This window comes from Argopecten irradians, chromosome 10 (assembly GCF_041381155.1).
Source record: "Argopecten irradians isolate NY chromosome 10, Ai_NY, whole genome shotgun sequence".
NCBI lineage: Eukaryota > Metazoa > Mollusca > Bivalvia > Pectinida > Pectinidae > Argopecten > Argopecten irradians.
Genome location: NC_091143.1, coordinates 37,574,018 through 37,718,196, shown reverse-complemented (window position 1 = coordinate 37,718,196; position 144,179 = coordinate 37,574,018). Strand labels below are relative to the sequence as shown.

Here is a 144,179-nt window from a genome sequence, read left to right as displayed (position 1 = left end):
TGGTATGCGAGGGATGACAACTGGTGGGACGGAGGTATAGATGAAAATCAGTAGGTTTGGAAAACAAGTCAGTACTGTACTAAAGGCCCCTTCAACTAAGGTGGATCTAGTGTCTAGAAATATATTGGCAGTGAATTTGATGATATTGTAGAATGTGTTGGCATGTTCAATAAATTCACCGAGAGACTATCGGTTTGAGGTCCATTTGATTTCAATATCGTCAATAAATCTGAGCCAGCTGAAAGGTTTGATTGGGGCTGATGTTACGATTGCAGATTCAAGGTGTCCCATGAAAACATTGGCATACGAAGGAGCCATCTTGGAACCCATAGCTGTACCACTGATTTAAAAGTAGTTGTCGTCATTAAACTTGAAGTTGTTAAGGGTGAGGACAAGCTTAAGGGAACTTCTGAACTCCGGGTCGACGGATGGTTTGACACACGTCTGTCCCATGCCGCACGACAGGCAGCAATGCCGTCCGCGTGCGGGATGTGTTGGTGTAGAGAGAGACAACATCCATCGGAACTAACAGTGTCGTGGCAAGGCATTTTATTCAAGTAATCAGTAGTATCTTTTAGATAAGATGATTGTAGATTTTTAACAATGGGGCGTAAATGGAAATCAATATACTTAGATATCTCTTCGGTAGGGTGGCCTATAGAGTTGATGATTGGACTGCCCGGGTTGCCAGGTTTGTGGATTTTGGGGAGGAGATAAAATTTGCCTGCATGAGCGTTCTCTGGTCGTAAAAAGCTCGCTGTGTCTTCGTCAATATCTCCTCGGTCTAGGATCCTATCTAATCTAAGGTTTCATTGACCAGTTTGGCGTGTTCCTCTGTGGGGATATATACACGATGAAACGTCAGTTATTGTTCAGATAATGAATGGCGTTAATGGAACATCTTTAAGTTTCTAATGCTAAAATAGATCAAATTACCTACTTATATCGATTTTCATTAGCTGAACTGAAAGTCATTCACAGTGACTTGTTCAAATTTAACCTACCTATTCACTTCTGAAATAATCATGAGCACAGAACATAATCGGGTGTTCAAAATCTCAAGCAATATATTATTATTACGAATTGGACGTAAAACGGCCCTTATCAATACTCATCTTTTTTAATTAATGCATTTTTGTAACCACAGATTTATACACATTAACAAAAGAACGTATGTTGAATCTAGAAATATCCACCGATAATGCCATCCTAATGAAACACACCGTCAAATAGTCAGCAGGAACACACTATATACATGTACTAGCCACGGCCCAAAAATCAATTTAACGTCCTACTTTTCATTGATTAAGGGGAAAGGTGACTACAAACACAATATGTTCATGGTTCAAATCCCAAGGATTTCTCGGTCGGTAATGATATCGATTTCAACCAACAAAAGAGCAAATGGGTATGGTATCAAGCAAAGCCTATTTCAGCCATCTCCAAACAAATAATACAATAAAAATCATATATATTTCAATAAAATATATTAAATATTTATATCTCCCCATCCCATTAATAATTGTAGAAAATATATAGACAAATCTTCTGATATACACAATTTTGATAAATTTAAATTTTGTTTCTTCATTGCAATCTTGACAACCATGTAACATGATTTTGGTAGGGAGTTATAGTATTACTCACTTTAATTCTGAGTGTTTCTCCGAGTTCACTTACTGATGGACATAAAAATAAATAATGCTCAGCTGTTTCATTACCTTTGTTACAGAGACATCCTGAAAAATCTCTCAAATGATCACAATAGGGGGTCAGAATTTAATTTACCAGCAGCATTTAATGTAATATTCACCGTTCGAGAGCCGTTATTTCATAAAGTTTAAGATGTACCAGATTCCACGTTTTTTTAGAAAGAAGTCGGTTATGATAAAATGGAAATTCAGTTTTTTCTACACCTCCTTTTATATCCATGGCAAAAACTATTTTATCTCATAACAACTCGTGATCATGTGCTGTCCATTAAAATGGCCCAAGGCGACCATGCATTGGAATGTTCGAGTGAGATGTGATAATGGGTTGGAGTTGATTTTAAAAATCAATGATAATGTTATAATTTTGTATTCGAAACTTTACCCCTCTCCTTTTTAAACACGGAATAGGTGTGATTTAGCTTTGATTGAATGGTGGTCACCTTATATTCTAAGATCCCAATGGTACAAAGTTCCAACAGTTTGAACACAAATGATGTAACGTGAGTTTAAGGTATCGCTCCAGTTTAACCTAGTGCTATTCTGTTTGCCTATATCACTTCTTAGTGGTGAATAAAAATAATTAGATATATTCAGTTAAACCACATGTAATTAACTTCCACATGTTGTTTTGCATGGTCCTTCAGACATCCATGATGTTATAAGGCTTAACATTTGCTTTGCAATATCTTGCTCATTTAGTGTTTTATTAATATGAAATCGCTATAAACAAATGTCTCTAATATTTTATTAGTAATATTTATCTCTAACACGCATCGTTTTTCTGTGAATATAGACCCATTCAACCCGGTACTAGGTTTGATATGTTTCTTTATGTTATAGATAATGTCAATGAAGAAATAAATACTGGTGTAGAGTCTGGGTTTGAATAGACTGCATTGGCAAACTAAGAACTTGATGAAAATAGCTACCATATGCTGAAGACTAACTATTTTTTATAAACCACTAGAGATACATTTAGATATTTAGATATTTCACCGTCTCCCAGTATCTATCACAACTCTAGATAATGGCAGTAGTTACATCTATATTAAAAAAAGTAATATCTATTATCCCTAAAATTATTGCCCGTAACCTTTCTTGGCATTCTCCTGCAAGTAATCGCCCAATCGGTTTTTTTTAAATGTTGGCAAGATCTTTGAACATGTTCTTTTTAAACAGAAATGTCGTTATGTCCTATGGTATGTAAGGTGAATTATCAGCTTTTTTCATTTTTTTTTCTCATAAAAAATGTATTCAATAGACATAAAAATAACATTATGTTCCTTTCACAGAAGGACTTGCACACGAATTTCCATATTTAAATAGAATATTCTAATCTTGAACTCAAACTTTCAATTATCAACTTGGTTAAAGACCTTTTTACACCGAAAGAAACACAAAGTTTGTGTAAATAAGTCTTTTTTTCGAGATTAGATGCTACTGATGCTGGAGTTCCATCATACTCGATACTCCAGGGGTTACTATACTTGACGTCATATCCATCCCTAGACTATCTCATAGTAAAACTGGAGGCAACAGAACAGAACAGATAATTTAGTCCTTTGATGAATATCGAAAGAATCGTATAACGGTGAACTTTGGTTTACTATGTGATTTGGAGATGGGTGTCATACACACACACACACTCTCTGTAGTCTTCAAATGAAGTCTCTGCAGGCCTGTGATTGGATCAGATTGTTTTGTCCTGAATACTTTCAGATTTACTATCAGAGTGTCCAGGAGTGGCTATTACGTCAGGTATAGTAACCCCTGGAGCATCGAGGATGATAATTCATAAGGTTCTGTCGTAGGTCCATTATTATTGTTTATATTTAAGGATTAACTTGAATATTTTTTATGTTATGGAGATATAACACAAAGATCTGAGTGTACTCTAAATAAACCGCGAAGCGTTTATGATGAGAGTACACTCAGATGTTTGTGTTATATCTCCATAACATGAAAATCTATTCAAATTAATCCTTATAATTCAATTTACTGAAGATGATCTCTTCAATATTCAAAATTTATTTTGGGACTCGTTTGTCTATGAAATCACTACGCCGTCATCTCAGCCAATCAGAAACAGCGTTACAAACGACGACACCATTTTTTCCTTTTTGGGCTGATAGATTAAATTTTTAAGCCAGTGAAAATTCTCGTAACAAGCAAAATTGAATTATATTCATTATATTAAGGTGTCTCTGTGCAGATGATGATATTTTCAATACTCACCTTCTCCATATTTTGGAATTCAAATTGTCTAAAACAATGACTTCGAATCTTTGAACATTTGAGCAAGCTCTTTGTTGGGTCGTTATAAAATCCCTTCTTTTCTTAAACAATAATAATATAGACGGTTTGATGTTACAAACCACAAGAAGCTTTTGGATACATATGACTGTCACCGTCAGCTGTAGTGTTAAATGGTGGGGGTGGGATCATGTGGAAGTAACATGATTGTATACATACATTTGTCTATTATTGAGAAATAAAATTGGATTTCTTAATCAGTGGCGCCTTTTTAAGGCAATGTTTTTATTCTACATTTATTAAAATATTAATGTGAATTATGGTTATGGAATGACTGCTTAACAGAAAAAAAAACAAAAACAACAAAAAAAACTTACCACGGAGCTCCTAGAATTTTAACAGGTCTTTCATTGTATTCTAGTATCGATTTTTTTTCAAATCTTTGAAACAGGTTTAAAATCCAAACTTTCCAGATAGAAACTGCGCACCCATCAAACTGTCAGACATCTTTGTTTCACTTCATTCTTTTGTACATGATTCCCCCTTGAAATAACCTTGACAGTGATGTAAATAATCAATTTTGCTAGGTGTGTTTAAAAATTCTATGAAATTTTCTGCTTATTTCAGGAAAACTTTATGCAAACCTCATACTGTGCATATGTGAGGCAGTAAATACGCTGACTCTTTTGCAAGTGCAAGATTGCCAGCATTTTCACTTGTGGCGTAATTCTGACGGATCCCCACAATAGGGAAAATATTTTGTAATAATTTGTAAACGTTGATTTTTTATCTTAGGTTTATTGTTCTCTATTTGAAAAGAGAACAGCTATGTTTATTGGAATGGTCATTTTTAGAGTCTCCAGTTACAATGTATGTGTTAATTGAATATGGAGTATTTATTATTATGATGTTATGACCATTCCATTATTTTGTATGTATCAATTAATAACTTTCATGTGATTTTTACACATATAACATGGTTTAGTTTTAATAAACCGTCATCTAATATAAGATGTTATCATCTTTATAAGATGGCCATTTTCAATTCACACATTTGTGTCGAGTTTTATGTAGAGCATGTATTAATACAAGCTATGCATATAGTTTATTTAATGCAGCGACACATACCATTATCATTGATAATTAAAGTTAGTATTTTTCTGTTTTAAGTCACGTATACATATGTGCACCCTTTATGTGGCCTCTTATACACTGTAGTTACCCTGTGTAGAGCCTAAATATAAGGCGCTCTCTCATTGGCAGTTATATTAATACCGATTGCTGATTGGTTGTTATATTAAGCTGCATCTCTGCAAAAAAAATTCACAGACGCCATCATTTTCACCTCAATCATTTTGATGAATTTTAATGAATATTCACTGAAGTCAAATGACTTGTCACATGACCACATGAGTGACATGACTTCTATATTTATTTCTCGCCAAAGCAGTCACAATCCAAAATGGCTGCTAAATCTGCTCGCGTGTGGAAGGGACGCATTATAGGTTTGGACATATACTAATTTACTTGAAATGTATTATGAAATTGATTGATGCGTATAACTAAAAAACAGATTTTGTTAGCACTTATCTGTGGCAAAATGAAAGTATAATAAACATCGTGAACTTTTGATGATTTTATGTTAAACTCTTCAAATGTTATGTATTAATTTCTGGATTATACCTATTGTCATAAGAATTTGTTTCATCAAATATTGACTTGATTCCAATAGAATTGTTGTTGGTTTGATAGAAAATTTCAATTCTGGACCTCCAGTAGAGTTCATGAAATTCAGATGCCACTGACTCCTACTTGCATTCAATACACTTCATGAACACGACTCAAGTTAATGAATATTCATGAATTTTTATGAATATTTATGAATTGTTTGTGCATACCGCTGCGAGTTGTAGTTCATAAATAACTCATGAATTATCACGAATAAACATTCATTATCATTCATGATGGTATTAAGTTAATAAATGTTCTTAAAATATTCATGAACTTTTTATGAATTTTCAAGAATGGGTTGTTCATGAATGTTCATGATTTCATGAATAAAATAATTTCATGAACGTTCAGTAATTCATGAATAAAAGGATTCATGAATGTTCATGAAAGATTTTTTCCTAAATAATTCATGAAGTTTTAAGTTCATAAATTGCATAAAAACATTCATGAATAATTGAAAAATACTTATGAATTTCGTTCATGAATTATTTATGATTGTTCCCGACTTATTCATCAACGTCTCGCAGGGGAGGTTAGTATTCAAATACTCATGTATTGTAATGGGCAATATATTCAATGATAACCCCAATCAAACAAAGGAGCTATGCGGTAAGCAGTGAGATATATCATTATGTGGCTGGAAAAAATGTGCATTTCATACAACTTATCTCTCATTTTATACCGGTGTTGAAGTTGATGCCGTGATACAATGTCTATATTGTATGTTGGATATACATTTTTGTATATAGATAAGTAATATAATACATTTGTTCTGATAAAGTTGTTTCATGTTAATTTAATAGCTGTTTTATCTGGTATTGCATATACTTGAAAAATATATATTTACATAAGAAAATAAAGAGATTTTCAAAATAAAAATAAAAGAAACAATTGTGGTGAGTGGAATTCTGAACCTTCGGATCACAGTCTAGCTGATATTTAATATTCTACAGATACATCCGATATGGAAAACCACATCAAGAAATTTAAAGTGAATAGTCGGGCAAAGAAAACCAGTCTAAATGCGTTCATTGGCCTTCCAAAAGTTCTCACATATTAATACGACGGCCAAGTTCTGCTTAGTTTCCCAGTTCTGACCATTAAAGTAAAGGAAATTTTAAAGCATTGAAAGCGAGACTGCGTGGAAATGTAACCACGCACATAGTGAGCAGGGAGGACGTTTTAGAATTTCCATACTTTAAATTAATTTCTTCGTACGCAGACAGATTTTGACGAGAGATTTTATTTTTCCATTTCATAAGAAATTATACTGGATACATTCACACCATTTTTACCGACTTTAGCCATCCTTGCCCGACTGTTCACTTTAATACAACTACATGGAAAGTCGCAGAACTTATTTCTTTATCGTTTACATATGAAAACGATGTGGTTCTTTGGATATAACTGTACACTTTATAACAGAATGCCACGTGTTGTATTAGGAGAGAAATTAAATATTAGAAATGATTATTAATGCTCTAGAGGTTGCTGGGTAGGGCGTTAGAATTGTACCTGCTGCCCCTATTGCATGATCGTAGAAGGCGACTAAATTTAGGATCTTATCTTTTCTCTTCTTCCTAACTGACTTTATCTTTCCTAATGCATCCCTTGGCACCACCTCACTTTTGGCCTTTAGCTGAGCGTTCGTCCCTGTCAGGAAAGCTCTGGGTTCTGTCCCTTGGTCGAGAAACACCAAAGTCTGTAAAGTGGTAGTTTCTGCTCTTGCTTAGCGCTCAGCATACGGAGAGTGGGCAACTGGTTCGCCCGTTGTAAGTATAATGTGACCGGATGGGGTGTGTTGCTTGGTGTCTTCGACGGCATGCTTCAGTGGTTAAGCACTATAAAAAGGCAACAGTCCCACTATACAAGAAATCACTACATGAATATACTGCAGTCTCCCAAAACACGCATCTCGCATATCATACACGCAACACACAGCATACATGGGAGGTCGTCCTTACATGGCCATAGCTGTTAATAGGACGTTAATTAATCAAACGAACAAACAAACAAAAATCTAGAGGTTGCTGACTATGACAAATATATGAAAATGAATAATGCTGAACAAACAATTTTTCCAACAATTGGAAGATATGACTTTAACAGACAAATCATTAACAAGAAATGATAAATCTTATCGCCAAATAGATACCTAAAATGTATACGAATATTCATAGAATATTACAAATGACAAAACAAGATATGATCTGTGATATGAACTATGCATAATTTGAACATTCTACAAAGCGAGCATTTCTTAAATTTGTAAGTAAAAAATATGATATTGTTTAGGGTTAACGGGACTATTTAGTTTGAAACTACATGTAGCGTGACAAGACCTTCTGCTGTGAACATTGGGAAATTTACAAAAATGATAACTTCCTTCCTCTTTTTCTCTCTCTTTCCCCTCCCCCGCCTACTGTGCTAGTTTTTTTTTCCACTTATCTCCCCTCTCCAAATTATACATTTGTAAATATACAGTCATCATGTTGCGTATGTGTTGAATAAATTGTATTGGGAGAAGACTTAAAATAATTTTGACACATTGTGCCCGATCCCATTATATTCGATACTGATAGGATATGTTTAAATCAAACCTACTCAGATCGTTTTCTAGTTTACTAGATATCGTTCTTATGAACCGTTACAATTTGTATATACCACCAAATACTGATTAGAACTCAGAGTGGCAGTACCCTTAATTAAGAGAGATATCGGCTTAAATATCTAAAAGGTAACTAGGGTGTGGAATGGAATAAAAAACGTTGCTTCATCTTAATATATTAGATGATTTATCTGGTATTACATTAACATTCAAGTAATGGAATAAAATAAGATCGTAAATCATAGATTTAAAGGGACAATTCAGTCTTAGAGAACATTAGAATTTGTACATATATCGGAAAAAACCAGTTATAATGGAAATTAGATCAGTCGGGTTTACTGGGATATGCAAGAAAAGCCCATGGTGATGAAATGCGTGTGAAACTTTCAAACTCGCTCGCTGTTCGCCATTACACATTGTGGGCGAACTTCTTGTATGCCGAACCCTGTCCCTTGCTCGTAGAGTAATGCAACTTTAATCTAAAACTGCTCAAATTGCTCTGACAGTAGTGTGTTTACCTTATTAGGGGAATTATTTTGCCTAAAAATCATTTGATCACCTCCTCAGTGATTATGTAGTTCATTTGTTTAACGTGCGTGACTTTGGCTCGGATATCCGTACAGCGTACATATTGAACCTACTTTATCGTATTGATCAACGATTTGTAATTACAACGGTATCAATTAAAATACTAAACAATGACGTGGAATTTGTCAATATTTTATGTTACATGTTGCATAAGAAATGTAGAACAATACATTTATGCCATAATTTGCTTCTTGGTTATGTAAAAGAATTAGCCTGAGTGAATTGTCTCTTAATACCTTGAAACACTAGAATAATCGACAACTAATAAGACAGTTATAGTTCATATTATGGATGAAACTGTGAAAAATAAGTCAAGTTTAACTGGCTGCATCTATGCATTTATTTTTTGAATAGTAGTATTTGGCTCTGCTTCAGAAAAGATCATGGATGTGCTATGTTTGTATAATGGGAAAACACAACAAAAACTTCATATTTTTGAAGTGAATGATGTAATTTATTAATATGATAAATGACGGAAATACAAGCAATAATCTTTACTTATTATAATGACTTGTTTGTTATCATATATGAAATGAAGTAAATAGCAGCATTTCCATTTACGACAATTGAATTAGAAATTTCATACGGATTTAGAATAATTTGAATAATACAGAAAATGGCTAGGCAAGTGTTTCTTGGAAAAAAGTTATTTATCACCGTTAAATTGACTTCTACATGTATTGTTATTTCGAATGTCATGAATTGCTACTTCTGAACGGTTGACCTTTGACAGACAATTGGTTGAGCCTCTTGTAAATATACGACATTATGCGAAATGTTTGTTTCAGCGGAAAACTCCAGCTGGTACGAGTCCTAGATATTGACCATGTTGTTATGTTCACGGCGTCTGAAACAGAAAATGCCCTTTGGTAGTTAACAGGCATGTATTTTATGAGAGCCATTCTACCATTAATGAAATCGGCTGCCCTTCGCCCTGCCACGTCCTTTCCTCTAAGGTATACTCGACATATCATAATTACCGAGATCATGGTATAGGAACTCGCCTCTCTATCATGTGATGAGGGTGTCGATTTCCTTTCTCGCTGAAACTTACACGCCACATTTGTTCACTTTCAATATTAGTGATGTGACGACTAGTGTTTTCTGTCAGCCTGTGAGAGAAATGTCATGGTATTGGGTATCCCGCTGGAATTCTACAACAATGATTCGGTTAGCTTTAGAACTAATTTTTATCGCTTGTGTTGCGACAATGGGAAATATACATGTGATCTCTTACAACGGAATGTGTTTCACACCGTGTTTAAGTGTAAGGTGGTAATGATATATACAATACTTTGAGCATTTAGCAATCATCTTATTCTAAAAATTTATTTGGTTTAGTAAAATACCTTCAATTGGTGAAAAAAGTGATATAGCTACTACTAAACAATACCATTGTGCGTTCCAGTCTATTGATATAGATCTAGGCATACATTTAAATGTTGATTCCATAAAAAGCCCCACAATGGATAATCAGACATTGTTTTTACAGCAAGCTGACATCGAGAGATGTAATAATTTTCTTGAGGTTTATTTTATTATATTTTATTTTATTTTTTTTATTTTATTTTTTTTTTTTGGGGGGGGGGGGGGGGGGGGGGGGGGAGAGAAAAGTGTAAATATCAATAGACAAGTGTAAATAATCCAATTTTTAGCTCAAATGATTTTAGCAGATGGTTCGAATGTTATTTGTTACAACGCTAGGCGGAGTAGAGATAACACTTTTTTCACGAATACAGTTTTATCGTTATTTATGTCTCTCCTTGATGATATGGCCGTGAAATATAAACCGTCATTACGTTACATTTCAATATTATAAATTAATTATATCATAATTAATTATATTAACAATGAAAATGCCATAGACAATGCTCCATTTACAGCATCTCTTCCATGGTACCATCAACATGTGATTTCCTCCATTATCCAGTTTTCATTGACGTCCTGTTCTCTCTTGCTATTTTCACATTGGTAAAATTGAATGCCTATACCAACACGACACTGAAGGTTAATGAGTAACTACTGGACACCGAAAGTTACTATTTTGGATGCAAAGGGCTAATTATCATGTAAAGTTGAGTAATGAGCTATAATCCAGTATTCTTCCGTTAGAAGTACATTTTAAGTAAACCAGGCGAGACAGCCGATGTATGGAGCTTATGTATTCATTAGAGTTAATAAACAAATTAAACATATTGCTTGAGAACAGTTAGGAGATAATCTATGGAAGCTTGGAGAATATCTTTAAGCCATAAAAGTCAGGTCGGAGGTGAAGTCAGACTCAGATGTATTATAAACATGACGACAGTGATTAGAGAACCTATGAATACATTCGTCAGATACAGTAGAGCACGCGTATATCAACAGTTTTTATGGCAGCTCAAATATAGTTTGACATTCTGTAACGAGGTGTTAAACCAGTCAGCATCTCCCGGTATTACCTTTTCGTACCGATATATTTGTTGTTACCTATTTAGATCACTCACCAAAGCTTAGTATCCGGTATTAACACAAATTATTGCTATATACTTACTAGGTAGGATTATATAGAAAAATATAATGGCAATGCTTTAGTAATGACATACAATAGTTGTCATTGTCGTCATTTTCAGGATACGAGAGACAAAACATCTCCTTGTACCAGGTAATTATATATCAATAGTAACTACGACATGTAATTCGACATTTCCAATTACCACTGTTTCTGTATCGATAAACTAAGTTGGAGCAGATTTGTTTATTTACCAATATTAACCTGAGTGCAGAACGTGACACGATTCAGTGCTTATGAATACCTGTAAACATTGGCGGGCTTCTTTAGACATTCCACAAATTCATGTGTCAATGTTTACAAATAACACATGTATGAGACATTCGAAGACATACAATTATACAGATTTGATTTTTTAAATGTGGTATTGCTCTTTGACCTGAATAAAATAACTAAAATATAGGAACATTTTTGGTGATGTCATGGAGAAAATGGGTGGGAATAAGCTGTCATTCATGGGCGCGCTTTTTCTGAACGGCTGATGTGCCTGGAGAAACACGGAATAACGTATATAACACACAGTAAATGATTTTATCTGACGTTATGGTCAATTTTATTGTTCAAAGAAAAAATTGTAAATATAAGAATGAACCTCTTACTTTGTTTAGTTAGTATGAGATGATAAACCTAATGGACTAGTCGCTTTTACGCAATTTACATCGTGCTCCATTGGGTTTATCATCTCATAAACTAAACAAAGTAATAGGTCAATCCTTAAATAAACATATTGAAAAATGCCTTTTTTTTTCTCCGTAAATGTACGTTACAGTAACTATTTCATGTTGATTAAATGAAAACCACTAAATGCCTGCTTTATGTCGTACTAAACAATACCATGTTATGTTGAAAACACAATAATGCGTTTGATTACACAATTAGATTATCAAACCATTGCGCTTATCGTATTGCGTCTCCGTTGGGACTACATAACCAAGCCTTAAATCACCCTTTTAAACAAAAAAAATCCACAGGGAGATAAATGTTTCGGAAACTGCTGGCTAAGTATTGATGGTGCATCAAGAGGTGATCAATATTGTAATTTTGTGAAAACGTTTTATTCACAGGTGTGCGTGTTGACCTTTTTCAAAATCAGTGATAAATGACCGGATTTCAAAATTAAATCTAACCAGGACAATGATAGACATTAACATTTAACCGTTTTGAGCATATACTATGAGGATGTATGACAACTCACACAAACTTATTTTACAATGCTATTATCAAAAACGGCATAGAACTTGCTTGAAATGAGAAGCGAGGTAATTTCCCTTGATACCACTTACTTAAATATTAACACATATTGATGATACCAGACTAGCATTTGATGGCATTTATCGTAACAACATTGGGTCGCCAGAACAATCATCGACCGTTTATATATAAGTACGAACAATGTATGGTTGATATATCTTACTAAAAGTTCAGGAAATTGAAGTGTCATCTTCCTCTTAGCATGCCATTCATAACTAGTACTCTGTATGCCATGTCAAGACATCAAAAATACATTAAAGCTGCTTCATTGAACTTATAGGCAAATAAATTGTATTCCTGTAAAGTACCTACGGATATTTCAACATGCTAATCAATAAATCACAACGAGTGTTGTTTACAAAGGATCAGTTAGCATGTGATTTGTATGTATTAACGAATAAAGCATGATTAATTAGTATGACGTACGATATAACCTGCTGTCCAGCCTCTTATATAGATATCAGTACACGACGTACCGCTAAAAACAATATAAATCACAAGATGTGCCTTAGAGTGCTGCAGGAGCAGGAAGGAATACAGCGTACAGTGTAGCATCCTAGATACTCTAAGGGTTATTATCACTGTCGTTAGATCCATCCCTGGACTATCTTATGGTAAAAAAGAGGCAACAGAACAGGTAATCTAGTCATTTGATGTACATTAAAAGAATCGTATAACGGTACACTTTAATTGACTGTAGCTTTGGCAATTGACGTCACTCTCTCTATCTCTCTCTCTCTCTCTCTCTAAAGTCTTCAAAGGAAGTCTCTGCAGACCTGTGGTTGAAAACATTTTTCTCTTGGACTGTTTTCAGTTTTACTACAGGAAAGTCCAGGGGTGGATATAACGTCAGCGATAGTAACCCCTGAAGTAACGAGGATAAGTGTATTTAACGGTGCATGTAATTAACAATTACTTAAAAACAAATAAAGCTTCGATATATATAATGTATGAAGGAAGTCAACTAGGCCCGCTTACAACTTAGACTAATAACTATCTACACGAGTACATTCATTAACTTATAGACTACATGTTCCTGCCAATAATAGGTTATATGCACACGGTGTAGTAACAAAACAATTACAAATTCACAATTTGTAGCCATTTTGCCAGACTAAACATTTTATATAAACAGTTTTGAAAATACCTTGCATACCAATATAGTGAAGAGGTTGCTCTTTCTAAAAATGGAAGAAAAATGAGGGGTTCATGTGGCACTGCTTACCTTTATGCCCCCGTTTGAATATTTATTTTTCGATACTTTTGAGTAAAAGTAAAAGTGGTCAATTAAACAACTGCTGCGTTTGGTCACAACGTGGAGTGGAAATATACCATTCAAGTTTACCCTGGATTCGACAAGAATTTGACATAATTGATATTCTCAAGATGGCAGGTCACACTTATGATATATGTTCAAATTTTGCTGTTTCCTAGGATTCTTCTTAGTGTCCTCAACACGGATGAATCAAAGATGATGCAATTCGTGAAAATGACGGCCGTTGTATGATTTCCAACTGGCGACTTGACATCCCACAGTTTTATGTAAAAACTCGTCCCAAATATTTCTTACGGGGACCCATGCTCCAAACAGATCTAAATGTTGGTGTATCATAACGAATTGTTATGCAGCTTCTCAACAACAGAACTGCCAACATCCATGATATAGATGGATTTCACATCGAAATGGATTTGCAGATTGAGTTCTTAATGGGGAATACAAAGATGGTATAGGTACAGTCGTATGGTTGGAAAAAGAAAACAATTCAAAATTAATCCATTCGAACATGCAGTTGGGGTGAGTATTTCAAAAGAAGGGAGGGGAAGTGTATCAGAAAAACGACGAGCAGACGACAACAACTTGACACAAGAATTAAGTATTTTGATAAGATATCTAGACGAGCAAGAAGTGGCTTTGATGGATTTATTCTGGAAACACAACTGTCAAAAGCTGACGGAATAAAAACAGAATCCAAAAGTTAATCAGCAAAAAGAGATAAGAGGATTAGAATGACAACCAATTGATATACTATTAATTACGCTATGGATTTTCCCATAACATTTGCATTTTTGTCATACCGTTCAGCAACGTTTACATTTAATTTAACAACGATAACACATTTGACATGTTTCGTTACACGTTTTCTACTCTCTCTGAATCATTTCAGGAAGTAAGAATTGATCCAACAGGTCGGAGCGTATACATGACGAATTATCAGTGTTCTATATCTGTGTTACACACTATGTCACAAGTCGAGAAGATGCACAAGTCATTTCTGGGTCTTGGCGCCATTATGAGAACATCTGACAATCTGCTGACATTACGTCAGTGTTTTTGTCACACCCCAATGAACACAATAGGTCGGGGTTAAATGTCACATCCCACTGACCAATTAAGTCAACATCATTTATCTTCACAACCATACCAAAAGTAACAGTTGCAACCACAATTCTAATAATGCTGCTAGGTTATGGAAAAATCTCTAAAATTACTCTAAAATGTTCTTGATTAATCTGTCTTGCTATGGGACATTTCAGTTATCCTGTTAGAAGACGCCTTCTTGCCGACATAGGCATTGGACTCCAGGTCTTCCGGAAGCCATATTTAAACATTTTCACAGCATTTTACATTCTAACACTACATTATCTGGTGCTCAAAACGTTTTGTTGAATATACTGAAGCAACCAATGTAGGACCTCTTCGCAACGTCTACCCTGCTCCACATGAAGATAAATGCTAGGCCTGATGACGCTGAACAGGTTTGAGATCACAGAATAGCTATTGTTATGTATTATATTTAGATATTTTAGTGGTAATTTCTCTTACATTAATTAGTTCAAAGATGAGACATGTACAGTGATCGTATCAATGATTAATTGATATTGTCAAATCTATCAATGTTTTACATAATTTGCATATGATGGACATGTATATTAATGTTAACAAAAACAAATGCATATGTTTGTCTGGAAGATGACAAGTTTTGTATCTTCAGGAAGAGTCAATATATCGGTAACCTCCCAAAAGACTTTTCCTGTGGCTGTTGCTGTCAGCACTAATGATGATACATTACTGAAAATGCTGACAATATCGGACAACTTCCTAAATTCAGATGGAAAGTCTAAATCCCTGTAGCACAATGTAATAGTTAATTCTATTTAAGCTTTATTAAATCTTATTCAAACATTGATACTTACCGTTGATATTTGCTCATAGTAAAGTGAATATTCTATGACATATGAAAACGCACAAATATATCATATGCTTGGGTCTCACGATGCATGATACTCATCAACATTTACACGTAAATCAAGTTTTGTGGTAACTTCTGACCATTTAGCCATAGGCTTGATATATAATACCTTATACAATGGTTTTAGATATGAATAACAATACCTATTTTAGCATGTTTAAATCTGGTACATTTTGGCGTTTTTAATTTGACTTAAGTACACATACTCGCTTTGTCCCTGGAAATTTTGCCTCAATCTCAATTACGCTATTTTAACTTTCTTATCCATATCTAATCCTGCCTCGACCCATTTACCTTAATGTTTCTATATCCCCCTGTACTCTTTTTACCACTTATACTGCCTTAAATATATTAATTTCTACCCGCTGGTCGGTGGTTTTTCTCCGGGTACTCCGGCTTTCCTCTACCAACAAACCTGGCACGTCCTTATATGACCCTGGATGTTAATAGGACGTTTAACTAATAAAGCCAACTCTCCATGATTTGTGTTGAACAATATAGGTGCGCTATTGGCATTTAGAGCCTAAGACTTTATCACATTACTCTTAAATGTACAAAATATATCACACGAAAATACACAATCAATCTCAAACCTTCTCCTAATTTGCTTGTGTTATTTGCCCTTCTTGATACTTCTATGTGGCGGTATTCACACAAATCATGCCCCCGGTAAGTCTGATGATATATCTATATGTCATATCTCTGCTCGTAGGCTCTCCAGCCTCGATACTCAAAGGGTTCCAATCACATATGATGTATACACCCCTAGCCTATCTCATAGTAAAACTGGAGGCAGCTCAGGGGAACATATCTGAACCAATCAAAGGCCTGCAAACATTTAGATTGAAGATTATAGAGAGAGCGGCGCCTTACTTCAAAGTCACAGTCAACCACAGTGTACCGTTATATGACTCTTTTGATGTACCTCAAAGTACTAAATTATCCGTTCGGTTCTTTTGCCTCCAGTTTTATTATAAAATAGTAAAGGTGTGTAGAGATCGTATGTGATCGGAACCCCTGGAGTATCGAGGATGTACTACCGCAAACGACAGTAAATATCGTCACTATAAGTTGGGCGAGATTGAAAGCGTACTCCGTAAACCTTCAACGTTTGTGGTTATTACTATAATGAGACTGGTTTATGTCCGGAGATAGATAATTCTAACTGTGCTGACCTCGCATCCTTAAAACAGTTTTGGTAGGCAAAGTTACTGCCCCTGGATCGGAACTCATCTTTCGTTATACATAAGTTTTAAACAATGTAAGCACCGTTTTTTTTGACCTTCTGCAATAAGTGGCTTACTACAATATAAGTAGTTTATATATTTTGGTGTAATATATTTATAATTGCTAGTCATAATAATTTAATTAGGAGAGAGATTGTTAACTGGTAGGCAATTAGCATACCCTCTGTTCTTGGTTTGTGATAGCTTTTTACCACACTTTCGACACGTTCGCTCCTCACTCGCTCAAACACTCGCTGCATTGTTCCAACGAAATCTGTTTGAAATGTATGACATGTGCCAGTGAAATAATACAAAGGAAAAGAAGCAATATTGGTGTCGGCGTTAATTAATTATCTCTGTCAACGTATTTATCCGTCGTATGTGGGACAGAACACTATCCTTCTTCTACCTGGCTACCGTCTTTTGAGAAATGTAAGAACTATGCATGGTTGAGGTGTTGCAGTTTACATTCCTGAAATTATTACCTGTTGACGGCGTTTGTATCTCAAGTCCATTCATATCCAATGTATTATCCTAGAAATATCCCACCAGTCGAGTAATATCTTCCTTGGAACATTATATAGACCAACTAACCAAAATGCCTAAGCTAAAAAGTGCTTTTATACTTAATGGTTCATCATCAAAACATAGTTTGCCAAAACGGGTGTCCCCCAGGGCTCCAAGCTTCGTCCTTTATTATTTTATATATATGTTAATGACATTAAAGTAAAGATTTTTCCCAACATCAGTTCATTTGCAAACAACACTTCACTTTCTTCAGAAAGGAAGAGTGTCAATGTGGGCCCTCTGGTGGCCATGACCGATAAGCATTATTTTTAGTTTACAGATACCAGGGAGTTAGAACATCATGATTGTAATATATGATTAAGGTCAGGTCGGAGTCCCTTGTGAGTTATATGGTGGGGGGGGGGGGGGGGGGGGTGATAAACAGGAGGGGCAATTTTCTGATTTGTCAAGTTTTGTTGGAACCAAATTATAACTTTGAGTGATTATCGGTCATGGCCACCAGAGGGCCCAAATTGACACTCCTCCTTTATAACCCTGCCTGAATTGATAAGTTAAATAATGAGCTTTCTATAATATGCAATAAACTTGTCGTGTTCACCAAAAAGCGCACTCTGAACAACACTGATCTTAAGACCAATGATATCATTATCAATCACGTCAAACACACACACATGTTGGCATATCATTATCCGGAATCTTAAGCTGATTAGGTGCAAATATCTGATATTGCAGCAAATGGTAATACAATATATAACATAATTCAGTCAGTCATTATCGTACTTCATTCCGCGTGTTGGTCTTGAAAAACTATATAAAGCCATGATAGGAGCTATTGTGGAATATGACTGTATATTATTCGATAACTGCAATCATCATGAATCCAGCCATATTGAAAGTGTCCAGTGTAGGGCTGCTGTAATCTGTATAGAGGATATAAGGTAACTAAAATACAAAATCTTTAGCTGAGCTTGACTAGGAGTTACTCAGTGATGGACAGTAGCTTTGTAGATTTAAAATATCATGTAAAATAAATTCAACGCTTCAAATCGCTCTGCCCATTTCTTTCACAATGCACTCTTAACTGCAATATTTCAGAAATTCAAATACACTACTACTTCCTTCCAAAAACGTTTTATCGCCGAGCTTTCTTTCCAAAAATTATTAGAGACTGCAACAATCTTCCCGAACCATTAGGAATAAACCACTCATACTTCTTCTTACCAAGCACTATTTTTCGGCTCCAAAATCAAATTCATCAAATACTCATGGGCACGAAAAAGGGAAAACCAATCATTGTAAATTAAGAATGGGCCTCAGTGTCCTCAACAAGCAAAGGTTTTCTTACAAATTGACACCAAATAAATATTGTGATTTTTGTGCATATTCCTCTGAGGTTGAAACGTATTTCTTTTGTTATGTAAGATTTAGAACCTCATACTTAAAACTGATCCAACGCACATATAAAGAGTTGGGTCAAAATGTCAACCCCGACTTTATTATTGATCATAAACCAGATGATTTATTTTATTACATGGTTCTGAAACTAACACCGATTCATAAAACAAAATTCTTTTTAACTCAGTTTTCAAATATATAAGCGACTCCAAAATATTCTACATTACTATTTTCTTACATCCCCATTCCCTTTCACATTATCTTTCTATTCCACTTTCTTTCTCTCTCTTGTAATGGATTGTTTGTGTGAGTTGAGTGCGAGTGTGTGTGTTATTCTCATGTATTTTTTGTGTATATATTGCATTGTCATATGTGTCGATGAGAGCATCTAGTGGCCCTAGGACTGCTTGCAATACCCGCAAAACAAATAAAGAATAAGGACATGGCGAAAACACTAGCAAGAATTTCGTCGTTATTATTATTTTTCTTCACTCCTTTTGGACTTGCTTATTTATCAATATGTCCAAGGAACTGCATATCTGATATAGAGATTCGGTCCATATTTTGTTATTATCCATTGGTAGAATTGAAGCCCGATGTCATTTTTTTTATTCTGCCAAGGTGTTATAACACCATATGGACCGACTCATAGGTCCATACTTTCTTATTAGTTATGTAGTCCCTTTGACAAATGTCAAAATAATTATCTGATTTATATCTGATTATAATAACAGGAAGAACGATGGCTACATGACGTCACCCTGAAGAACTGAACATTTTGGTAATGGTGTCACAGAAAGAACATTAACTCAAATGTTTCTAAAAATGGAAACACCGAGTTGAGAAAACAGAAGTGTCAAAACGATTATCCGATTTATACATTAATTACAGGAAGAACGATGGCTACATGACGTCAACCTGAAGAACTCAACATTTTGGTAATAATGTCACAGAAAGAACATTAACTCAATGTTTCTAAAAATGGAAACACCGAGTTGAGAGAACAGTTAGTGTTACTGATATAGTGGTTCAGGATTTATTGGTATGGCATAATGTTTATATGTTGTCCAGTTGAGGTCAAGGCCATTGACTCAATTTCTACTCAGCCTTGACATCGTATAACAAGCATGTCCAATTAGTAAATAGGGAGGCCGCTCTCGGAAATCCGGATATTAGATACACAGTCATTCGATATCAAATTAGAAACAACCTGTCAACGTTGAAGGTAATCAACATGATAGATCAATGTAATCAGATTTAGGTGGCTGGCAAAGTTGTGTGTATATGTGTGTTAAAGATGCTACACCGCAGACGAATGGCATTTTATATCTATCAATAACCCGATGAAGGTAAAAAATAATTACATCAATACGTATAATATAAAATACGTTTAAAAGTTTGAGCTTCTTATTTCACTTCAAGATAAAAATAAATAATTGTGTCCCGAAAAGCTGTACAGTGTATGTTCTGTATGGAATTAAGTACTGATTGTACATATACTAAACGCAAAATTAATTATTTTATATATTTTGTATGTATATTTGGATTTCTCAGACATATATACACGATGAAACTTCAGTGAATCGTTCAAATGAATGGCATCATGGAATAACTTTAATGTTTTCATAACTATGTGAGTGTATGTGCATTACCCACACGTAATAAACATGACAAAGGTTACAATATCATCCCAGATACCCACACAGTATAATGACGTTATATATACGTTCTCATTATTAACGGTTCATATTTAACTTTGCTTTGCCAGTTATTTCTTTAAATCAGTTGCAATACACAAATGGCCTATTCATCTTACTTTACGGGAAAAAAAGGAGGCTCCAAAATCAGGAAGTAAAACCAGACTCAACTTCCTTCAGAGCACCTCGGTGGTTTACTACGGCATTAATAAACTAGTTGTCTATCGTAATTATTTCTTTGTCACGAAAATTGGTTGAAACTAGTTATCGCTGTCTGATGATGATATTATTAGATTTACGTCCGATTACAAAAATTCCGGAATAAACGTCGCAATAATGTAAATTTATTGCTTAAACTAACTTTACTTGTGGTAAAGGGCTATCGCGTAGAATACAAAACACATATTCAGTAAACAAGAACACATTATATAGTGGAAAAGCATCTTAATGCTATCGCTAATAGGATTATTTACTCTCACATACTTGACAGAGTTTTTTTTACTCTAGACAGGGATATCCGCAATTTTACTGGCGTGTAAATTACCTCACCTTAGGGTAAACGTTCTCAACAATGGTATGACGTAGTCACAACGGCAATTTTTAAGGTCACGCCATCCTTGCTTGCATTGCTGACACCGACATTATTTGAGACCATGGTACGAGTAAAGAATCATCCACCATCTTTTGGGTAAGATAGGAAATTTCAACCTTAATCTCACCATAACTGAAGATTCTACTGCCTCACCTACATGTATATGGTACATAAATTGCTCCGTAGTTCACTTCATTTGCACTAGATTAATTTTCTTCCTCAGTTAATGCAAGCAACAATATTGACAATCAATCCTTAAATGCATAACGTGATGATTTACGGAATGAATCGACAATTTCCGATTGCTTTGGGAACAATAAAAATCTCGCCACAGGACGTTAACCTCACTTCAAAGTTACGTTTTCACATGAATAAGAGTTTGTCGATCTTTTAGTTTGATTGTAGTGTTGATTTTCAAACGCAGTGAGATTTTGTCTCCATATGAATATTGTTTTCCATCATTTTGGACCAACTGGTTTTCATTTGTCCTTAAGTAGAAAGGGGAGAAACCCCTTTTAGAGGTGTCATTTCAAGATAAATCTCCAAGGGCAGTATTAACATCAAAACATACGTAGAATGTCAGATATATATAAGTATATTTTCTTACCTACGTCTTTAAGATGATCGTATTAAAATGAGACAAAATTTAACACATAACTAGCCCGTCCAGCCATGTCTATAAATATCGTAAGACGCACGTGTAATAACACTATTGTGACGTCACAGGTAGTTTTATGTCATAATCAATATGACGTCGAATGATTGTCTCAGTAGACGAAAACGTCACTTCCACATTTCTACTATTTTATATCGAGACGAAAAGTTTTACTTATGTTAAATTTCTATTATTAAAATTTTGATGAATAGAATCTTACACTCGTGATTATATGTGATATGAAATTTATCAAACTCGTTAGATAATCTGATATGCCACTCGCCTAAAGGCTCGTGGTATATCAAACTATTGAACTCGTTTGATAAATTTAATATTACATAGCCACTCATTTAAAAATCCTCTATATATTGAAATTAAGTGCAGTGGTATTGCATAATATACTTAACGAGTTGGTATGTGGTTTGATAAGAAATAAATCCACATTTGGCTTCAAACTGCGCTGTCTACATTACCTAAACAGTATAGTATAGCGGATAAATTAAACTCTGTGGGTTGACTTGACATTAGTTTGCTGATTGTGACCTTGGAAAAGTAAGTCGTATATAAAACAATCTACTTGTACCTTTACTGATTCCCGTTTTACTACACGTGTTTCCGTTAGATGGTGCGGGCTGCTTGTGCTAAACCCCTACCCTTTCTTCTTTAATCATGGCTATTTATATTTCTGTATTTATTTAACTGGCAGAAAAAATCTAACGTAAAAAAGAAGCATAATATGTGGAAGAATACGGAGAAATTTTTTTCGGTCCAATTAACCCACTGCACATTCATATTCGATTGTGAAATGGAATCCTGGCCATCTTGTCACCTAACTTATTTATAAACTGCTTAATATTACATGGACGATTAAAACGTTAGAGATTATTACAAATACTTAAACAATCTCCTAAATTTTGTTTCTGACATGGTCATAACGTTAACTTATCAATTGCATTTCTATTTCAGCTTCATTGTATTTGTCAATATACTATTTTTTAATCTATATGTCGGTATAATTTCAATGTTAAGAAGCAGAATACACAAAGCCGGTATGACAGTCTCCCTGAACACCGCTTTTGGTCAAATGATTTCGAAGTCCCTCTTCCCTGATGAAAATCTTTTTGTTTAATATGAAATAGTGTCATCACTATATTATTAAAAAGATATCACAGCATTAGTCTTTAAAACAATAGATAGTGCACTTTCAGCAGACCTCGCTGGTAGGGTTATCCCCACTATTGCTATTGTCGTTGATGTTAATGTGGTATAATAATAATAATGATACGAATTTTAGAGTTAGAAATTTTGACTAATATATAAATTATCTGTAATTACATGTACGGCTTTCAAGTATGTTACATTGTGTAGGTCAAGCACATGTGTTTCTTATTTACAATAGCATATGTACGTACATGTAAAGTCTAGGGTCATTGTATAACTACTAATTACATTGCCATGTTGTTAATTATGATACGGAAGAGTCCTAATGATGAACCATGTTTCGCTATGTTATACAGCAGCTACATTGGTATCAACTGTTCCAGGTATTGGGTATCATACCCAAATATTGACATATGTTATCCCGGTGTATTGCTATATTAACTCGCCAGTAATCTCTGTACAGAGTCGATTCCTAAGACTCCAATAAACGTACCATCCACTCAATCTGCGTTGTAGTTCTACATCTACATTTCCACAATATACACAACCACAAGATTTTCAATATTACATTAATACATTTGTGGTTGATTTTATGGATTTGAAAGTGAACATCGCTCTCTGTAATCTCCAAAGCTTGTAACAGTTACATATTTTAGTAGCCACGAATGAAATCACCTCACAAAAGTATGTATTTTATGAAAACATGTATATGTAGCATGTTTCTATGCCAACAAATTTAATGTATATGTATAAAAGTCAGTGTCGATGTCAATTTAATTATTTAATTATTGTGTACATATTTGATTTTCATCTACTTTTATTGCTGCCGGATCCTGTGTGAAAAAAAGTCTGCTTTGACCTCAACCCCTGACCCGGATGTATATAATTGATATGGTGACACTCGATGACAGATATCCTGAAATCAGGATCATGTTAAATTGAAACTTTCAGATTTTGCTGCTTGGATTTTGATTTTGACCTTGTTACATTATGTATATGAAAACTTGCAATGTGAATGAACATTAAGGAATGTATCTTCATATTAAACGAAAATTCAAAATTACTTGTGGTCTCTGTCCAATGGCTCCCGTTTAGCACCCAAGACAATGAGAGACAGGTTTGATTAGCATACATATGTAGCTCTAAGGTTATAAGGCAAACGTGTTCTCCTTACTAGTGAGTCCGGCACCATAAAACTATTCTCAGACAGATATTTTACTATGATTTTACATAGCCTTGAGTAAAAATCTGTCTGAGAAAGGTCTCAGTCCGTCGGTTTTAGTGTCGTCGTGGTTTCAGTTACAGTTTATATTCTCTTTTGGGCTTTCTTATTGGCTGTTTATAGCCCAGATTTAGGTTAGAACCACCACTCCAGAATATGTCCCTCTCTTTTATCAACACTGGCATGGGAAATGCTACTGTTGTTACAACTTACTTTGAAAAAAGAACGCATTTTTCCAAAGTGAGTTAAATATGGTGCAAGTCATCGCAGTTTGAAATATTTTTTACAAAGTGCGTTGAACCTGCACTATACTTAACAGTGGCGTAGGAAGATGAAACGTCATGGGGGGGCAAAGGTCCTCAATATTTTGTAACCTCCCCCCCCCCCTCCCGCCGCACCTACAGGAGGAGATTAATTCAACACACAACCATATATACTTTATATACTTTTTTTTATATATCATTAAATATAATCCTTGTACACATTTATTGACAGTGGGGTCGCTAAAAGGAAATTAACGAATACGCAAATTGGCCAAATTAGCGTGTGAGCGCCGAAGGCGCGAGATTTTTGGGTCTGGGGGTCGACCCCGGGAAAAATATTACGATTTAGAATGGCTGAGATGAGTTTTACAATGTATTTTGATAATTTTGCGAGCGCGAGATTTTGGTGTTTGGGGGGTTCGGGGGTCTCCCCCGGGAAAAAAATATTACGATTTAGAATGGCTAAGATGAGTTTTACGATGCATTTGGATGAATTTATGAGCGCCCGAAGGCGCGAGATTTTGGTGTTTGGGGGGTCCGGGGGTCTCCCCCGGGAAAAAATATTACGATTTAGAATGGCTGAGATGAGTTTTACGATGTATTTTAATGATTTTAAAGCGTTCTTACCATGGTAATTTTTCGATTTAAAGTAACATGCATTTAGAAATGATAATTGTGATAATTGTGTCGTTATATCATTGTGCAACCCTGCTCGATCTGAACTCAAAATAATAATGAATTAATTGTCTTGCTAAGACATATAAGCAAAGTATAATCTTTTAAGAGACATTTTTTGAAATACAAATGTAGTACGTAGAATCCCTTAATGGACATTTTCAGTGTAGTTCATGTGTATTGAATTTCTGCTATTAAAAGTTTGAACATTATGTGCTTGAACGTTTTAGGAAATGCGCCGCGCAGCGGAAAATTTTTTTAGAATGAAGAACGAAAAATGTGCAGGAGGACCCATTTTTCTTTCAAATTTGCATTTTTAGAACATTCAAGTCGGCGAAAATGGGGGGGGGGGGGGGGGGGGGGGGCAAAAAGACATGTTTGCCCCCCCGTCCTGGGGAACGGGGGGGGCAGTTGCCCCCCCCCCCCCCCCTGCCCCCCCCCCCCCCGCTTCCTACGCCCCTGCTTAACTCACTTTGAAACAATTTTTCAAAGCGCGTTTACTTTTACTAAGTGAGTTGTAACAAACGGCAGAGTGTTTATGTAGCCAACGTACGTGGCATCTACACATGCTCATGGATAATGGTTGACCGTGGAGCACCCAGCTTCTTGCTGACATCCAAAATGATTTTTGGAATATATTTGTTTTATAATCAATGCGTGTGTTCCGGAAATGTCCTGACAAATCTAGTTCTATACGGACCATTCCGACAAAGACCATCATATTTACCAACATTTTGTTATTTTACAAGACCAATGAGGTGATTCGGTTGTTGCGTTGTAATGCAGATGGTTTCTACATATACGTGGTCAAATTATATTAGTACATTCTAGACCTTACCACCTAGTTTAATAATATTGTGCAACAGTTTGTGATACTTTCTACAACATTTCCATAATCGTGACCCAAGTGTTACCGAATATTTTCCAATTCTATTACTTCATTACGCATAATTAACTACCAACATTAATTCGGCCAAACTCTCTGACAGTACAATAGAACAACGAAAATATCAGTCAAGCTTTAAGCTTATGTAAATAAACATTTTGCGCTAACCTTTGTATTGTACAAATCTTATACAGTATACATATATATATATATATTCTAATTAACTGTTTGTCTAATTAAATTTTGTATAAAATAATTAAAGTTATAAATGCCGCTGTATTTTTCATACTCACGAATCAAAAAATTTATAGTACATAATTTATGAGTTGTAACTAACGTTTATTTTGTCTTTTCATATTACAGAGTTAGCTCCCTTGCGGGTAGGCATCGATTGTTACGTCATTATTTTGGGAGCGCAGTTCACGTCGTTTTCTCCGAAAAGTATGACGTTACGCTCGCAAACACATGACGTCGCAATCAATGTCGCTCCAGTTTATATCAGAAATCTTTTTTGCCTTCCGTAATCAGCCTTTGGAACTCCCTACCCGAATTGATAAAACGAGACCCTTCTATATCTAGACTAAAAGGACATCTAAACGAATCCAATATTAAAATTCCCTCTTTCTATTATTGTGGTAGCAGAATTGGCCAAATCCATCATGCTAGATTAAGGATGGAGTGCAGCTCTCTTAATTTCTACCTGTTCCGCAGAAATCTTGTAAACAGTCCTTCATGTCCATGCAATGATGGAGATGAAACCAATGAACATTTCTTATTACACTGTCGCCTCTTCTCTCAACTTCGTACACGTGCTTATAATGAAATAACATGTCCAATTTCAACTCAAATATTGTTGTTCGGAAATGATGAATTGTCATATAATGAAAATGTCCGAATATTCACGTGTGTTCAAAGTTTTATAATAAGCACTAAGAGATTTAACTAAATTTCCATTTACTGTAACATGTAGTTTTATGTATGCTATTTCATATTCTTTGTCCCATTTGCACAGCTTTCCGCATCCTGTACAGATCCTTTCATAACTTTTACTTTTAATTAATTATGAATTATTTCACTTGCATGTTGGGCAACAACCTCTCCCCCCCCCCCCATCCCCCACCCCACCCCCCCCCCCCCACCCCACCCCTTCCTCCCCATTCCCGAATTATAATTATCCAGTTATTTATTGTTTCAATTATGTGAAAATATATCAAATATTCCACACATCATCATGCCTCGTCCATAATCTAATGCTTTTTCTATTTCTGGAGACGGATTTATATAAGTTGTAAAACTTGTTTCCGAATCCAAACCTTAGAATTGTAATTGCTGTATGTCTCTCAAAGAAAACGTATGACGTTACGCTCGCAAACACATGACGTCGCAATCAATACCTACCCGCAAGGGCAGAGGACTCTGTAATATGCAAATACGGAAATTTGGGCCACATCATCCCCAACCGCATTATATATTTACGTGTTATGATCTGCTCCAAAATACCAGAAACTGAATTGTCCTAATTAAGGTTACTGGTACTTCTTCAATGTAAAATGTAAAATATATTGCTTAAATTTTAAAAAGGTTTCAAATATATATTTTGTCCCCAAAAAAAATGCAATTAATATTTTGAAGTGAAATGTTTCGAAATACTGTATATATTAGGTTGTTTCCGAACCACTTTCTTTTTTGGTCATTGACATCAACTCAACGCTGTTAATGCATTAGCTGTTCCGCCTCAGTTACCTCCCTTGCGTACGCTTCACTGAGGACCGGTAGCGAGTAGCCATCTTGAGTGAGAATTCCAACTCCAGAGTAGTGCGCATCATTTCTGCGCATGATATGTCATCATGGAGACGGCTACTTCCGTTAAGAGAAAATAACGTCATTAACGTCGTTCCTATGAACACACTAAACTCTGTTAGCACGAAATGATTTCAAAACTTAAGATCTTATTTAATTTTGTTTATATATCGTTCAAATAAATTATTTATTCTTTACGTTAAGATCCGTCGCTTCGTGCGTAAAGGGGTTTCCCACGTCTAAAAAAAAGTGATACCAGCGAACCGGATATGTAGATTGACCAATCAAAAAAATCATCATGGTTACCCGCTACCGGTCCCTAGTGAGCGGAGCGCAGCCTGGCGGAGAGTAGAGAACTAAGGGAAGGGAACCAGTCTATTAATGCATGACGTATAATTCAGCTCTGTATGATGTAAATTTTAGATGAGATATTTTCCGAAATGGTGTCAAGTCTTTATGTCTTTCGTTATACTGGTGTATGTTTACGAAACAGTATGGAGCGCGTTGTAGTGATGATATTCGTCTGATATTATACTGCTGTAATTATGATTTATAAGCGGATGTAAATACGGGATCAGTTAACGAATTATCACTACGACCATGAAAATATTGTTATCATGAAATTATCTCTCAGTATTTTAGCGATCCTTATAAATAAGTGCTCCAAAGGCAGCGTGAAGAGCGCTAAAATTAAATTACCTTTAAATACGCTTACAATGAATAATGATTACTCGGTAATCCAGAGTTTTACCATCATCTTTGAAAGTAAATAAACACATTTTGAAGGAAAAAGTGTTTATTAAAGCCACGAAAAAAGTTATGAATGGCAAATTATCTGATAAATACAATAAATCGTGCCAACTGTTTGACCGAAAGTTCAACTTGGAGCGGAGAATCTGAACGGTCAGGGATACATGATAATAATGTGCTGACTGACACCTCACACTGGCCAATAACTGACCAACGATGTTTCGTCCGGCATCACAGCCTCAATCTTGTCAATTTCCAAAACGTTTGGCAGTGTTAATTAAGAGGCATCTTCCCTTGGCACTTCTCCTGTACTGGGGTATGGTATGGCTGCAATGTTTTACCATAATCGCACTTTGTGTGGTGTTTTGACATCTACATCGCATGTACTTCTCATCCAAATTTGTACTCATGTGAGTGTAAAAAAAGTGTAAATATGTATTGCTTTTAAATTTAAATATTGACATATTCTCTAATGTGTCTTTGGTGGGATTTTAGAGGAAATTGCCAAAGACAACGGCTAACATACCCAGATATCACATCATGCTGACAGTCTCAATAATTTTAATGGTGCAGTTTATGGCAAATCATTCATCAGCACTGATTCTTCATTAAGTTGTCACAGATACCCAGAAACTATTCAGCAATCTTGAATTAAAAATGATTCATATGCATCAGTTGTCCATTAAGTTGTCACTGGTACCGAAAACCTCAGTAACAATTTTGAATCATAAAACTGAAATAGCAATATGTCAGAATATGAATGGGAAAGACATTTCAAAATTTATTTTGAATAAATAGTAATATATGTCATCAAAGATATTTTATATTCGTTTTCCATCAATTATAAAACGACTTTGAAAGACAGTACTACCTTTTAATTACTGTTGACGTATCCTAAACGGAAACGTGTCAGGTTATGTGAACTTATGAAAAAAGGAGTCAAATAAGGTAGGAGAAATCCGGAATATTTAGTATTATGAATGCTACATTTTATAGTGTGCTGTATTTGATTAGTGTACGTAAGATATGAATATATTCATATATAAATATATTTAAATATATAATAAGATTATAAAAAAGTATTAAAAAACGACTTTAAGTATAGTTAGGATAGCAATATCAGAACGAGATTAAAAATGTTTAAACTTGTTGTCCGATTATTGATTAAATGCTATTCTTCAATACTATTAATGGATGTTTTGTGTCCAACAATATATTGACAGTCGTCACATACAGATCAGAAGGAAATATTCAACTGAAACAGTTTATCCTTTTGATCTTGTTTCTTTCAAATGCGGAAAACCTGGCAACATGTACATTTATTGTGTCGTTCTTGTCTTTGTGTAGTTATCTAAAACTACTTACAGTAATTTCAAAGTGTAACGTGATGACACGCTTTTTTTCAAAACTCATCGTGCTGATTACGAGAATTAAAACATGGCTGCCTATATGGAGGCGCGAGACTTTTCTCGCGGGACACGATTTCAAAATCCAAGGGGTACTGGAATGTATTGAGGTCTATATGCTCACACATGTGTTATGGTTAGAAGAGATTCGCTTAATGCGGCCTTCGGCTGCGCAGAGAGCTACACTCTTAATTATTAGTAACACAGATCATAATAAGGGCGCAACCCTTCGTGCCCGAAGGGCACGAATTGCGAAGCACTTCTAAGGTAACAGATACACGAAAATATCAGAAAAAACACAATCTTCAAAATTCAATCCTACACACTGACAGCTTTAGTTTGCGGCCGTCATTTTTTCATACATATGGGGAGGTTGTGCGTTGCTCCAGTACTGCTCTCCCCAGTAAATATATATTTAACTAATGCAAATGCATAACAGGAGTAATTCAACATTTTTTATTATTTTTTTAAGTAATAATTATAACACTTTGAAAATTAAAAGCTATAGAATGCAGTCAAAATATCCACCGAGGCGATGATGAGCACAAGGAATCATGACGTCACATAACGTCAACAAATGGCGCGAAATCATAGGATTCGCATACGCGGCACTCCAGGCCTTGAATGGACACAGAGAAATCCGAATCTTTGAGTTCATTTCTTTGAGTTTATGCTAGACAATTATTACATCATATACTTCAATAGTTTTAAGTGCGGCCTTTATTTCTAAATTGTGTCTACACGAAATAGAAAATAAAATAATTAAGTAAAGCTTCGCTCTTCCAATGCCGTGCATGATTCATATTAAAACATCTGGCTGTGCCCTTTAAGGCCTTGTCTTCAGTCATATTATGCATTTAAGGCAAAGCCTCAGAAGAGCGCAGCTACATGTAAAATATTATAACATCATAACTTTATATTGTCTACATTTTTCTACGAGATTAAAAATAAAATATATTTCATTGACATGCACATAAGATCATGCTGACAGTCTCAATAATTTTAATGGTGCAGTTTATGGCAAATGATTTATCATCATTGATTCTTCATTAAGTTGTCACAGATACCCAGAAACTATTTAGCAAGATTGAATTTAAAATGATTCATAAGCATCAGTTGTCCATTAAAGGCCCATTACCTTTCCGGAGCAAAGTATAAAGGTTTCTTAAAAAACATTAATAACATCAGAAAATGCATACTGATGACCTAAAATAAGGTTACGACACCAAACATATGCAAGATATCCTGCGTAATATATGGAGATTCAATTCGCTGTTTTGCCGTCTGGCGCAGTGATAGTCAACTACCGCGCGGTATTTAGGACGACGGCGGGAAACATAATACGACCCGCGTTATGAAAATAAATATTTTATTTATTTTAATCAAATTGTTCAGAAGGTGATGATAAATGTAGTATTAACGGTAAGTTAATAATTTTAAGACTCTACAAAATTATCGATCTTGTTTTACATTCTCATTTTAAAAATTAACAGCCGTTTCGGAAAGGTAGTGGGCCTTTAAGTTGTCGCTGATACCGAAAACCTCACTTAAATAGCAATATGTCAGAATGTGAATGGGAAAGACATTTCAAAATTTATTTTGAATAAATAGTAAAAGAAGTAATCAAATATATTTTTTCCATCAATTCAAAAACAAATTTGAATCCAGTCATATCAATTTCATTTAATTTGATATCAGAAATGCTCTGGAAACAGTTCAAAACTATTTTTTAATAATCTGGAAAGCCCTCAATTTATTTTAATGTGGTATACATGTTTTAGGTTAAGTATCTAGAAAAAAAGTCTACCGCTCCTTCAATTTTTGGTTACAGGAGGAGAAGGGGAGGGGGGTGGTAGATGTTAGTAAATTTGTAAAAACAGACCTAATAACCTATCGATTCACACCGAATATTCTTTGACCTTTGCAATATTGTAATAAGATGACTGCCGATTATTTCGGTCACTTTACGGCTTCGAGATACAAATTGATTCAATTTGGTACAGCTGTACTAATTTACTACTGACTATTTAAAGTGGCAACCAGAACGAGGTCGCCCGCAGTAAATATGATTACGCGTAAAAGTACGACATCTGCACTTAACGTATATTAGTTTGACATTTCTTCCGTCAGTTACAGACAAGAGAGTCCTAGGTGGCAGCATTCAGTCTTTCAATGAAAGGTCTGTTAGAATGGTAATAAATACACTTCAATGGCGGACTGGATGCCGATGGAGTTTAATGTTGTTTTTTTCGTCAAGCTGGAAGGCCATTTAGTCACATTTAACGTCAGCCTGTTACGTCTACTGAATGCATGCTTGTAGTATAACTGTAATTAGATTAGATGTTTTGGACTATACCTTTAAATGGGGGAAGAGGATGAAATACCTTCTATTTGCCATAAATATTGTTTTTTCATTGCAGTTCCGAGTTCCCAATGGTTATAGGAGTATAATGGTATAGACCTTCCTACACTGCCTTCTTCACGTGTACCAACACGAGATGTGGCCCACACACACGTAGTGCGTGGGGAGGATAGGTCCGCCTTGTGAACACACCTTACACGTGCTTTACCCGTAGCCTAGTTAACGCCTCTAATATCTGTATTAATACCGCCATGATTCCTGTCAACACATTAAAGTAAAATATTAGTTATCTAATTAATAACATGCATGTATTTATCGTTGGTAAATTGAAATATTTATAAACAAGTGACAGTAAAAACCTTACAAAAACATACAATTTATGACACTTTATAAGCACTATAATGGCTTCGATAATGAAAATGGCTTATAAATTGGAATAGGTATAATATGTATTTGTATCAGCGTATTCTTGTCATAAATAATATACTGTCATTGAATTACGCCACTTAGCGCGAGTTATTGGTACAAACTTAAATAATAAATGTTCCAAGTAGTTACTTTTTAAACATGAATGGTAGACATGTTTTGTGGAAAAAAATCTATCACTGTATTTTAGGTAATACATGCAGCATTGCAGAATTGCATTTAAAATCATAACTTAAACATTAAAAAACAGTATTTTCACAACGATCAGATACCATTTTAACATTGAATATGTGCATTGGTATATATTGCAACGACGCCACCATATATGCCATATTTGCATAATATAAACTATAGCCGCCATTTGCATGACAATGTTAAAAAAGAACTTCAATGTGTGTGCTATCATAAAGTTGAATCCTGCTAAACAAACGCCCCAGTCCTTGCTATACGCACTAGTTAACATCATGTATTGTTATACCTTTACATTATATTCCATATACTATTCTTTTGTAAAACGTTCAATTTTTTAGATGTGCCCGTGAATGTTGACCGGTCAACATCAAAATGTTGGCTGCTTTCGTCATCATGATATCACAATTCATTAGTATTCGGCAATACTCGGCAACTTCCACCGATGGCGCAGCAGTCATTACTGCTTGGTATCTGTCTACATGACGTGAGAAGCAGACGGATCCAGACAAAAAAAAATCACTTTATTGTCAATGTTCTATCGATGTGTTTACTGCCAAATAGTTTTCCATTGATCGTTCATAACCTAAGTCATTATTTGTAATATCTTATTTCAAAACTAAAATATTGCATTCATTTTATTTGTTACAGTATATATTGTAATTATAGGTATGTAACGCATGATAGAAGGTATAACGAAATATTTGTAGACTAAGTTTTCGGTCAACAATGTATTATATCGCACCTCGGACAGAAATGTCCCAAATGATTGGCGGAGAGCCGTCACGTGGTGACCCCCTATCACTTTATAGGGGGTCAGTAAATTTTATTAAGGTGCAATATGGCGGCTCTCGCCCTCGCTTCAAAATTTAAACACATTCTCTTCAACTAAATATACCACTTCATTACCGTAAAACTAAATATTACTTGTTATTTTTGTGTAAAAATTACTTGAATAGTTTAAAAACTTCAAATTAAATGAAATGAATTTTTTAAATACGGGTTGCTTCCCCTACGCCAGTTTGAAAGTTAATGACGCGGCGAAAGTCAAACGTAACAATTCAAGCGTTTTCTAGACTGTGATTATAAACAAATGGAGGTGATCAATCCTCACCCTACAATCAATTTATCGGCATAACCTTATCCGTAATTTATACTTGAAAATTTGTTATTTTAGCCAATTTTGTTGCGAATGACAACGAACGGCCAAAATTTGTAAACTAAATCCGTAATTAATCCGCTTCTCAGTATGACCGGGCCTTAAACGATTATATATTAGACTCTGTCTATCGTGCTTATATACATAACTAAATTGATACAACAATATTTATGCATCAAGGCTTACATTATACATTTGTTGACTGAGTATAGGTCGGTCCGATAGTTCAGCATTTTTAGTTATATAGTCAGTTACTGACCCCCTATACCTTTATAAGGGCTCAGTAACTGACTATATTACGAATTTACCGCATCGAGGACCATTTATTTGTTTTATTAATTCTTCGTTTCTTATTTTTTTGGTCAAGAATCAGAAATCAAACTTAGATCATACCGGTGAATGATAACAGACAATCTCCACTTTAAATTAACTGGCCTACAGTAGGCTACATATTTATTCATGGGTTTTTTTTCAAGAATTTTGAAATATACTGTATAAGGAACCTACAGAATAATACTGAATAATTCATAAATCAACAATAATTTCGACATTCCTATGTGCACAGTAGGCCTACCTCAATACGACACCAGACCATCAGCATAACAAACAGGAGTGGCACAAAAATCCATCTAACATTTTAAGCACGATCTCCTAGATCATCTGTGCATTCTCGCTGAGATAATCACTTATATTAGTATATTCTGCGAATTTATTACGAACAAATGCAGATATTTCACGAATAAAAGCGAATACGATAATGGATGATCTCCCGTGAGGGGTACAATCGGTAAGATTATCCAACAATGCGGATAAGTAACAAAAAATTACGAATACATAACGCATATATTGAGGAAACAGAAGTATTGCGATGTTACGATAATATAACGAATTTATTATTAATGTATTGCGCAGATGTAGCGGAAAGAACGGTTGTATTGCGTATGTAGGGCATCTGAATTACGGTGGAAAAAGAATCGCGCTTGGGTATTTCGGTATCGCTTTTCACAACAATACGACTGCAACAAAGATAAGCAAGCTGCAACTTTCATCCTACATCCTCCAAATACAAAGAAGGTCAAGTCTGTTTCAAATGCAAATTAAAGCAGATTTTTTTTCTGCCTTTGAAACAATTTCATGACTTGAACAAGTTTATTGATACATTTGTATGTTGTTGGATACCAATTATTACACCTAACTTTTCCATGGAGATAATAGAAAAACGTTTGTTATACATTCGCAAATTTTTCTCAAATCAAATGCAAAACAGACGCAATGCAAACGCTGAACTCAATATACTATTCGCTACAAATTATTGTAATTCGTGATGTAAACGTGATAGGTACGCTATATATTCGTTTTACACACTGTCCCACTTCGCTCTAAAGCCGCAAAACCCTGTCAGTTGCGGATATCAACGAATAACAGCGGATAAACAGTGCATATAATATACATGTACTGAGTATATTTTGCAAACGAATACCGTATCTAATGCGAATGATTTCCGCAATGAAAATTTTATGCAGCTCAAAAATTCTGGGAACGGAAAGATATGCCTTTGCAGATAATTACGAACGTGTACGGATGTTAGGCGACAGATACAAGTACGATTTATGCATATTCAGTATGTTCAGCGAATATCAGCCAATTTTATACGCAATGTATTCGCAAATCTTCCTAAACTCCAGTGGGACCGGGCCTTTTAAATAGGGACTGCTGTACGTACTGAAATGGTGTTTGTAACTTAAGACTTTAAACATTTCTTAAAAAAAGATGTTTTCTATCACCATAATACAATCAACGTATTTATATTGACTTAGATATCTTATACAAAAATGAACTCAAACATTTTCTCTGATGACTAAATATGATAAACTACCAAGTCATAAGTCGCATTGAACTTTTTTTATGAATACAAATAAACTATTTTTTTTTTAATTAAGTAAATCTATATCAAAAACAAAATTGTTTAGTACTAAACGCTTTTAGAATAAAATGACATTAGATTATTTACAAAAAATCGGTCCTTTCTAGTTTTACGTTTAACTGAAAAAAAAAATTCTAAACTCATGTTTGAGTTTTCTGCAGTATCTGCCCAAGTCTTTTGAGTCATAGGTACTGTTGACCAATTTTCTTTTGAATGCGAGTTACTTTTACGCATTTCGCGATCAAAGAAAGTTCGAGAAAGTTTAACTCCGCTAATTATCATTTACATCATATTTATTTATAAGAACTTTCGAATATTACAGTATTTACAAAATGGATTAATGTAATTATTAAACTAATAAACAAAATTACATGATAATTCCAATTATGATTTGAATAGTAAAAAAAAAGATAAATGCAAATATAAAAAATAGATACAATAATATAATAATGCCAATTGTAAAATAACAATAAGAAATCTAAAATGGAGGGGCTAACCGATGAAGTCCGGTTTGTGTGCTATTGTCTAGTTAAGTTGATAGTTTGTTTTATGTGATGATAAAATGGAAAGTAGACTTCACCACGCACTACAACACTACGTGGGCTGTGTCGCGTGGTGGTACACGTGATGCTATATGTAGGCGTTGTGTTTTCGGTGACAAAATCCGCGTTCCCATTGAAAAAAATATCACGTGCATCATCTATTCTCCACATCGCTGGTCACCAGAGTAAATGCATTGAGATTTGCCCCAATTGTTTTGTCACTGCTTGGAAATTGTCAACGACTGAAAAATAGCGTACCATTTGTTTAGGATTCGCATAGATTTGAGGAATGCATTTTTTCAATAACTTAATCTATACACGTTTCTTCGTCAATTATATGTGTGAATATTGTTAATCTAACATGTGTCTGTGCCAACTTTCTGTAACACAAAGACAATGAATTATAACTTTCATACCAAAGGCAGATAAACCTAGGTATTTAATTAAAAATTGGAGACCTATATCCCTTTTGAACATTGTTTGTAAGATTGCATCTGGTACTATTGCTAATAGAATAAAAATCGTTCGCTAAAGTGAACAGTCGGGCAAGGATGCCTAAAGTCGGTAAAAATGGTGTGAGTGTATCCAGTAAATTTCTTATGAAATAGAAACATAAAATATCTCGTCAAAATCTGTCTGCGTACGAAGAAATTTATTTAAAGTATGGAAATTCTAAACGTCCTCCCGCTCACTATGTCCGTGGTTACCTTTCCACGCAGCCTCGCTTTCAATGCTTCAATTTTCTTTACTTAATGGTCAGAACTGGGAACTAAGCAGAACTTGACCGTCGTATTAATATGTGAGAACTTTTGGAAGGCCAATGAACGCATTTAGACTGTTTTTTCTTTGCCCGACTATCACTTTAATAAATTAATTAGTTATGATCAAACCAGCTTTATTTCTGGGCGTTATATTGGAGTAAATACAAGATTGATATATGATAGTATCCATTATACTGAGGAAAATGACATACCAGGTATGCTTTTGATGATTGATTTTGAAAAGGCCTTTGATTTGGTGTCGTGGCTATTTATAGAAAAAGTTCTTTTATTTGGTTTCGAAAATATTATTATAAGCTTATTTAAAACTCTACATTGTAATGTTTAATCTGCTATAAATTAGAGTGGAAATATCTCTTTTTTCTTTGGTATTGGGAGAGGTTGCCGTCAGGGGAATCCAATCGCACCATATTTGTTTATTCTTCGAGCTGAAATTCTGGCTATAAAACTGCGAAATAATAAAAATATAAAAGGAGTAAATGTTGAAAATTGTCCTATTTTGTTATCCCAGTATGCAGATGATACTTCACTTATACTCGACGGTTCGGAGAAATCTCTAAAAGAATCAATTACGGAACTAAATAAATTTGCAAAAATTTCTGGACTTAAACAAATGTTGATAAAACGCAAGTGATTTGGATTGGTAGCAAGAAATATAGTGGGGACTTTTTTTACCGGAACTTAAGTTACAGTGGGGGAAGGAAAAAATTGAATTGCTAGGCATCGGTTTTAGTGTAAATCTCCATGAAATGCCAAAACTTAACTTTGACAAAAAAAATTAACCAGACTGCAATCTTTGATAAAAGTATGGAAAAGAATATCTTTAACACCTATGGGAAAAATTCACATTATCAAATCCCTACTTATCTCACAATTCAACCATCTTTTTATATCTCTTCCCAATCCAGATAATAAATTTTATCAGCAAACTCAATTCAGCAATATTTGACTATTTGTGGAATGGGAAACATGACAAATTAAAAGGGAGACAATCACACAAAATTATGCAAATGGAGGATTGAAAATGATAAATACCATAGCTTTTATAAATTATCTTAAAGTTACTTGGGTAAGAAGATTATAACAAACTAAAGAGAAATGGCAGACAATTCTAAAAACTTTTATTAATATTGATATTCTTTCAAACTGTGGTTCGGAATATATAAAGAATTTCTGGAGTGATATTTTGGTAAATCGTGGTAAATGTTAAAATACATAACGAGAAAATTTGTCAGGAAAACATTTTGATGGCTTCCATTTGGTATAACAGTGATATTAGGGTGGATAGGAAAATAATCTTCTATAAAAACTATTATAAGAAAGGTGTGTGTATCATAAATTACATTGTTAAGAGTGTAGAAGGAAGTTTATTTTACACCTATTAAGAATTTATTCAGATTTACCAAGTAAACACAAATTTATTACAGTACCAAGGTTTGTTTCAGCTACCAAAAAAAACCTAATTTCTTCCTATGATTTACAGAGATAACAAATTCATTATCCATACATGTACATGCCTATCAATCTGAAAATCTTTCTCAAAGATAGAAAAGGATCAAAACTGTTTTATAACTTTTTAAACAAGTCTTATATAATACCGTCTGGTTCTAGAAAATGGAATGCAATTTTTAACAATATAGATTATGTAACTTGGTGTAAAAAATATGAAATTTCATTTAATGTTACAACAAATATTAAACTACAGTGGTTCCAATATAGATTAATCCATTATACGAAGTCTCAAGTGAGCGACCTATTCTATCGCCTTTTGTCCGTCGCTGTGCGTCGTGCGTCGTGCGTCGTCCGTCGTGTGTTCGTAAACAATTTACATTTTCGACTTCTCAAAAACCGCTGAAGCATTTTCAATGAAATTTTGCACAAACCTTCTAAGGCATCAGGTCAATTAAAAATGTGAAGTATATGACCCCCGACCCACAGGGGGCTATGGGAGGGGCCAGAAGGGGTAAAATTGACTAAACTTTCAAAAGTCTTCTTCTCCACTCACAGATGTGTTAGAATCAAATAACTCTTCATAGATTGAAAGATCTCAAGGCCTTTTACGAAAAAAATGACCTGGGAAGGTTTCCCCCTGGGAAGGGGATTACGTTTACTATAGTTTATATAGGGAAAACACATTTTGAGCATTATTTTGTCAATTTTACTGCTGTTTATAATAGAACATTAGCATGAATTTTAAATAATGCCAATTGTAAAATAACAATAAGAAATCTAAAATGGAAAATATATAATAATGGGGAAATCTAAAAGAGAGGGGCCGATGAAGTCCGGTTTGTGTGCTATTGTCTAGTTAAGTTGATAGTTTGTTTTATGTGATGATAAAATGGAAAGTAGACTTCACCACGCACTACAACACTACGTGGGCTGTGTCGCGTGGTGGTACACGTGATGCTATATGTAGGCGTTGTGTTTTCGGTGACAAAATCCGCGTTCCCATTGAAAAAAATATCACGTGCATCATCTATTCTCCACATCGCTGGTCACCAGAGTAAATGCATTGAGATTTGCCCCAATTGTTTTGTCACTGCTTGGAAATTGTCAACGACTGAAAAATAGCGTACCATTTGTTTAGGATTCGCATAGATTTGAGGAATGCATTTTTTCAATAACTTAATCTATACACGTTTCTTCGTCAATTATATGTGTGAATATTGTTAATCTAACATGTGTCTGTGCCAACTTTCTGTAACACAAAGACAATGAATTATAACTTTCATACCAAAGGCAGATAAACCTAGGTATTTAATTAAAAATTGGAGACCTATATATCCCTTTTGAACATTGTTTGTAAGATTGCATCTGGTACTATTGCTAATAGAATAAAAATCGTTCTTAAAGTGAACAGTCGGGCAAGGATGCCTAAAGTCGGTAAAAATGGTGTGAGTGTATCCAGTAGAATTTCTTATGAAATAGAAACATAAAATATCTCGTCAAAATCTGTCTGCGTACGAAGAAATTTATTTAAAGTATGGAAATTCTAAAACGTCCTCCCGGCTCACTATGTCCGTGGTTACCTTTCCACGCAGCCTCGCTTTCAATGCTTTCAACTTTTCTTTACTTTAATGGTCAGAACTGGGAAACTAAGCAGAACTTGACCGTCGTATTAATATGTGAGAACTTTTGGAAGGCCAATGAACGCATTTAGACTGTTTTTCTTTGCCCGACTATTCAAAATCGTTCGTAATAAATTAATTAGTTATGATCAAACCAGCTTTATTTCTGGGCGTTATATTGAAGTAAATACAAGATTGTTATATGATATTATCCATTATACTGAGGAAAATGACATACCAGGCATGCTTTTGATGATTGATTTTGAAAAGGCCTTTGATTTGGTGTCGTGGTTATTTATAGAAAAAGTTCTTTTATTTGGTTTCGGAAATATTATTATAAGCTTATTTAAAACTCTACATTGTAATGTTTAATCTGCTATAAATTAGAGTGGAAATATCTCTTTTTTTCTTTGGTATTGGGAGAGGTTGCCGTCAGGGGAATCCAATCGCACCATATTTGTTTATTCTTTGAGCTGAAATTCTGGCTATAAAACTGCGAAATAATAAAAATATAAAAGGAGTAAATGTTGAAAATTGTCCTATTTTGTTATCCCAGTATGCAGATGATACTTCACTTATACTCGACGGTTCGGAGAAATCTCTAAAAGAATCAATTATGGAACTAAATAAATTTGCAAAAATTTCTGGACTTTAACAAATGTTGATAAAACGCAAGTGATTTGGATTTGTAGCAAGACATATAGTGGAGACTTTTTTTATACCGGAACTTAAGTTATAGTGGGGGAAAGGGAAAATTGAATTGCTAGGCATCGGTTTTAGTTTAAATCTCCATGAAATGCCAAAACTTAACTTTGACAAAAAATTTAACCAGACTGCAATCTTTGATAAAAGTATGGAAAAGAATATCTTTAACACCTATGGGAAAAATTCACATTATCAAATCCCTACTTATCTCACAATTCAACCATCTTTTCATATCTCTTCCCAATCCAGATAATAAATTTATCAGCAAACTCAATTCAGCAATATTTGACTATTTGTGGAATGGGAAACATGACAAAATTAAAAGGGAGACAATCACACAAAATTATGCAATAACAAACTAAAGAGAAATGGCAGACAATTCTAAAAACTTTTATTAATATTGATATTCTTTCAAACTGTGGTTCGGAATATATAAAGATGTGTGAATATATAAAGATAAGTGAATTCTGGAGTGATATTTTTAAATCGTGGTAAATGTTAAAATACATAACGAGAAAATTTGTCAGGAAAACATTTTGATGGCTTCCATTTGGTATAACAGTGATATTAGGGTGGATAGGAAAATAATCTTCTATAAAAACTATTATAAGAAAGGTGTGTGTATCATAAATTACATTGTTAAGAGTGTAGAAGGAAGTTTATTTTACACCTGCCTTAAAGCTGACAATGCAAGTTAAAAACATGCAGTTGAAATTAAAAAAAAAAATATTAACGAAATATTTTTTTTTTTCAAAAATTGTTTCTGAGACATCCCCTAGTTATGACAGTGTGGTATCTAAGGAAGTGGCAGCCATTTTTCTTTTGCTCTGCTTAGTAACCTTCACTGGCCAACCCCCTATATAAAGTACGGGACACTTGACACACGAGTATCATTTTAAACATATCTTGTTTCAGATACACATGCCCCGATATTGCAAATAACAATGTCAAATTGAAAATAAACACTGCACTCACCTGACAATATTTCATTGAAGTAATAGATGAATGTGTTGTCAGCTATATCCCAACATATGTCCAATACGAACTAATAAAACACTCCAATATACACTAGGTTTTACACATACATGTACATCGACACGTGTGTGTCCTTGATAGTTGTTGCTCGTTCGGATCAGGTACGTAGTCACGTGTATATGGTCAGTTGAGTGCGTCGGGTACGATGATATACGTGGAGATATGTGGACGGATTATTTTTGGATTTCTATTCACTTGCGTTGGAATTTTATTTTGAGAAACATCTAAATGACAACTTCGAGGAGTTGACATGTTTTCTTGCTAAAAAAAGTCCCATATAGTTTTACAGGTGAGGGTTTTGTTTACCTATTTGTAGGTGACATAACCTGTGGACTGCTAGGTTTATAGGTACATGAATGAGCTCACGTGTGTCGATTCACGCGCTTTATATAGGGGTCGGTGAGTTGTCGGAATGTAAAACAAAAATGGCTGTCCTCAACCGGGGAATGTCTCATAAACGATTCTTGGAAAAACGAGTATACTTATTTTAAAAAAAATCATGTTAATAATTTTAACTTGCATTGTCAGCTTTAAGAATTTATTCAGATTTACCAAGTAAACACAAATTTATTACAGTACCAAGGTTTGTTTCAGCTACCAAAAAAAACCTAATTTCTTCCTATGATTTACAGAGATAACAAATTCATTATCCATACATGTACATGCCTATCAATCTGAAAATCTTTCTCAAAGATAGAAAAGGATCAAAACTGTTTTATAACTTTTTAAACAAGTCTTATATAATACCGTCTGGTTCTAGAAAATGGAATGCAATTTTTAACAATATAGATTATGTAACTTGGTGTAAAAAATATGAAATTTCATTTAATGTTACAACAAATATTAAACTACAGTGGTTCCAATATAGATTAATCCATTATACGAAGTCTCAAGTGAGCGACCTATTCTTATCGCCTTTTGTCCGTCGCTGTGCGTCGTGCGTCGTGCGTCGTCCGTCGTGTGTTCGTAAACAATTTACATTTTCGACTTCTCAAAAACCGCTGAAGCATTTTCAATGAAATTTTGCACAAACCTTCTAAGGCATCAGGTCAATTAAAAATGTGAAGTATATGACCCCCGACCCACAGGGGGCTATGGGAGGGGCCAGAAGGGGTAAAATTGACTAAACTTTCAAAAGTCTTCTTCTCCACTCACAGATGTGTTAGAATCAAATAACTCTTCATAGATTGAAAGATCTCAAGGCCTTTTACGAAAATTGTGAATTATATGACCTTGGGATCTCAGGTTTCCCCCTGGGAAGGGGATTACGTTTACTATAGTTTATATAGGGAAAACACATTTTTGAGCATTATTTTGTCAATTTTACTGCTGTTTATATAGGAAAAACACATTTAAGAACACTATTTGCTCAGTTTTCATAGGAAATTAGCCAATCTGGGTTAGAACTATTAGCATGAGTTAGCGTTTTAACGTCATATCCATATTGGTCCTCGCTGACCCCCAGGGGCCAGAGGGCAGGGACCAAAAGTATGTGTGTATGAGTGAGATGTGTGAGAGTCTTATGGAATGCATTTGTATATTGTTCTGATTAAAATCATGAAAAAAATAATTATAAAAAAAGAAAATATATAATAATGCCAATTGTAAAATAACAATAAGAAATCTAAAAGAGAGGGGCTAACCGATGAAGTCCGGTTTGTGTGTTATTGTTTAGTTAAGTTGATAGTTTGTTTTATGTGATGATAAAATGGAAAGTAGACTTCACCACGCACTACCTAAATGCGTGGGCTGTGTCGCGTGGAGGTACACGTGAAGCTATGTGTAGGCGTTTTGTTTTCGGTGACAAAATCCGCGTTCCCATTGGAAAAAATATCGCGTGCATCATCTGTTCTCCACAATGCTGGTCACCAGAGTAAATGCATTTAGATTTGCCCCGATTGTTTTGTCACTGCTTGGAAATTGTCAACTACTGAAAATAGCATGACATTTGTTTAGGATTCCCTTTGATTTGAGGAATGCATTTTTTCAATGATGATTTTATCTATACAAGTTTCTTCGTCAATTATATGTGTGAATAGTGTTAAACATGTGTCTGTGCCAGCTATCATTCATATATAGTAAATATAGTAATGAATAGTGATTTAATGTCACAAAAAAGGATTTTAAATATCTTTTTTAAAGTCAATCGATATCAATATAGCATACGAGCATAGCCTGGTGGCTTGTTTAGGACATTGCGTATAGTTTCGTTTTGTTGTGTGCCAAAACAAGCCAAGCGAAAAAGCTAAATAACGAAAAGAAGAAAATTCACCAGAGCTAAAAGACGAAAAAGAAAACAAAACCTGCCAAAGTTAAAGAGAAAAAAAAGCAAAACCCGCCAAGCTAAAACTTGTCAAAGCGAAATAACAAAAAATCTCTAAACCGCATAAAATAAGCACGCCAACTCATCAAATTAAAATAGCTCTAATTTTTACCCCGCTTTGTCACTTGCTTTTAGCTTTGTCGCTTTGTTGCCTTCCGGTATTTATTCATTAATTTATTTATATCATTTAGAATGTTTTTTTCGAAGAATGCTTTTAAGCATTGATGTCACTTTTGTAAATTTCATATAGACATGCAAAAAGTGTAGGCCATCTCTTTTAATGCGAAGTTTACAAATATATTTCTTCATACACAATTTCATATCATTGATCTGTAGATTGAGAAAATAACAGCGCCCTTTGCATTGTTTATGCGACTGATTCATATACCAAAGCTTACCATATTTTGAGACATTTGTTTATTAGTTTTTGTGTTTCATGCTTCAGTGTTCATGATGCTTTATGAGTGAATATGACTGTAGCCTAGACCTTGTGTAGTAATACCTATATACATGAAAGGGAAACCTGTTTACTGACACCAAGTTAGTCCGCGGGGGGAATTGTCACTGTACCTAAATGAACAAGTTAGTCATGAAATTATAAAATAAAAAAAACATCTGAGTTATTAAAACAGGATGCTGAAAAGTTATTAAAAAATAAACTTTTGTTGTCTTTTAAAATAAATTATAGGGATATTTTTATCATATTGACCTTGGCTGTTGATTCGGGATTTCAAAACGTTAATCGCATATAAAATATATTTTACTGTGAAATAGAAATTTTAATGTAAATATAACAATTAAAGAATTGTTAGATTACATTTGTTTATAATTTGATATAAATCAGATAGATAGGATAGTGCAAAATAACATAAATCATCCCCCTTGAGGGGTAAGCACATTATTTCGGCTCTAGATCTAAGGATACCTCTATGTATGTGTAATTCTGTGTCAAGGTCTATAACTCGGTCGGCCATATAACACTATCCAATTAAAAAACATAATATGATTATCAATAAACTCTATAAGATATGACAATCGACAGACAGGTGGTTATAGTTTAATATGAATATGATACAAAATATATCGTGTCGTATAAATGTCACTAGGTATCTTTTAAAACATCGAAAAACAGACATTTTAACACCTCATGCACCGTGACGTCCCCAGGTAAACGATTCTAAATGATTCTCGGTTTCCACTTATATTTTTTTGAACTTAAAAAGTCACATTTTCGGCTAATCCGATAACGGTCAATTGTTAATATGTTATATGTGTAAGTTATTTGATAGTAAAAAACGCTTGCATTGTTTCTATCGCAATTACGTTGAGATTTGGCCATGTTAGGCGTACGTTAACTAGACTTGATACATACGTCTGTGAATTTGAATTGAATTTTGTTACATTATTGACGATTTTTTCTTGGCCTTCGTCCCTACTTGAAGCTGAATAACGGTATGAGTAATTTGACACCAGGTGGCAGTGTCGTGATATTTGTTAACCAATAGGCCTTATGGGTTTTGTATCGCCCCCTGATTTTAGTTTCACGTTTACCTCTCACTATCACAGTCACACGGCTAACAAACGTGCCGCCCTCACAAATTTTCACGTGGGAGACTCCGCGTATTTGCGTTGGCGTATACTCATATAGAACAATTCGATTGTTCATTTTAAGGTTTATTTTATATAGTGTATGACCATTAATTTTCTATTCTGTCATGATGGAGTATATCTTTAGGAAACAATCGATGAATGAGATAGGGTCCATGAATATACACTTATTTAAATAAAACGCATGTTTAAAATATCTAAAATCGATATATATAAATCAACAAGTTGTTATGTTCGTATTATTCCGTGGGAGATAACAATAGATCAAGGATAAGTCTTTGAGTATAAACAACACCTGTCACAAATCTGATATCAGTCTGGAAGCTTGATAGGGCTATCTCCACAATTATTAACGTACTTTTTCTCAATTCGACGCGTAGTTTGCCATATTTGCAATAAATTTAAAAAAAAGTTATTTTCTTATATTATTTTGTAAAAATTATCAACTTTCGCCACGTTGATGACGTCATCACAGGAAATTTATCCAAGTTTATGCAATGTTTTTTGTTAATTGAATTATAAGGGTTCAGATTAAGATTAACGTTGTTTCGATAAAATGTATGAGGATATGTGTGTGTGTGTGTGTGTGTGTGTGTGTGTGTGTGTGGTGTGTGTGTGTGTGTGTGTGTGTGGGGGGTGTGTGTGTGTGTTGTGGGATGAAGTATGTGAGAGGTGGGGGGGGGGGGGGGGGTTGGAGGTTGGAGAGGATGAACGAGGTCACTATCTCAGACTTTATCTCATTTGAGGTATCCCTATTATTTATTGAATGTCACCGCTGGTTCATTATGTATAATTATAATGGATTTTGAAAGTTGATACAACATAAAAAAAATTTCAACTTTACATCCTCAATATTCATTCAACGTTGAATTCGAACATGGATTCCACCTTGTTGTCGAATTAATAAATTTAAAATTTAACAGTGTGTAAAGACAAACGAAAAGAAAACCTGTTTCAATATTACGTTTATTCCTTTACGCTTGTATGGCATCAACTACGCCCCCACCCCTTCAGATCGTGATGGGTTGCATCTGTGACTGCTTCTAAACTGAAAATGTAAATCTATAAATATTTAAATATACATTCTACACGCCTGGGTTATGTTCAAAATTATTTGAAAATAGGCGTTGTTCTCCATAAAAGAATTATCTCACATCTATGACACGTATAGATTACACAGTAATTTACTCGTTCTTAGGGATATAACCCAAGATGCACGGAGTGCCGAAATGGTTATACCTGAATAACGAGTAAATTATTGGATAACCTACTTGTATCATAGCTGTTATATATTTCTTTTACCAAGAAAAACGCTCATTTTTAAACAATTTTACAACACTATCCAGCCATGGGAACACTCTGTAACTGTCAATCTTGGATAAAGAAATGCTAGACCACACCTTCTTTAATTTGATCGGATAATTTTTACAATTCTTTCAATTCGTTATATTGACAAACGAAACAGGTAGTTATCTACGTGTACTCCTCACAGCACGACATTAACACAACTCTCAGTTGAATCTGATTTTGAAGAAAATAACCTTCAAAAGAATTGTTAACTGTATATTTTTCAAATTTCGCGGGTGTAAAATTACGCGCTTTACTGTTTGAAATTTATTCGATGGGGTTATTTTCGCGCATTATCTGTATAGACATTTAAAACGTCATTCATACGACAGACTATAAAACGAGAAAATATGATTTCGCTAATTTCACGAAGCATTAAATGTTTGCTAATTAGGATCGATCCGCAAATTTAGCGAATTGAAAACCTCGCGAATGTTAACAAATATACTGTAGCAGAAACGGAGCATGAAATTTAAATATCAGTGCGTAGTTTTAAAAAGCAATAGTGTAGTCATGGATCATATGCAGAACATTTTGACGTATTTCATAGCTACATGTACTATGATAATTGGACACACAATGGTATAGTTGTAACTCACACACATTTTTTAAGTTTTAAACGATCCATGTCATGTGTTAAAATTTACAGTACATTAATTCTATATGTTTCGTCAATGTAAAGTTAAAATTTAACTTTTTTGAAACTGCCAACTTGTGATTTCTTTTCACAGGGTAGTTTGTTTTTCCAGATTTACATGTGTGATGTACAATGTTTACTTTTCATTTAAGCATTGAGGCCACTATTTGTTAACTTCATCGCGGAATGAAAGAAATTTTGTTTGCAAAATCAGGCGCGTAGCTACCATAGATTCCGGTACTCCCGTGCATCTACATTATTTTCATTTTAGAATTTAAAACTGATGTTAACGTTTTTACACAACATTTATAAGAAGCTTGATTGCTCTTTACTTGTATTGTAAGCTATACTCTTGCTAAAATAACTCCCATGAGTATCCATCTTCGCACTAGCGCTACTGTAGATTTTTTAGAACAATAAACTTATATCAGTTTTAGTGACGTCATAGTCGCATTGATATTGGACTTTTGAACTCCACTATGCAAACGTTAAGTCCACTAGGGTCGTGTTCTATAACCAATCCTTTTTTCTTGTTAGTAGCAAAAACAAATGGAAGTTATTTCGATCTTAGCATGCAAGGAAATTTCTACAGAGAACATCCATATTGTTTTAACCCTGGCTACGCCCCTGAAAATGTGTGTATCCGCGTAACGAATTCTCACAAAAGTTCTTTCATAACCTGATGATGTTAAAAAAATAGTTACATTAATGCTTGTAATTAATTTCCCAGACTTCTTGATAACATAAAATCCGTTTAAACGTACGATTGTCCAATGGCTTTTTTTTCTTAATTAATAAACCTGTTAACAAATTAAATATATAAGTTAACTTATTCGCTGCATAGTACAACATCGCCTAGAAATTGGCTGTCACGTGAGTCAGTAAGAGCCAATGCTCTTACTAATGAATACGGGCAACTCTTCAGGATATAACAAACAGAATTATAACACATCTTTTATACAAAGGTAGATTACACAATAGTTTACTCGTTCTTTCGTTCCTCGAAATGTCATATGAATTATTTAGCATTATGTTATAGATATGTCATATGCCCTTCATCTTGTACTTGGGACATATCCCGAAGAGTTGGCCCTATCAAGTAAGAACTGATACATCACATCATAACTAGACATTATGTTTTATACCACACAGGTTACCTTTAAAATCAAATTACATACAGGCAGAACAATAAGTAGTTTCAAACGAACATAGACTACACACACATCATATCAATGCACTGTACAATTAAACAGATGGCATGGATTGTTTGATATAGCTTCAATAATGTTTGTAGAGTTACAACTTTATCTTAGTGTGCCCAATTGATATCATCGCTGTTACTAATTACGTAACACAAGAAAACAATATCTTCATACATGCCAAAATTCCTTACACGGAAATAACTATGGTTCCATTTTCGTCGTTTCGTTTGTTTTGCTACATCGACTGGAAATGAGTCTACCATACGAGTTCGTAAGAACTCATGTTCTAAGAAAAGAACATTGGTTCTGACTAGATGGGATCAACTCTCCGAGATATATTCCAAGGATGAAATGAAAGAAATGTGACATATTTATTATATCAATAGGTTACATACACTCGACTCGATGGTCGAGGACACATACTGAACACATGGATGGTTAATGACGTCAATGTACGTTGTAACTAAAAGTATTAGCATTTACCAGCAGTGAGTGGTATTCCCAGAATGATGTATCGAACTTTGTATATAAATCATTCAGTCAGAATACACTAAAGATGCCGGCAATGATTGCTGACCAGACTTGAATAGTGCACAGTATATATGCTTCGCCATATCGAGCACATATTATAAAAGTAGACAATCATGTAAGCTGAAGAGTCTTCATTCCTTAAGAAATTCATTTGGATATTTGATGACGATACCCGAATAATGGTCATTATATTCTTGTTTACTTTTCTTCTTTTTTTTTTTTTTTTGGGGGGGGGAGGGGGATTTTTAATTTTATTAATTTATGCTTAAATTTTTTTGCCCCCCCCCCAATAATACCAACGTCGACATAGTTAAACAAATTCAACGTTGTCTCAATCACAAGCAGTAAAACCAGAATCTTCGTGTGGCAAAGGGTACAGGTACTTACCAGATATCATTGAAGTCCTCCAAAGATATGACTACTCCCATATGCTGACACGTACCTCAGGATATATGCATTTCCCTCAAAAAGTCAGTGAAAGTCAATAGTGAAGACATCTATATGTATATTATCTACCGAAAACTTGGCCTTAAAATTTCGTGTGACAAATGATCCAGACTTCGAGATGTTCCGGCTGTGTCTCTCCTCCAACAAGCGTAAGTCATGTTACAAACTGCAACATCTTTTTTGGTGCTCAGGTAATTAATTCCTTGTGATCCTCATTGACATTATAAGTCTCCTATGATACATTTAAACCACATGGTGTATTTTGTGCAGTCTGCCGTTCTATGACGCCATAATTCATTCCTGCCCTAGTTGTGATCATTCTAGAGCTCTTCGTGGCAGCTAATTGCTTCGTTACCATCCTAAGCCATGCCATTTCATTTGCTAAAACTCTTACAAGCGAATGATGGGAGTCGTTTACCAGGACAAATCTACCAAAAAGACATTCCTGACTCGGTTCATTGCGAACAAGGGCTTACCCCTTACTCTTTTTAATTTCGACAAATTGAACTTTTCCTTTTTCTTCTTTCTTTTTTCTGTCGATTTAAAGTTTATCTCCACAAAGAAGAAATGAAGTTTGCTGCTGATGATGATGATAATGAATGATGATTTGATGATGGCTAGTTGGGGGAGGGGGGGTTGTTTCGGCAAAAATTTATATTGATATACATGTGATTTATTACCACCAGTCTCGTCGTAGTTTAGGTTGACTGTCTATTGTGCATCATATAAATTATATTTATACTTAATATCGGTCATTTACAATGCGTATCTACAACCACAGAGCAAGTATTTCTTCGTCGATCTAGCAAACTCTGTTCCCAGACAGTTTAATTAATTGATAAGATAGAGCTTTCTATTTCTGTGGATTTAGGTAACTCATTCTTCAAGAGAATACTTTTAGTCTAGTCGTTGTCATTGTAAATTAGCAGACCTAACCGAATACCATTGACGATCAGCTCAGAGCTTATGCACTTCCCCGATGTAGAATATATACGCTGTATGTTAACTTATAACGAAAATTTATCAAATACGCATGTGTTGACTATAAACGAAAAAAAGTATAATGTATATGTTCATAGACTGAAAACTTGTACAGAATATATTGACTTAAATGGCGCAGCCAGATGTTTCAGTAAACCATTAATTATGCAATGTTAAAAAGTCCAATTTATGGAAATAATGGAGCCGAATTTAATCTAATTTCATCTTAATTTTAGCCGAGTGAGCCCTTATTATTTATTATTATATTGTTTATTATATTATTACTTTTACTTCTATATTTAGAAACCGATATTCACCGGATAACCAGTGTACATGATACATGGAGAACTGGTCACACGTGTCGGATCAAACTAATGGGAATGCTGGAAATATCCCATCATATAAAATAATATATTTAAAGTACATATACACATAAATATTCAGTTGATTTAAGACCGAAAATGTATACATTATGTCTTTAAATACAAACGATATAAACACCGAGAATGTGCATATTTTACGTTGACTAAACCGTCACTCAGTTTTTGTTTTGTAGAATGCTAGTATTCCTTTCTGTATTAGATGCATTGACGATCGCCAAACTTTCCTGGCTCATCTGATGTTTCATTTGCTGTATACTAATAATTCATGATAGTCTCATCTCACATCGTGTTATTACTGTGGTAGTGAATACCAGTGCAGTCCACGTTCATCTTTATTTACTACCTAGTATAATTAGATTCCATACTTACAATTTTTTACTTTAATTTAGTAAAGACAATTGCTTCTCAACAGTCAATACCAAAAAATCTAAAACTAAACAAACAATACTCTTCCCAAATGCATGTATAATGGTGTGCGCATTATTCTCTTCTTTCTACACGGTGCTTCACGAATTCAGAAACGCGGTGATGGATAATATTTTAGGAAATTATTACAATGAATTAGGAAAAATGTTTTTTATGATATATAAAAAAAACCTTCATTCATTAAAAATTTCACTTAATCTTTTGATTTTTTAACAGAAATCATGGAATCAACGAATGTTTCTCTACACTGAAACTGTTATGTACATTATGTAAGAGGCAATTGAATTGAGCTGTGGGCCTATACGATGATATAACAATTTTTACTTCAGTTTCGGTGTCCCCTTTCGAGTATGATTTTGCGTTTTTGTATGTCGGCTATCGATCAACGTCTCATTCAGGACTGAAATGTCTGCTAAAGTAATGTTTTATCTATCCAACTTTACGATGGATACGGTGTTAGGCGAGTGAACATATATGACTGGTAATATAAGTGTTGTGGTTCAAGTTACAGACAGCGCAATTTGTCTTAACTTGGCGATAAAAGTGATGTTCCTCGATGGAACTCGTAATAACTGCCATCTATACCTATGTAATAATATACTTAATAGTTTTGTGTGACGAAATAAATAAATGTATTTGGTAAAAACGAGTAGTCATAAAGTCATATTGTGAATCCTGATCTGCCAAATACACACATTTGTATATCAAGATTGATATTGTATACCGATTACATTTTTGCAATGCAAGCATCTTTTTTCGCAATGCTTCTTAATAACCACTTTATCTGTATATAATATAGAATGGAGTGTCAGCCTGCAATAGACAAAAATCAATCTGATGTTCTGAAATCATAATGTGATATATAGTTGTAAATTGATATGTTATGGTAGCTGACCTTTTGAAAGAGTATACCCACTTTTTGTTGTTGACTATCATCCTATGGCGGCCCTTCGCTCTGACTGTGATAACATATATAGTGAGTCTGCCATTCGATTGGAATATCTCTAAGCGGATAACACATTTTGACTAATGCTGACCTGTAATAGCTTTGCTTTGGTTGATATGTCCCTATGTTCCCATGTTTGATTTTTTTCTCATATGCCAGAGACAAACATGAAACAGTAGAATTTTCATCGCCACCTGATCACGGAGTCAACGACTGACTTTTTCTACAATCCTCGTCATACTGAGGCCACCATTCAGACGATGCCACGAACAAGTTTATTTTTTTTATTTTATCCAAATGCATAATAAACAACATTGATACTGATTACAATTAACCATATAGTAAATAACTAAAGCAAGTTATCATTAAGTTTTGCTGCTTGCATGATAGGAATATATATCTACCCGACATATTTCCAAATTTTAGTCATTCAAATATGATGTGATGTTATGTAACGTCACTTTTTGTTCAAACGTAGGATTGCTGAGTGTTTCGTGGTTCTGGAGCATGCACTACAGGTATGGGAATATAAAGAGGTGTTATTTCGAGTCACAGAATTAAAACAGATAAATAATTACCCATAAACGTTATTTCTACGACAAACGTGATGACAAGTTAAGGCAGGTCTATATTTTTGAAAACCACGGCAAACCACATAAGGGTGCACAGGAAGATTCGAAGAGTGTTTTTAATTCCATAACATTGTGAACATTGCCTACATATAATATCGATTGGCTACAATCATTAAGGTAATCAAATAGAAACCATAACGTTAAAATTAGTTGATATTTCTGATTTTTTGCTTTTAATTGTTGAACATGTCACATGAAATAATAAAAGGGGACTCGTCCGGACGAAAATTCCGGAATTCAAAAATCACATACGGATTTATTCAAAACCCACATATGGAGAAAATTGTAAAAATTAACAGAAAATAAACTAGTTGTGCTATAGCAAAACCATATGACCTTATGTAGAACGGTGTTTTTGCGGCTTATTGTTAAAACAGTTACATTGTATATATGACCCATCATAGTACTGCATGAAATGAGGGTATGATTATGAGTAACAAAATTGATCGAAGACCCCCATGCTTTTATATGATGATTGAAAAAATATATTACCATGGATATATCATATGCGATTATTGCGAAATTGACATGGATTTGCATTTCTTTTGTGCTTATATTTTTTTTCGGGGCGAAAAATTACCAGAACAGGATATATACGTAATAGAAACGCCGATGGGAAATAAAATGAGATGTCATTTGTAAAAATATAACAATTTTGTATTTTGATCCATCATTAGAATTTTAAGACAAAAAAAACACAACAGGAATAAGACTACATTAATCTTAATGTTACAGAAAACATGTTTTTCTCGCAAATATGGTAAATTCAAGCTCAAATATCAAAACGTTATTCAGGAACCCGTTTTCAATATTTTTAAGATAACAAGAATTGCAAGAAAATAAGACCAAGTAGAAAGAAATGACGGGATTTTGAAGAATTACAAACAAAGGAATCAATAGAGGTTATCACAAATATATATGTATGTCGTAATCAACAAAGGAATCAATTGTCACAGATGTACACGTATGTCGAAATTAACAATAACCCAGCTTAAAAGAGCATATACAAAGTAGTTATGAATTTATAAAGGTAAAATTGAAAATAACTTTAAATCATAAAACAGTTTATGATTCTGCCAGTTTCAGGAAATAAATTCTGACATCATAAGGAATATGTTATCAGTGTAGACGGAGATTTCACTTTCAACTTCCAGGTTTTCAAAAACAAAAATAAAAAATCCGCCCCTTAGTCCATAAATACTAGTTATATGATTTATAGAATGTTACATGGGTCTGTGAATTGAACAGGGCAAGCCTCGGGTTGACCGGCCAAAATCTTTCACGAGGGTTGAGATATCCCAGTCCACTTCACAGACCCATGTTTGATTCTTTTTCACCCATACTTAGTAGAAAAAATGGCGAAATTCCAATTGGTTTCCAGCTTTTTCATAGCGCCATTATCGCGGGAACGTCGTTATGCTTCAAAATTGATGACGTCATCTACAATGCGCGCCGCAGTTACGCCGCATGTATTGATGACGTCACGTGATTGTCTACCGCGTGTGAGCTGTCCTACACACACACCCCGCGCTCCCTGTGTAAGTTAGAGATATCTTTTCCCTAGCAACCACAGGATATCCCTGTGAAGTATGGGAGAAAAACATATCTTATATTTGCGACTATGTGACACTTATTATTACAAAGGCTCGTTACATAACGAACTGTGTTTTTATCCTGTTACATACCGACTCCTGTAGGCCTATTACTCACAACAATAACAAATGTTTGTTCAACTTTTCAGGCTCACGGGAGGAAATCAACAGAATATGTTGTATTATTATATTGTGACTAATCATTTTTAAAAGTAGGCAAATGAGATGATTCTAAACATGTGACCTTGCAAGCTAAATTTTCTGCTATCTCCAAAGAATTCTTAAAAAGTTACATTCAGAATAATATGCTGTGTTAATTGAGAAAGCTATGTTTTAGATATAGTTTGCAATTATGAACTGTAGAATCGTCTAATATGATTATCGCCAAACACTTTCTGTTGTTGTCACCGAGTTTTATTTCCAACCGTTCTCAAATTTCCCTGTTTAACACTATTTAAAATTATATAGCTCCTATGTTAAATCTCATTTAGCTGAAACATTTGAAACTGCATCAGCTTTTCATACTACCTCAGAGGTCTTTGTACTTGAGATGTAATATTGTAATTACATTTCATGATTAAAAATGTAGTTGTTAGAGGAAAGAAAATTATTTGAACTGAAATTGCATTGCCCTGAATTATTTTAGGAAGAAATAGCGACACTGAGTTAATTATGGCTTCCTAGTTCTGTGTTCTATTTAACATGAATCGATCTAGAAACCAGATATGGGTACCGTCACGTCATCACAGGATTGTTAACGGATTATTTACCGAAATAAGACTACATCTATTTAAACGTCCATTAAACATATCTCCCGGAAAGGGAGTAATTTATGACGCCATGATACCTAAAACATTTTGTGCTGGACTACTTCTGTTGGAATGACGTTAAAAGATTATATTTCCATTCTACTTTAAGTTTCCTGTTTGATCTGTGCTAAACCAGATGGGCAATATAAGGCTATGAACTTCCGTTTGATCAATATTTAACGTTTTCGGTCCGTCACTGACAATGTATACCTACGCATATACATAACAGTCATATAATCTAAAAAGTGGTTTTAAAGTTTTGCGGTCGTTTAAATTCAATAGTATTATTGTGTTGACAAAACATGTATTGAAAAATACCATCGCATAGTTAAATTTGTTCGCTTGTTTCAAACCTCTTTTTGTTGAACTATATTCAGAAGCTGATGATATGGCTGTTCCGTTTATTGAACTTGCTGACGTCAACAGTTGCTTTAGTGGGAAATTCAAAAGATATACATGTATATAGTTTTGAATCTGAAGGATCGAAATGGAAATATAAGTAATCAACTGTTACTAAATTGGACATGCAGTTGAGATGAATCCCATCCGTCAGAAAGATAAATAGAATACCGCCCTAGCGACTTTATGTCCAATCTGGTATCAGTTTCCCGTGCTAACGTGATTTAGGCGGAAAGTTAGAAATTTACGCTTTAGATATTAGTATAGCACAAAGTATATATAGCATAAACTCTCCGACTTCCGTTCGACTACGACCGTAACTTCTATGGTGACAGTTTAAAATGAAGGCATGCATACAAACACCGAGTTTCAACTACCAAAGTTACTAAGATTATTATTAATATTCTTGATAACTCTTAATTAAAACGATTCTACAAATAGTAACAATATTGGGTCAGATCTACCTAAACTGTTTGTAGCTAGTAACATATATGAACGCATAATTGACCGTTAAACAAAAATCGAACTTAAAGTCTTCAGGGATTCCGTTTAAACTTGTATAGTCGAGCGACAAATACAGTAGTAAACTCAGCCTGAATCAAAGTCACCAGTACTAAGGTTAGTCTAGCCTCCATAAATAATTTTCTTATCCTACGTTTTTGCTTTCCTTGCCTCTCTTTTTCTGCTTACTCCATTCACGGAAAGTAGACACTGTATGTTATCTCATTGAAGCAACGGAAATGTTAAGCATTTAAATGTTTATTTGCTTGACCAGATGGGAGTTCATAGCCTCATATTTCCCATCTGGTTTAACCATTGATTAAACGGGAAACTGAAAGCGGAATGGAAATATAGTAGTATAACGAAAAAAAATCTGCCAATCAGAAAGCCGGATTTTGTAGGGAACAAATAAAAAATTATAATACTTTTTAATGTTTTCATTTCAAACATTTCATTTCCTGATGATATGACAACTGGAAATGGGCAACAGATAAAGCTATAAAAACTATGACAATATTGAAAAAAATATGTTATCACTGCCCACGTACGTTTGTGAATACACAAATATTTGATTAATTTGTTAAGTAAATTCAATAATGAATCGTGTATAGATTTCTTTATCATTTCATCAAAGGAAACATATAAAAGAGCTGTAACGTTTTAGTGGTTTTGCTAATGTTTCTCTGTAAGAATGGATTTGAACTCTGTTTTCGTAATCACGTATAAACACTAGTAATTCATCAATTTAACCCAATAATCAATTTAAAACCATTTTCTTGAAACGAAATCTTGACAATTTGTCGAGAGTCTGACCTGACATATTTCCCCCACCGCGCTGTGCTAGACACCATTGTGTGAATGTATTGATCAGACAAACCTTTTCGTGTCTGTCTGTCTCCCCCATAAACTCTCTCCTCCTTACGTGGTACCAGATAGCAGTAAGTAAGTCAAACGTTCACATGACGTTGACAGGTGCGAAGGAGTTTGTCTTCATACCATACAAAATATCGCCTATCATAATATTACTGTTATAGTCAGGGTTATAATGTGACATGATGTGAACCTCAGGGTGTGGTGCTATCGACAGGAGACATCCATACAAATACTGAACCAGATCAACGAAAGGTAACAACAACTATATGTGTTGAATGAGCATCAAGTCGAACATGCTTGTTATTGGTTAATGTTCATGTGGCTGCAAAACAATCATCCCATTGACATTTTGACGTTATCCACAAATACACAACCCAGATATGGCCGTGCGTTTGTGTATGACGCCCATGTTTTAGAGATTATGGACTTACTGTAAAATTATCTAATTTCGCTGTGAGATATTTTTGCGATTTTTGATGTTCGCGAAAATTAACCTGACCGCAAAAGTAAGGAATTTCATCCCCCGCGAATGAACACAAATATATAGGAGATCCATATACCATTATCCAGAGTACCTACATTACATCCAAATCTGACCCAAACCAAATATTTACTATCGCAATGCAATATTAAACCACGTGTTTTATATTCATTCAGTACAATGTCGGCCTGTCATCTAATTAAAAAAAATTGAAGTGTTTCGCACCTTTTAAGATGGACCCATGGTTTTGCGCATGGTATTATCTTGAAACGTGCTTCATACATGTATATATTCCTGGAATGTATAGATTTAAATTATGAATAGATACAAACCTGAACTTATATGTAAATATTCTACAGTATATTTCTCAGATATATTACCATAGTCGATACAAATATCAAATACCATTACGTAATTACTTAAACTGCGAAATATTTTACAATGTAAGTATCAACGAAAGGCTCATAATTTACAATAATGAAAATAATGGATGCAGATAACGAGAATTGACTATTTAGATATTGATATCGACTCCATTATAGTTACGTCATATTGACTATTTAGATATTGATATCGACTCCATTATAGTTACGTCATATTGAAACCTTACCTTTTGGTCATCCGCCGACATTCGCACGTGTAGCTACACTTTCGTAACTTAACCTGAAATGGTCACAATAAATACAGCAAATCCCATCCGGTTTGGTACTTGTCTTTCGTTCGCAATGGTTTATCTGTCGTAGACATAAAATGGGATGATAAGGTCATAATGCCATAGCCGAACAGTTCTGTTCAATATCCTACAACTGTAGCAGTTCGCTGGGACCACTACCGTGATATATCACCTAAAGAAGCGAGGTCAATATTACATTTCTATGGTGAATAAATTCATTTATTAACTGATACATGATGATTTTTTTTGGACATGAAATTTAGAATCGTTAACATTGTAATTTACTTGATGTTACATATGTTAGGTATGTTTATGCACGCTACTTTGGAATATTTAAAGTATATGTTTACATTCTGTGTCGCTTATATTGTGAGGCTGTGTTGTTATTGGTTGCATGAGCACCAAGTCAACATCAATGTTTACAAACTGACAGGTACCCTATTATTCTAACTAAAAAATCATCATACTAAAAATTAATCAGCATTTCACACAAATTAATATCACTTCACATCAACATTGTTTCAGCAAACTTTTTCAAGCATACCAATTATGTGAGAAATAGAATCATACACTCGTTCCAAACAATTGATAGTTATACTTGTTCACATGATATTGATGTCATTTAACAAAACTCTCAAATGATATATTCCTTCTTTCACACTATAACCTTGACATACAAAAATCAACGAGACTACGAGCCGCTGTATTCTCTGATAGCGTGAAGGTATGTGCATACCTCAGGTATTCCAATTGGTTGGCGCTCCATCACTCCGCCCAGCGATATTGATTAACAGTGCGTATAAATACTGAAGCCAGACTGTGCCAGTCATGCCGGTGAACGGTAGTGTATGTAGTAAGGCTCGGATACAGTGGCTGACACTTCAACAGGTAGAGTAGGGCAGATGCTGTTCTACCATCAGATGTGTAGTAATCAGCTGGTTACATCGACGCCTAACACTAGGGATATTACACGATCGTTATCCAAGGAACTATTGCTATCTATTTAGTTTTGATGTCGCGTTCATAGAATGAAGACAATGGTACTTACACGTTGCTATAATTTTATCATCAACGTTTAACTATTTACTTTTTAAAGTAAAACTTAAAAGTGTTATACACTCGTATACAGGTTCATTACTTTGTTCATATAACAGATCATTGGCCTGTAATTCACAAATTAGCGTTTATAATTCAATATTTTATATTTCTATTTTCGTATTTGGAGAGATATCAACTAAAACAACTGTTATCAGATAGACATGTTGGTATATCAAAGTGTCAATCATTGATGTTCTTAATGAAAGCGTTTTTTAATGTAATATTAGAGTCTTTTTCGTACACGAAATTTGTCGTTTAGCATACGATGGCAAATGTTAATTTCCTCAACTATATTTATAATTTTACATAAATACGTTTGTTCAAAATGCCGAATAATAGTTTGGATAAAAACAAATGTTAATAAGAGAGAAACAATGAATTGACATAGCACAATACAATCAGTACAGCGAGACATTACTGACTTTTAAAATCTTTAAATATTTTTTTTTTTTTCATTTTGAAGCAGCTGGTTAACTATATTCTATACATTAGATTCGAACAAAGTTTACAAAGTAAAGAGAGATAATGCCAATATGTTAACGTCCATATATCTTTCGCACAGTCACAGTTTGCCATCTGGAGTCTCGCATCTGATCTTTAGCAGCAGCAATGTAAAAGAAGGAGATATTGGCAAAGGGAGCCAAGAAGTGGTTTTGAAAAACATGAATGCCCAATCACCCGGTGAAATTTACAATTCGACAAATATTTTATTTTCAAACGTGACGAAAGCGGAAAATTTATTTCTTAACGAAACCTCCTCACAAATTTCCAATACACAGTATGCTATCCTAGCCATCTTCATGTTCACTGTGTTTCTTGGCGGTGTGATTTTCAACGGATTATTTGTATATGTGTTCTTAGTGCACAGTAAGTTAAAGACAAGACCTAATATATTACTGATATCTTTGTGCATTTCCAGTTTCCTCATAGCAGCATTGGCTATTCCGTTTGTTGGCGCCTCGGCCATATCACGGAAGTGGCTTTTCGGTCAGTTTGGATGTGTGTTTCACGGATTCATCGTTACGGCACTAGGTTTAACCCAAATCGCTATTTTGACTGTTTTGTCATTTGAAAAATACATCGCAATTGTAAAATGTCATTGGTCGCATCGATTGACTCAATCGGCCACACTTCTGCTTTTGTTTGGGTGTTTCATGTACGGATTTCTTCTAGCCGCTTATCCTCTTCTTGGGTGGAATAGATATACTATGGAGGACGGAAATATATCGTGTTCGATAGATTGGACTTCTCGGAGTGCTATTGACCTATCTTACAGTATCTCTCTACTTGTTATAGGACTGGTGGTCCCTCTAGCAGTCATGTCCTATGTCTACATAAGCATATTACTTCTGGTGAGTACTATTGTTTCTATTTCTGCTTTTAGGTATGTTACAATGATTTATTTATGTAACAATAATTATTGTTCGCTATAGATAAATTCACAAATTAACTGGCTGAACCAATCTCTACGATATTCTATTGATCGAACTATCGGAGTTGACAGCTGCATGTGACGACGATAGATGAGTGCAGCAAGTAGACTACTGGCCTAGCTAGTAATTGTTGATTATAACGATGGCCGTGAAGAAGTGACAGATTATGTCATCTTTAATTTGTCCGTCGTATAGCTTCAAAACAACCAGACAGCTGTTGTCCCACAACTGTTTTCGAAATATCTTTACACTACGAGAGCGGTTCCAACAGGTCTGTTTAAACTCTAGTCTATCGTATTGGGTAAAAAGAGTTTCTAGATACTATCCTTCTAAACTCCATATCATTTGCGTGTAAAACGCACTTTAGAAATACATGATTTTACATAACACGGCTAGAGTCGTTCTCACTATCTATGAAACAACCTCTTGGGAAGGTTCCTGTGGAATAATTATTAACGGTAGATAGCAGGCTTTCCGATTCAAACCAATGCTTATTGATAAGTTAATAGTCATGTATTAAATGTAATTGCTAACACGAAAGGGCCTATACATCCCCTTTCTCTTTTAACTGCTACATTAAGTTCCTTTGAGGGACAAATGTTGCTTTTTGATATCACATAATGCCACTTTTGCCAAATGATTTAGTTTGATGTCGCGTTCTTGTATTTCTGTAAAGGTGAAACAGGTGTCAACCAATATCTAAAAGTTAGAAATGATATAGCCTAAACAAAACAAAATGAACACACGAAATTGTTCGCAACAATTACATGCTACTTATTGAACTTGAATGAACTCTGCTAGCTTAAGAGTATATGATTTATCAATTCTTAATCAAAATATGATATCAGATTAATTAATTACACAGATTCGTTCTTTGGACAAGATGGAGGATATCAATAGCGTATAAATATAATTCTATAATTACGATTGATGTCAATCTAGTAATATTACATACGAATTAAAAATGAGTTGAGATGAAAAAAAAAAGTTAATTTTTGTTAGAAAACATATTAAAGGAATGGCAAAATTGATATACAAATCAGTAAACATCTACCAGGATTATAACTACAAAAAGATACTATCCTAATTGCCAATATATTGTTATTTCCTACTTTTATACTCCGTTGAATACGTATAGTTTTTCGAGACTTTGATTATAAACATGATAAGATCGCAATGCATTACTCAGTAGACTAGGTACTTGCAGTGACGTACTGGACCACCAGGGATGCTGTATCTACTCAGTGGTGTGATCACATAGGCTACTTCACTGGCTATCCATAGCAAAGCAGTGATTGGCTATTTAATCTCCGATAAAAGCAAGACGTCAATTTTTCTTTCATTTACGCTTGATAGACATCATCGCAGTCTTTACCAATATGAAGACAGACGTTTTTCAGTCCTTTTTGAATATCTCTTCCACGAGTGGAGATGTTCAGACATTTTCGATAGTAGGCTATCATAAATGTAATTGGTTATAATAGTTTGATTCTAGTTTACGATTTGCGATTATTCATTAACGCTTGATAGACATCATCGCAGTCTTTACTGATATAAAGACAGACGTTTTTCTGTGCTTTTGAATATCTCTTCTTCCAAGAGTGGAGATGTTCAGACATTTTCGATAGTAGGCTATCATAAATGTAATTGTTTATAATAGTTTGTTTCTAGTTTTCTATTTGCGATTATAACATGCAGTGATCACATAAAATAAGCAGAACTTTTACCGGAAGGTGCCTATACTTCAACTCGTGCGGGTCGTGGGACTTGGGTTTTTTGTACTGGTTTTTTACCTTTCCTTTTACCTCTATCTGAATGCTTCCTTTCATACAGTTTATCATTTGTAATAATCCATATCTATATCTTGAAAAACATCACAATGACATTTTTGGGCACACATATGATGTTGATAATCAGTATCATAGTTTCATCGCAGATTCCGTGTGGTTGTGTAGATGTATGCATATGGAACTCAAAAGGAGAGTGGTAAACTGTTTATTGACTCTAGGGAGTCGACTGACATACTTAGTTTCAATGAAGGTGTATATAAAAATACACAAGGACATTAATCATCAATATTTGCTTATGATATCCAATACCTGATACATCTAATTCCTGCTAGCTTACAAGACGTACGTATGTATATCTATGCTGCATAAAATAAATGAACATGTGGATCTAAATAGGTGTTATCAATGTCAAAATGACCAACACGTAGATCTAATTAGGAATTATCAGTTTCAAAATGACCAATATGTAGATCTAATTAGGAATTATCAGTTTCAAAATGACCAATATGTAGATCTAATTAGGAATTATCAGTTTCAAAATGACCAATATGTAGTTCTAATTAGAAATTATCAGTTTCAAAATGACCAATATGTAGTTCTAATTAGGAATTATTAGTTTCAAAATGACCAATATGTAGTTCTAATTAGGAATTATTAGTTTCAAAATGACCAATATGTAGATCTAATTAGGAATTATTAGTTTCAAAATGACCAATATGTAGTTCTAATTAGGAATTATCAGTTTCAAAATGACCAATATGTAGATCTAATTTGGAATTATCAGTTTCAAAATGACCAATATGTAGATCTAATTTGGAATTATCAGTTTCAAAATGACCAATATGTAGATCTAATTAGGAATTATCAGTTTCAAAATGACCAATATGTAGATCTAATTAGGAATTATCAGTTTCAAAATGACCAATATGTAGTTCTAATTAGGAATTATCAGTTTCAAAATGACCAATATGTAGATCTAATTAGGAATTATCAGTTTCAAAATGACCAACATGTAGATCTAATTAGGAATTATCAGTTTCAAAATGACCAATATGTAGATCTGATTAGGAATTATTAGTTTCAAAATGACCAATATGTAGATCTAATTAGGAATTATTAGTTTCAAAATGACCAATATGTAGATCTAATTAGGAATTATTAGTTTCAAAATGACCAATATGTAGATCTAATTTGGAATTATCAGTTTCAAAATGACCAATATGTAGATCTAATTAGGAATTATCAGTTTCAAAATGACCAATATGTAGATCTGATTAGGAATTATCAGTTTCAAAATGACCAATATGTAGATCTAATCAGGAATTATTAGTCTCACAATGACCAATATATAGATCTAATTAAGAGTCACACGTTTCATAATGAGCAATGTTTAGACCTAATTAGGAGTTTCGTCATGACCCAACAGAATTCGGCTTCATATTAGGCTTTTACATATAGATACATATGCCACTGTAAATGGATACAAATTTGCATGACCCTGCAGATTCCAAGACTTTTCATGTGGATATAAAGATATACGTTATTGATAAAAGATACATTTATGCGATTTCCTAATTCCTAGTTCTTAAATTCTAACCATTATCATAGTAACTACATATACTAAAATTTGAATATAATGCATAACTGTTTGACCCTTTTGTACATGTTAAAAGGTGATATATGACGTTACTGATGCCATTACCGAATCGATATTGACAACATGTACAACTATACACAACGCATTTTAACAAATGAGAATTTAGTATTCTACATTTGTATGTTCTCGGCGAGGTTAGAGGACGCAGAGGAAAACATGAAATGAGAAAAATACATAAATAAGCAGTAATACGGTAAACCTACTTTATTTTGTGGTTTCTGAATTTCGCGATGTCCATTTCAAAACAAGTTTGCGAAGATTAAAATTCGCAAATTTAAAATGGAATGGTAATTAATATCAGTATAAATGATTAAGATAAACATACACGCAAGTTTTTGGATCTCAAACGTCGCGAAAATAAAAGGCACACGAATGGCAGTTGGTGGACAGCATTCTGCATGATACATGTATATGTATATACCGTGTGATACCGTCGCACCATTCTCAGGCGCGATAACATGGCGGCAATGTTCGTTATGTCAACAGATGTCTCAAGTTTCTATATGTTTCTATTAGCCCCGTTTCTCGACTAAGGTTTGGCAAAAACTTCGAAGGTCATGTCGATCGACAGCGATAAATCCCTGGTTACAATCTGTCTATGCAATTTTAACTGTATTATCGTTACCAAATGTCATTTGTGATACTTGATAACTTTGAATGTTTCTAACAATCGAATGCCAGAAGGGTTTTGGTTTTGTAAGTTAAACGTTCTATTGACAGCCAGGGTCATTTAAGGACGTGCCAGGTTTGTAGATGGAAGAAAGCTTAAGTACCCGGCAAAAAACCACCGACCAGCGGTCAGTACCTGGCAACTGCCCTACATGGGATTCGAACTCGCAACCCAAAGGTGGAGGGCTCGGTGGAAATGTCAAGACATCTTCACCACTCGGCCATTGCGATCACGATGCCAGAAGGACGGCTTTAGTTAGCGCACACGTTTGAATTTGTTAAGATTTTCATATCACATAAACATAAGGGAATATGGAAGTCAGCTGCTTTATGTACAATGTATAGTCGAGGGTGTTCCCAGTACAATTCTGGGCATTATGAACTTTTTATCAGAAAAGCATCATCAGAGAAGCCTATATCTGCTGAGTGATCAAGGCGGACAACCTTCACTAAGAATCCTCATTTATTTCTGGTATTACAATATCACGAAGTTAATATTTCTTCTTTTTGCTCTCTCTGACGTAAATATCTTACAAAGCTTTTTGTATTTTCAGTTCGGATTGACATTTATATTCCTCACTTATTACTGTCATGTAAACGTTTACCGTAAGATCTTGGTTTAAATTACCGTTAACATCAAGCTCATGTCACCTTTCCACATGCACGGGCGCACTAACCATAAAGCAAATGAATCATAGAACACATAAAATGATGAATAACCATTTCTACCTAATAGGGAGTAAAAATCGATATCATGTCTCTAATCAGTTCGGGCATAAATCTCCATTACATCATCTTTAATTCACTAAACACACAAAGAAACTACCTGCATCGCCTCAAATTTGCGATGTGTGGTAAAATAATTGGTCTTATTTTCACTGCAGGTTTTCCTAGATGTAACTAGTGCATTTGCTGTTACTCAATATTCAAACTTTACGCCTGTTATTGCGACACCAAACGTCAAACCGCAAACCAAATTTATATCGAAGTGGCTTATAGTATTTGATTATACGACTATAAACCAAAAACTAATAACTGTGCGTGAGGGACTATTTTTTCCAGAAAACATTACGCAGTTGCAATGTCAGTTTTGTTTTGTTTTTGTTTTTAACTTTATGGGCTGATAAAGTAGATTTAGAAACTATTGACAAAGCTCGTTACATGCAAGATTGAATTAAAACAAGAGGCCCATGAGCTTTAACGGTCACGAGTTCGGATACAGAATGAAATAAAGACAAATAAACACGATATATTGGCCCATCATGCCCTTGAATTCAGTCAGTGATTTTATGAATTTGACGTTTTAATCTATGAAGATTATTTGGCTCCATAAAATCGGTAAAATTCATAAAGTAAAAATTTTGAAATTTTAGCCACTTTTGCGATTTTTGGTCCCACCCTTTTGGCCCCTGGCTAATAATTTTATCCCAGACTGACTCATCTCATATGAAAACTAAGCAAATAATGTTCAAAATGAGTTTTTCCTATATAAACTACAACTAAACATGACCTCAAGGTCATGTAATTCACATTTTTTTGTGAAGGACCTTAAGACCTTTCCACCTGATTCTATCAATTCCAGAAATTCAGAAGATTTATTTTTATTTTTAGCGTATTTGACCCCTTTTGAGAAGAAGTCGAAACTGTCAATTGCTTATGGACACACGACACACGACGCACTACGGGACGACGCACGACGATAGACAAAAGACGAGTAGAAAAGGTCACTTGAGACTTCGTCTCATGTGACCTAATCATCAGCTCAGTCGATATTTTAGGGAAATAATTGGATTAATCATTAGCGATTTTGTCACCAAAATGCTAATAACACAAGTGTTTCTTACACATCGTTTTATATATGAATAACTTGTTCTCATGTTGTATATATATTGATCGACTGTTCTCATGTTACACATAGTTTGTCGTAAATCCGCAATTTACCGTTAACCTGTGTTTGATTAGAATAGATTCAATGAAATAACCTAGACTTTTATGCTTACGGCACACAATGACCTCAGAAGCTGTGAGTACATAAGTATCAATATTACCAGTTGATATCCACCTAACACACTCTAACTGCATTGGTCAGGTCTATCAATGTAACTAGTTGAGATGACCCATGTATATCGTATGTCGCAGAATCAATTAAAGCATTCATGAACGATAGTTATCATAGATCACCATGTATTTATTTATTAAGCAACATTTTTAATGGATTGTGTACCATCTTGGCATGATATGAAGTGTTGTCGCCTTTCTATAAGTCTCGTGACTTTAAAAAATACATTGTAAGAAGTCACACGCGTGTGATTTTCATCCGTATCTTGAGTGGAATTTTCATTTTTTTAAATATCTTTTGATACTATTTAAGTTTCATCTATTATTCTGTTTCCCAATTACTATTATTGTTTAAAAAACGTATCCATCGGAGAAATCAACATACAGTTGTGTATGCCAAACTTACACACTGTCGAGGATAAATGAATAATATCAATTTGACGTTCATTATTCTTTGCCAACAGAGGCAATATATCATATATATACAGGTATAAATAAGTTTTTGACATTGTTATAACCACGAGTAATGAATCTAGTTTGTTTATCTGTTTTCTTCTAGTCAATACATAACCTGTCGATAAAAGTCATGATGCATTCTGTAATTGGCCTGTGCTGGCAGGAGCCACAAAGACATATACATCTATGTAGCTACTGTCCATATATCAAACAGTAATTATTTTAGTCCATATATCAAACAGTAATTATTTTAGTCCATATATCAAACAGTAATTATTTTAGTCCATATATCAAACAGTAATTATTTTACGACAAAACAATGGCTGTTCTGATATAGGTGACCACATAATGCAGCCAGGGCAAGCCAACCTCTGCCCTGAATTAGTCGAGCTAATTACTCTCTTTGAAAGTAATAAAGAAAAGCACTATGATTATATCTTACAGCATTGCATACGTCTAGCCTCGCTTTGCAGCATCATTGTTCATATTGTGCCTTTTAGATTTGATTCGATGTGGTTGATTATCTGAGAAACAGCACATGCCGTTTTTTTCTTTTGGAAGAAATAAACACAAAAACGCAGCACGGCATCCGCCATAGAAAGACACTGAATTTCTCGACTATCTATAATAACACTCTTACCTATGTGGATATCAGCTATAAGGATATCCTTTTCAAGGGTCATAAACTATTGAAAATCGAATATCCGTATCGTTATTATCTTCCTATGAAAGGGTATTCATCTCTCATTCCTCGACGATTTCTTACAATCATAATACCCTGCCATTTTAAAATGATTCGAGGAAAACCGCGACTTCTAGTCAATTTTCTATTCATGAACAGTTTAACACAAATCAAGTTCCTGGCTTCTCTTGTACATGTACACAAGTCTAATTCCAAGATCAATTGTTACCTAGCTTGTATCTTTTACATATGTGTGCATATGACATGTTTCCGAGACTCTGAGGGAGGCTGAAATTGGTTCCGAGTTCCGTTTAAGCTAAACGGAACTCGGAACTGGTTCCGAGTTCCGTTTAGCTTAAACGGAACCCGGAACTCGGAACTCGGAACCAACTCCAGCCTCCCAGACTCTGAACATTTTATATGCATTGACAGCTCGTTTGTAGAGGAACGTGTTAGTCGTAGAACCATACAACAATGGATATCCGGTGTATCAATTAAAAACCCATATTAAAATCAATATTTCCTATTTCGTCATTATTTTAATACCCACATTGACTGGGATAATTTTAATTCAACAGATAATGGCCAGATTAACCAGTTCAATGGTACATGCATAGTAAATCCCCCTAATTATATAATTAACTTCAATTCGAATTAGTTACGTTATATAATAACAATGCCGGTTTGTAGCTGGCTTGTATTATTGTAGACATTTGTATATGCCACGCTTATATGGATTCGTAATCAGAAAAAAATACCTTAATTTATAGCCATATGACAACGAATATCCGGGGTATTAATTAATTGTTTCCTATTAGGTCATTAATTTTGAGGGAATTGGTTTCATTTGGTTGTATTAAGAATTATGTCAGATTTGGTGACATGGCATGTGATTATAAGTATGAAATATTATAGAACGGTATCGTATATTAGAATTTCGATTTTACTTTTTTTTATAGAATGACACAGCATGCGAAACATACACCTTGGGGAAACAAAACTTACATATTAAATTTCCGCGTCGATTTGTTTACGAGACAGCCAAATGGATTGCTAATATAATTTATTAAAATTATAGGAGTTGTTTGTGAATTAAGAAATTTCGTCGGAACGAAAAAAGGGATAAGCCGTATATTTCTTTTTTTGAATGACCTCATATATCAGTATCGTATGAAAACATAAATCGGTGATGCTTTAAATCAAGGTTGCCTACTCGGCGGACCAGACATATATAAATATAACATGGAAAACATAATTCGGTGATGTTTTTAATCAAAGTTGCCAACTCAGCAGACTGAATGTTTCAGTAGTGATACGTTGCTGCCTATGAAACTATAGACCACAATATACCACGGTCCTAGCGCTAATCACTCTGTTGGCTTATCTAGTAGTTGTTTTAAGCACAATTAATCACGTCTCTCTCCAACCAACGATAAATATGCACAAAGGTATATCGGTCAATGATCTATGTAATAATGTCTGATACATTTTTTATTATTATTTTTAATTACTGGCCTTGCCGTTTATCGCTTACCAAGTTATTTCCACCCTCTTAATTCTTTGGCGACATCTGGATACATGTAAATATAGATTTTAGATATCAAAGTACACACAGAACAATTGTGATGTTTATATAATGATAAACAATTACATAACTTTTCAAAATCTAAAACGCTTTTTACAAATATACATATACACAAGTAGAACACCATGGCGTTTTATCTGTTAAGAAGGTGCAAACTTATCTATCCTCATGAGTATCTTTTACAACATGCTTTGTCATATAGCACGATATGATCGGCATTACTCGTAAAATGGCCCATGGAGGGACACGCAACGCAGATCTTAACTACACTTTTACATACTCAATATAATATCGCTATAGCAAAAAATTCATACCGGCAGGGTCATAAAAAGAACATAATCTCCGACAGTTTTTTAGGCTTTAATATTGCAGAATGAAAACACTTCAAATCCCGAGAACAAAAGTAAAAAAAAAACATCTCAAGTAGGAGAGTTTACTGGTTTTATTGTCAGAGACAAAAAACGAACGATAAAGAAAACAGGAAGAGCAAACAATAAATATAAAAGTGGAAGTAAAGACGTAGAAAAATCTTATCTATTTAGATAAAATGCAGAATTCTACTACAGATATATGTGTGAACATTTCGCAGACTGTAAGGTAAAAGCATATTGGCATAACACCAAACTTCTTTACTTAGAAGAATATGAAATGCACAAGGTTATGGTTGATGGCATAAACCACATTGTTCAGTGCTAATGTCACTAATTTAAGAAAACAGGATTATTTTCAAGATTGTATCTTCTCTACAAATTAAATTACCTTTAATTCAGGTAAAAAAAGATGCATCAAATAAACATTGTATTGATACATTGTTCTTACACCTAATTTTTGTTCTTTATTGATTAATTTTATAATGTTAGATCAAGATCACAGTAATTAATGAACTTAAAGTGTCGGTTTCATAAACTGATTAAGCATACTTTTTTCTACACTCTGATGAATTGTTCCTATCATGAGTTGCAACTATTTATGGGATGATCAACTGAGTATTGCCAAATGTTGTTGCTCGCAAATTGTAACAATTTCTAGGTTATCAGGTACTTGTCTATTCCGAGAATTGTTTCCGGTACTACATGTCATTTCGAATAAAACGGAGAAAATATTATGTTTGTACGCCATTTTTATTGATCAAATTTTTGACGTACATATCCCCAAAAAGTGCTCACACCAAAACATCTCATATAGACGATCAGAAAGCTTTTACTGGTGAAATATGGGGTAGGCCTATCCCTCCCATGGTGTAAAAATCAAGCACATTTTCATTGTAATGTCATATAGTTGCAAAGGAAAAATGACTTTAATCCCATCTATTATTGCTATGCAACTGTTTCCTTTATTTATTAATTTCAATAAACTTTTTTTATTTATTAATTTCAATAAACTTTTTTGGAAAAAGATCGCGCATGAATTCTTTAAGTGAACAAATTTCGCACTTTCCTCCATCATATCATTTTCACCTGTGGTGATCCCTGCAAATGAATTGAGTCCTGTAAACTGCATGCATGCTAGCCAAGCGATTGAGTGCTGTAGATCGTGAGTGCAAGCCCGGATAGGTCGGGAGTCCCTGTTCAGATTCCGGTTTCCGACCTCTGATGAACGTCAGTGTACAGTGTCCCAGAGTAACGTAACTTTACGAGTACAATGTCATGTAAACTTTGACAGAGGCATATGTAAGTTACCGGTGGCTGTAAAACAACTACTTGTGGTGACCACAACCTCTATCATGGTAATCGAAGTTACCGTATACCCGTTATTTTTGCGGTGATGATATTTTTGCGATTTCGCGTGCCTTTGAATTGGTCCCGAAAATTTGATCCGTGAAATAAAAAGACCGGCAAAAATATTTCTCGCCAAATAAACTGCAATTTTAGATATCTTATTGTATGGTCTCTGACCAGCTCCAGCTGGCATACACCATATCGCATCATCCAAAAATACGGACAATTATAATTCGTAAAAACAGATTGCATGCAATTGGGTACATCTTTATGCATATTATACTTCTGGAACTTTTCCATAGACCATAAAGTAATCCTTTGAGCATTAAAAGTATGTTTATTCAACAAAATCACATAATTGTGTAGGATATAGTATCGCGTTTTGTTTATTGTGTTGCTTTACGTATGAGTCAAACCACGTTGCAAATTATAGAAACATATAGAAATATTTTAGCCGTTCCAACTAAATTTGTTATCTTGCTGCGGATATCCTGCGATATAACATTAAGATACCGTGCTACTAAGACATTATAAGTTACTCTATCAGTGCGGACTTACAATTCTATACATAATATTTACATTTCACAAGTTGTCTGCAATACAGCAACACGAACACAATGTACTATACAGCAGTGTAGACAAGAAAGAGTCGACAATGGAATTCTGCAATGCTTCCAACGAGATAGACTCAACCACTACATGCGATATATACGTAGCACAGTGTTCTATCCCATGTTTTAGACTTCCAAACCATCCACATGTATGTCAATTAGGTGTGTAATTGAGTTATCATTAAAACCCAGCTAATGAACCTGGATAATTAAGTTATGCACGCGCTCATTTCACGTCAGTAATGATTCTCAACTTATTGTAAAAACGCCATTGAAAGATGATATATGTTACTGTAACTACACAACAGACACGATCCGTCCATCCTTTTAATAACTTAATCTGAGGCAATATCTATATGATAAATTAACATTATTTTGACTTTGAACATACAAAATCTGTAAAACCATGGTTGCCCTAACTAGCTTGGGGTAATTAAATTCGTTGCGGTATCATTTGTCGGGTGTAGAAGCTTTATTTGGTAAGAACATTGTTCCAGTGTAAGATAAAGGAAACATAACGGGGAAATAATTATATCATAATAGAAGATGATAAAAATGACCTGACATGGATTAGATCAAAAGAGAATAATACTTCTATTTCCTCGTAATCCAATCATACGTTTGTATCTTTTTCCTGCTAAAAGTCACTGCCACCAGATACAGAGATAATTCAGTGAAGAAAACAGATGTTTTAAATCTTATAATCTTTATACAAACGCATTTTCTCGAGATACATCCGAAAACCTTCTTTGGTAATTTTTTATTTTTCGTCAAACAATATATCAATTTTACATCAATTACATAATCATGAAATATTAATATAGTTATCTTCCATGCACGTCTTTCACTCTGTCATTCTTTCATTCATCATTATAATTGCATTGCTTGATTTTTTGATAGAGGGGGAGGAGGGAGAGACAAAAAAAATAAAAAAAGAACAAAGAATTGGGAAGGAAAGAAGAGATAATTGGATGAACTAGAAAGGAGAGATCGTGAAGAATATGAGTTAAATGTAGATATATTCTTATATGAAGAATAATGAATCAACTAATGAAAACATGAGTAAAAAAGTAAAGAAAGAAAAAGAAAGAGAGAAGAGAAAAAAAGGTGACAAGAAGTTATATAGACATTCTATATTTGATAGTGACAATTGAATTAAAAATTAATGCTCAATATCCCGATCAAAAGCAAGCATGACATATGTATGTATGATAACAAATAAATATATATTCTATTTCAATAAAAGCCGAAAACCTTCTTTATAGTATACCATAGCTAACTCCATATTTCATGCACCTCCAATTTGCAAATAATATTTCATTTTGTCTTTGACATATTGGACTTTTCTGAAAAATGACATACCTACAATGAGTTAAAACATAAATTACTGTTGTAACTGATATGTCGTGGTTGGTGTGTCAAGATCAATAATTGTTGTGAATCATGTCTCGAGTTCGCTGCAATGTCCCTTGTTTCCTGCAATGTCTCGAGTTCGCCGTACTGTCTCGAGCTCGATGTAATGTCTCGAGTTCGCTGTATTATCTCGAGTTCGCTGTATTGTCTCGAGTTCGCTGTAATGTCTCGAGTTCGTTGTAATGTCTCGAGCTCGCTGTAATGTATCGAGTTCGCTGTAATGTCTCTAGTTCGCTGTAATGTCTCGAGTTCGCTGCAATGTCCTGAGTTCGCTGCTATATCTCGACAACAATCACTATTGTAAATTATGTGTAGAGCTCGGTGTGACAACATCCATTACTGTTGTAAATAATGTCTCGATGATAACATCTTTGTCTCGTGCTATCCTTCATATCTTATACGATACTGATTGATATAAAAACAACAGCCATATATCTACGCCAACTATTTTGTCAAAGTCATTAATTGATGACAGTGTCTTGATTTTGGTTTTGGTGATTAGGTTATGGGGCTTTCATAGACATTTAATACCATATGTGCTGCTGTCTATCAAACACAATTCTTGATTTATCTAAGCTAATAAAGTTAACACAATTGTAAATCATTATACAAGGAGATGGATAGTGTGGTACGTTATGGTGTTAGATACAGTCGAACACTCAGTTGACGAGTCGTGCGTCTTTGCCTCTGTCGCTAGTGTCGCTGGCTTGTCACGACGGAAACCTAAATAGATCCCTGGTCGAGGCACACGATTAATTATTCTTTACAGTGTAAAGAACGTTGTTATGGCGCACCCGATATAGCAGAGTCACTCCCGATATTTCAACAGCACTAAAATAGATGTACTATTGACGCACAGTAGCTGTTGCAAGTGACAACGTGATGATAGTTGATAGACAAATCCATTATGTTGCAGAGCGCTATCATAAATCCCGTGTGAATTGAATGCTGCAGACGGATTTGCGGAGGTATGCTGATAAAGCAATTGATCAGTGTTATGCAATAATAACCTTCACAGCCAATTCTTGAACTAGATTTCCACAACACCTCATATACATGTATACTCCATTTACAAATAATGGAAATGGTCTGACGCGAAAGATTGATACATCGGTAACGAAATCGGCATACATTTTATTGAACTCCTGAGTTACAAAAAGCCTTTCTCGTGTATTGATTTGCATAAAACACTAAAAACCGTCATGAAAAATTGAATGTTATCACAATATTGACCTATTTAAAGAGACAAAGCTTTGTACAATGGTATAAAATGTACAATGAATTTCGTTTGCCATTTGTTTCAATATGCACATCGCATCGCATATATCTTCACAAATGGCGTGCTTTTTCATACGTTTTCAGGTACGGGCGAGGAAGTAGGCTTGAACCTTTGTGTTGCTATCCAATAGTTTTTACACAGCTGTCTACAGTGTGTAATTCGATGGTCAGTATTGATGCCGTTGTCATGATTATTTCACAATTCACACCTCATTGAGTTTCATCACATCATAGGGAGCAATCAATTCCATAAAATGCGACAAACATGATGGCGCCTCTGTCCCCTATCTAGTGAAATTATTTTTAGGCGTCTACTTCAGAAGTGACAAAACTAAATGGTTGTGTGCATTTCAACAATTCCTATCAATTGTTGACCTTCAGTTATGAGATAGTTCCTAGATATCTATTTGTATTCGACCTTTCGTGCTCCTTGCATTGTTCGTGTACAAATTTAAGAACAGTTGCCACCCAGGCAAGCCGTAAGAATTGTGGATACTGCAGCACGCAGTAGGACCAACGCTTCAAGGTATTTACTAACCACTTTAGATGGCGGCTTTGACATATCCAAAGTTTGTAAATTATCTTCTAACATATCGCTAAAACATATCAGAAAGTCAGAATATTTCTTTCGGGATTGTTTACAAACAAATTATTTTTCGTAGGTTATACTCTACAAATACAACAAACAAACATAATGGTTAAGGTTCAATAAGATTCAATGGACATAATGAACGTTCAATGGATGCAATCGAGATACAGAAAGCTCACTAGAATATATGATCGAAATAATGAAGGTTCATAGGGATGCTATCGACATAACGAAGGTTCATTTGGATACTGCGAGATACCAAAAGTTCATAAAATGATTTCTGATTTTTATCGTATTGTACATACATTTTAAGAATTATAAATAAACGAAATCATACGGACCAGACAAACAATCAATTACTCAATGTAATAAGACTTGTAGTATAATACATATAAACAAACATGTGTTTTAAGGATCCAGTGTTATCATCTGGAAAACAACTGTTAAAGGGACAATTCAGTGTAAGAGTACATTTAAATTTTCACATTTATCGGAAACAAACCAGTTCCTATAATAATTTGATTAGTTGGTTTTACTGTGTAAGCAAGAAAAGCCCACTATAGTGAAATGTTTGTAAAATGTTCAAACTTGCTCGCTGTCCGCCATTACACATAGTTGTTGGAGGTATTGTACGCCGAACCCTGGCCATTGTCAGTGTAGTAAAGAAATGTTTGTCTAGAATTACTCATATCGCTCTTACAGTAGTGTGTTTACCTTATCAGATGCATGTTGTTTGTAAAATAATTTCATCAACTCCTAAGTATTTGCTTAACGTGCGTGACTTTGGCAATATATTTGTCAATATTTCTGGTTATATGTTTCATAAGGAATTCAGAAAAATACATTTATGTCATATTTTGCTGCGTAGTTATATAAAATAATTAGCCTCGCTAAATTGTCCTTTTAATACTACTTCCTTGACCCGTATCTTATATTATTATGTATAAAGTAAAAAAATCTGGTGTATCCTTGAGCCTGGCTCTTGCGTATTTACGTGTGCTTACCATTCATTGCAAACATATTTTAACGCCGTAATCATACACACGAGTTATTAACCATCAATTACTCATTTTGGATTAATTATGGGTTCCAAAGAAATAGGTGTTAGACCTTGACTTACTCGTTATATCTGGTGTTAACTTATGCAATACGAAAAAAAAAAAAAAAAAAAAAAAAAAACAGAAAAAGACACTCATATAAAAATATAAAGGAATACCGAATGTAAATACGCCTACACTCATCTTTCATTAGAGACATCAGATTAATCTGTAAGAAGCGTAAACAAGTTTTTTTATCTATATAACATACCGCGACGTCATTCCTGGTGAGATCATGAAAGCCACAGTGCAATTATCCTTATCATCATCTTCATAAAACTACATTTTTCGAATTTCTGGTTCTATAAATCTCGGTAACTAAAATAATTACTTAAATGGACCCCGCGTTGTGTTAATTTATTTAATTTTACAACAGCTGATTCATATTGGAAGGTAGACTTAATAAATTATTGCACTTCAAAGGGAATAAGCGCTAGCTTATAACACCTTGCATATGATTAAAAAACGTCTGCGGTCATTCAAACGCTAAAGATTCCATTAGCAAAGATGAATAGATACATTTCTAAGAAATTTATTGAGAAGGTACAATTCTAATGGTGGTGTCAGACAATTATAGTCGTTATGAATAGTGTCTCTTGCTCAACAAATATAGTATATGGAGACATGTTAAGGAATTTCTGATGTAGCAGGATCTTAGTATCCCAGTTTCTACAGGTATGTATTGCTGATATTTTCACACTATAATTAGATCAGCGTCGTTCGTGACAGATGTATCCTATATGCCAGCTACATTCAAAATCAAATCTTCGATGTACGTTGTGTCATTTTTGGAGTGAATTTTATAACATAATCACTGTGTGAGTAATCGACGATAACTTGTACTTAACCCGCGTCGTGTTAGACCAATCGACGGTAAATTGTACTTCACTCACGTCGTTTTGGACTATTCGAAGGAAAATTGTATTTTAACCACGTCGTTTTGGACTTATCGATGGAAATTTTGTTTTACCAATGTCGTTTTGGAGTAATCGACGGTAAATTGTACTTAATTCGTGTCGTTTTGGGATCTCAAACTCACGTATTGTCTGCAAACGAGAAAATTAAGGGGAAAAGAAGTGGTTTACAATATATATGCTTTTACTAAACACAACGTGTCATTTCCATGTCTGCGAATATAATTGTGCCGTGTAGCAATGTACACTGCTGATACGACACATATTAATTCGCCTATTTAACTCGGATCTGTTAATATAGTATTTTACACGCTGCTTTGCGACAAACATTAATGCGTCATTTTAACTCGGATCTGTTAATACAGTTTTTACACGTTGTTTTACGACAAATGTTTATGCGTCACTTAACCTCTGATCTGTTAATATAGTATTATACAGACTGTTTTAAGACAAACATTAATGCGTCATAAACTTGGATCTTTAAATTTCCACTGAGCTAGAATTAGAAAAAAAATCCACCATACGTTAAGATACTGCTATTTATTTATTTAGACGCTCAAAAGATATCGTTACTACATGTATTTAGATTACGTTTTTATCAGAAAACTGCGAATAAATTGAAAACCTGATTCATCAGAGGAATACTGAACGTCAAATAGTGGCAAGTGGAAGTACTAGACTAGCAGTAAAAAAATTGGTAGTGAGCAGGTGTTGAAGGATGTGTGATAGCATTTTATTTCGGCTGCGTTTCACATTAATGTGTTGATAAATTAGGAATACAAACCCAGATATAAACAGCTACCTAAATTTTTCATTTGGCCTGGTTCCTAAACTTATCAGAACAACTCACAAAACAACTTCAAACTACTGGCAGTCCCGCCAGAGCAGTTTTATAGTATTTAGGTCAAGGAAGGGTTAAATTAGCAAACATACCAAATTTGATATTTACGCCAACTCATTAATAGGAAACTATGGCAATGGCAATTAATAAAAAAATCTTTTGTACTTTCGCTACATGTTTTGAACAAGTTTTAATAAATAGAATTAATAATAAACTATGTGTACATATTTATGAACTACACTTGTAATTGTAATCACTTATTATCATATCTAATTAGTATCTCTGTAATCATCTGGGATTGTAATTTCCTGTAGAACATGTTTTGTGCAAAAACAATAATACACGACCTTCGCCAATTAGACCTCTCCCCAACCCCTACTAATACCAATAATATAGAAACACAAATAGACTATCATATATGATACTAATGCTTTCCGCTCTGTCATATCAGAGCGCAGACGGATATCATGTTAGGGCGGTATAATTTGATATCAGCCCGTGCCAATATGAGTTATCAGGCCGGACTGATATCACACTATCTAGGATTTTTCACTCCTGATCACAGTGTTGCATCTACGATTCGGTTTCCGGTGCATCGATAAGTTCTTTTAAATGTGGACAGCGGATAAAACTTTCTTTCTCAAAGTAGATCGAATAATTCTATTGGATATACGTAATGAGATAGATCACAGAAATTAGAAATACTCTGCTGATGATGACTTCAAGGAATACTTTTGACGTAAAATTTGGACAAGGTCGAAAAAAATATTATTCACATCGCCAAAACGAAGCGTATATCTCCACTTACGTAACCAACATAAAAAGGAAAACAACACTGTATATAAATCCATATTCAATGGTTGGTGATGCGAAAATTAATTGATACAGATTTCTTACTTTTTACCCCAAAAGTGGTGAATTCTCAAGACCTACCGGTGGATGAATCCTGTACTCCAGAATTTTTTCTTGCTTAATTATATAATAAAAGGTTAGATAGATATTAAGTTCCTCTTGATATCCTAAATATATCGAAGCTTTTTTCATTGTGCATAACATGCACCGTCAACCACACTGTACGCTCCATTCCTTCTTACACATGTACTCATGCAACACACTAAGGCACATCCTGTGATTTATATTGTGTTTAGTGGTACGTCGTGTACTGATATTTACATAAGAGGCTGGACAGCAGGTAATATCGTACGTCATGCTGATTAGTTATGCTGTATTCGTTAAAATTTATAAATTGCCTGTTAACTAGTACTTCGTAAAAACGCTTGGCATGATTCTTAGATTAACATGTTGAAATTTACTTCGGTACCATCCTACAGGAATCCATTCCATGCGGCTGTCTTCAGGTTAGATTAGCCTTGCCATGATACATATAACACTGATTATTAATGAGAAACAAATATTCATAACGTACAATGACATGTCCAATCTTTTGCCCAAAAGAAAATTTCAAGACATTTATTTTTAGCTTGGTTCTGTTGTCCCATTGGAGACTCAATACGATAAACGCAAAACTTAAACAACTTTTTCGTGTGATCAAACACATTACTGTGTTTCAACACAACTTTGGGTTGTTTTGTATAACATAAAGCTTTCATTTACTGGTTTCATTTTAACAACCTTCGACATCTTATGTATTAGTAACTGTTGCTTATACAGAAACATCATGTTGGCAAGTCATTGGTCTTTCCATTATGTTAACTTAGTTAGTCGTAGTTACTATTTACAAGGTATAAGGAGATGTTTTGACTCTCGTATCCTGTAAACATGACAGCAATGGCATCGTTCGTCTGTCATTTCTAAATCATAAAGAATCTATGTTTTCTATGCATCCATACTTAAGTTTATAGCATGCATATGTTTAAACTTCAGATACAAATCTGTATTGAGCGAGCAAGAAAACAACAGCAAATTTCGGAACGAAAAGGCAATACCTGAAGATGCCGATCTAGTTTAACACCTCGTAAAAAAGATATTCTAATTTTCAGCTATTTTTTAAATTGCATTTAAAATACAAATATTTTATAGTAAAAAGCTTTTTCGCTGTAACGTCATTTTAATACTGAAATATTGATAAAATCAAAACAAAAATTAAAAAAGGAAATGTAGCGTTGGCGACCATCAAACCCCAATCATAGAATATACGTTGGAAAGAGAAAATAAAAGTTTTTAGTAATACGTAGTAAATGGGTATAGTTTAGTATGAGATGCTAACGCAAAACCCTACTATTGATAAAGTTTCGAGGGATAGTTCTATGATAGAGCAGTGTTTGATATATTTTTTGTCTTTAATGCATTAGTTTTTTGTTTGTTTGATTAATTAACGTCCTATTAACAGCTATGGCCATGTAAGGACGGCCTTCCATGTATGCTGTGTTGCGTGTATGTTGTGGGAGGTGCATGTTTTGGGAGACTGCGGTATATTCATGTAGAGTCTTCTTGTATAGTGGAACTGTTGCCCTTTTTATAGTGCTATATCACTGAAGCATGCCGCCGAAGACACCAAGAAACACACCCCACCCAGTCACATTATACTGAGCGAACCAGTCGTCCCACTCCCTGTATGCTGAGCGCTAAGCAGGAGCAGAAACTACCACTTTTATAGACTTTGGTGTGTTTCGGCCAGGGGACAGAACCCAGAGCCTTCCTCACAGGGGCGAACGCTCAACTTAAGGCCAAAAGTGAGGCATTGCCAAGGGGGGTATTATGAAAGATAAAAGTCAGTTAGGAAGAAGAGAAAAGATAAGATCCTAAATTTAGTCGCCTTTTACGATCATGCAATAGGGCCAGCAGGTACAATTCTAACGCCCTACCTGCAGGGCAGTAATACATTAGTATGTAGGTTCTAAATAAACACTGTGCTACTGTATTTTATGGTCGACACATATCGTGTAATTTTGATATTTTGATGAAGATCTTTGATGTAAAATTTCTGACATACACTTATATCTTGTGTGCCATTATAGTATAAATAAAAGGAGTGCAATAGTGGATTGTTTTATTGAAGATTGGTTGAATGAATGAATTACAAAACCCACGTACGATCAAACGAACGAACGAATGAATGAATGAATAAAGAAATGAATGAATGAATGAATGAATAAATGAACGAACGAATGAATGAATGAATGAATAAATAAATGAATGAATGAATAAAGGAACGAATGAATGAATGAATGAATTAATTAATTAATTAATTAATAAAGGAACGAACGAATGAATGAATGAATGAATGAATGAATGAATAAAGGAACGAACGAATGAATGAATGAATGAATGAATGAATTAATTAATTAATTAATTAATTAATTAATTAATGTCAGTTGTCATTGTTATTTACGTTTCCGTATCGACATTATTACTGTATATTTACAATTTGCACTGACATAGACTAAATAACCATGTTATCTAATATTATCATTATCAGTGTATAATGTTAGCACAACACGCGCGGCGATTCTATTGTTACGTGAATAGTCGATGGCGTAGCAACATTGGGTCATAACCCCACTTTTGGCGGGAACATATGAATGACTCGATTCAAATCAGCTGTTCAATCGAATTCGTTGACGATGAAGGGAGAGAAAAAAATATGGGTATTTTAACAAAAAATATACGACTGCCGCGGGAAAAATAATATTCATTTACTTGAAAAACTAAAATATAAGGAATATATGTTTATTTTGTTGAGGTTATGAGGGTATAATGATATTGGAGCCCGTGTAAATTTTATGTAACCGGGCTTCGCCGGGGTTACATAATTTACACGTGCTCCATTATCATTATACCCTCATAACATTGACAAAATAAACATATATTCCTTAAATAATGTGGTTAAATACCGATGTCAAAGGCGATAATTAATATGGAATAGTATACTTATACCGATAAGCGGATTCACTGTAATTCGTCTAACTGATATACTTATTTATCTATATTTACATTTGCTTATCACTTCTACTATGAAAACAAGCCAAAGCAAAGTGAAGTATATGTGGGTATAACTGACACCCAAAACGTGAGTATTATGACGCCACTAATGTTAACGTGTTTGCGTCAACCGATCACCGTCACAATGACTGGTCCATCTCGTGAATTAAATCGTCGGTTTCTTGTTCTGGCTTAGCTTAAACAGTGTTAATGCTGAAACCCCAAAATGAGTTAATAATGTAAATATAAGTAGTAAAATATAATCCTATGGCATCTATGGTCTATATAGTGCCATAGGAAGATAGTTTATGCTTAAATACAAAAATAGAGAGTTATCTACCATATAAACTTTTAGCGAAATAATATGAAAAATTAACATATATATTTTACGCAAAAGAAAAAAAAATTAATGTTCATAAATTTTTAAAATGCGTTTCTTTCAAACAGTTAATGTTAAGAGGGAAACATAAATGAATAGAAAGCAATCAAATATATGAATCCTTTAGTAAGACAGATACTCTCTATCACATAATCATTAAGAAATTATTTTGCAAACACGGGTGCACCAATGTGTAATCAAAGTGTCCCTAACCTCTGAATGGCCTTTACGTAGGATTACCCTGGTGCAAATTTGTTTCAGTGGACAAACATGCTACACTTACATCTTTTTGCTCATTTTCCTTGTATAATTCTACTGTGAAAGACGTGTCTGTACATCAAAAGTTCCTTCTTTTGTAAATATTCGCTCTAACAAGATTTGCACTTTAGCAGTTGGTGTTTCTACATAAGACCCTCAATAAGAGAGGGTTAGTGAAGGAATGCCAGAAAGAGATTGGGTAAAATAGATAGAGGATATTTATGAAATTCGAGACAGGTCCATTTAGTACCTTGTATTTCATTAGACATATGGGTAAATGTCAAATATCAGAATCAAAGATGGTTGCCAGTTGGCCATGTTGCAAATGAGTCAATTTTTAAAAATCTAAGTCCTAATGGGAGTTTACATGTGAAGTTGAAACCATAGTGTTCAGTAAGGCAGACGAGATAGGAAGTAAATCTCTTAGTACTTTCTGGTAATTTCGTGGTACTTCCGAAATTCATTATGGCTTCCTGTCGGCCATTTCTGATTGATCCCGATAAATGATAGGTATCACTGGAGTCTACGGGGAACCTACATATGAACATAGGATTTGCAACACATTCCTTCAGTATTTTCTGAGAAATAGCAGGTAACAAAAAACGTACGGACGACGTGCCTTCGGAGAAAGGCGATTTGAGTAGCCCGCCAGCCATTTGCTTACAGTGGGTTAAAAAGTCTGGTTTCTAGATATCTCTGCTAAGGTTTTATTCGGGTCATTCCTGGCAGTGGTTACCTGAGACCATTTTTATGCAAATGTACAATAAAAGAACGCAGAGTCACTTTGCCAGAGTGTATGTTAAGTAAAATAGGTTGAAACAATAGGTGTGAATTGCTTCAGACTCTATCAAACATAATGCCATGGTGATTTAGTGAACGATATGTGGTCTGACCAAGATTTTACTTTAAACGTACATTTTGTCAAAATTTACCAGCAGTTTAAAGTCAAAAGTAAGACGTAAGGTTAGCCAGGATGTATACAAACTTTTTAATAAAATCCATCTGGTCAGCTAACCACATAATTGATTCGTAGACAAGCCAAATATAATTTATTGAGTGATGCCTGAAGTGTTCATTAATAAGATTTATTTACATTTGCGTTTAAATGTTCGTATCACCAGCATTATTCATCTTTGCTTATATTATTTCAAAAATATTCTCAAATATGAAGTAATTTATATGTTTTATAATTAATAATGGCTTTGTAAAACCCAGGGTATCGTGTTGATTTGTAACGATGAATTTTTGTGGCAGTTATTATATTACTGTGATACTAATGACAACGATGGCAGGGATTCACAAACTAATTAATACTGCATTGTTCTAACATGAGGATAATTAGACTACTCAAAGGGGTTAGTGAGTCTTTCTGATACTCATTAGTAATAATGAGTTATAACTGAATACAATTTATCATTAAACATAAAATACATCAAAAGAAACATAGTAGCGAATCATTTATACCATACACTTTAACCAGGTCGAAAATAGTCCGTTGTTTTTATACGTGATCATGAACACATGTGGCTTATGTCGTGACCACGCGTGGTTTATGTCGTGATCTCACATGGTTTATATCGTGACCACGCGTGATTTATGTTGTAATCAAACGTGCATTATTTTGTTACCACAAGTGGTTTACTTTGTGACCACGCGTGATTCATGTCGTGACCACGCGTGCTTTATGTCGTGATCACTCGTGCATAATGTTGTTACCACACGTGGTTTATGTCGTGATCAGGCGTGGTTTATGTCGTGACCACGACTGGTTTATGTCGTGACCACGCATGGTTTTTGTCGTGACCACGAGTGGTTTATGGCATGACCACGAGTGGTTTATGTCGTGACCACGCATGGTTTATGTCGTGACCACGAGTGGTTTATGTCGTGATCACGAGTGGTTTATGCCGTGATTACGCGTGGTTTATGTTGTAATCCCACGTGTTTTATGTTGTAATCAAACGTGGTTTATGTCGTGATCACGCGTGGTTTATGTCGTGACCACACCTGGTTTATGCCGTGATCACGCGTGGTTTATGTCGTGATCACGCGTGGTTTATGTCGTGACCACACCTGGTTTATGTCGTGACTACGCATGGTTTATGTCGTGATCACGCGTGGTTTATGTCGTGACCACACCTGGTTTATGTCGTGACTACGCATGGTTTATGCCGTGATCACGCGTGGTTTACCTCGTGACCACAGATGAGTTATGTCGGGATCACACTTTTTGTATACATAAATAAGCACAGATATAGATTTTAATCGTTTAGAACATACTTTTTTTATTTTGTAATTGAAATTGTTACTCCGTGATTTAGTTTTTACATAAATCTGTTGGTAATAAATAGAGGAATGGAATGCCCATTACAGAGCTGGATTGCACTGTAGTCCATGGAATGCTTTAAACTTTTCTTTTGTCAATACAATTACGAGAGGCAGTTAATGTAACATACAATAGTTTATACAGATTCATGTGATTTTATGAGTAATACAGCCATAGGGATACACAATAAATGTTAGGCAAAATCTGCAGAGTATACCTGTTCAGTCCAGAAAATCCCTTCTTGTACAGGGGAAATACTATATGATGTACAGGAAATCTTTTCGGGGTTAGACATTAAGACATGTGATAAAAAAATCATCGGGGAAGGGGAACTTCCTACAGCTAGAACGGAATGCTTCCCGGTGTGAACTTAATCTTCTTGATTATAGCTGTAAGCTCCGACATCTTGATAAAGTTGCTTTCCTTCACGTAAAAATGTAGAATGGAGAACATACCCATGCAAACGTCGACACTTGATCTTTTCTTGTTTTATGACATGAACGAAAAATTGAGAGGTTAAACGTTTAGTGATTAATTTAATACAGTGGAAATATGAACTTTGGTATCAAACAATCATTGATGAATTCGATACAATTCAGGTTCAAACGTTCTGGACTTATAAACTATGGTATCAAATATCAGCGATTAATTAGATACAGTTCAGGTTCAAACGTTCTAGGAATATGGATATAAAACTATGGTGTCACACATTCAGTGATGAATTCGTTACAGTTCAGGTTCAAACGTCCTGGAAATATAAACAACAGTATCACACATTCAGTGATGAATTCGTTAAAGTTCAGGTCCAAGCGTTCTGGAAAAAGAACTATGATGTCACACATTCGTTCACACATATGATCATTTCAATGCGCAGAGTTAGATTGATGTCCCTTGAGAATCTTACGAACGCGATAGCGTTGCCGCCTAGACATTTAGTAGGACCAGAAGAGATATCCACACGGAATTATCCACCTCGAAGCTGAAATCTTTGACTTTTCTCTACCTTGCCTATTTGTGGTACAGAAAGATATCAAAGCGGTCAATCATTTTAATATTCCTTTCACGTCCTTTTGTACAATTCTTTCATAAATCAATAATTTTTTGTTTCTTTTCTTTTTTTTCAAACTAACTCTGACTTTCTGATTGACTGATTCTTTTTGTTTCATATCACTATGAATGAAATCTGAGAATAGCGCAAAACCTGCATTATCGTTACGTCACAATTGAACATTGACGTTGCCAGATGATATAGAAAATTACTCCCTTGGAAAATCCATTGAATCGTGCGTGTTTTTTTTACTTATCACTTACTGTGGAAAATTTATTATCAGCATTGATACCAATGCTTAGCTGTGCTTAACTGTTCCATTTATGGCATAAAATGACGACAAATGTCCGTTTCATTTTACCTGGCTGTTAACGACCATCGTATCAATTGTACATGTATATCAGAGTGTTAAACAAACACTCAAAATACAAAGCACGACAATTATGACGTGGCATGTCATGTCTGTTCACTTTCATTGCCCGATTACACAGCCATTTATATAATCATCGCGATATCAGTGATATAATTATAGGATGAGTTACGGAGCCCCCTGGCTGACATGGCTTGCCCTTTTTTATTTAGTTTTATCGGAATAATATTTCGTACAATTTTTTTATACCAAATCTGGCTCTCTGATCGATTGACCACTTTTTTTGCATTCCATTATGAAACAAAATCCGAGAATGGTACGAAACCCAGACGTAATCGTGGCACCACGATAGAAGCATTGACGTTGCGTATTGATTCGGAAAAAGAATCTCTTTAAAATCATTAAAATAGTATATTTAAATATACTTTATTTTATCAAATGAATTATAAAATTAATTGTATTTATTTAAGCATTGATTGCACTATTTATTCATTTATTCTGTTTGCAATCAGAATGTTTTTCCTACCCCGATTAAAATTTAAAAAAAATTAAGTGACATCAATGTCTAATTAACCAAATAGTATTTGGTTTTATCGTTTAAACAAAACAGTATTTCGATACCAAAAGAATTAAAATTTCAATGAAATGAAATAACAGTTCGATAAAACAAAATGGTATTTCGATAAAACGAAATGATATGAAGCTAAGACTATATAGTGTTTCGATAAAACGAAATATATAAGCGAAAGGCATGTCAATCAGGGGGTCCGTAATGAGCCTTGTCGAACGCGCCGACCAATTGATTTCCTTATTAACGAGTGTTTTTACATACAGTTAGAGACTTTCTGGGACATGCCTAAATTACTGTATCTGATTGGATATTCCTATTAACATATATACATGTAGGAATGTTCAAAGAATAAATATATCTTATTGTTTATATGGGAATAAACGTATCGATTTAAAGCAAAGCAATTTCGTTATAAAATTATGTTTTGTGTAGCTTATAAAGGGGCCATTATAATCAAGGTCGAACACTCCATTACACAAATCAATCATTATTATATCTACATGTTCAGAAACCAAACTCCGGTTTCAGTCAATTAACACACACAGACTACACTATGTAGGATCTTTATAGAAGATTTGAGAACATAAAACTTTTGCTTTCTCAAATACATCAAAGTATGCTTTCTAAACAAGTTTCAAGTGTAAAACACGTTTAGAAATTGCTGTGCGCCATCCGGATAGTCCGTCGTTTTAGAGACCGTCAGTCATGTCAAGGACTACAGAGTATTGCTAATTTTATTAACTCAGAAAATCACAACATGCAACGATAAACCTTATACCATCATAGACAAGGAAATGGAGAGGGCAATATAACTCAAGCGTTTGAAGCTCATAGTGATTTGTCAATACTGAATGATGTACACACGCATCACCCGGCCTCTGCCACCGTTCGAGTCAATTGCAGTGTACCAGGGCACTTTTTATCTTTTTTAAGTGAGATATAAAGCGTACTGTAAGTGTACTAAAAACCTAGATAACGGTGATGGATATGAACTTCGAGCTAAAAGGTAGTAATACTTTACAATTAGCCAGGTTGACAACGCTTAGAAGGGGTTCTAAATGGTACTCACTCCCTCGTGCATTTCACTCTTGGAGTGATGTAATAAATTCACGTGAGAAAACATTGCTATCCCAACAACACAGAAGGACATAGCGGACTGTCGGTACTAAAATTAAGTGACATTAATTGCCCAGAAGTTCTCACCATTTTGAACAGTTTGCGGTCATTTGGAATCTTAATCAGCTAGTGGATGTCAAAAAATGACTAGAATTTCGCACCAAATCGTAGTGTAAAACATTTCTGATTTCAGAAGAAGAAACCATTGATTGAGTACTGATTAACCATCTTAATATTGGTTAAAGCGTAATTTCGATTACGCTATTTTTCTCAAAATAATTTCACTTAATGAATTTCCGATGAATTAATTATTTACTTATGCAGTATAACGATTTGTTTAGAACGAATGTTCATGTTAAATAAAAGAAAAAATGATTTAACCCAACTGCATGACTGTGTAATATGAATAAGTATAATAAACAACTGTGAACCAAATCTCCTTCGAGGCTATCAAATTTCATGAATTTCATTTCACTTCATTTCCGCAATGATTAATGTTTTAAAACGTAAATGGAATTAGCGGATATATAAATGACGTAGAATCGTATAATTTATAATTGTATTTTCCTAAAATGAAAAAAAAGGTTTGTTCCATTGTTTATTGTTTGTTGAATTTCTGTCACAGTCGTTGTTCGGAGACAACATGATGTACATGATGTCTAAGTAAATATCTAAACCAGGACAATGTATAATGAATACATATCTCACGCAACGAACGAATTGTATAGCGAATTAAATGTTGAATCTTGAAGTTCGTTATAAACGAGTTTTAATTATTTTCACTGAACGTTACTTTACAAATTCAGTATTTACAATGTACACAAAGCTATTCTCCTGCAAAGCCCAGTGAAACACCAAAACTGAAAACAATTCATGAACACAAGAATCAGGGAACCTATCTTTAAACAGAACTGCCTATGTTGATTTAGTTATGCTAAACTTATCATTGGCGATTACATTACTAATGAGATATATGCCACCAATACGTTTACTGCTCCTTCCAGATAATCATGGTCTTTTCTGACCATGTGATCTGCCAGTTTCAGGGCTCTATAGATGAACTTAGTAGAACCTTTGTATGATATGTCGATGATAACATTTAATAGCCGAAGTCTGGCAGCACATGTAGGAACAATACTGAGTACAACCTCAAAAGCTAACACAAGACAGTATGACACGCCATAGCTGTCATATGGTTTAAATATGCTAAATAAATTTGCGTTTCCTTTTTATTATATGGTTTTATCATTATATCATTTGATCTTATTAATATATTGTATCATTTTATCAATATATGATTTGATTTGACCGATCTATCAATTTACTTCTACCATTATTTTATTTACGTGTGTCATGGTATCATTTCCTTTTATCATTATACCAATCGATTTACTTAATTTGGTGATATATATATCTAATTGACATCAATCATTGTTTTATTTGGTGTTATCATTATATTATTTATAGCAATGTGAAAAATCCAAGATTTTTTAATATTCTAATAAAACATGTTACAAAAACAGTTACAAATAAAAAAGTAGATTATTACTTCATATAATTATTTCCCTAGAGTTGAATTGGCAATATAATGTCAAAATAACGTTTATTTCAAATAGTCTAAGCATACTATAGCATATATAATGAACTAAACACTGAATGAGTGGGGATTGGTACACTGTAACCATTAGATACGTTTTGGCGATTAGCGTACAACTTTTAGCATTCAATTTGTTCTTTATAGCTGACTTTGATTTCATATCTTTACGAATTCTCCATGGCACTATCTGCAATTTAGGCAAAACGATTTGCTCTCATGGATTTTGTGTATAAACTTTATCAGTATTAATTCTAAAAGGAACACGAAAATGACGTGAGTGCATGGTAGGTACGCGCCTGCCTGCAAGGCTACCAGGAATGAGAGAAGTGATAACGTTTGCTACCAGTGGCATGTGCTATGAAAGATGCATTTTACACTGAAAGCATTACGTGCAATTTATATTTATAGTAACCAGTCCTAAAGGGATACTACTGTAGATGTGTTTAACGAAAGGAATACTCCGACCAGACACTGGTAAAAGAGCATTTAACCAATGCAAATGATAAAAAAAATTGTAATTCAGATGCTTCAAGCTATAATCACATGTGTGTGTGTATAGACCTCCATCCAAGTTTCCAAACGTCTTGTTAGGAAACGGGAAATATGCATATAATTCATGAAATATCATAAATATATCAACATAATACAAATAAAAACACGAAAACAATAATACAATATCATTAGTACAAAGCCTACAACGATATTATTTTCTTTTATCAAAAACAGAAACCAGCTCCCTTTCTTCCAAACGAAAACTCATGGTGAATTACAGCATACGCCATATAATAAAACTTTAAAAGCTACAACTTTCCTGGTATATCTTAATTCTACAGAATTGTTATGAAGTTGTATAAAACGTATAAAAACACATCGCAGACAATAAACTATTATAATCCTTTTTCCGTGTAAGAAGCATTTTCATCGACTTAAAATTAAATTATCATAATATTACGTAATAATTACGTCGCCGTTTATAATGTCGCATTTTATTGGTTGATATATCAGCGTATTAGAAGATAAAATTGTAATTACAGGTACAAAGGTTAAGATATACGTTTATGTTAAGAAAATATAATACAAAAACCTATGTGTACTCTTTATCATAGATTTCATATCACGATTTCATTATTTGCTATTCTACCAGGGAGGTATGAACCTCGTGAAAGGTCCGTCATTTTTATATTAGATATGCATCATACTAAATGATAATAGAAATTAAAGAAGAATACGGAAATTGTACTTTACCAACGTCGTTTTGGGATCTCGAAACTCCCGTATTGCTCTAGTACATCTTCTTGAAGAACGCAACGTCGAGGTTTTGTGACGACACAATCGCATTACATTGGATCGACGTGGGAGTGGCGTTACATGGATATGAAATCAATATTTCTAAATATGTAAATAATAATAATGATAAAAAATGAATGGTAGTGGTATCTTAAAATGATATAATGCCTCCACAGGTCATTGTTTTACTCCTCGAGTTTCGTGTTACAAAGCTCCTAATGTGCATGGCTTTGTTTTGTGGTGAAATCCAATATGGCTGAAGGCATGCGCCCCGATAATTCTGAAGGTTCTCACACTTAGTGGTTTTACGAGCTTATCGAAAGGGAAGGACACCTAATCCAAAGTACGGATATTCTAATTTAGTGTAATTATTGATCATTTTATGGTACCATTGTGTTGCCTTTGCTAGATATGAATGTCGCTTAGTTAACGGCAAGATCCACGGTTCCCGATCACCTCTAGGAACAAATTCTAACGGTATCAAAATTAAAATTGACTTGACATGCTGTTTTAGATCCGCTTATATAATACAAACTAACCATAGCTTGTAAACACATTGTTTTCTCTCATACCTACGGGTGTAATACTGGTTTAGCCCATTCAATTCACTCATGTCGCCTGAGGCTGTATTACTGAACATGGAATACAGCCTCGCGACGTCACTGCGTTAACTAAATTACTATTTTTTTTAGTAGTATTCTAACGTCATTCTGAAACTAAGTTGTTTTCACCACAATGTACACAAACAACAGGATTTGTGTTCAAGATAATGTATCACACAATTTTCGTGTATAGGGAACTGACTTGCAGTCGCGGTTTTCTTCGAACTTTTGTTTTCAAAAAGGTGTGATATAATAATTGATATGTCGAAGTATATTTGGATATGAAGGATAAGGATGTTTGGGGTCACAAAATATTGTAAACAAGCCTGCAGTTTTACTACATTTTGTGACCACCGTATAGCATATCCCTATCATTCAATTCCACAATTATAGAAGTCTTATTATATACATCAAAGCAGATGAAAGACTTGTCTATATGTTCCTACGTACTACGTATTTGATGATAATTATGTTAGGCAATGCTGGTACAGACCTGAGAGGTATAAGCTCTGTAACCAGGTTGTAATACCTAATTATGGAATAGCATAGAAATTTCTTTTATGATAGTTCACAAACATGTTGTAGATAATTTCAGCAAATCGTTTTCGGAAATGCTGGTAAACATATTAAACTGAAATATAGATTCTAATACAGGTAGCAAATGTGTCCTATTAAATCAAAGTATATACTCAGGAAGGCGGTATTTTACAACTTTGCTAAACAAATTATCATCCAATATCATCGGAGTCGGTACCGCCGACATATGTCGATATGTAATTACTGCAGTGCCGTCTTGAGTGGCAACGTGTATTAGTGGTTTGTGTGATCCCTATTGTGTCTCAACTATTACAAGATCAATTATGATATACTTAGTGTCAACTTAAAACAAAATAAATAATATCAATTATCGTACGATAGATCAAAATACAACTAAAATGTTATAATATACAATATTCATATCATTTTTTATATCTCGAGTTACGCACCCTGTGAATGTAGTTCGTGTGTAAATAAAGCCTACACCATTAGTAAGGAATCCCATTTCTATTACATTTTAAGTCATAACGGTATTTGTGATGTTCACTTGTATACGAACAAACAATAAACGAAGCTTTGGTTGTTAGCCCAATTATACCTGAGAGGAAGGTCGGTATTGTTCTCATCGCCAGGTGACTGGTGCAATTGTTATTACGTACCCAAACAATACTGTTGGGAGCTGTATAAAAGGTTTCTTCTTGTTTGCGAAAGCTCGTTATAAAATTAGAAACAAAGCAACATCCTTATGCCAAGCAATTGAGCTGAATAACCGTTTATTATTGTTTTATCGGTGCTTATCAGCTGTTCTCCCTAAATGTACAGTTAAACCTCGCAATGGTAACGTCGACGGAACCTTGACAACTCACCATGTTATATGTATGTGCGGGCTATGGTGAAGAAGCAAACTTTCACTTCAATCGGGTTTTGAGCACAAAGTATTAAATAGGATTATATTGTAGATCAGAAATTATTTTGATTACCAGCAATTTGAGCCTTAAGGGATACCCTGATTTTATACCAGAAGTTGATTTGTAAGACAGACTTTTATGAATAATTCTCCTTCGCTAGCTGATATTGAAGTATCGAAGTACATTAAAAATGACGTCTCTTTTCCTTGATATCTCAAAGTTGCTATATACCCTAAACTGTGTTGTAGTTTTTACGACCAGAAGGCATACGAAGCATTCTCTTGAACGGTATAATGTAGATCATATTTGATTTATGATGGCTATATCATTATTATATATACTTAAATTTATATCATTAATTGTCTTGGTTACCGCCATGTGTATGTAGTTGACATCTTTCCAGTGGGAAATCTGGATCTGGTTAAAGGCATCGAAACATTAGAACACAGCGCTACTTTCACTGCAATGTATATGATTTCAATGTAAGACAGATTATGAAATGACTACCAGTAATGGGGGCCAGCATTGACGTCAGTTATTATTTATGGCATGGGAAATTGTGATAGCTGTAACAATTAGCATGTATCATACTTATATTGATATGTGATTTAACATATGAAGGGCTACCACAACATTAAGTATTGATGGAAGTGACTAATGGCCTTGACGGCAGTGGCCTGCCGTGTAGGCAGTGGTATATAATATAACGTATCACCGTTACCAATATACCAAGTGCTCCATCGCGTTACTTATATACGACGTGTGGCGAACAAACGTAATGGTATCTGCAAAATATGTCTGTTTAGGGTTACATTGACAAAACAAATAGGGTCGGTAGGTCGGGAGGATTTTTTGTAGTGTCTTTCACTCTAAAATAATGGTCGGAACCGGAATCTGTGATCGATATCCAGACTTTTCATTTTTTTTCGTAGAAAAGTGGAAAAAATAGGTCGGGGTAAAAAATTAGGGTCGGTCTGGTAACCCTAAACAGACATATTAGTTTTTATTTAGGTTTTTTTTGGCCTATTTTTTATTTCCCGATCACAAATGTACTGTTACCATCTTTTGGGTCGTTTTAAGGAAAGACCTTTGTCTTTGAAATATACATCTACAAATTTTGATTGATATTTTATGCGTTGTTTCTTTGGAGAGCACACTACTATACTGATGTACTGAAGTTGATATCAAAACACCAGCCATTAGCTAATAAAAACGTTCCGTCATCCGACAAAACTTTTAAGAAAAGGGAAAGGGAATGAGACAAACTAGAGGTGAACAAACTGACTGGCCTGACTATCAGACGTGGAAATGGCAGCTGTACAGACACAATTTTACAGCGACTGGCTGTTGCGGTGTAGAAATAAACCTGTCGTGTAATGTATATCACCTGAACATGTCCTGGCTGCAGTCAATCCTGTGTGTATTCAGTAAAACTTCGATATCTGTCTTGCTATGTGTGTGAGACGTCTTGGAACCATTGAAATGCTACACCAGTGGCACATCAAACGGCGGCTACCAAGAATCAGTCTAAAGCGGGGCTATATGTATGCAAACATTTGTGGTTTGTAAAATTTATTGCATTCTTATCGTATTTTACGATTATTGTTCGTGTTTTAAATGACACAAATCATTTAGATACTAGTATGTAAAAGTGCAGTGGACAAAGGAATCAGAGAACGAGATTGAAGGGTAATAGAACGTCCTAGAACAAATCCTTCATGTTTTCTCTTCACTGTGTACCTTACTTATAGTGATAAGCACATCATCATGTCTGGTTCGTTTACGTCATCATTATAGTTAAAGTAAAACGCTTACTGAGAGCAGAATAGATTTCAATAGCTTAGATATTTCTGTATTTGATCAATGATTCTTTCTTAGCAATTCCAAGGATGAACTTTGGCAAAACAGTAGAATTATTTATTATAGTAGATTACCAAAGCGGTAGGAAATCAAGATAGATTTGTTTCTCAAGTGTTAATATGTTAAAGGTGTCCTCGTAGATAGACGATTCCACACTTCATATAGAAAATATCAAAGAAAACAACGTTTAATATATTTGAAAGGGTTCAAGAAAAGTCGGTCAGAATGGCTTTTGCACTTGCACGTAACACTGAGACAACATCATTTCAGCAATCTGGAGATTACGATGTCTAATCCGGAAGTTAATTAGTCGACGCGACATTCGCATAAACGCTTAATCCAAGAAACTTGTCCTCGACTGATATCCGGCGGCGGAAATCGATCACGTGACACAGAGGTTTGTTTAGTTTTGTGTTGGATAAAAACTGTTAGTTAGCTAATGAAATCACTTTGTATCTGTCAATACTATCTAATATTCATTTTGATTTATTTGACGGGTGGTGTACGCGTTATGACCTTGACCTTTCATCGTTGTCCAGTTGTACTACTAATAAGCCAGAGACAGGTGGTTAACAACATCTACAGTATCTGTTAAAGCATCTGTTATTCAAAAATTGCCAAAGCTGCAAGGTCAAGGATGAGGGAAGGCATTGCTCTCGTTATAATAACAGGCTATAACCCATGTAAAACAGTTTTATTTTGTGATTTTTCCGTTCATTTTTTATTCATATCATGGTAAAGTTTTATTTTGTGATTTTTCCGTTCATTTTTTATTCATATCATGGTAAATGCTTACTCGTCGTGTACACTCATTTCTCTTGTTTTTTGAGACTTTCATAAGCCTAAGATATCGACTTCAGACAGCTAGGCATTCTGATATTGACTACGCGATATCGTAATAAAATACTGAAAAACAATTCAATTCCACATACAATAAAAAAAAACCCTCATATTTCCAAACAAGATATATTGTGGCTTTTTGCTGGAATTTCGAACTATATTGTTCTTTCAAAGCTATGCTGTGTCCCTCCGCCAAAGAAGTGCTCCCTCGTTATACATGTGACGGATGTGCCGTGCGGTTTTTCTTTCAATTTAATCAACACACATATCGGGAAAGTAGCCATTGTGACGCATTCGTTATGCACGGGTGTGAAAGTGTTCTTTCCCATGGTAAATGATAATTACATGTAATGAAGGAGGCACTAAAAAAGATGGTGATTATTCAACTATTATCTTCTAATGTATACTGACACACACACTCGACATTTTCCGGCGTCAATTTGTCACGTCACCTGTTAATACGCTGATTGATGCTACAAGTCTGTAACGTAGGGCAGAATGACATCAATACAAACTAAAGTAGTACTTAAACACAGCATACAAATCGGCGTGGCATCCATGCTACAATCCGAACTGCATACAAACCGAACTACTTACAAATCGGCCTACATAAAAATCGACCTACATACAAATCGGCGTGGCATCCATGTTACAATATGACCTACATACAGATCGCCCTACATACAAATCGACCTACATACAAACTGAGCCACATATAAATCGACCTACATACAAACCGACCTACATACAAATCGACCTACATACAGATCGCTCTACACATAGATCAGCCTACACACAGATCGGCCTACACACAGATCGGCCTGCACACAAATCGTCTTGCAATCTACTTCATCAGTATTACATACAAATTGTCCTAGGATCCATTTTATCAATTAAACATACAAATTGTCCTGAGCTCTACTTTATCAATAAAACATACACATTGTCCTGTGACCCAATTTATCAAAGTTAAACGTCTTCTATCAGTTCAAAATCCATTCATGTACAACTCAATCTCTCTTTCAAATTCATATCATGGAATAATTACCTGTCGGAAAACATTTTTACTTTTGAAATTTATAATTTGCCAGCCAATCAGCGACCGGGTTAAAATTCAATCCCTGGCTAATTCTTGTATACACAGGGACCATTTCGAAGGTCTTTTTTCATTTAGTTGGTTGTTCACTTAAAGGTTCAACGAACGGCGTTGCACTTTACCTCCCTAGACCATTGAGGATAAAAACCCTTCGTTTCCTAGTACAAATGTCTTATTAGATCGTGAAACTTGTTCCCGATTAGTCTAGACAGATAGTACATTCTGTAGGTCAACAGAATAGTGAATAAGGTACATGTGTTACGTCATTCAATTGGTAGTAAAAAGGGGAGATAAGTAAATATGGGTGTTTATCTTCGGCAGTTGTCAGTATTTCCTCATATCATCAAGACCAAATACATTAACAAACTACAATTACTTATACCAACACAGCGGTTGTTTTCCAGTTCAGTTGACACTCATACCAAAGCTATTCACAGAAAGTTGTCTTTCCTACCATGAAACACGAATATAACGCAAACCAACTGTAAAAAGAACAATGCTACTTTCTCTTTTTTAAAGATATTCGTATCTTTGACGGCCTTGCAGTAAGTCATATATATATATAGCTGAATTGTATCTCAGCACAATACAGGTCCGGTTTTTTCCTTGTTTACTACTGGTGTTGGCAGTAGGCCCAATAAAGGAGTATTTATGGAATTTAATTAAACATTCAGAAGATACGCGTATAGTCAACCGGCTGACTGTTAAAAACACATCTGAACATAGAACACGATCGAAGAGAACAATGGTCACGTGATATCAATTAACCATCGGTCTTATTCAACAGTTACAAGGAACATAAAATAGTAGGATGCTCTAAAAGTAACCTTGTGTAGCATGCAGTATCGTTTTTTTATAATAGATAATTATTTATACATATACTGATTACATTACTCTGCGCCTTTTTCTATCCAGATTTGCTATAGATTCACATATAACAATATTGTTTCTAACTTATTGCTTTCTGTAATTGATCTTCTTTGAATTCTGTACAGCATTGACATTTGTCACTTAACACATGGTCGGTATCTTTCTTTGTTTCCCTCGAAAGTTGATCACGTGATATCGTTTTATATTTTCTTTAAAGTTGTGGTTATATTGATGTCTTTTCCTAGCTGCATCAATTTCTCGTTTGGCTCTGACGGGTGAAGTAGATGTGTTTAAGGCCCCAAGTACCTATACAATACTCCATGTTCCATTACAAAAGTGCCGTTTGGTATACATCGAAACCTATTACCGGTATTACCTAATTATTCGACTGGAGTAGTTCGACTGCGATTAATCACTACCACACATTAGAGCCATAAAATCTTAACCTTGAGAGCAAAAATTCCATTAGTTTATTACTACCAAGTTTAATGTGTAAAACACGGGTTCATCAACACCTGTGTGACTGCTGTAGCTTCCTTCATTGCATGTTTTCAATCCAATACAAGGGGTTCGCATGACGCCACAAGTACCGGAATGTGAAACTTATCAACGGCAATCATACTCCACTCATGCCTTAGTTCTTTTGTATCCCGAAATTAATGTATTTGTAAATACCACTGAAGCATGGTTTAATTCTAAGCAGTGACAACAATAATCAATGGGGAAGTTGTAATCTAACCCATGAAAAAAAATATATTGATGACAGATTATTACAAGTTGTAAATGGATTGCAGTTCGTTAGCAGGCTCATAATCCACCTGTCTGCGTGTAACGCCAAGTGATTTTGCATACTGGTAATGTTACGAGAACGCATCCGTAGTTGACCTGCAATAATAGACATTTGGATTTTGAAATCGTTTAAAACGCATCCGTAGTTGACCTGCAATAATAGACATTTGGATTTTGAAATCGTTTAAAAAATTGGCTCTTGAAGTAAGTCGATTTTATCTCCTTATACTCATTTTGTTTGAGATTAGATGATATTTGTATAGCTGCTAAAACTATGCCTTGCAAAGACTCACCTAAAAATATCTAGATATCTTACTTTCCTTGCACAAGATTTATTATTATACCTCACTTATGAATGCCAACAGCTCATTGGTCAATATACGTCACGTGTGAGGGAGATAAAACATCTTGTCTCCCTCGGAACGTTAACGTCACCCTATAGACAGGTAAAGGTAGTGAACCTATAACAATTTACAACTTATGTATACGGAGAGAACAGTCAGGTACACCTATAAGCAACAACAATGATAAACTAGAAATTGTCACCGGGACAATTTGACGGGCTTTTCAACTAAAAGGTATTCCGGTCAAGGTCAATTATATAAACAAACTTGACAGCCATTTATTTCAGCATCCTGCAGGCCTAATACAAGATCTCTAGGCCACCCAGAACTTCAGAAGAAGTCATTTGGATATTTTAGATTTTTTGACCCCTGTGACCTTGAATATAGGTCAAGGTCATTCATATTGAAAAACTTGGTAGGCATTTTTGTCAGCATGCTGCATGCCTAATATTAGGTCTCTAGGCCTTCTAGCATTTCAAAGGAAGATTTGTTAATGATTTTGTCAAAACATTGCACTTTTGAACTTTGACCCTTATTTACAACCGAAAGTTCACGTATAACAGAAAAGTGGTTATTCAGTTAATTGTTTAACTTTCAATTCTACATAACATATCGAAAAATAAAAGAAATTGGCTGTGTGGTTAACGAGCTAAGGCTGTCTCAATGAGCTGTATTTTCACTGTATCATTTTCATCGCTCTAAAATCACAAGCACTTTGTGACCTGGGATGAAGGTCAAGGTCGTTTATTTTTTCAAACCTGATAGTCAACTACCTGAGCATACTTTATGCACAATATCAAGCCTCTATACTAGGTAGAAATGACAAGAAGTTGTTTTCGTCTAGGTTGTCTAGGTTAAAATGGAAGTGACGTCATTGCGGCCATATTTGAATATTACACCATATTTACAAGAATTGGTCACGGTGATAAGTGGACTATCTTGAGTTTGGGCTTGATTGGAACGATGGAGTCAGAGGAGATGTTGAAAATATAATTGTCGAAATTTGCCAAAATTTCTTTGTTAAATATCAATTATATCATAAAATATTAATTAGTGGACCAATTTTAAAATTTTAAGACATAAAAACCTTCAGAATGACATACTACATCGATGTAATGCAACAGGTTGGGGGAAAATGAATAATTAAAAAAAAATCTAAAAATTGTCACTTTTGGTAAATTTTGACCTGTAGCGAGTTTTTTAACAAGACATATTTTGTATTAACATGTAAAAGCAAAAAGTTAGACATGTCAATTTTTACAAGGAAATACCTTCAGACTTAAAATAGCTTTCATACTTTTTGAGTTATAGCAGTTTCTGTGTTTTTAGGTTTTACATTATGGCGGCCATATTGGATTTTTTGACCTACTTGATTTTGTTCATGGAACACCTTCAGTTACATGGCTTAAGCATACTAAAATAATTTTTACCCTATGTCTTACCGTTTGTCCGATAGAGCGTTCACAAAAACAGGAGGAAGAAGAATAATAAAAAACTTAACGAAAACAATAGGTCTTTTCACCATTTGGTGAAAAGCCCTAATAAGCGTACAGTGTAGTATATATTTTTCCAGGCCTTTAAAATAACTAAATATACTTCTTTTACAAAACTGAATTCAGTAAAGTATGCAAAACTTAACGACATGATCACAGACGAACCGTTTCCTTAAACACATATATCCCTGATGTAATGATTGACGGCACACAAACAAAACTGCAAATATAAAATCTGGATTTTAGAAACATTTCACACGAATTTCACGTGAACCAGGAAAAATACTGAATTTCACATAAAATTTACATGAAAGTAACAAATAATACTTGATTTTTTTCCATGTGAAATCCACTTGAAAATACAACTTCAAATTATTCCGAGAAATAAGGATAAAAAATGAACAGAATGAGAATACAAGGAACAAAACTTTACAAAATATGACAATTCATGTAAAACGATATAGTCTGTGTTCCATTGTATGGATACATATATATTCCTTTTTCAAATGAAGTGATTTCCCTGGAGCAACCACGTCGTATATGATAACGAGGAAATTTATGTCATTTTCTCTAGAAAGGCAAAAAAAGGCGTTGCGCTAGCAAAATATATAACACAAAAAATACCTACGGGAATGAGAAGAAACAGCGAGTTATAATGACAGAAAAAAATTAAATTTGTTTTCAGGAATAAAAGTTACTTTGAGCTACTCGCATCCATAATGTCGTCAAGGTAAAATAGTATTGCGGGATTTGAAAAGCTCGTTATCTTTCATTTTTTGTAACAAGTAAAATTGGATGTTGTATATTGATTTTTATGAGAACAGTTCCGTTGTTAAAATGACATTAAGAATGCCGTGTAGGTTTAGAGGGATATAAAAAGTTAACTACTACTTTATCTTAGCTTATCTATTTAACATTAAAAGTACGAATGTCGCCCAGTCGGATCATTGAAAAATGTTTATTGCGGCCATCACCGCAACAAGTCGGCCATTAAAACAAAGTATTATCTGTGTTTCACCGGATTAGTGTCCGTCACTCTGGTAATAATGCATCTTGCAGGACAGCGTTTTGTTGCTAATAGGATTTCTGCATTATAGGATACAAGTATTACCGTGTTGTTACACAAGGCTTGCGGACTTATATCTGTCGGACAATGGCACAAACTTCTAATGCTATATTAACTTTAAAACTCAGACGATTCTATGCTTGATTGCGTATGAGTGAAGGTATCGCAGTGATAATATATTTAACGTCGTCTTGCCCCTGCGAGACGTTGATGAATAATTCATGAACATTCATGAACATTCATGAATAATTCATGAATTACTTACCATGAACAATCATGAATGTTTCATGGATTCATAAAACTTCCTGAAGAGTTCATGAGAGTCATTTGATGAATATTCTTGAACTTTTTGCATGAACCACAATCTGCTAATATTCTTAAAAGTTCATGAATCATTCATGAATATTCATGATGTCATGAATACCATCTTGCAGGGGGGGGACTCTACGGTGTATTTTTTGGCAAAATAAAAACATGTCAGTGGTCAGTGTAAAAGCAATGCCCATTTCTTCCTAGATTGTAACAGGTATGAAGCTCGAAGATACACATTCACTATCGTTAAGATGGAAGTTTTTTCCTCGTGGTTCAAAATTGTTGATTCTTATTTCATCAAGTGAACATATTGTAAATGTATTTTCTTTCAAGGTTTCTTGATTGTCCTTTATAGATTGGTTTTCTGTGTTGTCTTAAAAATATCTGTATTATTAAAATTTACACTGACATAAGGGGTGCAAATCTTGCTCTCATGATATCCGGTGGCTTGTGTAACTCCATATACCAAAATGTTCTAAATCCCGATGTCTTTTGAAGTTTTTTTGATGTTCAAGATATTGATTTTAACGAAAGTGATCAACTCCGGTAAGCTTTTCTACTTTATTCAGTGACTTGGCTTGACTCTTTGGGAATCATTTAACAACTCGAAGTCGTTTGATGATTATTTAATGATTGGATTCAGATGAACGAGAAGGTAATGTCATAATGCGTTCGATCCTTGCCTCATGGGAGGTAAAAGAAATTTGGTTTGTTTAGCGTTGTTGGCTAGGAAAGCGTTAGAAAGTCCTCTTGTATATTACTGATTAATCTCAGTAAAGCACATTAAGAGTTAATACCACAGTTTTTGGGGTCTTTAACTATCAAAGTACAGATAGAAGGTAATTATTCATTATTTAATTTTTTTTTTACATATCTAATGTCTATAAAGAGTTATTCGTGGAAGTGAATATAAAGTGTACTTAAAGAAAAAAATATATCAGCGGCACATTACAGGAATAATCGTTACGCAATTAAAGTCACCAAAATTATTTAATTTTCATTTTATTCAATGTTAAACTTTATACTATACACGTACTGTACGTTAATTAGTATTTCAATTTCTATTTTTGTTACAAAGTTATTTTCTAGGCAGTAAATCGTATAAAGTCATTGGTTGTCGTGCGCTTAAACTGATAACCTATCAACCGTGTTTAATCTTCTACTGATATCCCTCCAACCGTAGTCCGCATTTGGCAGTCGGTAAACATGGAATTTTACCATACATTCGCAATATCTGGGCTATGCTGGCTAGGTGATTGTGTTATTCTAAAATAACTAAACAACTCGTGTCTGTTATCACCATATGGTGAATGTGCACGATATTCTACAGGTCTGCTATCTCTATAGGCTGTGCATAACCGATTGATTAAAAACGACTGACTGTTAGCAAATCCGCAACAGCATCTCGAAACTCTAGATCGCAAATTATATGCACAAGTGAACCCGACGGTAGTATAACCTCCTCGAGAAAAAGAGGGATTTGAAATTTTGTTAATTAAATTGTATAATGAAAATGTGTTTTATCGATTATTTTTTCTAGTCAAACCCTACGTGATTCAGCTTTATAGAACCACTGCCTTTCCGATAATTTGAATTTTTTTTTTTTTTTATTTCAAAAAATGGGAATGTAAAGCGAAATGGATAATTTTGCAGAGTCACAAAAGTCATTAACGTTAATACATGTACTACATTTATTATCGTCTTCTGAACAATTAAAGTAAAATAACGCGGGTCGTCTTACGTTTCCCACCATGGTCCTAATTACCGCGCGTTTGTTGACTATCTTAGCGCAAGACGTCAAAATAGCCAAATTAATCTTCACCGTCAAACATGAATTACATTGTAAGTCTTGCATTTGTTTGTTGTTGTAACCTAATATTAGGCCATCGATATCAATTTTATTGTTTTTAAGAAGCTTTTTTTTCGTTTCGGAAAGGTAGTGGCTTTTAAAAAGAGAGTGATAAAATGTAACATACTACATTGTGCAGCCCAAGATCAAAACACGACTTGAGGGTATGGTATTGCAAAGTTGAATTCTGAAATACAAACGTCCGTAGTACATGTTATCGACACTTAAAAACATACTGACATGGCTATTTGGTGACTGGAATATGTTCCGAAACCCGTGGACCTTAAAATATATTTTGTTTTTGCATATATTGTCAAGATTTACGAGCTACACAACAGTTTATGAGCACCGGTAATGCATAATGTTATCCATGTGTATACACGCTTCTTATCAATATAGATAAGTGCACATATTCACGTTAGAAGTGATATATAGCCATAGCCATGCAAATTATCACTAGTTTAACCTTGGACTGATACCTTAGACAATAGCCCATTTACAACAACTCAGACAAGCCATTTACTATTGCTTCAATATGTCTTTTGCATGAAAGCCTTAATGAACATTTATTTACTGCAACGCCCACCACCAGAGTAGGTTGAAAGGTATTATTTACATTATACATGTATAGATTCATTTACCTTGAAAGTGATATAGAAATGAACGCAACGCCTCGTCACACAACAAAACTAGTCGATAAATAACGACCACCATATCAAACTACAAATCTACCAAAAGTCGTTGCTTCATGATGATATGATCTATGTATTTAAGTGAGGAGATATTTCTGTTGACAATTTAACCTAGACAGAGAGGTCACAGAAATTGTTTCAATGATTACTTGTAGTTCGGCTGCACTCATATACATACACCATATATCAGTGCTCGTTGACCAGCAAACAAAATATAAAATAACGTGTACAAATTAAGAATAGAATCAATATATATCATTATACAAATCAAGTAAGATGAACTTGTTTTTTTTTTGTTTTTTTAGTAAGATAAACTTAAAAAGAGTTGACCTAAATACAGTCGTATTTGACTATGCAGTAGTTTCGATCTCTGAAAACCCCCTTCGTCATTTCGGGAAGTAAGTACTAAATAAATGGTAGAATTGTCATTACGTGGTAGTGATAACAGTAGTAGATCTGTTGAGAAGAGTAGACAGCAATTTCGTCGTTGAAGGAGACGAACACTTAATTGTAACATAATCTTTATTTTGTATTATCTTTATTTACTACTAAAGTAGCCACCTAAATCATGAATACAGCCTATTAGCGAACCTACTTTGGACGTGGTGATGTTTTTGATTGGTTCACATACAGCCAAATAATTACAAAAACGACATAATTAATACATATCCCTAGACACTAGTTAATCAAATATCATTAGTTTAACGATAAAAGAGTAATTAAAAAAAACTTGACCGCCTATGTTCTGTATCAAGCGTTCGATGTTGTCAGTCCTCCGGTAGCCAGTAGGACGCTAGTACTACTACCTCATTGGTGTTATCCAATCATTACTCCGGCAGAAACTGACATTGATGTTACACAATCGACACAATCTCCGCTGTAGCTAGATATAGAAACACGTTACCTAACATCGACCTTAAGCCGTAAACAAATCTATATAGTGACTACATATAGACATTGACAGCATTCTGACCCAAAATAGAGTCTGAGACAGAATAGCGACGACATACCAGGACTTCCGCATTGCATTGCTAGTAGGAGGGAGGCAAGCTGTCGTGTTACAGATAATGCTCAATTGGATGATAGAAGCTAATTTCCTTTATTGACTTTCCTTGTTAATCCAATCCCCAATGACGGGACACATTTGTCTATAATTTGTATGGTGTAATTTGGGAATCCCAGGAAGATTAACGTTTTTTAACATTGTAATGGCCAATCAAGTGACACATCATATTAGAACAACGGAAGTGAATCTATATCAATGTAGGCAACACAAAATATGTTTGTTTTACACTTCTGCAATAAATAGTTGTTCTCAAATACCTTAATGCTATATTGAAATAGATGCCTGTACAGACTATTATTCTATTGTGGCCCTTTCCAGAGGGAGCTGTTCTCCTATAGTGTTGTCTGTCGAGGTATAGTCCCCGAGTCAAATTAGACCATGGCTGTTATCCAATTGCATTCCTAGTAATTATCACGTGATGTACTAAAATTATATCTAGATATAGTTGTGTCTTCACAACCATTTTTTTGTGTTGATACAAATACACATTTGAAATAATTTAATTACAATATAGAATTTTTTGTACTTCACGAATAAACTGGCCGTGTCCCACAAAATTGATATTGCTTTTCGATATACTATAAAACGCATGGTTGTTTCCCTTTCACGCGAATTGAAGTCATCACCTTAAACCGGGGTTTAATCATCGTATCTCTGCACACCGGTGTCTGGTTTAACGGGTCTCTCCACACACTGCTGTCTAGTTTATTAGGTTTCGCAATATGTTTTCATGTAAGAGGTATTTTCTCATGTCGAAAGTCAATACCATTGCTCCTTTAAAAATAATAACATCAGGGGTCATCAATATTAATGTATTTAGGTCTAATTTGGTTGACGTTGAGCGGAAGCTGTACACATCTATTCGATGGAGTTTGTGTTACTTCAGACGAGCTGAGCACAAATGAAGACTGTCGTTTATGCATCGTAAAACGAGAACCAACATTGTATGGTAATGACACCGGAACTAGGTACCCCTTGAAGCGAGAGTGAGAAAATCAGGATTTGAACAGAGCTAAGAATGTCGCTTTTATCTGCATTTTGAGATGTTTTTGAATACTGTCGTTTGATACACGTGTTTCCGAATATATCAGCAACACAATGATATATAAATGGTTTACAAGGAGTGTTGCAAAAGAAATTGAGAGATGTAAACATATCACAACACCAGGGGAGGTACCTACGTAAATCGCATTTCGTTAGAACAGATACTGGAAAAGAATTTTCCATCGCCCATAAATATATAACTTAGTAATGCATTACTCTATTATGATATCTAAGAGTAGATTCACAAGAAAATACTTCTCAGTACCATATATTTATGTTATGGGAGCAATATAAAATTTCGGTGGTGTACGGCTCAAAGCTGATATTTTGATTGGAGGGTATACGGCTCATAGCAAATGAGGTGTACGACTTATAGTGACATCGATATCGGTAATTATCATAAAGATAATAATGCGATTTGGAAGAACCTTTTGATATAAATGGGACGGCATGGGAAGTATTTTCTTTTAAATCTACCCTTAGATATCATAATAGAGTAATGTAGTACTAAAATATGTATTTATGGCCAATGGAAAGTTCTTTTCCAGCATCTGTTCGAACAACGGACGATTTACGTCGGTACCTCCCTTGGTGTTGTAGCATGTTTACATCTGTCAAGCTTTTTGAAACACTTCTTGAAAATAATTTAAACATCATTGTGAGGCTTATACATGCATATTCGGAAACACGTGCACCAAACGTCAGTATCCAAAAACATCTCCAAATGCAGATAAAAGCGACAATCTTAGCTTTGTTCAAATCCTGATTTTCTCACTCTCGCTTCGCGGGGTACCTAGTTCCGGAGTCATTACCACACGGTGACAAAGAGCCAGAATAAATATACGATAAACATTGCATATGTTTAAATTTTATTGGAAACAACAAATCGGGTTTGTACGTTCATTTTCATTCATCTTATTTGCATCCGATACACTGCAGAAATATCGGCGGAAAATCCAGAGAAAATATGGAGGTAACAAGGTACATGTTACCATGTTAAACTACATCTGAGTGTAAATCACTGCTCTGGTCAGTTGGCCTACGATAACGTCATCAAGAGTGCGTATATGTAGCATGGCTAACCAAATATGTCTTATTGTTAACGCGTTGAAGCAGCTTGTAAGTTTTGACAAAATATGCCCAACAAGTGCGCTTACTAAATGTACTTCCACCATTTGCGTAACCGAATTTGACTTTTCAAAATCATAAACATTTGTTACCATGCCATACGAATCGTGGTTGTAAATTGAATAACGCAGATTGGACATAATCCGAAATAACATAAATACATTCATATATTTGTATTTATTTATATTAATGTTATACATCTCTTTCCGCATTTTACCGGTCAATACCATCGTTTTACTGTTGCATCGGCACGTGATCTCGGAGACCATATAGAAGGCGTTATACCCGATAAGACGAACACAAAACCATTACCAGACCGATTCCTGGCGTCAGATATGACCTAATTGTGACGTTATATGATGGATGTAGCATGGATATAGACAAACGAAATTGGTCAGTTGCCTATCATTTGTGTAGTTAGCTACATCTTCAGAGCAGAAACCATACAATTACTGTATTCCTTATTGACTTTTCGACCGATAGTAATCAAACCTTTCCCCAGAGATCAAACTTAATGTGATATTCTCCTCAAATGCCAATAAAGGCATTTGGATTCCATTACTGGTTCGGCGATTAACTACTTTATTCTGAATTATTACAAGTATAAAACTGTTGCTTGTTTTTGTGCTCTTGAAAAGAAAGATGGACGGGTCAGACTAACAGTCCATCTACATTGTAGTATACGATTTAATGAAACTAATCTAATGTATTCTTAGTTTGCGAGATTTAATGAGACACGTTTTCATCACATAATTATAAAAAAAATATTTTAAAGATTTCAACTTCAGAATTCTGTTGCTAAATTCCAGCGAAGGCCATCACTTTGTCACGACTTCTTTCAAAATTATTACGTTTATGGCATCACAATGGATTTACCACCCAGCGCGGTCACCGAAAACCGCTCCATGCTCAGTGTTTCGAACGTTAATATTCCTTCCCTTTTTTGAATTCTTTAACTTAAAAGCATCCATACATTACATAAGTAAAGGTAAAAAAATAATTTAAGGAGCCTTTCTTAAAATATACGTATTTTCTTATTTCTTATGGATTATTTGACTGGTATCCTAACATCGAACCCATTAGCTATACTATAAAGCTACCTTATCCCAGCTGTCTTTGTGGTTTTCTAATGATTTGTAGTATAACTTTAGACGACCTAACCCATCCTTAATTCGTATATAGCCACCTAACGGGCCCTATTCTATTTATCTGCCACCCAGATTACATTTATATCTCCAATAAATGCAATCTAACAATCCTTTAATTGTTGAGTAAACCACACAAGGCCTCGCAATGATTGATGATAAAATCAAAACGTGGGGTTTTGGCATAAGTCTACTAGGAACTAATTACGTAACAGAATCAGGAACCAACATACGTGTTAAACGATGCAAACGATAGTCTTAGTGTTAGGAAACTAATTAGACAATGAAAAGGGGATGCAGAAATAAACAAATGTCGATAGTCAAGATCATTACTGTTTGTGTGTTTTGTAATGTTAATGGGATTCTGTGTAGAATACCACTAAACAAATAGTGTGCGTGTAATATTAGCTTCCATAAATATACCCTGTAGAAGTGTCGAAGCTTTTACAAGGTAAACGATAGCCTCGTTATGTAGATAAACTTTATCCAAAGTTACTTATCATACAATAAATTAGCATAGAAGTACTAAAGAGCCAGAAAATATGCCTAGATGTCTGACTATTGCCTTTGTTCCAGATTTTACAATACACATGTTGAATCAATTGGAGAGGATTTCCCCCAATTGATATGTCTAATGTTATGTATATAGTTTCTGAAACGTTCCCTCTCTATTCCATATTTAAATACAATGTACTGTGAAAAAATGGAAAATGCATATAGCATTCAGGTAAGATTTTAAATGTGTCGTATAATAGTGGCTGAAAGTGATAGATCAAGTTGATATGTCTAGCATTGTAATAGCTACAGTAACATCTCCCGGCCCCCAAGGTGCAAAATGGAAAATGTATATAAAATCAAAGATTAATTTTAAATACGTCGTATCATATTGGCTGATAGTGATAGATCAAGTTGATATGGATCTCCCGGTATCCACAAGGAAGTGCGATATTACTTGTCTGATAAAGAGTTATGTGTCGGGGATATCATATACTTATCTTCTCCTTCCTAGATAAAATATGACCTTCCGGAATGCATGAATACATGCTCATAATACTGGGCTCTGTAATAACTCCCTCTAGATCAGCTGTTACGTTGTCATTCGTCTGCCTTTCTGCAGTCTATCCGGTGATTTATTCTAGGAATCAATGTCATCTCGTACCATCATACTTCATAACCACGTTCATTCCTGCAACCATTAATGTCGTTTTCCGATTTTATTTCGTCGCCCGGGGATTCCGGATATCTCCGCCATACATGTTATATTGAGTCAATTACCTTCATTGGAAGTTCTAGATCTTCCGTATGAAAAAAATTCAATATCAGTTCTGTTTCATCCTAGTCGATTTTCCTGATTGATTCTGTCTTTGCATGTTACGTACAGAAATCTTGTAATTGGATTGGAATTGTTCATGCGTGTCTATATTCTCTAAGCTCATTAGAGCCATCTTCAATGGTGTGATCATGTACCACCAGATCCAAAATGTTGATCCGAGTTTAAAATCTATCGAGTTAATGACCTGAATAAGGATCCAGAGATCCGCCGCAACCGAAGGACTGAATCCATATCCCCGCATCCTCGATATTCCAGGGGTTCCGATCGCTTACAATCTCTACACCCCTGGACTATATCATAGTAAAACTGGAGGCAACAGAACAGAACAGGTAATTTAGTCATTTGATGTACATCAAAAGAGCCGTATAACGGTACACTGTGGTTGACTGTGTGGCTTTGATGTTAGGCGTCGCTCTCACTGTAGTCTTCGAAGAAAATCTTTGCTAGCCAGTGATTGGTCAAATGTTTTCCGCTGAGCTGCCTTTAATTTCACTATGAGATAGTCAAAGGGTGTAGAGATCGTAAGTGATCGGAACTCCTGGGGTATCGAGTATGAATCCCCCGTAGCTATCCATCAATATCAAATCACAGCTCCAGCCTTGACAACAGAGACAATTGATTATACTCTGGAGTTCATTAAGCATTGTAAACCAATATTACCCATTAAATAATTAACTCAAATATTGTGTAAATAAATGGTTTTAATTTTCTACATGTTCCTGCAGTTCCTTCGTCGATTTTTGTTTGCTGGAATGTTGATTGATATATTGATCTTGAAATCTTGGAATGAGTATAGGATTCGTATAACTGTTCCGTTCATAAATTAATTATGGATAGAGGTAATGAAATCAGGCTTGATACGTAATCGGTCTAATTCAGCTTATATGTAATCAGGTGTGCAACAAACGTCTGCGACAGTAATGGTTTCTGACTTTGAAATACGCGCATGTGTATGGTAACAGGAAGATTGCTGTTATTTTGTTCGTTCTGTAGTCTAGGTGTGAATTTATATAAATCACAGTACATCTCAGTATGTCTGTTTTCCATTCCACTAATTCTCCTGTGAACAATTTAACTTCACATTGTGTTTATTGAAATAGATGATACACAAAACGCGCGAGGACAACAAAGACAGCAAAATCTAAAACAAGATTACGTGACTAATGCCTCCCGATAATTCAGGGTAATTAATTGATAGTACCGCATTTGAAAGAATACTGACTTCTGATTTGCTACACACCCCAAAACAAGACGATAGTATTCCTTTATTGACAGCAATATATCCTGATGTCTCCCCGAACCAAGGACTTTTGATGTGATGGGAAGTACAAACGTTTTAGATAGAAGAAATGTAATTCTCGCTGCGTTGCAAGATACAAATCTTGCGATTTTGCATTTTTTTAAAGATAAGTTAAAACAAAATCACTCAAAAATCCCTACACCTCAGACTGATTATGCAAGAAACAACTACCAGACGTCATTTTATTTTAACGCTTCACTGAACTGGAAAGATGGTGACACGCTGTGATATATTTCGAAAGAAAATAAAAGTTGTAATTTATTCAACAGACAGTTAGTTCTACTTTCAACGTCAGAGATTTTTCACGTAAAAAGAAATTAAGAAATGTGACGAGTTCTGTGAGATATTAGTCTCATAATATATAACGTATCCATGTATAAATATGCAACACAGTTAACTATGAAGATAATGTATAAGATTATCTATGATACACTATGCCATCTATAACCTTGGTGAGATGTTGAGTGGGAATATGAAGATAATCTATGATACACTATGCCATCTATAACCTTGGTGAGATGTTGAGTGGGAATATGAAGATAATCTATGATACACTATGCCATCTATAACCTTGGTGAGATGTTGAGTGGGAATATGAAGATAATCTATGATACACTATGCCATCTATAACCTTGGTGAGATGTTGAGTGGGAATATAAGATAATCTATGATACACTATGCCATTTATAACCTTGGTGAGATGTTGAGTGGGAATATGAAGATAATCTATGATACACTATGCCATTATAACCTTGGTGAGATGTTGAGTGGGAATATGAAGATAATCTATGATACACTATGCCATTTATAACCTTGTGAGATGTTGAGTGGGAATATGAAGATAATCTATGATACACTATGCCATTATAACCTTGGTGAGATGTTGAGTGGGAATATGAAGATAATCTATGATACACTATGCCATTTATAACCTTGGTGAGATGTTGAGTGGGAATATGAAGATAATCTATGATACACTATGCCATTTATAACCTTAGTAAGATGTTGAGCGGGTGGTATGAAGATAATCTATGATACACTATGCCATCTATAACCTTGGTGAGATGTTGAGTGGGAATATGAAGATAATCTATGATACACTATGCCATTTATAACCTTGGTAGGATGTTGAGTGGGAATATGAAGATAATCTATGATACACTATGCCATTTATAACCTTGGTGAGATGTTGAGTGGGAATATGAAGATAATCTATGATACACTATGCCATTTATAACCTTGGTGAGATGTTGAGTGGGAATATGAAGATAATCTATGATACACTATGCCATTTATAACCTTGGTGAGATGTTGAGTGGGAATATGAAGATAATCTATGATACACTATGCCATTTATAACCTTGGTGTAGTGTTGAGTAGGAATATGAAGATAATCTATGATACACTTTGCCATTTATAAACTTGGTGAGATGTTGAGTGGGAATATGAAGATAATCTATGATACACTATGCCATCTATAACCTTGGTGAGATGTTGAGTGGGAATATGAAGATAATCTATGATACACTATGCCATTTATAACCTTGGTGAGATGTTGAGTGGGAATATGAAGATAATCTATGATACACTATGCCATTTATAACCTTGGTGAGATGTTGAGTGGGAATATGAAGATAATCTATGATACACTATCCCATTTATAACCTTGGTGAGATGTTGAGTGGGAATATGAAGATAATCTATGATACACTATGCCATTTATAACCTTGGTGAGGATGTTGAGTGGATATAAGATATGAGATAATTATGATACACTATGCCATTATAACCTTGGTGAGATGTTGAGTGGGAATATGAAGATAATCTATGATACACTATGCCATTATAACCTTGAGTGGTATGAGATGTTGATGTTAGTGGGAATATGAAGATAATCTATGATACACTATGCCATTTATAACCTTGGTGAGATGTTGAGTGGGAATATGAAGATAATCTATGATACACTATGCCATTTATAACCTTGGTGAGATGTTGAGTGGGAATATGAAGATAATCTATGATACACTATGCCATTTATAACCTTGGTGAGATGTTGAGTGGGAATATGAAGATAATCTATGATACACTATGCCATTATTGTATAACCTTGGTGTAGATGTTGAGTGGGAATATGAAGATAATCTATGATACACTATGCCATTTATAACCTTGGTGTGAGATGTTGAGTGGGAATATGAAGATAATCTATGATACACTATGCCATTTATAACCTTGGTGAGATGTTGAGTGGGAATATGAAGATAATCTATGATACACTATGCCATCTATAACCTTGGTGAGATGTTGAGTGGGAATATGAAGATAATCTATGATACACTATGCCATTTATAACCTTGGTAGAATGTTGAGTGGGAATATGAAGATAATCTATGATACACTATGCCATTTATAACCTTGGTGAGATGTTGAGTGGGAATATGAAGATAATCTATGATACACTATGCCATTTATAACCTTGGTGAGATGTTGAGTGGGAATATGAAGATAATCTATGATACACTATGCCATTTATAACCTTGGTGAGATGTTGAGTGGGAATATGAAGATAATCTATGATACACTATGCCATCTATAACCTTGGTGAGATGTTGAGTGGGAATATGAAGATAATCTATGATACACTATGCCATTTATAACCTTGGTGAGATGTTGAGTGGGAATATGAAGATAATCTATGATACACTATGCCATTTATAACCTTGGTGAGATGTTGAGTGGGAATATGAAGATAATCTATGATACACTATGCCATTTATAACCTTGGTGAGATGTTGAGTGGGAATATGAAGATAATCTATGATACACTATGCCATTTATAACCTTGGTAGGATGTTGAGTGGGAATATGAAGATAATCTATGATACACTATGCCATTTATAACCTTGGTGAGATGTTGAGTGGGAATATGAAGATAATCTATGATACACTATGCCATTATAACCTTGGTGAGATGTTGAGTGGGAATATGAAGATAATCTATGATACACTATGCCATTTATAACCTTGGTGAGATGTTGAGTGGGAATATGAAGATAATCTATGATACACTATGCCATTATAACCTTGGTGAGATGTTGAGTGGGAATATGAAGATAATCTATGATACACTATGCCATTTATAACCTTGGTGAGATGTTGAGTGGGAATATGAAGATAATCTATGATACACTATGCCATTATAACCTTGGTGAGATGTTGAGTGGGAATATGAAGATAATCTATGATACACTATGCCATTTATAACCTTGGTGAGATGTTGAGTGGGAATATGAAGATAATCTATGATACACTATGCCATTTATAACCTTGGTGTAGATGTTGAGTGGGAATATGAAGATAATCTATGATACACTATGCCATTTATAACCTTGGTGTAGATGTTGAGTGGGAATATGAAGATAATCTATGATACACTATGCCATTATAACCTTGTGGATTGAGTGGGAATAGAAGATAATCATGATACACTATGCCATTATAACCTTGGTGTGATGTTGAGTGGGCAATAATGGTATTATTAATAGTTAGTGCCTAACTAAGAGACGTGTTCAATCGGCCATTCAAATAGGGCATAAATACTAGATAAGTGGTATTAATAGTTGTTCTTTAGAGTTCCGCCGATAAACTGGCTACCGTTGGCTGACAGCAACCGATAAGGTAGGTCTAGAAATGCAATAAATAATGACTATACATGTCATTAGGATTTTTTTTACAGACATGTAACGACGAGAAGATGGAGAGATTCCATTAATGAATAAAACTTGATCGTTTTAAAAACATTACACCATTTAACAACAAAAAGTAAAATCCATTCCTTATTATTACATTTCGACTGGCCATTTCTATTCAATTTAGTGATCCGATAAAGTTAACCTTTGTTTTTTCCAACGTTATCCAATTGACGTAACAGCCGGTCAGTTGATGGAATCAGAAAAAAACCTTGCTCTAATTTCGCGGGAATTTTTATCATGTTAAGAGAGAAAACAGAATAATTTTATCTTTCTTATTCCATTTATAACATATTATATGACAGCCTCGTTATCGAATAAAATTTTTATATGTGTCCGCTGCGCAGATGGACGTATGTCGAAAATAGCAGCAGCATTGCAGAAAGGTTGAAGGTCAAATTGTGCAAAACAATTTTTCGTAATATTCTGGTTTTCAGTCAACTTTATTGAGAGGGCACAATACCAATCCGGATATGTGGATATATTTTGTTAGTAAAACTAGCACTTTGCCAGGAATTTTTTGTAATTATATATTTTATATGAATGTTGTCGTTTTGATCATATACACAAGAGATTAAAGCTATTAGGTGTTTGATATGTATGTATGTTTGTAGAATTTACTTCCTAGTGGTCTTCTTAAAAAATCTATCAGTTTTGAGTAATAAGACTCATATTTTTTTTCAGAAAAACAACAACTATGCTACCCTTACCCCTTAGTTTTTAGCTACAAAATGCACCATTTTCAGCCATTTTTGCCAAATATAACCCTTCGTTCTGGTATTAAACTTTTTGTTGATATTCTGCTTATCAATAGGAACAGGATTGTTCTTTCTAAATCAGGTGGGAAAATGTGGGGGGTGGGGTGGGGGGGGTGGGGTGGGGGTGGGGGGTTCGTGTGCTAACTTATTTGCCCCAATTGAATATTTGTTTTTTTTTTCAATATTTTAGAATAAAAAATAAAAGTGTTCAAATTACCTGTAAAAATAAAGTGACATGTGACAAACATGTATCATTTCACATATCAATGCTCAATATTTTAATTACCACGGACCTTGTAAAGATTTACAACAAAAATAGCTCGATGCAGCTAAACATGCTGGCGCAGTGATAATTTAAGTAAAAACAATTTTTAGCAATAAATGGTAAAACTGTGACTCTACTCAAAGCGAAAAAAGACACAATTTCAAAATGGCCGCCAGGGAGAACACTGATCTCGGTGTGTGTATTTGATATCCCCATAAAGGGGGCTGTTTCGGTGAACTTAAAGGTGGGCCAATCTAAAGACAACTTATCACTTTTAGGGGGGCCATATTGGATTTATACGGGAATTGTGGTTAAAAATCACCATGGATATGGAACTTTTCAGTAAGCTCATCATATTACCAAGCAGTCCACACGATGAGCAGGAGTCTTTATCTGGCAGAAGCTCAAGGTTATCGCTTTAATTTCCAAACGTTCATGTGATTTGTAAAAGACAAGGTTATTTGTTTTCTTTCACTTGACTTATTTCATTAATTTCTTTTGTCAATACAATGTTTTTTGTCATCGATCCAAAGTTGTTTTAATGTTTAGATTTTTTTCAATTGTTTTGTTGGGGTTATTACTCTTTGTGAGAATATCAGCCTACCAGCTTTCAGTACAATCGGATTAAAAGCACATCCTTTGTTCAAGGTCAACGACAAGAATACTTTTTCTCGTTACAGCGATATTTTGAATGTTTTAGAAGCAATCGAGAATCGTAGGCATTTTACTAAATGATTACGTCACACGCTATTTCATGAAACCTGAGATTTGTCATTGACTCCTTTGCACTGATCAAAATAAAGTTAGCAACGCTTACAGATAATGACATCAAATCCATATCATCTAAAGCTCTAATATTAATAGCACAAGTATAGTTGTTAGATTGCAAAGTATAAGCTCTATTTTGTTGAAGAAGAGATTCCTTAATAAATATGTAGATTGGAATATAAAATAAAGCCAATTTAATGTTAAAAAGAGACACTTGGAAATATTGTCTTTATTTTATAATGTATACAAATGTCTATTACAGGTATTGCTTTGTCAATGGAAGCACGACAAGTTGACAAGTTGTGAAAACACACTTGAAAAGTCATGCCTTAATTATTTCCTATTACTTTGTGTGGAGGTGTAAATCGATGGTCGTGTTCCGGAGAACTAACTATTAACTGGGTCTAGATTTAGCTTATCCTCTTACATACCTCTTTAAGGACCATGAAAGTGATAGGTAAATGTTTCCGTTCCGGAATAGCCTCCTACTTTGTTTTCTGACCCAAAATAAAACAGTATTTACTTTAATAGCTATGAAATCGTAAAACCCATATGAAGGTTGACGTTTGTGGTAAAAATCACGTTTGGAGATATATCTTCATCACTACATCAAAATGCTGAAATTCACGAAGGAAAGGTCATCTAAGCTGTTTTAATGATTTCCTCAATGTGGTATTTCAATTAATGGCGATAATATGATTTTGTCCATGTTACGTTCATACATTTGACTATAAATTGAGTTCAAAACAACACGAAAACGCCCCATGTCCTATTAACAAGCCTCACTCATTTGCCAATAAAGTCAGTGCATATAATATTAAGATAATACATTTTCTTACAAATCCTTTTTAACCATCCTAAAATCTATACGTATTCATTTTATGCTTTGTGTCTAAAGTACAACCAAGACTTTGTAAAACACTCAAGCATCATGGTTTCCTTTCAAAATTCTCCTTTCCAAAATCCCGTTATATAACTCTATCTTAGTTACATGTGTACATTCTGGGGATGGAGTAAGTAAATATTTTAATGTTTAAATTTGTTGTTGTACGGAGCAAGTGTGTTTGTTCACGATATGTATTTTATACAGATTCGTATAATCGCGATACTAAAGCGAAACTAAGATGTCGCAAGTTGTGTTTATAACATTCATAGTGATCACAATCCCAGTATTCTTCAATTATTCATGAATATTTTCATGCAATTTATGAACGTAAAATTTCATGAATAATTTTGGAAAAAATATTTCATGAACATTCATTAATCCTTTCATTCATGAATTCATGAACGTTCATGAACAACCTATTCATGAAAAATCATAAAAAGTTCATGAATATTTAAATAATATTCATGAATTTAAACCATCATGAATGATCATGAATATTTATTCGTGATAATTCATGAGTTATTCATGAGCTACAACTGACACAAATAATTCATGAATATTCATGAAACGTCATTAACTGGAACAATTCATGAAAATTCATGAACTTGAGTCGTGTTCATGAAGTTTAATGAATGCAATATGGAGTCAGCGGCATCTAAATTTTATGAACTCTACTGGGGGTCCAGAATTGACAATTTCTATCAAACCAATGACAATTCTATGGGAATCAATTCAATATTTGATGAAACAAATTCTTATGACAATAAGTATAATCCATATATTAATATATAACATCAGAAGATCACCAACAGTTTACTGTGTTCATTATGAATTATGAAGCCAAAGATAAGTGCTAATAAAATCTGTTTTCATTGATACGCAACAATCAATTCCATGATACATTCCCAGTTAATTAGTATTTGTCCAAAACAAACATAAATTTACAGTTGTAAAGCATGATAGTTCATATGGACAATTTAATTCAATAACATCTGACAAAATTTCACAAACAAATATATATGCATAATCACTATGACAATATCAGTGTGCAATAATTTCATGTTGAAAAAGAACTGCAGACAAATCAAAACTTACTGAAAGTGTTAATCTATGCTTAAAGAAATCCAGAAATGGAATAATCCGTTTATTAATGTGCCAAAACTTCCATTTTAAGATGAATAATGTTTCTCCTTCCACATGCCAGCAGATACAGTAGCCATTTTGGATTGTGACTGTTTTGGCGGGGAATATACATAGATGTCATGTGAAACATGTGGTCATGTGACAAGTCATGTGACTTCAGTGGATATTCATTAAAATTCATCAAATGAATGAAATAGCATTTCAAGAATCATTCATGAAGTTTTATGCATAACTGATATTCATTAAAATTCTTAAAAATGATTGAAACATTTTCATTCATTTTGAAAATTTTTAATGAATATAAGTCATGCATAAAACTTCATGGATAATTCTTGACACATTGATCATGAACAATCATGAATGTTTCATGGATTCATAAAACTTCATGAATAGTTCATGAGAGTCATTTGATGAATATTCATGAACTTTTTTCATGAACCACAATCTGCTAATATTCTTGAAAGTTCATGAATCATTCATGAATATTCATGATGTCATGAATACCATCTCGCAGAGGTTATTTACCCCTCAATGTCTCTGTAAACATTACAGCAGGTGATAATAACTTTTCTAAAAAATAAATATATATTTCATAGCATTTTAACAGTTTTAAGCACTTTAAATGTGATGTTGTGTAGTGAGTAATGGGATGTCGTTGTAGCGGCATATTTCTATAACTACGTTTGAAAGATGATTTCTTTTGTTTTGGTGTCATTTTACTTTTCACTTTGAAACTGCCGAAAGTGCTCATTTTTTGTTCTTACAAACGCTTTATTTCTAAATTATGATGACAATACCATATTGTGCACATGGTAATTACATAGAGAGCGTCAATCTGTCGATGCAATATTTACCGATAGACAACCCGTCTGTGCATGTAAATTGCTTTTCACAATGGTTTTATTGATACATAAATTTCACTCACATCTATCTTATGAACTTCCCCGCCAAGCCTATACTTAAAACTATCCTAGTGTTTATGTACATAAGGCGGTGTATCTCAGTGGAATGCCATCTTAAATGAATTTATGACTCGACATAATCCATAAAGGTTTTAAATCAAAACCGTCCAACCTTATTTGTACTTATATGCTGAAGAAATATGTGCCACATATCTATTATTAGTTGATTTTTCTGAATATACGGCGCTAGCGACATACTTATCATCTGATTTATGTACATGACGTGAGAGGAATATGGAAAATGGTGTGATGCCTAATCAAATCTTTAACGGTATGACTTCTATTTACTGGATTTATTCCTGAGCAGTACATCATCAGTATATCGTGCCTCCCTGGTGCCATTCATGCGCCTATGTCTAATTGGAACGTAGTCATTCAAAATAGCTTAATAACGCTGAGATCCAGGACACGATTAGCCGTTGTCCATTAGCGGAGTGTCAAACAATCCACAAACAATAACTTCGTTTTCATTAATGAATTCAGTCTGATGTGAAAAGGGCTGATCCTAACAGTTGCTTCCGTGGTGTCTGTTCAGAAACAGACTGCCTTGACACATTCTCCACCGGGCAGCCAAGTTTAAAAACCTAACAGTAATGGAAATCGTATTGCAGTGTCGATTACGAGTCCTGCAGTTGTTTATCGATTTATTGAAAAATTTATAGAATTTTCAAATGGAATATGATGGTAAGTTTTGTTTTGTCAAATTATCACATCTTATATTAGATCAGAACTTTCACGGGTGCATAGTCTCTTACAGGAATTTTACACAAACGCGCTTAGTGCTACAATACAATAGCTGAGCATGTGTAAAAAGTCACTGGTATTAATTTGATAATGAATACATTTTGTAAAAAAACATTTGCTCAATCACCATAGTTTTGACAAAATCAATATCACGGTATAGATATACCGAAATACACAAATTCTGCAGTAATGAAACAGTTACTTTAGCAGCTGATGGAATGACGTGACACCAGTATTAGTGGCTGATGAATAATCAAGCTTTACAAAATGATTGTTATATTTTGAAATTCATGGGTGTGTAACACACATTGGGTGTTCTAGCTTGTCTAATGGTGCGCAAGATAGATATGCTCGAACACTAATTGTAATACGTATTTATTGTGACGTCATGCAATTGTGGGTTTCGTAAGGCGGCAAGAGTCTATAGCATACAATAATAGTTTCACCCAAAAGTAATAACATTAAAGCAATACCTACACGCTAGAGGTACATTGTAGATAACAACTTGAATATACAAATGTGAAATAGTTTAATAGACCAAGTCTTGCTCGCCTTTCAGTCCTAATATCAACAGCCGACTATTGTTCGTAATTATAACTTTCTGATAGATTTCAACAACGTTGGCTGCGGGGATCAAAGTATAGCTAGCATGTACATAATTACTAACTCGCTTACAGATTAAACATCTTCGATATTCCAATATTCCTAGGGTTATTATCCCTGCCGTTATGCCCATAGATAAAATATGATGGCGTGATAGTAACCCCTGTAATATTGAAGGTGATATTTAGAATCTGTCAAAGTCCTTCGTACGGATCTGTATTTTTTCACTTATATAAGGTCGACTTTGATTACTGTGGTTTATGTCGGAGAATTTAATGTAAACTGTAACAGTATAACCTAGCTTTATTCGCTGTTTGTGTAAAAGTTTATCAATGTCACTTATACAAGAATATATCCAGATGTTAAATACATCAATAACAAACATTTATAGAATTTTAATGAATACTTAAGTTTGCATGTGTTTATCATACGTTATGATCCATGAGTCTTTGCCATCTCCATTGCTTTAAAATTACACTATGAACAGTATTGTACACATACGTACTATGTACCTTGCTAGAGTGAATATATTCACAAGTTACGATACCGATGAACAAAGAGATCATTTTGCATTTTAAAATCTATCTATAAAATTTACATATAACGTTCACAACCACCAAGGTAACGTTTCAAAGCTAATCTGTTTGGTGTAAAGTTAATTTTATGGATCATTATCAAACTATAAAACTGGTACTTTGTTTTTTATGTTTTATAAACAATATAGTTGATGGTATTAATACTATAGTAAAAGAATTTGCCGTCGACGGATTGCTTTATGATATCTTTTATAGTCAACCTGCATTTTAAAATGCAACCTGATAGGTTAAATAATTACTTTAGGGAAATACATGCCTGATACGAAAACTTGCTAGTTAAATTAATCCAAAAAAACTTGTTAATCAAATGATTCTTAAAAAGGTTGCCAAATAATCTTTAAAAAAAACTGGTTAGTCAAATTAATCCTAAAAAATGGTTTTCAAAATAATGTTAAAAAAACTGTTGTGTCACATTAAGCCTAAAAAATGGTTTTCAAATTATTTTTGAAATACTGGTCCCGATTTCTCGAAACAAAGGTGCAGACTTAGTTATGTATCTTATAAGAAAATTTATGACTTAAGTTTGTTTTGAGAAATCGTGGCCTGGTTAATCAAATTAATCCTTAAAATCTGCTTTTCAAATTAATCTTTAAAAAACTGTTTAGTCAAATTAATCCTTAACAAACTAGTATGTCAAAAATTAATTCTAAAAAAAACTGGTTAAGAAAATGAATCCTAAAAACTGTTGTCAAATAGTCGTAAAAATGGTTAGTCAAATTAATCCTAAACAAACTGGTTTTCAAAATTATACTAAAAACATCTCTTGATTACCCTTTTCACGAACAATATTCCATTCTTTGAAAATCAAAATTCAATAATGATAGACAATTGCTCCACAAACTTCATTATTTTGTCGTAAGGTCCATACTAGAATATGCAGATATTATCCGGAACAAATAAGCATATAGCCCGTTACTAAAATATTCATATTGGAGCTACAATATTAATAACCGAGGGAATTTATGAACTTATTAACCATAAACTACATGTATTTACAAGGAAACTAGCTACATGTAGGATAGCTTCAGATAAACACAACAGAAAATTATATAGTTAGTAACGCAAAATGATTTTTGGCCTAATAGATTTCATCTTGTTAAACACGACCTTTGTCTTGTAATTCCCAATAATGTCTTTTGACTATTGTTTGACTTTTTCAGATTAAAAAACAAACATCTATATCACAGCGATACAAGGGTTTCCAGCATCACAACAGGGCCAGCAAAAGGGACGTCAAAGTCATGAAAACCATTCTGCTATTAGTATGTAAGTACCGGGGCCATTAGGAATGGTTTTGATGCTTTTACTGTGACATTGTTAGGAACTGTTTTACTTAGTGGCATGTTTTATGTCTTTCCCAACTTTGTCTCATAAAATAGGTCGTTTATCACATGTAGCTCCGATGTTTTATTACGCGACACCATGGCATATGATTAAGACTTGTATATCAACGACGCAAATTTTATAGCCTAAAGTAAAATTTTAAAAAAAAGGAAAAAGAAAAATTACATAACTTATTTAGACCATTGATGGAACCTCTCTAGGCGCTAATAGTTCGGTACAAAATCTCAAAAAGACGGTGACTTTGGAAAACGAAAATTCTTTGCGAATTTGTTTGTTATCGAATATTTGGAATGATTTTCCTGTCAGTAGTTTGTTATCATTTTAATGCCGAACATGTTTTTGATACATATGCTATTGTTATAATGGTATTTTTGTTAACTATTTCAGTTGCATTTATCATTTCATGGTTGCCATACTCGATATTTGCTATGACGTCAATCACTGGCTACGCTGATGATATCCATCCTTTGCTTGGAACTCTTCCTTCACTCTTCGCCAAATCTTCGATTTTATGGAATCCTCTTATATACGTATGTAGGAACAGATCTTTTAAACGAGCCTTGTTAGAGACCTTTCCAACGCTGGCCGTGTTTTACAGATGCACCAACAAATGTCGGAAGCGAAGACAAGGACAAATGGCCAACGAATTAACTAAGATGGTTGATTTCCAGGTGCCAATGTCCCGTTCGTCTCAGAAGTCAGATACAATCTGTTGTGGTGAGAATTCTGGGTCAATTGTACAAGAGACAGGGTTAGATCGAAACGAACGCGCCACTGCAATATTATAAGGATGATACAGTTTATAAATATATTTCTTAAACCATCGAAGGAGCTACGTCAGTGCATTGATCATATCTGTGATTTCCGTGTGCTTCTGGTATGACATAGTATTATTCACCATCACCCGAATCAAGATTCAGGATGATAAATAAAACCAAGAGAGATTTTTATTTTATTTTTTAAATCTTGTGATTCCTATTTTAATGATAGAAGTGATATTTCCATGTCGTTTGATAATATTACAGTGTCTCTTCATTTGTTACCTTAAAAAACGTATTCCTGTAACATTCCAAAAACATTCGGAAGACATCGAATGGACAAATACATTATTCATAGGAAGTTTGCAGCTTCATTGCATATCAATCAAGTTAGTTTCAAGGAGTAATTTTCTTGTACCAAACATTTATTAGTTTCACTTTCATGAACGTCGGAAAAGAAGGTGTTATATGAATGACTAATTAAAGTAAGTCAACATGTTATTTCAAGAAGTATATTAAAAGTTATTTTTCTAATTGTCACGAAATCTCTTGAATTTATAATTGATATTTAAGATACTAATAAAGAAAGCGGTACGTTTGACCAGACGCTTGAGTGTTTGACATTTATCAAGTTATTTTTGTATAGATGAAGCAGTTGCCAGCGAAGTTCTGATAATCTGTAATTTTCACTGCAACACTTAGATCCAGTATAAACTACCGTATCCAACATTATAATATTGTTTTTTTAGATTGTCTGTTGTTTCAACATTGTTCTCTTGCCATAGGACCCCAAGATAACAAATAGTTGAAATGTGACAAGAACATGGGTTGGGACAGTAACGTGTATTCCGCATTTGCATATTACAGATTTATCTGCACTTGCGGGTAGGTATTACTTTTGACGTCATGTGTTTGCGAGCGTAATGTCATACGTTTTGGAGAAAGCGACGTGAATTGTGCTCACAAAATAATGATGTAACAATCGATACCTACCCGCAAGGGAGTTACATAATATGTTACTCTATAATATGCAAGGACGGAATAAGTAAATCCAAAGACCGCTGGGAGAAAAAAAATCCTTATTTAATTATATAATTTTATAAGTAGCTTATATCGAACTTACAGAAACATACTGTCATTGTTTACAGGTTTGGGTTTGTATCGCTTTAAGTAGTTTTTAACCATAGGTTTCTAAAATAACTTTTTTTTCGATTTTGGTTTGCTAATCTGTCACATAATTTGTAACGAAACATGTAACGTTTATTTCCTTAATTAGTAATCTTTTTTATATCCTCCTTAAACTTTCTGCCTTTGATATTTATTACCACTTTTCGATAAAAATACAATAACCTTACCATACAAAAAAAGTGAATCACAGTCAATTTGAATTTACTTACATTTTAGATGTCATTTTCTTTGAATATATTTCATAAACGCATTACTATAAAATTGGCTGAATTTCCAAACGTTGTATACGAAACACATACGAATATATATATCACCCTAGAATATGTCGTTTTAAATGTGAATTGCCATAAAAATATAGCTATTACTAAAACAAACCCTAGATTAAGTGAATTGAGAATAGTATTGACATAACCAAACCAATACAATTTGATTTCTGTGCTCATTATACATCACTCTTTCTGATGGCATGTCTTTATATTGCATCAGACGTAGAATGGGACTGTCGTATTGACCAGCAGACACGTAATGCGGTGCCATCAACAAGTACTACCGTTTGGTCCTTGGATATCGTGAGGAGAAACGAATCAAGAACACTTTTCTTTTAACATTGGGTCCATATGAGTCTCACGTACTCTATCAAATGCCCTGACACAGAATCGTGGCATTGTCCCCATTCGTCAACATTACGATCATTAGGTATACTCTTGGGTAGTCTGGATTCTTAACCAGCAGTGTTAGCGGTCTACGGGGTATTAGATTAGAAAGTTCAGCTAAACCAATATCTGCACCAGAAAGATAGGTACCGACAAATTTGTGAACAGGGACCAAAAGCTCGCTACAGCTACAAGCAGATGTACAACATTTTATATAAAATATCGACCCTTTTAGAAAGACAGTGAAACCAGATTTTGTACGATCGTGATACTTTTAAACAAAAAAAAATCTTGTAAAAAAAGTTGTATAGTGATTCACTTTCGCTCTTTTTGTTATAGTGAAAACTGCTTAAGTGTTATATACATTTTTTCCATCTGTCCGAGGTTTAAACTTTCTTGTTTTACCACTTTTTATACAGTTGCAGCACTGGAAGTATTTTTAATTATAAAAGAAAAAAAATCTTTTAACGGGTACACGTAAAAAAAATAGGCTCGAAAGATGTCGAATCATTTCAAACATCGTCGCGACACTATCGAAGTAACACGAATGATATACAGAGAATTTGGACATATGAATGAAAAGCATATGGTACTGTAATGTCATTTCCTATGCGGACAACAAACGAATACATGTACACTAACTTCTTCCGGGTGCTTTCTACTTTCATTTCACTTCATTCCTGTGATGGCTTCCATTGAATCCTTCATTCCTGAATACACATGTTTCTCTTTTACCGTCAATATCAGGAAGGAACCTGTTTGACAAAATCACTAATGAGATTTTTTTTGTGTGTTTCTTTTGTTTTTGTTTTAAAGATATGTTTTTGAGTTCTTTGACAGACGTTCGTTATATTTCATTGTTGAAGGCACTACATGTACTAGTATTTCTCAATTTGGCAAACTATATATTAGCCTTTCGATTTCAAATTTTCAAAAGGATTTAACTGTATGAAGTAAGGGACTGAATGCTAATATTTTTAAGGAAGAAAATGATTCGTTGATTTTTATAAGCCCAGTTAATTCCATGGTCGTATAGTAATTAGATAAATGATAGGTTTGTAAGTAATTTATTAGTTGTAGTTCACAATTGGCCAGAGAGTAGTTACTAGAATTATAGATATTGTAATCAGAATTTTCTTATACTAAATGTGGTAATGAATTAGACTACCAGTACGTTGTTAGATTGTTAGTTATTTTGTATGTCATGCTAATGTAAACTCCATGAAACTCCAACATTTGAAAATCAACGAACTTGCGTTTGATAAACATGTTAAATGTAACCAACAATCATCTGTTAGGAAAACTCTGTTTTTACACCATAACGAAACAACTAAAATATAGTCAATATCAGAGCTTTTATATAATTTACGTAGTTATTTGATAACGGTTTAAAAAACAAGTTTTTGCGTAGCCAGTATATCTTTTTAACTTTTAAAACAAAATGTTAACTGATAATTAGACTTATCACTAAGCCCTTCTTTGTTATACACGTATCACCGTCCCCTTTAAGATTATCAAACAGTTAAAATTTTCATTTATAACTGAAATAAATAATAAAGACATGGTATTCGTTAATATCTTTCCCATTAAAACATTTTCAATGTCAACCAATTGCTGTATTGATGTCAGACATAACATTCCCGACATAATTACGAACCTATCGCAATTACATATCCATAATTTCACATAGTGTCCTTATCCTTCAATTCACAGCAACTTTGTATTCAATAACGTATACATCCACCAATGAAGCATATTCACTACTATATCTTATTGCATTTTCATTAATCATTCACAATATCCTAAACTGAATTGCATGTTCATTAAACTTTGTTATATATTCCAGTCATTGATTACAAAATAACGACATCTAGCACAGTTCACAACATGGCCATTAGCTACATCACAACATTAATCCAATATAGTTCACATAATCCACGGGTCGAACATTTCAGTCATTGATAAGAAAACAGTTCACGGCATTGCGAAAAACTACAAAACTGAACGTCCACAATATCGTTAAGTTACAACATTAATGAATACATAATCCACGACTTCGCGACATCCATCAGTTTGTACAAGGCCATCTTAATAGATCCACAGGTCCCAGCAGTAGTACTTCAAATCCAGTTCCATTTTGAACCAATAAATTACGTTTTCAAGATCCCCATTGGAAATGTCATGTTATCTTTTTGGTGAAATATACGGCGGTATCCTTCAGCAGTCAATTAACGCTGTACATCATTTCTAACTCAATGATGTGCATTGGTGAATTCTATTATTATTCCGGTATTTCCCATATCGGTCCATGAGACGAATTGTATTTCCCTGTGTTCAAGTATCACCCACGCTATCCGCCTGTTTCTGATTACTCGCCTCACTGATGTTGATATCCGATATAAAATTTGAAATATTTGATGAGCCGATCCATAATTAAATATGTAGTCATGCCAGTTTCCAATGTCTCTTTATGTAGTCCTTCTCGTAACAGTTATTAATCACTAAACTTGTAAAGTCCTAAAACTTCATGCTTTTTAGATTGTTTCAAATCAGCAGGATCCATTTAATATTTTACAGCGGACAGTTACAGATTCATAGCGAAATCTTTAGATAGTTTACACTGCTACGTCGTGTTTTGTAAAACAACAAGAGTCAACAAACAATGGTGAAAACAGTTATACTTATTAATCCATGATCCACAAACACGACCGGTACTCCAATATGTCACGATACGACAAAAACTACTCTATATTTAACTGTTCCTCAGTTTCAATGGACTACCTTAAGAATGTCATATTTACTGAAAAAAATGACCGTCTACGTGCACTATTCATTTTTAAAATGTTATACATGTATCTACAATATGAAACTATCAAAAAATGAATTTGAAATAAGTGCAGGGCTCGATGTTACCATAGTATGAGAAAAGGAGAAGCCTCATATCTTCTCAATCTGTATAGTGTTTGACGAAGAGGTGCATTGAGGACTCATCCTATTCCTGTATTGCTGGGTAAATATTTTAAGACTCTTTCATATGTGGATATGAAGGATGGGGATATTCTACCCGAGGGTCACAAAATGTCATAAAACCCGAGGCTTGCCGAGGGTTTTACGACATTTTGTGATCCCTTAGGTAAAATATCCCTATCCTTCATATCCACTTATGAAAGAGTATTTTTCTTTCATATTTTGACATTTTAATGCAATTTTACAGCTACAATATCCAGCGTTTTTGAAATAGATTCGAAGAAAACCTCGACTGAAAGTCAATTTTCCATACATGAAGAATAACGTGATAATTTCAACACACCCCGTTGTTTGCATCTTCTTTAGCACAACCAGGCAAGTTTGTGAAAAAAAATTGTTAAAATTTTACCGAGGAAATAGTAATTTTGTTGACGCCGTGACGTCACGATGCTTTATTGCATAGGTGACCATGCAATACAGCATCGGCGGCATGAGTGCATTGCCCTAACCAGCCAGTATTACACCCGTAGGTATGAAAGAACTAGCATGTTCAGACCTGAAGACCATATTTTGCAAGCACCTAACATATTTAGTAAACACAATGGCCCGAGAAGCGAATATTTCATAGGCTATTAACTTACAGGCAGAAAAAATATTTCCACCATGAAAATTTTACAAATAACATAGCCTATTCAACATATCCTAAAATGTATTCAAGCTGTTATATACTTGAACCTTCAACCTCATTATTGGTCATAACCTAATGAAGACAGAAAAAGTAGGTTCATCTATCGCTACAGTAACCATGTTAAAAACTACACAGTGAAAATCATATCCGTCAGCTATATTAGTTTTGTTGAACCTGTTTCTTTGACCTACATGTTAACACATTAATACCAATTACCTTTCAGACAACATTTTTATGTTCAGAGAATCCACAATGAATAATAATTGCCCAGCCAGCGGTGCCAAGAACATTCAACCGTTTGTTTTAACTTCTTTTATTTTCACGGGGACCATTTTAAAATGGCATTTCAGAAGGTCCCAAAGTCAGCTAGTAAAACACCAATAAGTGAATTATGAATTCAAGAGAGTCACCAGATAAAATATACTTCAACAAGGAATTGTTTAATCAATCTGCTATTGAAAAAGAAAATGTTGCAATGGGTTAACTTGTGAAATGGATTTATAAATGCCGGAATGATAAATGACGAACGCTCAACAAAGTTTCGGTAATTTTCATCAATCTTACGCAAGCAATCACATTTCAAAACAGTATAATGACCCAAATACATGATCATCCTCTTTTTAGGATATCATTATAGCAATCTATACCATCACAGGGAGGCATTGTTCCTAGCTCACCATTTTAATGAAAAAAGGATAACGATACATATTTCATCTCGATTAAATTCTGTAATAATGAGTCGTTCAACCAGCAGCCTTCCAGTAAACACATTTCAATGCTTATGAACGTTACTGATAATTTTAATGGAGACATAAGTTAACGTTGGTGATAAAATATTATTAAATTTGAAAGATAAGATCAGCATACTTTAAGATATTTTGAAGGCAATAACAGCATGATACAGTGGCGGGAAAAGTACATGAAAATGAAAAAAGATACATGCGAACGCAATATTTTTTCACGTGCGAACGCAATACTATTGAATTCAGACGCAATAATCATTGCGTTTACAAAAAGTAGTTTTTCGTTCGCACTAGAAAGGATTGCGTTTGCACGCAATATTTTTTTCGTGTCCTTTCCCAGCCACCGTTGCATAAATACATGTCCCAACAATAACAGTTTACATCACTCTAAGTAAAATATACATTTAATTATACACGGAACGACTTTAATTACGTTATAAGATTTGAATTCTGAACATGAAAAACACTTCCTCTTTTGTGATTATAACTGTAAAACCATCGAAGTAAGTCAATCAGTGTACATAAATCTTCGGGGCATGTAGTGATTGTATACTTTAGCTAAAAAACACGTTGGGCACTGCCTTTTTTGATGGCATATTCTGTTGCTTATATTAACTTTATTTATTTTACATCGATTGCGAAACAAGTTATATATACAACTTAAACAATTAACTTTCGATGGCCTGGATGTAAGTGTACGATGTAAAAGATTTGATTTTATGAAAAGTTGAAACTACACTACTTAAATTATGAATGTAAACTAATTAACGTTGGTGGATGGACAGATGTAGATCACAGATATGATGAGACCTTTTTAACCTTTCGATAATTTTTGATAAACACACATACCATACCACAAAAAAATCCAAATATCAATGTCCACATTTTTCGTAATTTCATAGTTTGATGAATAAATGTATTGACACTTCCTCATATTTAAAATTTGAACAGTTTTTATCTCCGAAATGACGAGACATTAAGAAACATTATTTACATGCTGTCAATATATTGACAATAAATCATATGGATTTTGTGAAAATTAATAGTTTTGATGCAAAACATGCGTCTGCTTGATTCAGTCGACGCTCAAAAGATCGCGACCATTTCATTCAAAATTTGTTCCGCTTGGGCGTTATGATATCTCTTCATAATATGATGAATATTGCTATAACTTCATAATATGATGAATATTGCTATAATTGTAAATATTAAATATTGATAAAATATAGCTGTATATAATCAGATCTGGTCGTAAAATATTATGTTGATCAAGGATCATCGTCCTTGTGCTGATTAATAATCTGAGCTGTTATAATTAGCTGACATTTTATAAACCTGCCGCGCATGCCTGAAAGATAATTTTATATTCTTTCAATATTCGTTTGAATACCGGCGATTAAATTCATTTATGATGTGGATCGGATTAATTTCGCCAAGTTTTCATATACAACAAGATTCGAAGTTTGTAAGCTAACGGTTCAAGCAGTACGTTTCTAACAGAAACTAATTGGTGTGTAACAGTAGCCCTAACACGCACGACACTCGATAGTATCGAGGCAAATATTTTTGAGAATCTGTCTTTGAACCATTAATGACATTGAGAAAGAGTAAGACATGTGTAAAAATGTGAAGCATGTAATAAAATGTAAAAAAAAAACTTGACTTCTTCACAATAAATAAGGTACGTTACAATACACAGTGAAAGGTTATCTCCCTTAGTAACGGAGATTGCCGATATGATTACCAAGGTGTTCCGGTGATCATGATACCAAGGCAATTTTGTAATGGAGGCTATACACGTCTCCATAAAAAGAACCAGACGGATCGAGCCGCATACTTTTTGACGTCATATACATAAAATATCAAATATTTTTCACCCGAGTGATATTGATATTTTTATTCAATACTGACCTTGCGGAACACGTCATTGACATTGAAAATATCGTTTCGGCTGAAATACTTTGTGGTATGAAATATCAATCATGTTTTTTTTGCTGTCGAGTAAGAATGCTGCATTGGGTTTTTTTTTATCCATGTTCTTCGAAATTGTTATCCTGTATGTGGAAGAAAAATATCGTAAATAGGGAAAAGGAGACAAACTGAAATACTAGTACCAGTAGGACTTATCTAGACCTAGGGCAGAGACGTAGGGATGTGCTATATAGAATATCATGATGAATAACAGTTATATTTCGCACTCGTAAAAATAACAAATTTTTACGCCATGTTTATGAGCCATAACCTTTATTAATCAAATGACAAAGAATATTCACTACATCCTCCTCTGTATTCAACCTCCACGAAAACTCTCACAAACAAAATAAGAATAATATAAATCGACGGAGTAAGCAGACGTACAGGTATTTCGTCGTAAATCCTAAAAAATCAGCCAGCTTTGTTTTACATCTTTTGCCGTTGTTTGCTAGAAACAAGGGATATCTGTTTGCAATGCTGGATTTGAGGATACAGATTTAAAGATGTATTATTTCATGAAAATATTTTCTAAAAGCTTAAAACTATTAAGAATACTACTTCATGCTATTTTATGTTCCACAAAATTAAATAAGAAGAGAGAAAAAAGTTCGCAAGGAGGGGTTTAAGAGTGTGAGGCGACCGGAATAACTGGGGAAAACTCACGTGATCGGGTCGATGACCCCTGATGACCTTTTCACGTGGCTGGAATCAAACCCCCAGCCGGCTAAGTGAGTACTGCACTACCCGATCACCCACGTACCAAAACCTATATGTAAGTGGGAGGCTGCAGTTGGTACTATGTTTCGTTTAAGGATTTTAAAACAAATGTTGTCTGTTGTGTTTTGTCATGGATAATTCGTGATAGAGTCAGTTGCAAAACGTTTTCAGTTAAATCCAATTTCCGAGTTCCGTATAAGTAAAACAGAACTCGGAACTGATTTCTAGTTCCGTTTTACTTAAACTGAACTCGGAACTGGAAGTTGATCGAAAACTTAATAATGTAGCCTTTCTCCAAATAGGATAGAACAAGGCTATGACGAGACGCTGTTATATATATAAGTCAGGGATGGAAGGTGACTACGGCAGGGAAAACAAGAAAACATCACTTAAAATTCACATCATTTATTCACATAAAGATCCACGTAATGTAATTCACATTTGGAACAGACACACTGCTACACTGCTAGGTGATATCCATAATTGTGAAGTATTCAGTACATCCCAGGTATAATTCCCAAAAGTCAAACGCACACTATTTTTTTTTCAATTTCATCATGGAAAACTTACCAGAAAAAAACGCGATGAGAAATTGATGAATTGAACATCTCTGTGCAAACTCTTATTAATCTTGACATGTGTGTGTTATTTGCACTCATATATTTTACATATTTAAATAATAGCGATAGACAGTTTGGGCCTTTGGGGTGATTTAGTACCGGCGTCATTTTACATAGACGTAAACAAAGTCAGATGCAAGTGCTCGCAACCCCTACTCCTCCTCCATTACTATAATCATACATACTCTCAATCCTTGAAAATTATAGACTCAAAAATAATCCAAAAGCAAAGGAAATCCAATTTGAGGTCACCGCTGTTAGCAATATAATTAAGGAATGATTTTTATTGTTTGTTGTTTACTGGTGTGTAAATTGCATTTTTTGTACAGATATTTCAAATGACGCGCGTTGTTGAAATATCTGTACAAAAAATGCAGTTTACATACCAGTAAACAACAAAAAATAAAAATTATTCCTTATATTTACATTTCAACCGACCATTTCATTAAATATCAAATGTTCAAATAAAACAAAACTCTTTTTACAATGTTATACGATTGTTAGAATAGTCGATCAATTGATGGAATCCCGGAACAGCTGGCTTCAATTTGGCGGGAAATGTTGTCAAATTCAGAAAGTACACAAAATATAGTTCCACATTAACTTTTTTCATCCCATTTATACAATATTTGTTAAACATTTTATTTGCTCATATATAATACTACATTTACATTGCATTCATACATGCAGTATATATAAGATTTGTGATACATATACATGTACAATAGGACTAATCGGATGCGCATTCACACTACTTGCGGAAGTCAGTGTTTCGGCGTGTGTATTCTTGCGCGGCAACCACTGCGTTTATGCAAGTGTAAATGATTTTGCAGTTGGTAAAGTTATATAGCAAAGGGAAAACGAATATGTTAATATAAACATATAAAGGCCATGGACGTGAAACTGAAAATAAATGTTAGGGAACAGGAAAAAACTTATGCGACCGTAGTGAAATCCACAAAAGTTACATGTATCCCAACGGGAAGTAATAAAAAGCCAGCTAAATGTCACTGTGCGTAACTAAAAAAAACCGTGGGAATGACGAGACAGTTACAAAAAAAACGGCTAATGAAAGCTTGATTCGAGATAGACTCCAACTCTGGAAGGGAAACGTTGTGAAAGCCAAGCTAAAAGAAACAACTGTGATAAGCATCTATAAATAACTGTCGAAAAGAATAAGCAAACGGAAAGCGTAACGAAAGTGAAAAGTTATCTAAAAAACGTGATAATTATTTTCAACATTAAATTTTATGCCATTAGGAGCGTCTTCCGTACGGTATTCAAACAATTGTATCGTGTCGCTTTAATTTGCTGTTTGGCTTATTATCGTGTGAGAGGAATGGTACTTATACAAATGCATCTGGTTCCAGTTCACCATGTTTTATTCGCCATCTTCTTTATTTCCAATCCCCAATCGGATCCGGACTCTCCGGAACCTAGCCGTACATACTAAAATAAGAAATTAACATTTTCCGGATTTCTCTTAAATCATATAAATCCTATGGTCATATACAGTACACAATATGGATGTTTAGTAGTCAATTTTCCCCCTAGCTAAACTTTTACAATTTTGCAGCCACAGAAACTTTTAGCGTGTATACAAAAGGCTCCTTGGCTGGATCCATGTTTTTGATTGTCTAAAACGCAGTCGTAAATACTAGCATGGAACCCTCTTCTGAAACTGAAATCCTTGAGTTGATTACCTTCCTAATCTAACATTCTCCGGCTTCATATGACCTTGGCACCCATTATTTGACCATGAAATGAACAAATATCGTTGCATTAATGCGCTAATCCATGCGCATGTCATGAGTCTATCCAAATACGGAGAGGGATCTACATAGCTGTTAGTCTTCGTCTGTGTGTTTCCATAGCGGACCTGCTGGTTCCTTAGTCTCTATGCGGGAGCCTGTGGATCATAATCACATGGGCATGCATTCAAGGATCTTCCGGCTCTTCCTATCTTTAGGAACTGTATTAACGTAAGTCCCGTGAGTAGAGAAACGATTCTTCTCCGGTCCTTCGACATTATCTAGCATTATCTGTAGGTTGATCCTCTGAAAGTCGTTTCTGTAGGTATTTAAGGTAGACTGCGTTGAATGACCTCTTACTAACAATGGTACAATTTGACCGGCACATGGAACCTGTAATTGTAAGTCTAATTACTCTTGATCCTGTTATTGTGCTTTTCAAATCCTGTTTCGAAAACTGGCAAACAAAATTTTTTTATTCTTTTTTTTTTATTATAGTGAACAATCATAGACCATTAATAATTTCACAACTGCATCAACTGTATTTTAAGTATTTGACATTTTAATACGATTTATGTATAATCAAATAAATGTTCCAAAATCTATTAGGCTGTTGATATTTTACAGGTTAAATATACCAGGTTATGTCTAAAGCCTGGTATCCTAAAATGTCATCTTCTGATACAAGAGCCTAACATTTAGGTGTAAATTATTTTCTTCGGCCCAATCGCCATTACCGATAGCCACATTATGAAAAAATAAACTCATTTAGATGTAAATTTTTCGATATCGTGATAGTTAGTATGCTGCCGACAACATTGTACCATTAATGGCCAAGTGTAAATGATTTTGCATTAATTCCGGAAAACACAGCACCGATGAATCCATAAAAATTTAACTACCTTCGACCCTCTATGATGGACATTCACTCCTTTAGTTTTGTACATTTCCCGCAGAGCCGTCAGTGTAGCTGCTTAGACCCCCCCCCCACAGATCAGTCCACTACTCCCGATGCACTCCACTTAGCAGATATTGTCTTCACGAGGCGACGTGTATATGGGAACTTTGCCCATTAAACTTGGGACCAAATGTCTTATGTATCATTGTACTTGGCGCTTGTATTGAATCTCTGATCAAACGAAACTATGAAAAGATTTAATTCCCTTGACACACATATCCAGATATGTAATAGTGACTGATATAATCGAAATCGAGTTACACACGTTGCTTATACCTCATTCGAGACATGTGTTACAAAACGATTACTAGTAACAGTGGACCTCCTGACTCGTTGCGTTCCAAATACACTGCCTGACAAAATTTTTCGCGTGAAGTATAATGTATGTTAAGTGGAAAAAAAATCAGTGATAAGCATATATACGTTACAAATGTGCAACAAATTCTGACAGTAACAACAATCGTATTCTTTGAGCCGGCATGTCGATTTGGGATTTGCGAAACCCCGTAATGTTTTCATAAGATAGTCTACCGTACATTATTCGAATGTACCATTTATGCATATTGAAGGTAAACTACACACATGTTCCACGCAGGGATTCAGATATGTAGACTTAGATTTCCCTGAATCACGTCATTACTGATGAAACGTGTCTATGATGGTTTGTGACTTGGTAAAATCATTGAGTGGTACCATCTTTGATAATCTTGAATCAGTCCAATGGGCTTTAATTGTCTACCTGTTATCTTCCTGTAAAAATGTTGAACCTTCTCGACTTGTAAATTATTGACCTGAAAGCCTTTCATTTTAAAAAATGATAGTTCCGACTTTTCCTAAAATTATTGATGTATAAAAGATAAATTCAATAACGATCATATTATACATTGTTCATATAATTTGTGATTTAGCAAACGTAACACAAGATCATTGAGTTTCGGTTTAGATTTTCTCAACGACCTGATTTATCTAAAATCGAAGGTATTTCGACGACTCTTCACATGTTGTCATGAGAAGGACAATGCTTGTAAAAGTGTTCTGTACTAAACAATACGTTTTACTATTCCTGTAATATCTGCAAATCTTCACGTGTTTAGTTTAATTTATGTAGTGTCTATCTCACCAAGTTTTGATCAACAAATTCCTTTTTACATTTTAGACATCACGACAACATGAACACCCAGCAACGAACATTATAGAATCGGAAACGGACAAAACCCGATTTTTACCTTTCATAGTTTCATATAGCAATCTATATTTTCCAGTGTTATACGAGTGCAGATATCTTAAATTTCCAAACATAATTAGAGTTCGGACAAACCATATTTCATAAACAATTTCGTTTGAATTAAACTGATATACACTCCATGACAAATCATTGATAATTTTGTTATTCGTTTTGACTAGAATCCAAATGACAGTTTTATCCGCATCAGAAACAGTCATAGACGCAATCATGACTGTTTGAACCGACTATTTCCGTAATTCAGAACCCAGTTTCATGCCAGTTCTCACGACCAAAACATCAATTGCTTTGTATGACCGTCAGATATCGTTTACTGGACCAACCTGACATTGCCAATACGTACATTTTTATGTTAAGGTGCTCTTACCTTTTTTAACAACTTACAATGTTTTTCAATTATAGACCATGCATACATATTTACGTTCATTTCATATAACTGATAATGACGAGTAATCCAAACCACGTGAACCGGATGTTTGTTACTATACAAGTACATGTCGCTTTTAATCATCACCCAAATTTGAAGACATTATGTTTAAATTCAAAATTTGTCAGTTTCCAAATAAACTGCAACAAGACGCAAATATATATGGCTTTCAAAATGAAAGATTGTTGGTCAGAGTGAAACACATTCATGTGCTTAAACTTCATTGTTCACATTTCGTAGCAATTTGAAAGTAGACACATATCAAATTGATCCCAATTAAGAAGAAACAATGCATTTAGTCACTTGATTTTTGACATCCAAGAACATCTTATTGCTTTTGATCTTTTCGAAAATGAAGTGAAAATTGTACAGATTATGAACACGCATTCAACTCATTTATTCAATGTGGTGAAAAGCTTGTCATTGTCCTGTTAACTACCGCCTAATTACATTGGAAAAACATATTTAGCGTAATTATTGGGTGAACTTTCTTTGTTTGCGTATGACAAATGCATCGTTCAGTGACTTTATGATTACTTAAAATTCCGTTGCTCAGTAATTCTGTACTTTTAATTGTGGTATTCGTTTACAGTAGCATTATTATGGTAACTGCTGCATAACGACAAAGTTTATGCATTAATATGGTTTAAGATCTTCATACTTCATTATCATATGGCCATTTCCATCATTCCAGTATTGCATTGTGACGGTATGTACAACAGGAGCAAATTTTTTGATTTTAGACAGAGGAATTTGGGGAATGTGTAGCGTTTTGAGCTATCCATTAAATGCTTGCCTATATATGGTCGGAGTGTTTGTTACAGTTCAACAACGCCTCAGATGCTTGTATTTAATTTTTTTTTTAGTATAAAAATAAATTTTAAACGTTTAATTCGAAACTTTGAGACTTTAATTTTACAAAAGTTGTATATAATCAACTTTTATTTTTCCTGTACGTACATGCAATTATCGTGTACGTATCATCTTTTTATTGTAAAGTTTATATCTATGTACTAATTATATGCTTGTACGACCTTTACCGTATCTTGTGTACTTTAAGTTCTTTACATATCGTTTGGTACTTAAAAATTTTATCTTTTACGTAACTAAGATTCGTGATCATTCGTACTCGTACAAGATCAGTATCCTTGTACCGTATATACCATTACAGTTTATTCGTCAATTGTTTCTTCGTTGTACAACATCTTATCAAAACCAAATGTAAAAATTGGTTATTAACTTGTATTCGTGGGGTACACTTTTATTTTGTACGGCATTCATAGTTTAGTTCCTTACTAACTGTGATTTTCACTGTATCTTGTAGTTACACAGATTTACTATACTTATATTCTGGTCGGCATATTAACACATTGTTTGTATACTTGTACCTTATAATCCGTTCCTCAATAAGATCATTCAATAATTGAACTGTTTTTCAGGGCGTACAATGTTCACACTGAGTTATACGATGTTTTTTGATATACGGTCTACTTTTAATTGAACTCCATGTGTTTCTATATGTATTGTTTCTTTACGACATTATTATCATCTTAATCCACTTTCCCTTGCCCAGTATGTTTTCTTTATTTGTCAAGTCAATCGTTCCATTTAATTGCAACGTTTACCCTTTTATCTACCGACCAATTGAGTCGTAAACATTATAAGTGATTTCCTTTTTTGTGATTTTTGAATTAGGGTTTAAAGTTAGAGTTGGGGTCAATCCTAGAACTTTAATCAGTAATTGGGCCACGATTGTGTTTCATTTAAAGATACCGGGTTCGACAATACATTAGGGTGTTGACGAAAATATAATTTATGTTGTATTTTTTCCCTTTATATTCAAATTACACGTTACTATGATCTGAAATTGTAAGTTCCACTTGCATGGTATTTTCTACTTTGGTAATTCAGTTTTCGCAGGAATTGTTTTTTCAATGCTTGTTGTTATAGCACCCTTGTTATTTTCGGATAAAAAGGGTAGACATGGGACATTGACTCTGCTAGAATTGTTAACAATGTCAACCTATTGGTTGAAATTTTTATCAATCTAATTTTCTTCAGTAATAAAATGTAACATTACTGAATATGTTTAGTACCACTCCATAACTATTTTTTCAGTAACATTTAAACTATCCGGAAATATTTTGAATTTTGCCTTTAAAGTCTTCTTGTCAAATAACCTTTTTTCATCTTATTGTGGCCTTCCCAGCAAATCATTTTTACTTAAGCATCTTTAGGGGTAATGAATGTAGACTTCTTGCAAATGATAGGCAACAAAAGCAAAACAGAATGTTTCATCATATCAGTGTGTGTTTTTTTTGTGTTTTTATTAGTTTTATAGTTACACATTTTTCACCTGTCTCCAACCCTGTTTGACAACTATGAATCTCTGTTATGAACATTTAATATTTTTATTTGTTTCTGAAAATACTTTGGACGCAGTTTACCACTCCGTAAACCGATTTGACTTTAAGAAATTTTTTTTCCCCTTTTGTTTTGTTTAACTGTGTTTTACGTTTTTAACCACGTTATTGCGGTTATTTTTTTGGATGATTGTTTTCAGTTGATTTTAAAGTAATCTGTTCTGAGATCCTTTACAGTTCGTCGATAAACTGATGTACTTTTGTTGTTTACTATCGATTTTTGGTTACAAAGGACCTTACAACAATTGTTTCATTTCAATTTTGTTACTGCATTAACCAGATATTTCTTTTGATGATTCTCACATCATTTCAATGGGTTAAACTTGTCTTTTCTTTATTTACTACGTATGCAACATAATAATAACATTTAAACCTTATATTACTGATTGATTACATGTAGCAAATACTAATAGATACGGGTTTAAGGTCGATTACTAACTCTCATTTATAACAGTTTACATTTTGCACCTCCCATAAATTTATGACTTCGAATGTTCACTCTTTCATTTACCCCGTATCCATGTGGATAAATTTTTTAATTTTTTTTTACATTTTAGTTTTTTAAAACAAAATACGTAAGGTTTGGGGAGGCAGAAATGATAATTTTGAAAATGTCAAGCATACGTAATTAAAGAAATGTTTAGTGATTTTGTTACCTAAATTACCTTTTTTGAAATCCTGTAAAAGTCGATTCATTTGTACGTGAGCCCTATCATTTCTTGCCCTTTTTAAAGTTCTACAACATATTTATAACGGCCTTTAATAAAAACTTATTTGAACAGTTAAAGTACCATGCTTCGTGTCTACTATTTGTTTTCGTTGCTCGTAAAATCGTTGATATTAACGTCCTTTAAAACATAAGCCATTGCTGGCTCCATAATCGAAAAGTATCAATCTTTACCTAGCCTTGCATCTTTGGTATCCTTTTGGAAAGTTTACGGTATTTACATTAATTATAATTTGTGTTTGGGTATTTTGACATTTGAAGTCATTGTTATAGGCAGGATTTTTCACCCTGATAGCCCCCAGACAAGTGTTTGTTTGCGATGATTGGGGTAACATATTGCTTATTGGTAGTTTCTTTAGTCCTTTCAAGGCGCTCAGCCTGTTGTACCTGGGTTTAACCTATATAATAACCGGGTGAAGTTTTGCTTGGTGATCAATGTAAGGTTTATCAAAAGGGAAAACTTCCACATACCATTTTTCGGTCCAATTAATTAGAATATATGCACAGTCTAGGTCCTAACATAATGTTCTCGCTTTTGCGTTATGTAATTTCTCATTGAATGTTATTTGTGTAAATTTCAATCGTACAGCCAGGAGAATTAAAATACCCACTTGAATAGGTCTTTATGAATCCTTTTGTTTAAACCATTCTAGCTTCCTTGAAATCATTATTAACAGTAAAATCCAGTTGCATGACAAAACCAAATCATTGAATTTTTACCTAACCTTTCCAAAATTGATGTAGCACGTCCTTGCGTAATGGTTTACCAAGTCAATACTAACTTAGTCGTCGTGCCTTCACCTGTTGAAAGGTCATACTTTTGGTATTTCCAGCCTGATGGATAACTTCCTTCATTTCCATTCAATCTTTTAATTCGACATGGATATATTAACCACATTAGGCAGTGTTAACATAACTCTTTTTGTATTACTCAAATTAAAACATCCGTCTTTTTACATGCATTTTTTTAACATTTTTTGGATAAGAACTTTCCAAGATGTCCTTTCAGCAAATTATACATGTAAGGCTGTTAAAATTAATTACTAAGTACAAATGGTAGTTAGAAGTCACTTTTACATAATAATCCAATTAAGTATATATGAGTTAATATTATAATACGTATTCTTTCCTGGGGATTCTTATTTGGCGGGCGAATTTAAAAGACACTACATCCCAACACGATACAATTGATGCATTTATTTAACACATACTTGACACGTGGTTACAAATCGTACAAACTTATGCACATGCAACGTTAAATCTACAAAACATTAATCATGAATAACCTCAGTAAAAAGGAATCTTCTGTAGTTTGGCATCGATATTTTGGAAAGTGGATTGATGAAAGCTACTTCCGAAACTATATCCTTTTTTATATTAATTACACTTTCCTATTAACATTGATGGATCCAAGACGGGCCTATTGCAGCGGTCAAAAACAATCAAAAGTAATAACATTTTTCTAAGTGATCGAAGATAAAAAAACGTATTATAAAAATATTGGTGTTCTCGTATTGCATGTCCAGGCGGACTTAATTTAAATTGTAAAAACAGTATGGTTAACTATGGCTACTAATTATAGTCATAATCACGGGTTCATGTACAATCAAGGTAACAAAACATTTTTACTGGAGACAGGTTGGTGAAATACCTTGTGCATTTAGAGACATAACCCAAGGATATCATTCAGTGAGTATCATGAATGTGGAAATATATTATTACACACAGTTAACTCATTCTAGGTTCATTGACCACGGATCGGGATCAATTATGCTTGATGGATTTGATTTTGGTTCTATAGTCAGACTGTTTTTGGGGACACAACAAATCATTTTGGGAAAAGACTTCCCGCCATTTAATCATTAGATATAATGACTAAGATTAGCGCAAATTAATTGTTCATGAGGAGATTATCCTTATCTACTAACTGACACAATTTACCTAATAAAATTCCTTTTAGAATATCATTTCCTGAGATGAGCTAATCATTTAATGTTCTGTGCATATCCTATGTAGTCCCTGTGTTTTTTTTCAAAAAGTTTAAAATAGTTTATTTTCTCTACGTAATTTCATATACCCATCCCAACACGATAAACCTCATGTACATACGGTCTTCTATACCCAAATATTCACAGTTTGTATGAACGTCGAACGTTGTTAACATCTTTGTGAATTTAATTGCTTCACAAAACGTTGTAAAGTTACAAACACGATTTCCTAACCAAATTTATTCAAATTGTGGTCTGATTCAGGATCCATTTTGAAATTACAGTAAAGTCA

The 144,179-nt window shown here is 34.3% G+C and overlaps 1 protein-coding gene across 2 annotated transcripts; it reads left to right on the top strand.

Moving 5' to 3' along the window:
- The first annotated feature begins 60,022 nt into the window (after positions 1-60,022).
- On the top strand, positions 60,023-125,372 carry LOC138332826 (rhodopsin-like). 2 transcript variants are annotated; one of them, XM_069280782.1, is made up of 4 exons: positions 60,023-60,072; positions 60,845-61,634; positions 123,879-123,984; positions 124,450-125,372. In XM_069280782.1, the coding sequence occupies exons 2-4, from the start codon at positions 60,945-60,947 to the stop codon at positions 124,848-124,850; spliced, it is 1,197 nt and encodes a 398-aa protein (XP_069136883.1). In that variant the 5' UTR covers positions 60,023-60,072; positions 60,845-60,944; the 3' UTR covers positions 124,851-125,372. The 2 variants fall into 2 exon arrangements, with proteins under 2 accessions (XP_069136883.1, XP_069136882.1); XM_069280781.1 differs by lacking the exon at positions 60,023-60,072 and having other exon boundaries at positions 60,809-61,634.
- The last annotated feature ends 18,807 nt before the right edge of the window (positions 125,373-144,179 follow it).

What these genes read in the sequence shown, in the direction of transcription:
- LOC138332826 (XM_069280781.1), top strand. Translation starts at nt 60,816, where the DNA reads ATGTTAACGTCCATATATCTTTCGCACAGTCACAGTTTGCCATCTGGA. An exon ending in ACATAAGCATATTACTTCTG is followed by an intron (nt 61,635 to 123,878) that starts GTGAGTACTATT and finishes TGACTTTTTCAG; the next exon opens with ATTAAAAAACAAACATCTAT. An exon ending in AACCATTCTGCTATTAGTAT is followed by an intron (nt 123,985 to 124,449) that starts GTAAGTACCGGG and finishes TAACTATTTCAG; the next exon opens with TTGCATTTATCATTTCATGG.